The sequence below is a fragment of the Phocoena sinus genome, chromosome 10 (genome assembly GCF_008692025.1).
Source record: "Phocoena sinus isolate mPhoSin1 chromosome 10, mPhoSin1.pri, whole genome shotgun sequence".
Taxonomy (NCBI): Eukaryota; Metazoa; Chordata; class Mammalia; order Artiodactyla; family Phocoenidae; genus Phocoena; species Phocoena sinus.
In genome coordinates this window covers 80,350,108-80,494,286 of record NC_045772.1, presented here as the reverse complement: position 1 = coordinate 80,494,286, position 144,179 = coordinate 80,350,108, and the positions used below count along the sequence as shown (strand labels likewise).

The 144,179-nt window shown below is 40.1% G+C and overlaps 3 protein-coding genes across 3 annotated transcripts; 2 read left to right on the top strand and 1 right to left on the bottom strand.

Moving 5' to 3' along the window:
* Positions 1–32,640: 32,640 nt before the first annotated feature.
* Positions 32,641–56,262, bottom strand: C10H12orf71 (chromosome 10 C12orf71 homolog). The gene is given in 5 exon segments (XM_032646965.1): positions 32,641–35,733; positions 36,108–36,175; positions 36,178–36,777; positions 37,663–37,815; positions 56,022–56,262. Coding segments are annotated over 5 exon segments (1,368 nt in total). The 3' UTR covers positions 32,641–35,427.
* An 11,404-nt stretch (positions 56,263–67,666) lies between these two features.
* PPFIBP1 (PPFIA binding protein 1) lies at positions 67,667–142,180 on the top strand. The gene is given in 30 exon segments (XM_032644339.1): positions 67,667–71,105; positions 75,931–76,136; positions 89,329–89,415; positions 90,513–90,626; positions 91,639–91,716; positions 91,718–91,771; positions 96,141–96,156; positions 96,159–96,216; positions 96,537–96,645; positions 98,015–98,129; positions 101,361–101,422; positions 104,498–104,573; positions 107,619–107,773; positions 117,673–117,788; positions 118,382–118,438; positions 119,722–119,782; positions 120,110–120,139; positions 122,871–122,966; positions 122,968–123,043; positions 125,683–125,833; positions 126,086–126,214; positions 128,067–128,217; positions 128,919–129,030; positions 129,867–129,955; positions 132,633–132,755; positions 133,304–133,429; positions 134,022–134,210; positions 135,898–136,077; positions 140,110–140,175; positions 140,317–142,180. Coding segments are annotated over 30 exon segments (3,033 nt in total). The 5' UTR covers positions 67,667–71,041; the 3' UTR covers positions 140,404–142,180.
* Positions 141,673–143,567, top strand: REP15 (RAB15 effector protein). The gene is given in 3 exon segments (XM_032646964.1): positions 141,673–141,688; positions 142,845–143,257; positions 143,259–143,567. Coding segments are annotated over 3 exon segments (738 nt in total).
* The last annotated feature ends 612 nt before the right edge of the window (positions 143,568–144,179 follow it).

Here is a 144,179-nt window from a genome sequence, read left to right as displayed (position 1 = left end):
TTGAAACTCTACAGAGGCCGGCAAAGCAGATCTGACAGCTGGTCATCTTGACTTTTAAGCTTTGTTTTCTCTTTTCACTTCAACATATTTCTGTCTTTTCATTTACCTCCTCTTCTTTGTCTCCAGGGTCACTCATTTTCTTTCCTGTCTTGGGTGTTCAGGCATTTCCTCCCCATCACCTTTGATCTGCATAAAGACCTTCAGAAGGTCCCCTTTCCTGAAGAACAAATAATTCTTCAGTGCTCTTGCGTCTATCCCATCCTTTCTTTATTCTTTTATATTGAGTTTGTTGAACAAGGGGACTACATTCATTGCCTTTACTTCCTCACTCACTCCTTTAACTTTTCCCATCTGTCCTTTGTCTTCACGACTCCGCTGAAGCTCTTTCATTCCTTGGATCCTGTGATTTGTACTAACCTGAATATTCTTCTCCGAACACTACTTCTCCATCTGTTTTCATTAGCCCACCTTGCTACATCCTAAACATATTATTTCTCTGAGGTTTTCTCCCTGGCCCTCTCTCTACACTTTTCCCCTTGGTCCTGGTGGCCCACTGTGTGTGATCTCCCAGTCCATCAAATTCAGCACGTTCCAGTGGGATTTATGACATCACCTTTCTCCCACTCCCAGCTCTTTGAACTGACTTATATCAGCGTTAACGGCACTGCTATTCTTCCCAGGCATTTAGGTTCAAAACTTGGGAGCTGTCTTTGAGTTCTCCTTCACCTCTTCTCTCATATTATATTACAGTATATTTTCTCCATACAAAATATAGCTGGTGTCTGTGCCTTCCTTTCTTTGACTTGACTCTGAATTTGGGTACAGGTGGTCTCCTTCCACCTCCTTGTGTCCATATGAATTTATATGAAACACAGCTCTGACCGTGCCACTCAGTGGCTCAGAAAACCTCAACACCTCTCAGTTACTTACCCAACCTAGTCCAGTCTCCTGACCACCACTCATCAAAGGCTTTTAGGATCTAGCCACCTCTCTCTCTTTCCCGTCACACGTCCTGCACTCCATCCAACCAGAACTACTGCCATTCTCTGAACACTCTCCACACTTCAGCCCCCATGCTCGCGTTTCCTCTGTCTGAAACTCTGTTTCTCCTTGTTTGTTCCAACCCTTCCTGTGGTCTATTGAACTTCTATACATTGGTTAAACTTTCATCTTACACATCATCTCTTTTTTAAATAGCACCCCCACAACGACCCTGAACTTTATTTTTCCCACCTGATTTTTTTTCCTACCATCTCATTTCCCCCCTCATGTTATATTATGTTCCATTACGTTCCGGATCATTAGCCTACCTCTCTTTCCTCCTAATGGACTATAAACTTCTTTTTTACAGACTGTGCCTTATTGTTAAATTTTCACTCCCTGCAGCACGTAGCCCAGTGGTGGGTACGGAATACATATTTTAAATGAGAACTTTGGGGTTATTAATAATTAAAACATAGGCCATTGGATTTCCTCTCCCCTGAAAGCCAGCAGATAAGAATTCATGAAGTAAAAAAAAAAAAAAAAAAAAAAAGAATTCATGAAGTGTCTATGCTAAACATCAGGCTTGGCACATGGCAGCCCCTTAGTCAAAGGAAACAAAAATTGCTGTCCCTCACTTGAATGCTTCCTAAACAGGCAAGAAGATTACTTCTGTGGCTGTTCAAGGACAGCTGGTTCTGCCTGCTGTTTGCAAAATATGGAAGATACATTATCACACGGCAGGGGTGGTTTTTGTTCAGAAGTACCGCTATAGACAGAAATTGGCAAGAACTCAACAATTTAGTCACTTAGTTGGGGAAGAAAAATGGGGGCACTTCAAGGTTGAGCTTTAGTTTTGAAGAGACTTTCACTTTTTTTTTTTTTTTTTGCGGTACGCGGGCCTCTCACCGCTGCGGCCTCCCCCATTGCGGAGCACAGGCTCCGGACGCGCAGGCCCAGCGGCCATGGCCCACGGGCCCAGCTGCCCCGCGGCACGCGGGATCCCCCCGGACCGGGGCACAAACCTGCGCCCCCGACATCGGCAGGCGGCCTCCCAACCACTGCGCCACCAGGGAAGCCCTTCACTTTTAATTAGGGATAATCATGACTTTTAAAAGACAATAACTTTTTTTTCGAGAGTTTACTGTGTGCCAAACTCTTTTTCTGAATGATCTCAATGAATTCTCCCACAGTAGGTGTGAAGTATTGTCTCCATTTTACAGATAAGGGCCCTGAAGCCCAGAGAAGTTAAGTAAGCTGGTTAAAGGCACACAGCTGGGATTCAGCTCAGCTGCTTGCTCTAGAGCCCCCTCCCCCCAGCCTCTGTCATACTAGCAGAGGGAGTTGGGGAGAGAAGGAAAACCTCAGTCTGGAACATTTGTTTCCTATCCTTGTGATCTAAATACTACTTTATAAGCCCAGGGCTCAACTTCTGTTCCTGCTCCAAAGATAATGTTATAGCATCCTTAAAAATTGGCCCTCAGTTTGTTTTCCATATTACCGAATGTCACCAGAATGGACAAGTACTCTGGTTTTGTTCAGTATACCACGTGATATCTCTGTTTCCCCCTCTATCTGTCAACAAGGGACAGGAAAAAAATTAACCAACCTGAATTTTAGAAGTGAGCTGGAACATGTTAAGTTGCACCTGGGAATGCAGTCAGACCGTGGAATACCCTACAGGACAAACAACCCAGTTTCTTCAATAAATAGCTTGCAAGGAGAAAGAACAGAGATGAAGGGGGGAAACTGTAGATTAAAAATTCTTAGGAAAATTTCATAGGAAATCTCTGTACCTTCTCTCAGTTTTGTTATAAACCTAAAATGGCTCTTAAAATATAGTCTTTAAAAAAATGAGCCAAAAAAAAAAAATTCTTAACAAACCTATCAACCAACCTCCATGGTGGACCCTGAGGCGATCCTAATGCAAACAAAGAAAAAAATTTTTTTTTAAAATATGACTTTTATGAGACAGTTGGAAATGTGATTGACTGGAAATGTGCTGGGCTTGAAATAGAAATTCCTCTTCCTAACAATAAGACTTATTGCTAATTTTGGGGGGGGTGATAATAGTTTTATAGTTATAGTATCTTTTAGGGAGGTATACTATAATATTCATGGAAGAAATGTTAGCATTTCTGGGACTTGCTTCAAGGTAATATGGGAGTATGGGTGGGAGGAGTGTAGATGGAATAGGATTGGCCGTGGGTTGTGATTGTTGAAGCTGGTGATGGGTGCATGGCACTCGTATTAATCTACTTAATGGTTGTATATCTTTGAAATTTTCTGAAATAAAGACTTGAGGGGAAAGTGAGCTGGTAAATTCAACTTATGGTACTATTTCTAAGTCTAAGAGGGTTGTTTAGCCTTCATGAGGTTTTATCCTGACTCAATATTCAGACCAAGTAGAATCAGGCACTGATTCAAACCCAAGATAAAGTTTATGTCTCTTTATCATTATGGAGAAATTCCAGATTTAAAAAAATTTAAGGGCATTGGAAAAATAGTAAAATTTGCCTTCAATGTAACCTCTATTTATTCTTAAGAGAGGACACTGAACGGATCTGTAGTTCCTTCAGAAAGCCAAGGCCCATCCTCATATCATGAAAGAGGGGCATTAGGGTCTGATGGGAAAGAGGAATCAGTTATGGCTGGTCAGGCAGCTAAGCAGATGTAGCAAGAGTAGGATCAGAAGTTATTTTTTCATGTTTTCTGGGTCATAGAAAGGTTTTGGGTATGGTGGGTCACGCAGCCTCCCCGAGCCAGCCTTCAGTGTCCCGCGCGTGGTTCCTAGCCTCTCATTCTCATTCCTCCCTCTCCAGGACCCCTCCCATCTCCCAGGCCCTTCCTTCCTTCCTTCCTAAAGTTCTTCAGTGGCTTTGTTATCACGGCTGGTTCTTTCAATGCTGGCACCCTTTTGTCTTTAGGTCTTCTCCCCTGGCACTTATCAAAACCCATCTTGTCAGTGGCCACTTACAAAATGATGAAGGTCAATCACAGATGAGCCCAGGGCTCTCTCCTGAACTCTCCAGACCTGTTTTCCCAACTACATTGTATGCATTCACCCTGTGGTTCCATGGGCATTGCAATCTCAGTGCGATCAAAATTTAATTTTCACCCCCCATCTCACACATACGCATAAACGCACACACATATACACGCATACACTTTGTTTTATATTCTCTTCTGAATTCTGTCACCGCAAGTCAGAAACCATAGAGCCATCACTGGCTTCCGCCCCTTTGTGCCTTGATAAATCTAAAGCTTTTCTCAGCCTCCCTCTCCCCTCCGTTCTCTCTGCTAGTTCATACTTTCAGAAACCATAATTGCATCCCTTGCTTCCAAATTTGATATTATCTCCAGAGGGATCTTTTAAAAGTGAAATTTTGGGACTTCCCTGGTGGTCCAGTGGTTAAGACTTCACCTTCCAGTGCAGGGGGTGCAGGTTCAATCCCTGCTCGGGGAGCTAAGATCCCACATGCCTCCCGGCCAGAAAACCAAAACATAGTACAGAAGCAATATTGTAACAAATTCAGTAAAGACTTAAAAAAAAAAAAAAGTCTGCATCAAAAAAGAATCTTAAAAAAAAAAGTGAAATTTGATTGTTTTTCTCCTGTTTTAAACCTTCTGCAATTGTCTCTAAAACTTTCTGTTAGGGTACTGCTGTCACTAAGTTCGTGAGCATCTCCTTCAGTCTATGTATATTTATTATAAAATAATATATACATTATTGCATGAATATTTTAATTGTAAACACACAAAAGTGGGAATTAACAGGATCTAATAAATGTTTTAAAAATAATTTTATATTTATTAATGGTACAAGAAAAACAATAAATGCTCTCAGTTTTAAAAATGTTTGGCTTTTTGTCATATTGCAAAAGTTAATTTATAAGGTACATATAGATCCAAATGGGAGACATGCAGTGCTTACTACTTGTTCGTTTTTAATCCTCCAGCTCCAGAAAAGTTTGGTTGAAATCAGCCCGTCAATTGCAATCTAGTGTAGTATTCTGAGGGGTTAAGAACAGACCTTCTAGGGTTGAAGCCTAGGTTAGAATCCTGTCTTGACTATTTACTAGATTAGATGCTTTGCTAATCTGTGTCTCAGTTTTTACATCTGTGAAATGAGGTAATAGTAGTCTCTCCATCAGGGGTAGTGTTGAAGATTGAATGATTAACACACATCAAGCACTGAGAACAGGGCCTGAGCCATAAACAGTAAGCCCTCAATAAATGGTAGCTATTATTTTCTTCTTTAATGTTAATGAATTCTTTAAAACAAATAATGGGAACATGCCACAGTTTCCTATTTTTAATAGGGCTTTAAAAATTAAAACTCTTAATTTTGTACATTTTAAGGCTGAATAGAAAATTCTGTGTTCACATTTTTAGAGAGTACAGATAGGAGAGGTTTTATAGATGTGACATTATTTGGGCAAAAAGAAAACATAATGGAAATATTTTCAAACTTCTATTTTCAAAATACATGTTCCTTTCAGAAACTTTTCTTGCTGTGAGAATGTCATCTTTACTTTAGAGGGACTAGGGACCCCTTAAGGGCTGTGTGATTTGAACAAGTTGTGTCCAATTCGCCAATTTCTTGTGTCACTTGTGCTTGTGTTATTGGTGTTATTATCCACCCATGGTTACTTTAAGCCATTTGTCCATTTTGTGGTTAAATTATAACGATAACATCATCCATCCATCCGTACGCTTACCTGGGTGCATGCAGACTGTAATACCTTGTAGTCCTCAGAAGGACCCAAGGAATGAGGACTGCTCGTGGCTGTGGAACTCCCCGTCTTCCTTCAGAGACCTCTTGCATCCTGGGTGACCAGCTGGCATCTGTCTGTACTGAGATAGAGTGCCAATAGCAATCCATTCATGAAATGTTAGTAAAATTTGGTCTCTCTTGCAACAGAAATAGTTGCCGTGGCTGACCATGTCTTCTGGGCCAACTGTTGAGGGTGCCCATGCTGGTCCACGCCTCTGCTCTCCCCAGGCCCTGCATGCTCCGCCTCACTTCAGTTATTCCAGTGTATTATATACATTTTATATAGCGACAGAGGGTAAATATCTTGGATCCTGTTGTCTTCAGTTAAAAGTATATCAAACTTGGGGCTTCCCTGGTGGCGCAGTGGTTGAGAGTCCACCTGCCGATGCAGGGGACACGGGTTCGTGCCCCAGTCTGGGAAGATCCCACATGCCGTGGAGCGGCTGGGCCCATGAGCCATGGCCACTGAGCCTGCGCGTCCGCAGCCTGTGTTCACCAACGGGAGAGGCCACGACAGTGAGATGCCCGCGTACCGCAAAAAAAAAAGTATATCAAACTGTTTTGTTTCTTCATGGTCTTCATTATGACAACCTGAGTGGTTTCTTAATTTTTTTATTTTTACGTGCCAATATTAATTAAACCATTTACTATCCCTCTAAAAATAGATATTCAGGTATTTCCAGTTACTTATTGTTATTTAGAATTCTGTATTGAACACCTTTGTGTATATTAAATTTTGTTTTAGGCAAATTATTTCCTAAGATCAGTGCATTGGAGTGGAATTACTAAGTCTTACTGCAATAGAGCATTAATGCTTTCCTCAAGTACGAAAGAATTAAATCCATTGCCGCTAACCGTGAATGACCAGCAATTTCACTACAACCTTGGAAGTATGAATGTTAGGATTTTTTGTTTTGGTATATGTAAAATGGTAACTCAGGGCTGCTTAATATACATTTTTAGTTAGCATTTTGAGTGAAAATTTCCCCATGTTTTAATTTATATAATATTTTTCTCCTAGGAGATTGGGGCTTAGATTTATTTTCCTTAAAAGTATAAACACTTAAATAAAGTTGTATTTTATATACTCTATAGTAATCATTTCCTTTATCCAGTATGGCATTTCTATTAGCATCTCTAATAAAAGGATATCTGTAATATTATTCTGCCCATTTGTTGGATGAGGAAACTTGAGGCTTAGGTGAAGTAACTTGACCAAAATCATATATGTGAAAAGCTATGGACCTGGAATATTAAAACCCAGGCTGATCTATTCCAAATTCTACACTTTCAGTCATCATGCTCTGCTCTCTTTGACAGAAATAATACATGATCTTTAATGTAAAATTATAAAATACAGATAAGCAAAAAGGAAAATAAAATCACATTCATCTGAAATTCTACCACCGTCAGCATGCTGGTCTATGATAGCATATCTCAGAGGAGGAAAGAAGACTCACAGACAGACCCTGGGAGTAGGAGAGGTTTTGAAAAAACATGGGTACACTTGTCCATTCATTTGCCACTTCACCTGCCCCCGCCCCTGCTCATTTCTCTCTATTGAAAGATATGTGACTGGTAGTAGACTTCTGCAGGGTCAGTGATGAAGGGGAAGAAGGAAGTATTGAAAACCATAGATGGTTATCCTCCCTGATTTTTTACCTTATGTACATTTACAAAAATCAATATATCATGAACATCCTTCTGTGTTATTAACCATTGGTAACCACACCCTTCTAAACCTTGACCTGCTTAATATTCTATCTAATAGGTGTACTTCAGTGTAGCTATTGCTAGACACAATTAGATTGTTTCTGTTTTTTCTTATAAATAACGTTGTGAAAATTAGGTACAAAAATCCTTGCCCACTTCTCCAAGCATTTAGTTTAGCTTAGTTAATGTGGAGTGCTGGGTCAAAGGCTACTACATTTTTAGGGCTTATGATAACCACTGCCAGTTGCCAGTATACCCTTGAAAAAGCCATCTACCAATTTGGCCCCCATTAAAATGAGAAAGAGGAAAGGGGAGGAAAAGAAAGAGAGCAAACAATTTCTTGATAGCATGAAGGAGATAAGAAAAGCTAGGGTGTCAGCCTTGGACGGTATGATTTGAAAGAAGTGGGGTTGCATTTTTGTGGGATAGAACCTTTCGTGATAGAGGTGAGCTTCATTTTGTCCCTTATATATTTTTTCTGATTGAAGGTTAGGGGTACATGAGGAGTGGAACATTAAATGTTTCATCCTGTATCCTTTTTTATAATTGCTATGGATTTTCTTTTGAGATTTATAAAATTTATAGGTCATTGTATCTTTCTGCATATGGAAGCTGAAAATCAAATAGGTATTTTAACTGCTGTTTTTCTAAACGAATACATCTTATTCTAGTTTAAATAAGTCTATAAAGCCCCAGGTCTTATGCTGGTTGACAGGATTTTTAACAGGAGGTAGCTGAGTTGGACCTATCTTAGGCAGGAAACTCTCAGCTTTGGATATACTTGGACACTTCTTTATTATAAGATGGTCTTGTATTTTGAATGTATATATGTAAGCCTATATATATATATTCAATTCCTTATATTTCAGGAGCGTAATTCTTAGGAAATAAGTCAGTGAACCCACCAGTCCATTTCTTTCTAAACACACATGATGCAGAGATCATGGGCCTAGTCTGACAATGAAAACACACCTATCCCATGTGGGGCAGTTTAACGGGAAGAGTCCTTACTGCTGAGTCAGCAGTGATGGAGTTCATAATGGGTCAGCCCACTTTCCAGAGCTATGATGACCTCACCGGGGTATGTTGGTTCACAGAGTTCTACTGGCATGATAAAGTGTTATATACCAGTGAGCTGAAGTCATTGTTTTTATTTAAACAATCACCATACAAATTTAACACTAGTTCAGAGTGCTCTTTCGGAATGAATGCTGTGGGATCCAAGTGGTTTGATCTCATATTTTTTGAGTGATATTTGCAGTAACACATTAATTAATGATAGAGGAGGAAGGACTTGAATCTATAGGATTTCTTGGGTATGGAGACCGGAGTTTTAGGGGTAGTGCAGTTGTTTTTCCTATATTTTCATAAGGGACAGAACATTTATAGAATATTTTTCCCTCTGAGGACATGACTGACTGCAGTCAGCAATCTCTGATTTCTACCAAACTACCCCAGTGCTTCAAGAAGTGTGCAAATAATGGGAACATCTACTCTAAAATTCTTGCCCCCAGATGAATTGAAATCCACTGTTTAAATGTAACAGGTAAATTTTACATTATGGTTCGTAATATTTTTCATATGAAGTTTTAATATGTTGTTATGTAAGATTTTCACTGTGGCCCATGATATTTGTCATAAAAAAAATGAAGTTTAAAGTATTTGTCACAAAGGAAAATCGGTGTGCCCGGAAGCTGAGCTGTGTTCATTCTCTCACCTCCACTCCCAGCGTACTGCCCCATAACACGTGCAGTCGTGCGTATATTTATTTTTACATAAAACTTTATGGCAGACTTTAATCACTTCAATCAATTCAGTAAAAAGTGCAAAGAATAACAACCTTTGAATTCCAAAATTTCTTAGAATCTTTGAATTAGAATCTTTTTAGGAAATAAAAAATAATTTGCCAATATTGGCAAAGCTGGGCATAAAACTTTAGAATTTAAAAAAAGGCAAGCTGGGCTTCCCTGGTTTCGCAGTGGTTGAGAGTCTGCCTGCCGATGCAGGGGACACGGGTTCGTGCCCCGGTCCAGGAAGATCCCACATGCCGCAGAGCACCTGGGCCTGTGAGCCATGGCTCTGTGAGCCTGCATGTCCGGAGCTTGTGCTCCGCAACGGGAGAGGCCACAACAGTGAGAGGCCCGCGTACGGAAAAAAATAAAATAAAATAAAAGATTAAAAAAGGCAAGCTGTTACTAAACAACACAAATATGATTGTGAAACAACATGTTAATTTAAAAACATGTGCCCTTAGATGAATGGATAAAGAAGATGTGGCACATATATACAATGGAATATTACTCAGCCATAAAAAGAAACAAAATTGAATTATTTGTAGTGAGGTGGATGGACGTAGAGTATGTCATACAGAGTGAAGTAAGTCAGAAAGAGAAAAATGAATACCGTATGCTAACACATATATGGAATCTAAAAGAAAAAATGGTTCCAAAGAACCTAGGGGCAGGACAGGAATAAAGATGCAGGCACAGAGGATGGACTTGAGGACACGGGGAGGGGGAAGGGTAAGCTGGGATGAACTGAGAGAGTGGCATAGACATATCTACACTACCAAATGTGAAATAGATAGCTAGTGGGAAGTAGCCGCGTAGCACAGGGAGATCAGCTCGGTGCTTTGTGACCACCTAGAGGGGTGGGATAGGGAGGGTGGGAGGGAGGGAGATGAAAGAGGGAAGAGATATGGGGACATATGTATATGTACAACTGATTCACTTTGTTATAAAGCAGAAACTGACACACCATTGTAAAGCAATTATACTCCCATAAAGATGTTAAAAATAAATAAATAAAAACGTGGCCCTTATTTGATGTAATATGTCAGTAGACATTGTGAATACTAAAATTTTGCAACCTCGAGGGAAATTTGACTATTGAATTTGATTTTGACATGGAAAGTGGGATCACTGAGGACTTTGGGACCTCGGAGATTATCAGGTTGTTCATTCAGCTGGTGTTTACAGCATGGTGCTTAGTACCATGAGAACACACAAAAAACTGGACACTTAACCTTTTTAACACTGAAGGGATTAGTCTGAAGCCCTTTGTCCAACCTCAGATTTTCAAATATACATGATGTATAATTTCTTCAACTCTTTAACCTCTGTTTTTTTTGGGTTTTTTTTTTTGGCTAAGAGTCATCACTTTCTTGTACCACTTCACTTGATCTTTACTTCTATCACTAGTCCTAGCCGTTAGCTTTTTGTCTAAACATCTCACATAGAAGTAAGTTTTCAGTCTGTTCATATGAGTTACTGGAGGCAGAAGACAAAGCCGTGTTGGAATACAGATGTTTATGTTTGGCTGGGCCCCATGTCACTAGCCAAACAGCCCAAGTTTTTAATTTAAATTTACTTCTCAGCTAAACTAGCCTTATTTGTCAGGAACCTTGAACCTACAATTTGAAAATGCCAAGGGTCTTTTTGAAAGAGTCTATTCTTTGATAACAAAATCTCATTGAGGAGGCAAAACATACTTCGGGAATATTTAAACAGTGGAAATCAATGTGTGATTAGATGCCCAAATGAATGAATGGGTTGAAACATGAAACGCTGTTGGCAGTGAGAGATGGGAAGACTACATGGGGGCATAATATGAAAGGCTTTATTATTTGAACAAGACATGAGGACTGGCTACAAATATGGTTTGGGGCATGGTTAGGCATCAACCTGATTTATTTGATTGTAACTCCTACACACCCTATTTCTGGTCAAAGGGAGCCAGGATTTTGGACCCAGGACTATCTGGCTTTGAAGTTTATGATGTAAACCTTTATCCTATTTAGTTACCCCTACGACTTTATGAACTCAACCACTCTATAAGGTTCCCCCCTTCCTTCAAGGTCTGACTCAGTGATGACCTCTCTCTAACATCTTTTTAGATCCCCTGATCTGGGTCCTGTAGCACTTTGAACCTTTAATATACATCTTTAGTTTAGTCCTTTATGTACTTGTTTCCCATCCTGGATTGTGAAGATCCAACCCTCATAGGAAATACAAATTATATTCCACAATATTTAGCACAGAGATTTGGCCTGTACACTGGATGCGATGTTGGCAGTAGAAGTGAAAAAAGGGGAGTCTGGATTGAGTATGGCCTCAGAAGCAAGAGTAGAGGGATGAAGCGTGAGTCGACATGATTTGCTGGAGAAAGAGCAGGCCATCCAGTTTACATGAAAGACCAAAAACAGGAATAAGATTGGAAAAGTAAGTAAGGGATAAAATGAGGAGGGTCTTAAATGTCAAACTCAAGGATTTGGACTTTGCAGATATGGGAACCAATCAAAAACTAGCCTAAGAAGATGGCTATGATCATCTCTATCTAAGTGTGAAGTTGGTGATGAGTAATTTAGCGGTATATTTGGATCATATAAACCTATCTTTCAGTACAAAAGAGCACTGGGTCACATCTAGGTGACACATTTCCCCCAGACATCCTGGAGAATTTCTGGATGTGGTGGGGATGACTCAGCAAGGGGATGTCTTCCTGAGCCATGTAGTGGTTGAGAGTCTGGCTAGTGCTCTCTTGCTGCAGACATGAAGAGTCGTCATTCCATAATTTCTGTTGATGCTCCCTCAGCCTTTTCCCAAGTGGAAAAATGGTGGCGGGACTTCCCTGGTGGCACAGTGGTTAAGAATCCACCTGCCAACGCAGGGGACACGGGTTCGAGCCCTGGTCTGGGAGGATCCCACATGCTACGGAGCAACTAAGGCCATGTGCCACAACTACTGAGCCTGCGCTCTAGAGCCCGCGAGCCACAACTACTGAGCCTGTGTGCCACAACTACTGAAGCCCGCGTGCCTAGAGCCCGTGCTCCCCACCAAGAAAAGCCACTGCAATGAGAAGCCTGCGCACCGCAACGAAGAGTAGCTCCCGCTCGCCGCAACTAGAGAAAGCCCGCACGCAGCAATGAAGACCAAACGCAGCGAAAAATAAATAAATAAATTTATTTTTAAAAAAATGGTGGAGGATAAGAAGCAATGGGAACAAATTTGGAAGATAACTTAGTCCTGCTGGTTAAGTCTTTATCCTGAAGGCTTTCTGAAGGGCCTGAACTGCCCTTTCTGGAGAGGCCTTGTTTACCAAGGGAAAGACAGACATTGGTCAGTTTGTTTGAGTCTTTGATTTCTCCTGGTAAAAAATAGAGTAAAAAGTAGGTAAGAATAGGCTTTTATATTCCCAATACCCCAAGATTAGCTGTAATCTTAGAATCGGAAGGGTCTTAAGAGTCTGTGGAAGTCCAGTTATATTATTATTATTTAAGGTATCTTATCCTAAACCATGCAGAGGTGTACTTTACTGTACTTACCTAACATTTCTAACTAACCTTTTGAGATTTCCTTTTATTATCTGTGACTTTTATGAAATTAAAGTTATTATCAGTACAGCACAGAGAGTAATAATGCCAGCACGGGACCCAGGTTGCCTGAGTTCTGTTCCCAGTTTTTCCATGTAACAGAAATGTGACCTTGGGCAGGTTAATTTAACCCCTCTCCCTCAGTTTCCTCATCTGTTTCATGGGGATAATCATTCACTTCCCTCTGTTTTTGCCAGAATTAAATGAATGAATTTGTTGTTCATTTATTAAAAGTAAAGCCGTTAGAACAGTGTCTGGTATACAAGTTCCCAATACATATGACTTGTTGTGTTGTAAATGAGAAAAAGTGTCAATGGTGAAGTGACTTAGGTAGTTACCCAGCGAGATGACTACACCAGGATTAGTGTTTCTCATTTCAGGATTTAGTCCACTGAAATAGCTGTTTCCTAGACCAGAGGTCAGCAAACTTTTTCTTAAAGGGCCAGATCAGAAAACAAATATTTTATATTCTGCAGACCTTACCGTCTCTGTTGCAACTACTCAACTCTGTCCCTGTGTCTTGCAAAAGCAGCCGTAGATGACATGTAAACAAATAGGCATGGATGTGTTCCAATAAAACTTTATAAAAACAGGTGGCAGACCGTATTTGCCCTGCATACAGATTCCTGCTTTAGACACGTAAGTCTAACATGAATAGAAACTTCGGATTCCATTTAGTTTTAAAATATGAAATATGGCATTATTATAGTAAACAGTAACTTTGCTTCCTAACGATTATTAGTCTAACATGTTGCTCTCAGTTATGATGGTCATGCTTTACAAGATCAGAGGGATTTAAAAAATAAGCAGTAGTAATAAATGTGTTTTCCATCTCAAAGGGATATACAGAAGTCACTTATTTAGTGGTTTGGAGAATTTTCTTGGTATTTGAAATCTGAGATTTGGGAAGGATGTTAAGGGTTTGTTTTATTAAATGGATGCAAATACAGGCTGGGTTTTGTTTTTTGTAACCTCTGTATAGGAAAGGTTTGTGAGTCATATAAAAAGTTGTTTGTAATTATCCTTGTCATTACAGTAAGGGTTTTTCTGCTAGAAATGTTGTTTGCATGGGTTCAGATTTTTTTATGGCTTACTTTTGAGTTTAATAATGTGTTCTTGTTTTTAAATTAAACTTGTCAGTGAGCCTTTTTGTGAGTGGCTGACTGTTGGTTAGTTCATATTTATAGCTTACATCTGTTTCTAAGGAAATGACTAAAGTCTCTTGAATTTGATCAAAACTGTATCACAAAGGATATCTTTGACTTATTTAAACAAGGCTCACGATGGAAACTCAAAAAATCTAGTGGTTCATGTTTATAAATGTTTTTATGTATTCAGTCCTGGTTAGGCCAAATAATCGGAGTTCTGTGCTAAGGGAGGGATTGAATATACCCATTGCCTCTTAGTTAACCTGAATTCCTCTGGAGCAAGTTCAGGCAATACTTTCTTTTAATACGCTTAAAAAAAATTGTTTTCTAATTTTACATGTTGCTTTGAAGTGGGCCTTATAGAACATAGGTATATTTTTTTCTTCTCCTTAAACTGTTTCACTGACGTTTCTCCTTCCTCATTCCTGTTCAAGGCCCTGGCATGTGTAAAGCGCCTAAACTTTGCACATGTAATTTCTAGCAAGGACGCTGATGGGGATGGGGCAGGGCCTGGAGAAGTGACTGACTCACAGAAATCTCTGCGTCTGGCTCCCTGCTGGAGCCCCCTGTCTCCCCACCTCTGCAATATTCACAGACCCTCCCCACCCTAGTCTCATGCCCTCACTGTGGGTTCAGTGCTTGTCGCAGTGTAGGGGCCCTCCTTCTGCCCTTTGTTCCAGGGCACTGGGTGGCAAGGAAGAGAAGGCCTGGCTCATGCCTGCTCAGACTCAGGCTGACCTGTGCTCCGGGACCCAGGCTGGAACTCACATTTTTCCATAAAGGCCCTGTTAGAGATGGTGGTTGGATTTTGGTGTGATTATGTTTCTCGATCAGCTACGTTATAAGCTCATTGGGATTTCTGCCCTAGCTTTTTTAATGTAATCACTGTTAACAGTTTGCACCCTTTTATAAGCAGCTCAAGGAACCAATTCTCCAACTAAATCTTGGATCAAAGTATAAAACAGATAAAGGTGAAATTGCTCTGCCTGCTACCACACATCCACTCAGCCCCGCCTCTGTTCTCAGAAGCACCTGGGGGGCAGGGTTCCTAGACACTCACTTTGAAAATTGCTGATTAATATACGTGTTTACTGTTGGAGCACACACTGGTCTTAAAATCAGGCTTGCTTATGTATGCATTGTTAATTGCTTAAAATTTACCTGGATCGGTGGGTATATAGTGTCATATATGAAGTCAGCTTTAGGGGAGGCTGAATGGACAGAATCTTACTTGAGCTGAGAAATTCCTTCAAGACAACCTCTATCCCCCGTACATGCCCAAGTTCCATTTTAGTAACACATTTTATTTCAGTGTTAAGCACCTGCCTCTTCTGAAGCTCTTCTTTTTATTAAAATGAAAATGTTCTCAAGAACCATATCCATTAAGTTGTTGGAATTTTGGAGCTGATCCTATCGCTTCCCTGATTAATCAAACATGTGAGATCACTGGCTCCTCAAAAGGGCAGAGAGAAGGAAACAGCTACACTCCTACTTCATAATTTTGTCTAGAACTGGTCCTGATCATATATACATTTGAAAAGCACATGTGAGGTAACATCTCTAGTATTTAACTTGGAGACACTCAGCTTTCTCATTTGGATGGAGGTAGTTATGAGGTATTGGAACTTTTACTATTCCTAAGCATTCCTTCACGACCAAAATATATGGTAGTACTGTAATGGTGAGGATATTCATGCCCAAATATATACTACTGGGAATTTTTTCTAAGTATACATTATTTGAAAGAGATACAGGGGCTTCCCTGATGGCACAGTGGTTAAGAATCTGCCTGCCAATGCAGGGGACATGGGTTTGATCCCTGGCCCAGGAAGATCCCACATGCCGTGGAGCAACTAAGCCCGTGCGCCACAACTACTGAGCCTGTGCTCTAGAGCCCGTGAGCCACAACTACTGAATCCCACGCGCCTAGAGCCCATGCTCTGCAACAAGAGAAGCCACGACAATGAGAAGCCCATGCACCACAATCAAGAGTAGCCCCTGCTAGCCACAACTAGAGAAAGCCTGTGCGCAGCAAGGAAGACCCAACACAGCCAAAAATAAAAACAAACAAATAAATTGATTTTAAAAAAACAACAAAAAATAAAATAAAATAAAAGAGATATGAGGGGGACTTATGTGGCAGTGCAGTGGATAGGAACCCACCTGCCAACACAGGGGACACAGGTTCAGTCCCTGGTCTGGGAAGATCCCACATGCCGCGGAGCAGCTAAGTCCGTGTGCCACAACTACTGAGCCTGTGCTCTAGAGCCTGCGAGCCACAACTACTGAGCCCACGTGCCACAACTACTGAAGCCCGGTCTCTGCAACCAGAGAAGCCACTGTAATGAGAAGCCTGCACACCAGAATGAAGAGTAGCCCCCGCTCACCACAACTAGAGAAAGCCTGCATGCAGCATTGAAGACCCATCGCAGCCAAAAAAAAGAAAAAAGAAAAAGAAAAGATACAGGAATCAGACAAGGTTCATTCATTTACTCAGCAAACATTTATAAAGTACCTAACATGTGCCAGGTACTTTGTACTATAAAAATTAATGATGGTGGGTTTCTGCTGAAGGTCAGGCTTCAAGGAATATTTGAGGTTGTCCAGTAACTGAGGAAGTAAGGAAAAAAGAACGCTGGAAGGGAGGAAGGAAGAGAAAGGAAGGGAGAGAAGGAACAGCAGAAAGACAGGTGGAAGGGAGTCAGTTAAATCTGTTGGTCCTTAACACATTGTATTGTTTTTAATTGCACACGTGTTATCTAGTTTGATGTTCTTTGCTTATATAATAATTTAGGTAAATTATATGGTAAATTATTATGGTGTGTTATAGTTTGAAGTGAGTTTTAATTTATCTTCTTTATATTTGTTTCTTTTCAGTATAAGAGAACTTTATGGATCAGATTGCTAATCAGTACATGGAAGATTTGAAGAGCTGAAGGAAAAAAACCAATATTAAACTTGTTTTTTTAAATGTAAGTAAACTCCCTCCTCATCATTGTTCATTTGTGACATCTTTAAGACCTTTCAGTACACTCAGTGTGTAAATTTTTTCCCAGGAGTAAAGTTACTTGACTATGTAGTCTACTTGTTAAGTCTGTGAGAATTTATGACCCACCACCCCCTTCAAAATTTTTTAAATTCTAAAGGCAATATGACTAACGTAGGTGGTTGTAGAACTTTGACATGTTGTGACAGTCAGTGAGCAAATCTTTATTTGCATGGAGAAAGGAAAACACAGACCTGGTTAACACATAAAAAACACTGCCCTTTTCTCAAATCCTTTATTGCTCTTCATCCCACAGGTCGTTTTAGTGCCCCATGTAAGTCAGTGAGAATTGTTGGTCGACCCATTAATGACCCCACAGGCTTAGAGAAGTGAGGTGTTTCCATATAAGCTCATTTACTCCTTTCCTCCCTGTTTCTTTTGCTCAGTAATCATAATGATACTTAACTATTTATTGAACTTCTATTAAGTGACTAGCACTTGACTAATTCAATTCAATCAATCCTCATTCAACGAATGCCTTTTCTGAGTGCTTGCCACGTGCTAGGCACTGCTCTGACACTACTACCTTGTGTTATCCTCCTGGCAACCTTGTAAAGTAGGAGTTAATATTTCAGTGATGGTGATCCAGGTGAGGATACTGAGGTTCAGAGAGAGGTAAGAGCATGCAGACGATCACACAGCTTGGAAGAGGGGAAGAACGTAGGGTGTGAACTCCGTGCTGTCTGACTTTGCTGATTTGCCATATTCTAAATAGTGTTTAAACGCTCATCCTTGGCACAGTTGTTGCTGGAGCCCGGAACCTTCTGGGTTGTGTTCTTAACAGGAATGTGATCCTAACCCTTCTGAACCTTTGCTGTAGTCACAACAAGGAAGGGAGTTAGAGAAACATCCTCCCAAATTTGAGAGGTAGCTTTGGTACCTGGAGAGTGAGTTAAGAGATCTAATGTCTAGACCAGCCTGTCCGGGGATTTCCTGTGTGCCTTTGAGGTATTTAACATCTACAGGAAACAGTTACTCTTATGCCATTTAAGGAGAGCAGACCAGATGTCCTCCAGGGCGTCTTTCAGTCAGCTTTTTCAAGGGGGTTTTTTTGTTTATTTTTTTTGCGGTATGCGGGCCTCTCACTGTTGTGGCCTCTCCCGCTGGGGAGCACAGGCTCCGGACGCGCAGGCTCAGCGGCCATGGCTCACGGGCCCAGCCCCTCTGGGGCATGTGGGATCTTCCCGGACCGGGGCACGAACCCGTGTCCCCTGCATCGGCAGGCGGACTCTCAACCACTGCGCCACCAGGGAAGCCCTCAGTCAGCTTTTTATTGAAGTATCTTATACACAGAGCAAAGTGCACAAATCATTAAGTGGATGGCTTGATGGAATGATTGTCACAAAGTGGACACATCTGTGTAACCATCACAAGATAGCAGAAAATTACCAGCACCCCAGAACTCTCCTCCCCCTATCCCTAGAGTAACCAATTTCCTGATTTCTAATGCCATTGATATAATTTTGCCTATTTTTAAAGTTTATATAAATAGAATCATATAGTTTATATTCTTTTGTGTCTGGCTTATTTGCTTATTATGTTTGTGAAATGCCTCTAGGATACTGTGTATAGTTTATTTTTTTCATTTTCCTTACTATCATGGTATTCAGTTGTATGTTTACTTTGTAGTTACTGGCCATTTTGGTAGTTTCCAGTTTGGGTGTATTATAAATAGTGCTCCAATGAGTATTTTTGTGCATATCTTTTGGTGATGATTGTACTTTGGTCAGGGACAACTCAGTAATTTGGATTCAGCAGCCCTGTGAAATAATGTTGAAGTGAACGTCTTTACAAACAGACAAGTTGATTTTAGGTAGACAGGTGATGTGTCTGCTTCAGCGTGATGTTCTAAGCATGCTGGTTAGGAACATAGATTACTCTTGGGGGTGTGGCTGGCTGGAAGCGCCCTCTCCTTTGTGTGTGACGTGGTAGGGTTTTGCCCCCCGACTGAGGAGGGCTTTGGTTGGGTTCAGGAAGGAATTACAGACAAGAAGAGAAAATAGATCCGGAAGACAGATGTGTCTGGGCTCCCCTAGAAACGGTTAGGATATTTCACCAGGAAGATCAAGAGCCTGGACAAGTGACAACCCAGAGGAGGAATCAGCTTCGGAGACCTGAAGAGTCTAGGAGATGAACAGAGAAATAAAAGTTGATCTGGGCAGGCAGGCTGGAGCTCTCAAAGCATTTTTTGAACAACTTTATTAAGTCTAACTTTTGTTTTAAGGAAGCTTTGAAGAACCAGTCCCTAAAGTATGAATCTCGAGTCAAGAATGAACCTAGTAAAGTTACCAAACTAAGAATAAATGTATTTTTCAAACAAATACAGGATGTGAGCATGTGGGCTTTTCCGGGAGACTGTTCTGTGTTCAGATCGCAGCTCTACGTTCTTTCCCTGTGATGTCTCTGCGCCAGCTTCCTTATCTGTAAAATGGGGACATGGACACACCTACCTTATAGGTTTTCTGTGACAATTTACCTCGATAGTGTCAGGAGTGTGCTGCTGGGTGCATTGCACTGGCACTAAAAATAATAACCAATATTCTTATTATTTTTCTGATTATTATTACTGATATTACCCATTTGACTCTGTATCTGATACTTTGTAGAAGTTTCCAGATTATTTTTTTAAAATAGATTAACTTAGTGGTTTTTTTCTTTTAAGTATGGTGAACACTAACAAAAATATTTTCCTACTTGTGCCGCCTTAAACTGAAACTCAGAGGAAAGATGAAGAGAAACATTTGTCTGTGTGTCCTTGGCAGGTCCCTCTCCAGGGTGTGTCAGTGAAGACACTCTTGGTCGTTGGAACTGTTTTACTCCGTTAGTTCAGGAAGAGACCAGGGGAGCTGAGATTCACAGGAAAGCTGGGTTATTTTGCACAAAGGAAATTCGTAATTTTATATATTACACTGTCAATTCTTGAGAGGCATTTTGCAAACAAGTGTCCTTATGTACCAAGGAGCTTTGGTGAGAGGCTCTGTGGGTGATTCGCTACAGACCACAGCTGGTATAGTGTGTCCATTCCAACTGGCTGTGGTTGGGGACATCTTTCCGCTTGTTGATGAATTCTGGACTAGAGATTGGGGCAAATGGTGTAGATTAAGCTTGATTTTGCCCTCAGTGTGATTATGATCTAACAAATAAATAATCTGGTGTTCTAAAAAGGAAACTTTTAGAGTGAGTTGAGTCAAAGACAACATTTGACTCAAGACTCTGAAATTCTAGTTCTGACTTCCCTACAGATTAGCTGTGGGACTTCAGGTGTATTATTAATCCTGGGTCTCAGTTTTCTCATCTGTAAAATGAGAAAGTTAGACTGAGACTTTGAGGCAGAGGAAGATTCTGTGAATTCTGTAAATGTAATAATATCAAGTTTGGGGTGTAGCTGTATTTTTCTGAATGCTATATTCTTTCATGGGTTTGCCCCAGGTCAGAAGTTCTGTGACAGCAAGTTTTGGTTTTTATGATAGTAGGGGAACGAGTAGTTTTAAGATATGACCTAAGTTCACAAAATAGTGAACGTCACAGCAAGTAAAAAACAAATGACCAGACTGCTGTGCAGGCCATATGAGTATTTTCACACTGACATTTACTTTAACCAGCTCTCATACACTTGCTTTGTTCATCAAAGGATGTTTATATTTATGTTAAACTACATAAATAAATATTCAAGACATTGAATTTAAATATATGACATAGCTGGATTATGAAAGCTGCCTTTGGCCTTATCTCATGTCTCTACTTAAATTCTCACTTCTCATGTTACAGTCCCACAGTTGGGAGTATCACAAAATTTGGATACGTTTCGTGGTTCCAGATGTTGAAGAAATTAGTTATTAAAAATGATATCTATAAACTAGCATTGAGGGCTTCCATGGTGGCGCAGTGGTTGAGAGTCCGCCTGCCGATGCAGGGGACACGGGTTCGTGCCCCGGTCCGGGAAGATCCCACGTGCTGTGGAGCGGCTGGGCCCGTGAGCCATGGCCACTGAGCCTGCGCGTCCAGAGCCTGTGCTCCGAAACGGGAGAGGCTACAACAGTGAGAGGCCTGCGTACCGCAGAAAAACAACAACAACAAAATCTAGCATTGAAATGATTCAATGGATTCAACTGAATTAATAAAATAAGATGAACTACTAAATAGTGTTATCACTTAATAATTACTTTTAAGTTCTTACCTCTATCCTCTTATACCCAGGGGTATCTGCATGAAGCTGGTGTAGGAGGACATGTAGGAAAGATTTAAAGTAAACTGAGAACTTTAGAATGTTTGTACTTGAAGACATTTAGATGTTCTGGCAACTGACAAGTAGAAGAAATATCATTTGCCTAGAGTGCAGGCAACACCCTGGTCTCTCCCATGTGGTAGTGGTTCTTGAGATCACGGGTGACGGTGGTGAAAGCTGTCTGGTTATACCACCTTGAGGTGGAATGGACCCAGGCACGGGAATGAAGTGGGACCTCAGCACGGCCTCCTCTTCATTAGGCCGAGGAAGGCCATGGGAATGTGCAGGACGCTACTCGGGCCTGCCCACATGATCACTCCACCTGGTCGTGTAGTGGTTTCTAAGCAAGCGATTTGTAGCCACTGAGATAGCATCATCCCCCAAGAACAGCATCCAGCCCAGCTCTGTCCCTGTGTGCCCTTTGTCCATACCCTTCTTGCAATCTCTATCACTTTAATTATTACATGGGGTTTGACGTTTTCTATCTCCTGACTATGTGTCTTGGACCAAACATTCTTTATTCTAGGCAATTTGAACTAAACATTCTGAAAATACTGCTTGGGGATGGCTATCTTGTTTGGAATCGTGTGTCACATATGTGGTTTTGTCTTGTGCTTCATTGGTTCTTCGTAACCTGAGATAATACATAAATGAATTTCTTTTCTTCGTGAAATTTACGAAAGCTTTTCCTTTTTATTTTTCTTCCCTTTAGTTATCTCTCTCTCTCTCACCAAATGTCTAAGATCACCTTTACAATCAAATGGAGATTTAGTTGGGCTGTTAGAACTCTTCCTTCAAGCAGACGCTTCCATGTGTGTGAGCATGTAGATGGAGTTGGAGGGCTGCTTGAAGCTCTTTGCTTAACTTGCCAAAGTCATAGCCATCTTTTTTTTTTTTTTTTTTTGCTGTATGCGGGCCTCTCACTGTTATGGCCTCTCCTGTTGCGGAGCACAGGCTCTGGACGCGCAGGCTCAGCAGCCATGGCTCACGGGCCCAGCCGCTCCGTGGCATGTGGGATCTTCCCGGACTGGGGCACGCACCCGTGTCCCCTGCATCGGCAGGCGGACTCTCAACCACTGCGCCACCAGGGAAGCCCATAGCCATCTTTTTATTCTCGGTTGTTTTCTTTTCTCCTCACCTCTTGGGAAACTGGTCAGTGCCTTTGAATTTTTTTCTCCTTAATACAGATATGCAAGAGTGTAACTGTTGACAGAGAGCAGGAAATGTTTACACGTCTAAATAATCAAAATATGTAGGGAGCATGTGTGGGCGTACATACACGCTGGCTGTGTAGCTGCACAGGTTGTGTGTGTTTCTCTCAAGTCGCCATGCATTTCCGCAGTTAATGAGGAGGGCTTAGCATCTCTAATGGCACTTACGTATGTAGTCTCAGCAGTGTTTTAAGGAGGAAGAGGGTTGCGGGAATTCTGACTTCCGCTAGTGGATCTGTGGTTTAATATTGTGGTATTCTGGGGAAATCTGGGTTCTGGCACCCGAATTTCAGTTAGCCAGGGTCTCCATCGCTTTGAGAGTAAAGAAGTGGGAGAAGGGTTTTCAGTCATTCTTAAATCCATTGTTTAGCAGTAGCTCAAGGCTTTGTGCGTTATAATCACAGAAATGAGGTTGGATTCCAAAGGTGTGGTCAGTGTTCCTTGCGTCCATAATGCTAGCCTCTCTTTGTCAGATCATGGCCCAGAGATGCTCCAACCAAGAGGAGACTTAAATTAGGGGTGTGGCAATTCACAGGCATTGTAGCAAGATTCATTTAAGCTTCAGGCAAAAAATAATATATGCTATCTCCTTAGAAATATTACGGTTGCTTTCAAAGTTTGAAATAGCCTTGACAGCTTCCTGTGACGATTACCTTGAACTGAGGCATAATCCCTGGCCGACGACCAACTCCTAAATGAGGTACAGTAAATTGTATTTGCCGTCTGTGTTTTTGTTTGTATTTCAAAACACAAGTTGTTGTTGTACCATCATCTTTTCTTGTTTGTATATTTGTTTTTACTTTATTCCTTTACCTTCATGGTAGTAATATGCTTGGCTTTAAATATTTGGTCCATTTGATTCTGTGATATTAAGAGATTTTAGAAGAAAAGGTCATCAGCTGTCTTTCTGGGCTATTCTGGGCATTTTGTACTATATTTACTTTGGACCCAGCTTTTCTTGCCCTTGGTTTCTGATTAGCTGTTCCTCCTCCTTGCCTTGGCCTCTCATCTTGCTTGGAAACATTTCAACAGATCTGTGTTTGGATGACTGTTTTCTTTAACAAATAAACACTAGCTCAACCTTGGGAAAGAGTCAAGAAGACAGGATGGAATTCTCCGTTAATGCTTCTGGTTCAAAGGCATGGAATTCTTGGAGTAGGGAAGCTGCCTTCTTAGTACATTGATGTCTGGGAGTTGCTTTCTGCTTGAGGGGAAACATGGGATTCCGGGGCATTCTCAGAAGTTTTGGATAATTTGATGAGACTAAAATAGTCTTATTGTTTATAAATTTTTAGAAATTAAAGAAGGGATTATTTGGTTAGAAAAGTGGGCTTTTTGGTTCTTCAAGGGTCTAAATCGATCTTGTCTGAGGTCTGGCACAGAGCACCCCTTTCAGAGGCCTTTTACCCAGATTGTTGGAGTTGTCCAAAAACTAAGTATCAAGCGGGGAATAGGTGGTCTTCAAGGAGTATCAGGCTTTAAGCATAAAGTTTTCACCCAAGAGAAAACGGTGATACCAAAACACCCATTTCTGTTGACCTTCTTTGTGAGACTGTGTCTAAGTGACTTTACAGGCACAGGAAATACCAACTAATTCTACTGAAGTGTTACAGGACCCAGAAAGTAATTTGTTTTTTTTATTTTTTTGTCTTTTTTTAAAAAAATTGAAATACGTTTGACATACAGTATTACGTTAGTTTCAGGTATATTACAAAATGGTTTGACATTTGCATATGTTATGAAATGATCACCATCATAAGCCTAATAACCATCGATCCCTGTACAAAGTTATGATAATAATATTGACCATATTCCTTATGCTGTATATATTATGCTGTATAATATTGACCATATTCCCCATGACTTGTTTGTTATATGACTGGGGGTTTGTACCTCGTAATCCCCTTCACCTATTTCACCCACCTCCACATCACCCTCCCTTCTGGCAACCACCTATTTGTTCTCTGTGTCTGTGAGTCTGTTTTCATTTTATTTTGTTTTTGTTTTTTAGGTTGGACATATAAGTGAGATTATGTGGTATTTGTCTTTCTCTGCCTGACTTATTTCACTTAGCAGAAAGTGATTTCTGTTCCCTCCCTCTGTGGCATTCCTGAATCCTCAGGAGGTAGAGCTGAGAAAAAAATCAGTGTGTTCTCTGTACTCCTGACCTGACAGAATGCAGCTGATTCTTGTTTGTTGCAGTAGTGACATTCTGTAAAGTCACCAAAATGCTGAATTAGTGCCTACTGAATTAGTTGCTCCTAGGGGATTCACAGGCTTAGGTTCCTGTGAGCTTCTGTCACAGCGTCTTCACAACTGACCAATACATAACCTTGCTTCCATTTAAAGGGACCTTATTTAATGGTGCTGATACATTAACATTGAATTCCCGATGAACAGCACTATAACTCGTGCTTGAAGTAAGCTTACCTAACACATGCATTTTCTCCACAAGGCACCTCACAGCCTTCTTGCATTTAGAAACACTAAACAGCACTTCAGCCTCATGCCTGGGGACCATTTTAAACACTGAAATCACCAACCAGAAGCACAGAAATATGAAAAACATGGCACAGGATAGACCATGAAAAGGACACTTATTTATAGTAGGAGAGCTAAGCTGAAATGAGAAAGCAGAGCATTGCCTTGTTTGACCTCAGCTGGGACCATGCACACGGGCACTCAAATTTTTTGCCACTCTGTACGTGGCCATGAACAACTGCAAAAGTGCCACTGATACTGATTTTGGGGTTACAAATACATTTTAGTGAGTGGGCAGATTCACAGACATGTACTGTATAATATAAGCAAAGTAACCCCAGACATTGTAGCAGGAACCCTCCTCAGCCCAGCTCTACAGTTCACGTAGAAAGCCAATCATTTAAGGTAAAAATGAGTTACAAGTTACTATTGTGACCAATATCCAGAACACGTTTTTAGACAGCTTCATATAAGATGAAGGCCAATTAGTGATTCCTTTTGTTGAATAAATGACAGTTAACACTTCTGCCCTCACTTTGAACACCTGTAGAATAGGAACAACATCTTGTGTATCCCCATGTCCTTGGTATGAAGGGTAATAATGGCCAACACATAGTGGGACCTCCGCAAGTGAATGAATAATAAATAAATGAATGACAGAATGAGCCAGGAGAAATCTGCTCCATGGTGCCTGGGCACTTGAGGGCACAATATGAATCTGATGTATCTTTTCAACTTAGATCATGTCCACTGTGTTCATTAAATTAACTCAGGTAAATGCTTACTAACTGTCAGAGAGAGTAATGTCAGAGCTGCTGTAGCATGGAGGGTATTGCAGCTGGGCCGGAGGATGGAACAGGAGGACCACCAAACGTTTTGAGAAAACTACTTAAGGGCTGGAACTGCACTGGACTCTTTCTTCCATCTCACCATGGAGCTTGGCTGGCAGGATTTTTTTCTCTAACATTCTTGATACCAACTTCTCTCCACTTCAGCCCCACTCCCACACTGCTGTTATTAGAAACTTCTCTCTAGAACATAGATTTGTTCATCTCAACCTCTTGCTTCAAAAACTCCATTCTCCCCATAAGAAACAATTCAAAGCTCTGTAGTGACCTGGCTCCATCCCTGCACCTCAGACTTCAATCTCTTAACCATCGCACTGAAGTACACCCTGTGCTCAAGCTAAACTGGACTCATCACTGGATCCCAAGCATGCCTTTTAGGACTTGTGGCCATTGCATAGACTGTCCCCTCTGCCAGTGTTGTCTGCTCCGTCGCCCAGCTCTTCCTTTCAGCTCTAGCTCAAATTACAGCCCCTGTGCTATGTCTGGCAAGATGCCTGTCTCTCCCCAAGCGTGAGCTCTGCAGAGGAAGTGTCTGTGATACTCACCTTTGTGCACAGCCTCTAGCATGTTAATGTTCAGTAAATGTATTTGAATGAGTGAATGCATCTAAACATTATCTAGAGGAAATAAGAAGGCTTAAAATGTCTTTTTAAACAAAAAAGGGAGGATAGACTATCACATTCTATTAAGGCAAGTAGAAAGCTGTGGCTGCCCTTTTGTTAAGTAGCTTTGTCTGTTGTACAAAACTGAGCTTTTCCACTCAGGAAACACCTACACTGTGCCACACTCCCTGGCCCCCAATATAAACATCCAGGGACTAGACTTAATTAAAGTAGAAGCTAGTGAAATTTTATGTGAGAGGAAATGACGTTCAATTTCAGATATTATCTGTTTCAATTATTTCCTGCAGATTAACGATTCATTTCACCAAGCATTTATCGTGGAGCTACTATGTACAAGAAACTGGGCCAGGGGCTTTGGAGCGTGAAAAGATAAGCAGAACACAGGGGCTTTTGTCTAGTGGGAGAGAAAGTTGTGGAAGCGCATTTCTGTAAAACAGGATAAAATGTACACTTAATGCAGGTAGAGCCATGGTTAGCACAAAGGAAGGAGAAACTTATTTCCAACCTGCTCAGTTCCATAGAAGAGCTTGGATCTAACCTGAGCCTTGAAGGGTGCAGTTGGGAGTAGGTAGGTAGCAAGGCAGATGGAAGGAGTAGTAGCATGGTTAGGGCAGTTCCAAGGGGAGGGAACGGTATAAGCAAAGGCACTGAGGCAGGAAAGTACAGGGAGCAGCAGCAGGGGACAAGTACTGCAGGGAGCATGGGGGTGAGGGTGGAGCATTGTTAAATAAGACTGGGAAGGCACATAGTCTGATGGAGGGAAATGTAATGGCAGTTTGCTTGGAATTAATTCTGTGGTCATTAGGAGCCATGCAAATTTTCAAAACAGAGGAGGTATATGACAGGAAGGGCAGTGGCTAAAAATTACAAGCTTTTACTAGGTGTCAGACACTTACTAAATCCTCACCATAGCAATTTGAGGTTAGTACTATTATTGCGTTGGCCAAAAGGTTCATCCATCTTTTTCCGTAAGATGGCTCTAGTAGCATTTAGTTGTCTTTAACTTCATTAGAAACAATTTTGTTAGATTGTATGTGACAGCTGTCATATCAGTGTGCATTTAAAAAAAGACATCAAAATTGGTGAATTTTTGTGTAGCCATTTTAATACTGAAGATGGAAGGAAAAAAGCAACATTTTGGCATATTATGCTTTATTATTTCAAGAAAGGTAAAAACACAACTGAAACACAAAACGTAAGATTTGTGCAGTGTGTGAGAAGGTTCTGTGACTGATTGAACGGGTCAAAAGTGGTTTGTGAAGTCTTGTACTGGACATTTCTCGCTGGACAATGCTCCATGGTTGAGTAGACCAGTTGAAGTTGATAGCAATCAAATGGAGACATTAATTGAGAACAATCAGTGTTGCACCACGTGGGAGGTAGCTGACATACTGAAAATATCCAAATCAAGCGGTGAAAATCATTTGCACCAGCTTGGTTATGTTCGTCTCTTTGATGTGTGGGTTCCACATAAGTTAAGTGAAAAAAACCTTCTTGACCATATTTCCGCATGCGATTCTCTAAACGTAACAGAAATGTTCCATTTAAATTTTTATTTCATTTTACTTTTATTTATTTATTTTTTATATTTGGCTGCATCAGGTCTTAGTTGTGGCATGGGGGATCTTTCGTTGTGGCGTGTGGGCTTCTCTTTAGCTGTGGCGTGCAGGCTTTTCTCTAGTTGTGGCATGCAGGTTTTTCTCTCTCTGGTTATGGCATGCAGGCTCCAGTGTGCATGGGCTTGTAGGTTTTGGCACACAGGCTCTCTAGTTGAGGCGCCCGGGCTCAGTAGTTGTGGCGCATGGGCCTAGTTGCTTTGCAGCATGTGGGATCTTAGTTCCCCAACCAGGGTTCGAACCCACATCACCTACATTGGAAGGTCGATTCTTTACCACTGGACCACCAGGGAAGTCCCTCCATTTTTAAAAGAAATTGTGACGGGTGATGAAAAGTGGATACTGTACAATAATGTGTAACGGAAGAGATCGTGGGGCAAGCGAAGTGAGCCACCACCAACCAACCAACACCAAAGGCCGGTCTTCATCCAAAGAAGATGATATTGTGTATATGGTGGGATTGGAAGGGAATCCTCTATTATGAGCTCCTTCCGGAAAACCAAACGATTAATTCCAACAAGTACTGCTCCCAATTAGACCAACTGCAAGCAGCACTTAATGAAAAGCATCTGGAATTAGTCAACAGAAAATGCATGATCTTCCATCAGGTTAACGCAAGACTGCATGTTTCTTTGATGACCAGGCAAAAACTGTTACAGCTTGGCTGGGAAGTTCTGATTCATCCGCCATATTCACCAGACATTGCACCTTTGGATTTCCATTTATTTAGGTCTGTACAAAATTCTCTTAATGGAAAAAATTTCAGTTCTCTCGAAGACTGTAAAAGGCACCTGGAACAACTCTTTGCTCAAAAAGATAAAAAGTTTTGGGAAGATGGAATTATGGAGTTACCTGAAAAATGGCAGAAGGTAGTGGAGCAAAAGAGTGAATACGTTATTCACTAAAGTTCTTGGTGGGACTTCCTTAGCGGCGCAGTGGTTAAGAATCCGCTTACCAATGCAGGGGACATGGGTTCAATCCCTAGTCTGGGAAGATCCCACATGCTACGTAGCAACTAAGCCTGTGAGCCACAACTACCGAGCCCACGTGCCTAGAGCCCGTGCTTTGCAACAAGAGAAGCCACCACAGTGAGAAGACTGCACACAACGAAGAGTAGCCCCTGCTCACCTCAACTAGAGAAAGCCCTAGCGCAGCAACAAAGACCCAGTGCAACCAAATCTAAATAAATAAATAAAAATTTTTTAAAAATTAAAAAAAACCCTCTATTCTACAAAAAGTAAATAAAGTTCTTGGTGAAAATGAAAAACGTGTCTTTTATTTTTACTTAAAAACCGAAGGCACTTTTTGGCCAACCGAATAGCATCACATTTTAAAGATCAAATGGAAAGCCCAGAGAGCTTAAGCAACTTCCCCAGGATCCACTGCAAATAAGCAGTGGACCTGGGATTTGAAGCCAGGAAGTTTTATTTAAGAACTTGGGTTTTGAACCTGGGATTAAAACATAGGATTCAGAGAGTCTCGGAACTTTCTGAATTGTTTGCAAAGTGTTTAGTATATATGAATGCGTGCATTTGTTTAAGAGAAAATCTATAGCTTTAATCATATAAAAGGCATGCTCCATAAAAGGTTAATAAGGACTATGGTAGCACCCTCTTCTCTCAGAAGTCCCTCAGGATGTTCAGTGCATTATATGGTGACTTCAGGCTTATGCTACTTCTTAGGTTGGAAGAAGCAGAACAATCTAGCGCCACTCAAAGTAAAAGGGAATGTCAAAACAATTTGTAGGAATTGTTAGTATTGTAAGTGGCAAACTGTTCTTGATTTGTGAGAAACATAGAAAATGCCCAAGAAGTTCTTTTGAAAGTATACATGAGCTATCCAGGCCTTGAAAACTGTGGATAGTTTGAGGGCAGAGACCCTGGTTCTGCATTGGGCAAAATTACTCTTACAAAAGCTAAATAAACTCCTGAAATTTGAAATGTTTTTTAAAAGTGCCTAGATGCTAATCTTCTTTCAACTGCACTAATTTGTCTTTTTACAGTTAGAGGGACTTAGGGGATGAATATTTATTAACCCATGAGACTGAAAATTCCTTAAACCCCGGTGGTAAATCCAAAGGCAGATGCCAGGATGAATGAATCCAGATTAAAGAATTGCCCAGTTTATACCACTTGAGAAATCAGATTAATACCTAAGTTTTGTTTAGAGTAAAAATTTTAATGCTTTAAATATGTACATCTTTAAGACGTTACTATCACACAAGAGTAGCAAATACAATATTTTAGATATTTTACAATAATTTGCTGGATTCCCTACTTACTAGAGTTTTTCTTAACATTTCTCCCATCTCTGTTTTCTCATTTTCTATTTTGTGTTTTTCTCTTGGACTGTTTCGAAGGGCTTAATATATAGTCCCCATTCAGACTTGTCCAACTGTTAAAAAATATCTTTTATGGTAGTTTTGTAGATTTGAAGGATTCAGTAAGGATGGTAAATAACAATTGGTTGTCATGTCTCTTTAGTCTTTTTTTTTTTTTTGCGGTACGCGGGCCTCTCACTGTTGTGGCCTCTCCCATTGTGGAGCACAGGCTCCGGACACGCAGCCTCCGCGGCCATGGCTCACGGGCCCAGCCGCTCTGCGGCATGTGGGATCCTCCCGGACCGGGGCACGAACCCATGTCCCCTGTATCAGCAGGCGGACTCTCAACCACTGCGCCACCAGGGAAGCCCTCGCATTCATCTTTGATCCTTATGTGAATCAGTTACTATGTTGGTGGTTGCAATATGGTACTAACTGAACTTTCGAAAGTCACTTTACTGGAGAAAAATTCTCCTTCTCATTCCCATCCCTATTTGGGAAAAATCTAGGCCCCAAAGACAGATGGCAGAGGAGTTGACAAAAGGGAAACTTGTAAGCAACTATCCAAAAATATATTAATATTTTAAATGTCTGAAGTGTTTTCTTTGTGAGTGGGTGTATAGTAAAGTTCTAGGAGCGGGGATTTGCCCTTAAAATAATAAATCCTTAAGATTTATTAAGGATTTATGATGCAGATGAGGAAAAACAAAGTAAATTGCCATTCTGATTTCCTTCTAGACTGAGAGAATTCAATAATAATGAGACAAATTTTCATTCAACCCAGCCACAATCTGAAAAGATATTGATATTTGCCCTCCCATTTGAAAATACTCAATGGTTCTTCATAAAGCATGTTAGATTGAAATCAAATGGGCATCAAAACCATGAAATTCCTATGAAAGGTGGGATAGTAAACAGAAATTGTTTCGTAGGGGGGGTTTCTTGATCTAGGCTTATAATTCTTTTAAGATTTACCCTAAGGCTTTTATACCTGCTTTGCTCATGACTGACTCAGTGTTATCTGATGAGGATCTTATTTCACTTTTGAAAGCAGTGTTGTTCTCTCTGTTGCGGTAGTAAGGGGTAGCAGGAAAAGATTGACTCTGGGCGGTGCAATTGAAACCCCCCGCTCCCATCCATTTTGAGATGAGAGAGTACCCTGCGTGCAGTTCATAATGAAAAGACCTAGTTTTGAAGCATGTAACTGTCCCTCCTGCCTAAACAAAACTATTCTTAAATATAGGGGTAATTATCAGCACTCTCTATGAATTCATTTATAATTTGCTTTATTTTTCTTTTCATTGTTTTGTAAGAGGATCTTGGACACTATTTTTGCGACCAGGTAGACCTTGGACTCCTGCATCCTTTTGAGCCATGAATTTTCACATTATGTTCTTTAAGTCTGGAAAAATGACTTGCCCGTATTTTGCTGGTATAGTATGATCACACGTTTTTTTCTCTCATTGAGATCTTGCTGAGTGAAAAATTGGTGTGGCATGAGATGGCCTATAAAATTTACATTAACCTATATCCCAATTCTGTGTTTGGAGACAGCTGAATACTCTTTGCATTTGTTTGATAATTTCTTACCCTGCATGCTGGCTTATATTATGATGTTGTTATAGATTCCAGAATATGAATATTTAAGGCAAAACCTCGCTAATTCAAGCCTCTGAACTTTATGGGTCTCAAGGTTGAGCAATTCACTTGAAGGGATTAGACTGGCATGTGCCCGGCAAGCACAGTCATTCTCCTTGAATCTTGAGGTTTCTGCAGAGCTAGAGTCTCTCCATGGCCACGCCAAGTTTGCTGTTAGTCCACTTGGTGTGTAGTGGCCTCCACCAGCCCTTTGGACACGACACAGAGCAGAGAACCTGGTCCTAGGTTGGCATGTAGCTAAGAGCTTCATAGCATATTTGACGCTGTAATAAATGAGGAGGTACTGAAATAGTTCCCATTTTTAAATACCTTGACTCACTTTCTAAGATGTAGCACAACCCCAAGGAATATTTAGCATTCCAATTCTTTATAAAAAATATTTATTACAGGGGCTTCCCTGGTGGCACAGTGGCTGAGAGTCCACCTGCCGATGTAGGGGATGCGGGTTCGTGCCCTGGTCCAGGAGGGTCCCACATGCCGCGGAGCAGCTGGGCCCGTGAGCCATGGCCGCTGAGCCTGCGCGTCTGGAGCCTGTGCTCCGCAACGGGAGAGGCCACAACAGTGAGAGGCCCGCATACCGCAAAAAAAAAAAAAAAAAAAAAAAAAAAAAAAAATATATATATATATATATTTATTACAAAGACTTGTAAAGTGCATTGCTTGAATCGTAAAGTATGGGTTCATACTTGTCAAGCAGGTTTATACAACACTGAAAAATAAACACAAATATGTCAGAAATCTTACAAATGAACAGGGCTTCTTATTCAGTGTGGCAATCTTAAAGGGAGTTTTTAGGTGAGTTTTTCTTAGAGGTTGACTTAATTACTAGAGAAAGAATTGAGCAAAGCAACAAGACTGGTTACCAGCGCCATGACGGTAGGAGATGTCATCTTTCTTTTAGGCGTATCATGGTGTCTGGTTAAAGCAACAGTAAGGCTCCATGTGTATTTGTTGAATTAAATTTTCAAATTAGTTGCTAAATTCCTCTGGTCTTAGGTTTCTCAATTAAGGTCAAGCCACCTCACTTGACTTTTCACAGATTGCCATTTTCTCTTCTTCCTGTCTCCCCCCCTAACTCTCCTTTCCTGCTCTTAACCCTGCTGGCCAGTGACTTTTGACTTAAGGAATAGCAACTCTAAGCTGTTGTTTTTCATTTTCAAAGAAAACTGTGTAGGAAAAAAGAGAAATAGGACATATTCAAATCATTAAAAAGATTATATAGAGACAGAGAGATCACTCTGTACCAGACACTGTGTTAAGAACTTGCAGTGAAAAGGAACCGAGACGTGGTGCTTGCCCTCAAGAGGTCAGAGTCTGTAGGTAAAATAGTCATATCAAGAGAGTTGAAAAGTACAAGTCATGGTGTGAGGGTAGGGACTGGGGGACAGCTTAAGTAAAGTTGACCATGTCAACTGGAAGAATCAGTCTTGGCCTCATAGCGGCCCTAGAGCAGGGTCTTTAAGGATGAGTGCCCCAGGCAATGTGGACTTGAGAAGGCATTGGGGGAATTCTCCAGGGAATGGAGAAGGTAATTCCTATGTTTGTGTATTGGCTCTTATGAGAAGCAAGATAGTTGTTCTGTTGGGGAATTTGGAGAGTATAGATTAAAAGAAGAGCTGGGAGAAGAAAAGGGCAGGCACTGTGAATGCTAGTAGATGTGGTGGATATGCCATGGCTTGGGAAGGAGGGGCAAAGGTTGCATCTGGAAGGAGGTGAATGAAAGTCATGGAACGGGTAGGGTAATGGAACTCAAAGTCTTGGTGAAGTAAGTCAAGGAGTAGCTGAAGGTGGCGGAGGGCATACACGTGAGCTAGTTGAATGGGAAATATTCTCAGAGAGGTGGATAAAGTGAGGAGTCTGGCTGTGCAGAGATTCAGGGTGTGACCATGAGCATATACTGCTAAGAAGGCCCTGCTCTTTGATTCCTTCCTTCCCATGGTGCTGTCTTTCTGGGGACTATATCCTCCCCAGTGTCTCTCATGTATAACCAGCCAGGATCACACACCTAAACTCCATGCCAGTTTCTAAAGTCCTCCACCTTAAACTAACCACATTTCTGACTCAAGCAACCTCATATATGAAACCTTGTAAAATCAACCTCCCCATGTTGAATTGATTATTGTTTAGTAGTCAGTATGGACCGTGTACAAACTACTGTATTACCAGCCATAACCCTTTATAGTCATATGTTTACATGGCTTTATCTCTTAAATAATAAGGCAGCTGGAGCTCAAAGATTGAATTTGTTTTTGCTTTGTTTTTTGTAAGCTAGAAAATTATCTTATGCTCCTATGTGCTAAATTTTGTGGGAGGAAGGAAGAGATAAAGAAATTAAAATTGTGGAAAGGAAGGAATTTGAAACCAAAGAATCATATGAACTCTGAAGGTCCTATAGGGTGGTAGCAAAAGCTGAAGGAGGGCTCTTGAGTAAACCTGAGGGTGAATAAGGAGGATGGTGGTGGTACCCGGGAGGTGAGGTGATAACAATAATAGGGGCTAAAAGTGTGATTACAGCCTTCCTCAAAGAAGTTGACGTTTATTGGAAAGTTTAGTGACCATTGTAAAGGAATTTCAGAGGGCACAGTGGGGAATGGACTGGGAGGGAACTTGGTTGAGTCAAGATCTGCTGAAACCCATAACTTTTTGTAAATATTGCTTCTGTGTGGGAAATATTTCAATGAGAATTGACTCTTAAACTCTCACTCTTGGATGTTCCTTGGATCAGGGCTTCTGGGGATATCCACAGGAGAATGAATCGTAGCAATAACATCAGTAATGATATTATTCAAGTGCTCACATTATCTCATTAATTCTCACAACAGCCTCATGAAGTCTGTATTATTACCTTCCCCATCTTATGAATAAGGAGAGTTAGGCATTCCCAATCCTCGCATTCCTCCTAAGTGGGCTACTTATTCTAGCCAAGGCAAGGTGTACTAGAACCAGTCAGGTCTTCTGGGAACATCAGATCCGCCGCCTTGAACGCCTGACACTGCCAACTGAACTTAGCTTCCTGAGGGACTTGGTATCCTCTGCCACTTGCTTGAGTCCTGCAGGTTCAACCAAAGCCATCCTGCCATGTTGGGAATTTGATGGGTTGTACTGCTGCCTTCTGAAAGTGGGGATTTGGATGAGTGATAAAATAGGTTAAAATATATAAAGTGAAATAGGGTGAAATACAGAAAGAAGTGGGGAGAGGAGGGAAAAAGAATGCCTTCAGGTTAGGAAGGATGATAATACTGAAACTTCCCAGAGAATATATTTCCGTCTTCGGGCCAACATATAAACTTTCAGCCTGAGCCAGCATCTTGAGCTGGGAGCGGAAGACATGGATAACAAGAATATGTATTTTGTTTATTGGGGAAAAAATAGCTCATGGGGATTGTAGAATAGGGGCTATCAAAAAGTTTAAAAATCTGGCGATATGGGGTGACCTAATTCGAGGGATTCTTGAGGTTGGATTCTCTTGCTTCTGTGAGAGAGTCGTTTCTTTTGTGCTAGCTGATGAGGGCTCTCAGTGGCCTTCTCGGGGTGCTCTCTCCCCCAAAATGAAGGGAGGACTTGGTGCCTTAGCCAGCGGAAGATCCACCCGAAGTTCAGACAGGAGAGGGCTTGTGTGCTGGAGTGAGTGTCCTCCTTCTCTTGCAGACCTGATGAGATTGAGGAGGTCTCTGCAATACTTGTCCTTTGGCTGCCAGTCACCTGGCTTAGTATCTGCCAAGAAAATGAGTTTTAGATATTGTGTAACCTAGACAACAGTGGAGTCAATATTTATCCATTTATGGAGCTCAAATCCTTTAACCAAAAGTGACCCAACTGTACATGCACAGCTTCAGTACTCATTAATACTTACACACACACACGCACACACACATGCACACCTATTTTGGTCATAATTCTTGGCTTTTTCTTTACTTTCCTACCCTCTTCTCTGCCTTGGTGCTCCTCAGTTTTTTCCCTTCAGCTCCACTCTGACCCTTTTACAGCAGGTAGTAATTCTCTGTGCATTCCGACCTCGCCCCTCCGCCAGGCCTGTCCCCTCCGCCAGGCCTGTCCCCTGCTTGCCTGTGAGGCACCTCTGTGCTCACTTCAGCAAGCTCCTCTTTCTGAAGCCTTGGAGGAATCTGTGGAAACTGGATGACATCTTCATTTCTGATGGGTTGAACCTGGCCAAGTGTTGACAGCTCTCATGTTCTTGATGACTAACCTGAGCCATACCTGGAGGGGAGCTGCTAGACAGCTGAGAGTCTTCCTGCTGAACAGATTCATGGAACACACAGTCCTCATCTTCGTCATCTTACTGGTTCTCAAGAAATTTCTCAAGCATTTGCACAAGACCGTCCAGTTTGCTGAGAGTCAGTTATGTCTTCTCTTTGGGATACTTGTCTATCCACTGGTTGTCTCCACTTAGGTCCTAATTAGCCATCGAGTCTGAATTCTTAGAGGCCATGTCAACATCCCAGGCCAGGGTGATTCTTAGTTTGCAAAACTGCTCTGGGTCGTCCTGTATTTGGTCTCATCTCCCCAGGAGTCTCCCTATGTTTTCAGTCTGCCATGTCCCTTGGATAGGAGGGACAAAGTGGATTGGAGGACCTTCAGAAAATGTGTCTTCACAGGAGATGATGTTCTCATAGGAAAAGTTGTCCTCACAGGGGAAATAGCCCACAGAGAGACTCAGGTTTGATTTGGAGCTGCTGGAGAATGAGTGCGCCGTGGAGTTCAAAGGCACAAATCTCAGGTCTCCCTCATCCCAGGGATCTTCAAAAGAAAGAAAAAATAAGTGGGATTGGGGAAAAGAAGAAGGTAATAACGGTACTTACGCAATAACGTTATGCATTCCTTTTTCTATTTGGAGCTATCGCATTCTGATAGAAGTTCATCCTGTTTTGCAATCTGCAGTGAAGAATGAAAGAGGCAGCCCTCTCCCTTTCAAAACCTGTTCTATACGACCCTCTGTACTAAGCATCTTCACGGGATGCCTCACATCATCTGTTACTACAGCTGAAAGAACTTGTATCATAAAAGAAAACTATCATCATGGTATAAAATTTGAAAAATATAAAAAAGTATGAGGATCAGAATAAATATGCCTGTGATTCCCCCTGTCCAGAGATAATGATAATCATCATGAAAACATTTTGGTGGACTCCCTTATAATCTCTTCTTTTTCTTTATATGTACTTATACGTATGTGTGTGTGTGTGTGTGTATATACATATATATATATGTGCAGTCACATCACATATATATGTAGATATGAAGGTTACATTGGCTGAAACTGAGATTATTATATTTTATGGCACAACCTACAATAAACATATATATGGCTATTCTGTCACTTTTTACCACTTTCTTATTAATGACCATTAGTAGTTATTATTCTTAATAGATAAATCTTCAGTAAACTCCCTTGTTAATCTTTGGCTCTCTTTATATTCTTAAATGTGGGTTTAATGGATCAAAGATCACAAATGTATTAAAGGATCCTTAATAGTTGTTACCAAATTGCTTCCCAGAAAGATTATAGCCATTTAGATGCCCATCCTCCCACCATCCGATGGCACTTTTTAGTGCAGCTTTTTCTATGATGCCCCAGTAAGTAACTGGGGCAGAGGGTAAGAATACTCACACGCATGCACGCACATGTTGTAGTCTCTGTAATGCTCTGCTCTGGTGGCTGCCCTCGTGAAAGAGGTGCTGCCAACTCCTGAGCCATAAACCGGGGAGGTGAAAAATCCTTCAGATCCTGAGTCTCAGTGGCTAAAAGTCCAACTGCCAGAAGTCTGTGTTCTGGGACTGTTGGTTACCATGGCAACACAAGGACCCAAGTTATAGTCAAAAATGTGGGAAGAGAGAAAAAAAGGATAGAAAGCTGCAGTAGCCAGTGCCTTGCTCCCAAAATATCCTGTATCCGTATCATCCTGGCGGATGAGGATCCCTCTCGAGGGCAGAAGGACAAATACCGTGGCGGTTACTTCCCTCTTGTCATGTGGGTGTCCAGGATAGTTCTGGTCTAGAGGGAATTTAGAGCCTATTTGGGGAAACGGACATAAACAGCCTCTTATAGGACTGAATGGTAAGTGCAGCAACAGAACTTAAAAATAATGTCATGGGAGAATGGAAGAAGGCGCCTTGCGCAGCCAGGCAGAGATGGGGGAGGGGGGGGGTCTGAAAAGTCTCCAAGAGAGGATTCCCTCTGATCTCAGTATTTAGGGGGGTGTGGAAGTTAGTGAGGTGGAGGGTGGGGAGGGGTTGGGGGAGAGGACCTTTCAGGCAGAGGGGACACGTGAGCAAGGATCCCCCAGGTGAGAAACAACCAGGAGTGTGGGGAGATCAAACATGAGGAGGTAAACAGGGTCAGTGAGATGGTGGAAGGTCTTCCACCCCTGTTAGGGAACTTGGTTTTTATCCTGCAAGCCTGTACTTGGATAGAAGTTTCATTTGTCAGGCATTCTTCCAGGTAATTCAAAGTATATTGGATACTCGACATGATTAAAACAAGCAAACCAAACAGAACTTCCAGTGCACTTGGCAGCATGAATGTTATCAGTTGGCTTTCATGAGAACGGTGTCAGTAGGTTTGCAGTGGGTTGAGGAATGGATGGGAGGAGACGAGGTGGGAACAGTGAACCTAGACCATACTTAAGCAGTGTCTGGATGACAAAGTGAGAGGGGGAGGCAGAGGCAAGGTTAGTTTCCACACCCACCCCCCAAATACAAAAACGGTGCATAGTCAGTACAGGGGGAGAGTTTCAAAACCTAAACGGTTGGCTGCTGCTTTTGGAGAGAGTAAGGGTGGGATCCGTGGCATGGACAGGGGGCTCGGTGGTAATAAAGGGAGTGTGTTATTTCCTGGTATTAGAAGGAAAAAAGTGAAGACGGTTGTGGACAAGTTTGGAGGAATGCATCATTGAGGACCTCTGTTTTCTACTTTGAGTGTCCCAGCTAGGCTTCTGCCTTATTCCTGAGATTGTCTGCACGGTTTTAAACCTGTTACCTGGATCTCTGTCCTCGTTGTCCTTGTTTCCTTGTTCCCAATGTCATCTCCTTTGATGGCCTCTTCAGTAACATGAGCTGCCTTGGTTTTTCTACAATTAGAGCTTTGCTTTTCCTTGCCATCTTCCTCTAGGCGCCTCTGCTGCTCACCAAGTCCTCCCACCTCCCAGTCTACCCTTCCCTTCCCAATGGCATCGTGGAATTATGTGGGATCGGTCAGGTCTCAGTGGGTACTTTGTAGGCGGGGAAGTAAATGGTTCATTTTCTGTTTCCAAATGTGCAAATTCTGAGGACAAATGTGGGTCGTGTAGGATTGAAGGCTGTCAGTTGCAGAGACTAAACAAAAAATAACCTTTTCTAAGAGCAAAATCATCTTGGCAAATGTAGTTACAGCCACTGCCAGCCTGGTCTAAACTGTGGGGCTATGGGGTACTGTTTTTCCGTCAATTCAGTGATTCTCAGGAAGGGAGTAGGGCTTCCACTCGAGTTTCCAAGGAATGAAGTGTGTGTGTACTTGAAAAAAGCATGTTCTTTTTTTTAAAAAAGTTTTTTTCCTTGGAGTGTAGTTGATTTACAATGTTGGAAAAGCATGTTCTTAAATTAACATTGCTTAGATATGCTTTTGGTCACTTTTTTTAAAATTTCAAGTTTCAAACAGTATTAAAAGAAACCATACGGTTTTTATGTTTATCCAAAAAGAAGCATGGATTTCAACACACACACAAACACACACATCCAAAAAAGGAAAAAGCCAAGAAACACTGGTGCAACTTAAAAGAACCTCAACTCATTGGAATCTGTCAGTTGCGTAAAGATCTTTTTCAAATATTTTTCTGTCTTTGTTTCCATTTAACAAGATTACATTTAAAGTTTTCTACGACTCTCAGGTTTTTTGCTGTTGTACCAGTTAAATTTCTAGGTTCTGTTAAATAAGATTGTTTTAGGTGAGTCTGTTTCAGGAGTTATGATGTCCTGATATAAGAAATAGGCAGAGTTGGAGTTGGGGAGACACCATGTGTACCCAACAGAGGCCACCTGGCAAGTGGCCACAGACTGCCACAAACCCCACGAGTGATTGGGGTTCTAGATTAATCCCAGCGGGTGTAGGTCAGGAGCAACATGCTATGCTCCCTAGCATTTATTGGCCACTTACTACATGCCAGGTCCTATTTTAAGCACTTTATATGTGCTTATTGTTTAATCTTCACAGCACCCCAATCTGTTACGTATCGTTAGTTGCTCTGTTTTACAGACAAAGGAACCAAGGCATGAGCAGTTATATTCCCTGCCCACCTCCTCCCTGAAAGATTCTTGGGAGAGTTGACTTAGGCCAAAATCAAATTTGTATTCTGGTTCCTTTAAAGAAACTCCTTTGAGTGGAACAGTGTGTTCTAAGTAAGGGGTCGGTAGAACCGGCCCAAAACAATGGCCACATCTGGGGCAGGCTAAAATGAGATTTAAAGTAAATATTCAGCTTCCTCTTTGGCATAAGGAGATCTGGATCCCTGTGCTCTGGCTTTTCGTGAAAACTCTGTGACCTCCTCACAGAGCAGTGGGAGCCTAGAACAGGATTCATGAGTAGCTTTCTTCCCATGCAGCTGTAGTGAAGGTCAGAGGGAAGCTGTATGCCATACCGTTACCCATGGAAATGGGACTAAACATAAATATTTAAGTAGGAAGGAACTATTTCTCAGCCTAAACTTCTAACGTTTAGAGTGATCCTGAAGGTAAAAGAGCTTCACACAGGGGAAGCCTCAGAGAAAACTTCAAATTTTATTTATTTGTACCATACTGCCGTTTCTCTGTATATTTGCTCTGTGTGTGTGTGTGTGTGTGTGTGTGTGTGTGTGTGTGTATGTACATATGTATACATGTATATTTCATTTTAAATACAGCTCAAGTAGTGAAAGTCCCTGAAACTCACCTTTTCTCCTGCCCCAGAAAAAGGATAATCACTGTTAATTGTTTGATATATATTACATAATTTGTTCAGATATTTTTTTCCTAAAGCAACATTGAAATAGCAAAAACACACGCCATCTTTAGGAGGCCATGCTGAGGAGCGCATTCAATTCTAAAAGATAACTTAGCTTTTACATCTAATAACAGATCAGGGGATTTGAGGTCCTCGTTAACAATACCCCTTGTGTTAATTTCTTTCCTAGGGCCTTATTTTGACTTGGTGGGCTAGCTTTTCTTGGATCACAGGTATATTATCTAAATAGTATAGCTGGCTCATCATTACCTCTTCTCTTGAAGCAAAATCATCTATAATAAAGCTCTTGAGTTTTCAAAAATGATAGTATGTTGTGAATTTACAACGTTTTAGAACTGAAGCCAGTAGTAATGGAAGTTTTGAAAATTGGAACACTTCCTCAAATCCATTTGACTTGATGGGATTTGGAGCCTAAATAAATAGAGTGGGAAGTTTCTCACTTAGAAATTAAGCTACTGTTATGGTTAATTTTGCGTGTTAACTTGACTAGGCCACAGGGTACCCAGATATTTGGTTCAACATTATTCTGGTGTCTGTGAGGATGCTTCTAGATGAAATTAACATTTGAATTGGTGGACTGACTAAGGCAGATTGCCCTCCCTGGTGTGGGAGGGCTTCCTCCAATCCTTTGAAACCTGAATAGAACAAAAAGCTGAGTAAGGGAGAATTTGCTCTATCTTCCCTGACTGTCTTTGAGCTGGGACGTTAGTTTTCTCCTGCCTTTGGACTCAGACTGGAATTTACATCATCAGTTCTCAGGTTCTCAGGCCATTGGACTTGGACTGGAGCTACACTATTGGCTCTCCTGGGTCGCCAGCTTGCAGAGGCTAGATCTTGGGACTTTTCAGCCTCTGTAATTGCATGAGCCAATTCCTTACAATAAACCTCTTTTCTCATTCATTTTTGTATATGTGTGTGTGTGTGTGTGTATATGTATATACACACATTCATATGTGTACTCTTGGTTCTGTTTCTCTGGCAAACCCAGACTAATATAGCTACTTGTTTTTCACTTTTTGAAATTATGAAGTATTTTAACAATATAAAAAGATGTCATGAACCCTGTCATATGATACACTGAGGACACAATGTCATTTTTATGGTGGTCTTGCCCAAAATGTATAATCACAGCCTAATAATGAGACAATAACTGTCACAAACTGAAGAAGACTAAAGAGAAATGACAACTAAATGCACTGTGGGATTCTGGATAGGATTATAAGAATAGGAAAAGGACATTAGTGGAAAACCTAGGGAGACTTCACTATGTTCTTTATTTTAGTTAATGGTATTGTACAAAGTTAATTTTCTGGTCTGATTATTGTAGTATGATTGCATAAGATATTAACATTAGGGGGAGTGGGGTGAAAATATATGGATAATGTGTTTGTGACTTCTCTTGTAAGTCTAAAATTAGGTCAAAATAAAAAAATTTAAAAAGAATACATAAAAATATAGTAAATGATGTAACACACACCTATATACTTATAACTCAGTTTGGTCAAGTCTTATATTTTGCCATATTTGATCCATTATTTTTTTGAAAAGAAATAAAACATTTTAGATAAAACTTAAGTCCCTTTATATCCCTTCCCTGATCCCCTTTTTTCCCCGCTTCTCCCATGATTGCGATCCTGAATTTGATGTTTATTTATCTTGTGCTGCTATAATATGATTTTACATATTAATATATTGTTTTACCTTTGGAGACAAAAACCAATATAAATATAAATTTACTTAATACCACTGAACTGCACACTTAAAAATTGTTAAGATGGTAAATTTTGTGTTATGTGAATTTTGCCAAAGTGAAAGAAATTTAGGGAAAAAAAAACATGGTAAATGGACTACAGGTGATGCTCTTTGGAAAAGAGGAAGTATCCATGGTTTATTTTGCTTTGCAACAATTATTGTTGACAAAGACATCCTTTTTCCAAACCAATTTCTTAGCTGAAATATTTGCAGTGTTTATCTTGGGGATTAGGGAAAGGACAGGTATAATTTCCTATGCTCTATATGTTCATTCCCAAACAGACAAAGCCTTATCAAAGCTCATGTACTTAATTAAAGGAGGATGGTGGTGAAAATAGTGTTTTGGTGTGAGCAAAGTTAAATGGTGCTTTCACATGTTCGGTCATTTAATTTTCATGACAGTCCTCTGAGTTGTGTGTTTTCATCCCAGTCTTAAGTTGTGCAGTTCATATTACCCAGATCTGCCTCCAGAGTCCAGAGGCCCTCTGGAGCTAGGTTGCTGCTGCTGGGGACCAGCCTCAGCTGATTTGTTTCTACATCACTGGTGAATATGGTTAGTCAGCAAGGAACAGTAGATGAGAACTATACGTTTCCTTTCCCCCAACTTCACCCAGTATGAAAGAAACTCACAGGTTGAATTCTGCCACACACACAGCATATAATGGCAAACAAGCATAAAAACTTTATAGTGTTGTTTTGTAAGCTCCAGAATTGTGCTGCCCAGCGGGGTAGCCGCTAGCCACGTGCAACAATTAAAATTAAATTTTAAAAAATGGTTCTTCAGTCGTTCTAACCACATTTCAAGTGCTAAGTGACTACCTGTAACTAGTGGCTACCTTATTGCACAGGGCAGACAAAACTTCTCCATCACTGTAAAAGTTCTATTGGACACAGCTGCTCTGGAAGGTCCCGTGGTCTGTCCTCTTGTGCATTTGGATAGCACTGTGAAAGAAAAGTTTTGTTAGAGGCAGATGGAACAATCCTCTAGCTAATCTATCAGGATTTAGCTAACTTTCATGTCAGGATCAGCTGATAAAATTTCCTCCAAAGTGTCTAGAAATAGGACTAGTGGGAATCTTTAGCTGAGGGTACCATTTTGAAGGGTTTAGACAGCTGGGTTGGATAGAGTCTTATATTCAGTTTATGCAAGAGAGGGAATATTTGTACAATACTTAGAGCCCATTGTGAACATCATTTGATCAATGAAAAATCATGTACGGCAGCCATTATGCTGTGAGAAACATAGTTGGCTGGATTTTCTGTTTATATGAGCTTTTGATTAGTCATTCAAATGCTGACTGCCCCAGAGTACAGGTTAAAAATAATTATCACCAGGCTTCCCCGGTGGCGCAGTAGTTGAGAGTCCGCCTGCCGATGCAGGGGACACGGGTTCGTGCCCCGGTCCGGGAAGATCCCACATGCCGCGGAGCGGCTGGGCCCGTGAGCCTGCGCGTCCGGAGCCTGTGCTCCGCAACGGGAGAGGCCACAGCAGTGAGAGGCCCTAGTACTGAAAAAAAAAAAAAATAAATAATATTTATCACCTTTGCTAACTTGTTCATGTTGAAGTAATTTGAAAAATCGCAGACAGTATAATAGCCTGTGTATAGATTGTCTCATTTAGTCTTTACAACATCCCTTTGCAGTAGGCATTGCAGGTATTAACCTCATTCGGGGCTTGATTGAATTCCCCACGGTCCTGTGGCCAGGCTATTACACGATGGAATCAGTTTCTTTTTTCATTGAGTGAGAACTCAGTGCAAATCGTTTGTACAATTGCCAAACAAAAGCATATAACTTTTCTTGTTTTATTTCTTAATGTCAAGGCTCATACCTACTTCAGGCCAAGACTGACAGTGCCTTGTGCAACACCAAATACAGAGAACCTATAATCCTTTCCTATCTCTCTGTTAAAATATGTCCTGTAGTTTTCAGTTTTTTTTTTTTAATAAACAACTGCATGCTTTCCATTTGAGTGCTCTATCAAGTTCCAGGCCACTTCTAGCAGCAGCAAAGTCATTTTCAACCTGAATTTGCTTAATCCATAAAATAGCGATAATGACGTCTTCTTTGCAGAGCTTTTGTAATGATTGGAGATTATATGTGTGGGATGCACGGCAGTTGGTTTATTTTCATTGCATCACCGAAGAATCTGCAACAACCTCCTCTTTTACTGGCATTGCCCCTCTGGGAAAAGTGTTTTTATTTTATTTTAAAATTTAAAATACAGACCCGTTGCCAACTCTGATCGTGTATTAAAATCATGTGTGCGTTTAATAACTATACTTGCGTTATGGTTATCTGAATGTCTCCCCTCACTGGTTGGAGCCTCCAGAAGGGCAAGGCTGGTCCCTGTCATTCTAGGTGGTGTCTGCATCCTCCAGCAGGGTGCCAGATCTGCTAACCTGTCTGGGATTCTGGTGGTCATAGGGAGCCATCCTTTCCCTGTGTGTAACTTACAAGGGAGCCACACTGGAAACTTTTCCACTTCTAGTGTATTTTCCATTTGGGGTGGAAATACCCAGAAGGGGATCTTTTTGGGGCTAAGCATTGGTGAAATGACTGTCATCCCATCTGGATGTTCAGATGACATAGATGCAAATTGTTGAGGCCAACCGTTGTTCTCCCTTTGATACCATTCTAAATTGGGTAGACGGTTTCCTTGGTGGAAGAAATTTTCCGCAAGAAATTTTTGGGAAAGGATGGGGAGGATGTAGACTCCACAGGTGCTTTTAGTTACCTCGTTAGCATTTTGCTACCTTTCCTTAAAGGACTAGCAGTAAAATGCTCAAAATGCAAAGACCTTTGTTCACATTCTCTAGGGGATTGCAAAGGAAAGGGGTGAAGGTGGGAGCCAGGGATTGGAAATCTGAGGAGATGAGTTCAAGGTTGATTATCTAGAAGGACTGGAGAAGAGTTCAGAGGCAGATAGGAGCTGGCCTCCAGTGTTGTTCTTATATTCTGGAAAATCAGAAAGATGGTGGAAAGTGTCTGAAGAGTGAATGAAGCCTGAACGTGAATAGGAGCAGGAAATGTGAATGCCAATTATAATAGTTAACTTCAGTTTAATTAGAAGGGGATCAGAAGAAAAGCAGAATGGGAACAAGTGAGCCGGGGGTGCGGTGGGATGTGGACTGGATGTCGGTCTGCATCTCTCTGGCCATTTTCATCAGCCACCACAGAGTTCCCACCAGTAGATACTGCCTGCGGCCAAAGCCTCCTGTCCTGCTCTCCCTCCCACCTTTAAAGGGTTTACGGATTCAGTGCCTTATATTTCTGTCCAACCTTTTCTTAGCACAGATAAAGCTTCTCTCCACTCCCCTGAGGCTGAACACAGTTAAGCTATGGGGGAGGTTCCCCACCTCTGGCTCAGATCTCCAGCAGCATCTGTGAACGGATACTGTTGTATGTCTGCACAGTGGTCTCCATTTAGTTATGAACCACTTGTGCACATCTCCTTCTGGAAGGCAGTTTGTTACCCAGAATGCACTTGTGGTGGCCTACCAGCTTTGGAACTGGTTAATGAAAATGACGTTGGTTAATGAAAATGACATTGGTTAATGAAAATTGTAGGAAATGCTCAGGCAAGACTTCTTCAAATCTTTTAATGTTAAAAATAGCTTTTTAAGAGAGCTATAAAAACAGTACAAGATGATTATGGAAAATTAGAAGATACAAGACAAAGAGAGGAAATCCTTTTAAAAGCAAAACTTTAGGGATGGAAATCAGAGCAGTGGTTGCCAGAAGCTGGGAGCAGGGAAATGATATCTGTTGTAAGGGGACCAGAGGGTGCTCTTTGGGGGATAGAAATAATCTATATCAGCATTGTCCACCAAAAATGTAATTTGAGCCAGAAATGCAAGCCAGTAACTTTTAACTTTTAATTTTCTAATAGGTACATTAAAAAAGGAAAAAGAAACAGCTAGAATTATTTAATCTGTATTATATTTAACCCAATATATGGAAAATATTATAATTGCACCACATATTAGTAAGATTTTTACATTCTTTTTAAAGATTTTTTTTGATGTGGAACATTTTTTTTTTTTTTTTTTTTTAATGCGTTACGCGGGCCTCTCACTGTTGTGGCCTCTCCCGTTGCGGAGGACAGGCTCCGGACGCGCAGGCTCAGCGGCCATGGCTCACGGGCCCAGCCGCTCCGCGGCATGTGGGATCCTCCCAGACCGGGGCACGAACCCGTGTCCCCTGCATCGGCAGGCGGACTCTCAACCACTGCGCCACCAGGGAAGCCCGATGTGGAACATTTTTAAAGTCTTTATTGAATTTGTTACAGTATTGCTTCTGTTTTATGTTTTGGTGTTTTGGCTGCAAGGCATGTGGGATCTTAGCTCCCTGACCAGTGACTTAACCCACATCTCCTGCACTGGAAGGCGAAGTCTTAACCACTGGACTGCTAGGGAAGTCCCTAGATCTTTTGCATTTTTTTAAACCAAGTCTTTGAAGTCTGGTGTGTATTTTACACCTCGGAACATCTGATCTTGGACCAGGCACATTTCAAGGGCTCGGTAGCCACATGTGGCAACTCTACTAGGCAGCACAGCTCAACATTGTTTTGGTGGTAATTACACGATCGTGTACATTTATCAAAACTCATTGAATTGCGAAAAAAATACATGCACCCCGATGTTCATAGCAGCACTGTTTACAATAGCCAAGACATGGAAGCAACCTAGATGTCCATCGACAGATGAATGGGTAAAGAAGATGTGGTATATATATACAACGGACTATTATTCAGCCATTAAAAACAATGAAATAATGCCATTTGTAGCAACATGGATGGACCTAGAGATTATCATACTAAAGTGGAGTAAGACAGACAAAGACAAATATCCTATGATATCACTTATATGTTGAATCTAAAAAGATGATACAAAGGAACTTATTTACAAAACAGAAATAGACTCACAGACACAGAAAACAAACCTATGGTTACTAAAGGGGAAAGGGGGTGAAGGAGGGATAAATTAGGAGTTTGGGATTAATAGATACACACTAATATATATATAAAATAGAAAAACAACAGGGTCCTACTGTATAGCACAAGGAACTATATTCAATATTTTTTAATAATGGAAAAGAATCTGAAAACTAATACACACGCATATATATAACTGAATTAGTTTGCTGTACACCTGAAACATTATAAAGCAACTATACTTCAATAAAAAATAAAAATTTAAAAAGTTAATGATTATGTAATTTTTTAAAAAACTCATTGAATTGTATACCTAAAAAGGATGACTTTTGCTTTATTTAAATTATATATCAATTTAAAAAAACCATTTTCCTGCTAGCCAGAATGAGCCATGAACATCTATTAAAATTATCCTCTTAAAATGCATCTCAGAAATGGAATTTGGCAATTTTTTGAAAATGGAAGTTATAAAAGCATACATTAGAACCACCCAAGGCTAGTAATTTTTGTAGACTTCAGATGTATATGTATGTGGGGGGGGGGGGGGTGTCTGTCTGTTTTTCCATTACACAGCTCAGTTTAGAAAGGGCTGGTGAAAATTGAATTAGTGCAATTTTTAAAAAAGGATTTAGATGTCTTTGACAAAATAAAGATGAAGACAAATTGTTTTGAGAAAGGCCCAGTGCTAATTCTAGGAAAGAGCTTGTCATTTTCTCTTCTGTTTCATGGCTACTTCTCTTGCAATGGTATTAAAAATCACTTCTCTCTTTCTTCTGCTTCTGTTATGTAACCTGCTTTGTAGTAACTATTTTGACAGTGGATCTGTCTGTCTGCAGGCATTTTGGGGGTGTGTTGGGGGGGGACAAGGATGGAACTCATGTACCCACTTGATGGGAGGAGGTTGGTGGGGCAGCTGGTTGTGGGAGAGTAAGTTTAACTTTCATAACTAAAGCCGGGAAATATTTTTGGCTGTGGAAAGATGTGTCACTAATTATAAATAATGTCTTTTGCCTTTTGGCAGGTATTTTGGTATTTTCTTTTTACACCTAAAATTCTATGTTTACGTTCTGTTGAAGCTAAGGTACACATTAACAATTTCCAAATAAATACTTCTAAGAGAAATAGATGAAAAGGATATCTTCTAAATGGCCCGAGTATCTGGACTGACAATAAAAAGATAAAATTCATTGGGGCTGAAAAGTCAATTCCATAAGTGTAGGCTGGGGAAGACACCTGATAAGAAATTATCCCACAGTATTTGTAGAGGGCAAAGTGTGATACCATTGTTTTAAAACTTTACAGTCTGCAGGATACATTTAAGATGTAGACCACAGGTTAGGAACAAGATAAGCTCTTGTCATTTTGTTTTATTTTAGCTCAGGTCTTAGGTAAGTGTTTTGTGTTCAAGAAGCAATTCATCTAAGTTTGTAGTTAACAAGATGAATCTCATCTACAGCAGGGGTGATGGAATTTCAATGTGCATTGAAGATGCAGTTTCCTGTCCTCGGAAGTTTCTAGTTTAATACACTAGAGTTGGGGCTTAGAATCTGTCCTCTCAACATACACTTGCCAGTAGACTCCACCTTGAGAAACACTGATCCAGAACAGCCGTTTAGATTTGATTGGATTTTCTCTCTATATTAGACACACTATGGTGAACTCACATAAAAGGTAGGATCCTGTTGGGAAGGTGCTAACATAGCTTATAACACAAGGCCGCATTCCAAGTGGTCCAGATGGAATGAAGTGAGGGAGCTCAGAGCCGGAGGGCAGTGCCACCCACAGTTGACTCAAGGATGTGGGTAGGATTCAGGTTAGTGGAGACAAAACTGGGTGTCCAGGCACCTTGAGGGAGATAGTGTGCAACCCAAAAGGGAGATGGCATCACCTGGGGAAGGAGCCTTACTTAGTTAGATGTTGACTATGATTTTGGAGTGCCAAGGAAATTTTAACAGGAAAAAAGAATTATGAAAATAAGGAAGCAACACGTGAAAGAAACCTGATTAATTCCTGTCAGTGGTCCTTAAACTTGAATGTGCATTAGAATCACTTGGAGGATTTGTTAAAGTATAGGTTGCCGAGGCCCACCCTCAGCGTTTCTGATTTCGTGGGTCTGGGCTGGGGCCTGAGAATTTTCATTTAAGTTCCCAACTTCTGCTGATGCTGCCTGGTCTGGGAACCACACCCCGAGGCTCACTGCTGTTAATGAATTTGGTGTCTTGATTTATCAAGAATCCACGGATGAAGACTGGAAGAAATCCCAGGGGCAAGATGGATAAGGAGATGGCCATCAACATGTTATGTGGCCTAGAATGCCTACCACTTGGGCCGTCTTTTCCCCTCTTTCTTCTGAGATTTCTTTACACTCAGAGCAACTGATCAAACCAAAAATACCCTGGGGGCGGGGTCAGGAATGTGGTCATAGAGAATAATTTGATAACTATAAACGTGTATTCATCATATGCCCAGAGTACTTCCAAAACCCTGATTGAAATTGTATCATATTTGAGGACCAGCATTTACTAGACTATTCATCCACTGCTTTATAGAAATCTCAACTCTAAAACTGAACTCATGACCTTAACCCCTCAAACTTGCTCCTCCTGTAGTGGTCTTTATAAACGGCGTCATCCCCTGCCCAATTTTTTGTGTCATAGGCTGGACGTGATCTGGGACATTATTCCTTCCGTCTCACACTTAAGCCTGCATCTAATCATTCACAAAGTCCCATCAATTCCATCTCCCAGTATAGCTTGTCCACGTCACTGTCATCACGTGATCATCATCACCAGTTCTCACGTGGACCTTCCCACACCTTCTCTGGCTCCTTCTGATTCATTATCTACACAGAAGCCAGAGAGACTTTTTTTTAGAAACACAAATTGTATCAGGTCATCGCTATGCTTAAGACCCTTCAATGTCATCCCTCTGCATGACATGGCCCCAGCCAACGTCTCCTCATTTTGAGCCACTCCCCTTTATTCTTTAAACTCCAGTCCCACTGACTGTGTTACTTCCTGAACTAAGCATAAAACCACTGCTCTTTGCTGAGGTGATTACAGACCTGTATCCCAAGGGTATCCACAGAGAAGGTGAATGTGACACTGCTCCTTAGACAGCTTTTGTGCCATTAGAAAATGGTGGCCCTCAAGGGAGATGCAGCACCTGGGCTGAAACAGGCTGGATTTTAGCCTCCACTTACCAGGGCAGGGCATCCTGTACAGGACACAACCTGCACAGCCAGAATGATGACCCTGACTTGAAGATGTCAGTTGGTTCACCTCCAAATTAAAATAGGTCTGCTTGTCGTATTTAGAAGCAGAATATTGGACAACTTCTGGAAATTCCTGATAGCCCAGTGACTTAATAAGAATTGTAAATATGAAAAGGCTTTTACCGCGGAGCTATAGAAATTGTTCTTTGCGTGACCAGGATAACACGTACATGTCTTTCTAAGCCAGCATGGTTACATCTGTGCTGCCTGATCAGAAGCCTCATCTCATAGTTGAAGATCAGGAGTGATTTACAATCTAGAATGTCGCTGTCAGCTTGCGTCTATGTTTGAAACTGAACACGTAAAGCCCCAAGACTACTGTGGTTTTCCTGTGTGGAGGAGGGCCTCCAATTCATCAGAGAGGCGTGGCATTCTTTCATACGATGTGTTTGCTCTTGTGAAAATGACTTGAAGTATTTAGGAGCTGGCAGCAGAAGAGATGGGAGGAGACCTAATTCTTGCTGGGCATGAGTCATCTTAATACAAATCTAAATTGAATGTTTTATTAAGCAGTTTCATTGTTGGTACAGAACTATTCCTCGATCCTAGGTTGCTTTGATGTACATGTTATATATCCACGTGTCCTCTGCCAGGATCCTAGCATAGACCTCTCCCTGAACAAACACTGAAGACATATTACGTATTATGATAATTTTGCTTTTGATTTGGGGGCAGTTTTGTTTCTTGTTTTTAAAGTCAGTGTTGAATATTCAGGGGGTGTTTGTCTTTTTTCAGATGTATGGGAGTGCCTAAATCTTATTTGGGGGGGAGTATAAGAAAGTATGAAAAACAACCATGCATACTTGATACCGTTGTAATTTCAAACGACTAATGGACGCTCCCTGCAGGTCATTGCTGGGTCTCTCAGTAGGAAAAGAATTTGAATCTGGGAGCAAGCAGTCATTTTGTAAGTGTTTGTTATGACATGGCAATTGCTGAATATGCTGTATCTAATTGAATTAGTGTATCATATTCATTACTGGATCATAAGGGCGGTTGTTGAATGTTGTTACCGAAAAGAGCATAACATGGCCAGCACATCACGGCCTTAGAAAACTCAATCTTCTATACAGAGCTGTAGCTGGGCCTTTCAGGCCAGCTGAGCTCTAAACTCTGCCTCCTAGGGTGCCCTGTACCTTTGTAATCATGGGTCCCCTTATCCCTGGCAGATGGTCAATCTGCTGCTGTCACAGCCTAGCACCTCATCCTAGGCCTCACCACCTGTGATAGTTCGCTAGGGCTGCCGTGACAGAGTACTCCAAACTGGATGACGTAAACAACAGAAATTTATTCTCACCGTTCTGCAGGCTGAAAGTCCAAAATCAGAGTTTGGCAGGGTTGGAGGCTTCTGAGGACAGGATCTGTTCGAGGTTTCTCTCCTTGGCTTGTACATGACCGTCTTCTCCTTGTGTTTTCACATCATCTTCCATCTATGCACGTCTGTCAGTCCAAAGTTCCCCTTTTTATGAGGACGCCGGTCAGAATGGAATAGGGCCCACCTGAATGATCCCATTTTAACTTCGTTATGTCTGTAAAGACCCCCTCTCCGAATGAGGTCACAATCTGAGGAACCGCACTTATAGTTGAGCTTTGATACAAATGAGCCTTAGCAATCTAGCTATACTTATTTTGGAATCTTCCTTAAATCACCAAAGAAAATCTGTAAATTAGCTGAATTTTCACCCTTTTTCGGTACCCAACAGAGCACCTTAGTGTCGGCAATGTTGCTTCTGCAGTTAACAGTGCACTCTCTCATTCATATTCCACGAGTCATTAGGCCAGAAAGTGTTAGATAAATGAAAACAGATATGAGAGCGGCACCTTTAATAAGGGGGCTTCGGCCACGCCCTTTCCACCCAAGTCCATGACCTGTAAAACATCTAACCCATTCCACGTTCGGAGGATTTAACATCCTGTAACATGTTGATCTGTAGTGTGTTTTTACTTGACACTTGTTTTGGTTACACCACTCATGCATAGCCTTTATTTGCCACATAAGCCTTGTTTAGCTGAGTGGTTTTGACACTCACAGCTCTCCAGTGCTTTGGGCTGACTGTTTATTCCAGGAGTTTACAGCTGAATTTTCTGGCAGGTCATTCTGACACTGTCTAGTGATTCCTTTGGATATGTAGTTTCTTGAGCTGAAGGATGTCTTTCTTTTCTCCTCAGGGCGTTTCCCGGTTTCTGGAAGATGGAGGTATCTGCCAAGCCTCTCCCTCTGTAGACCCCTGGCTCCTGTCACACTTGTATGCCCCTATATGTATTTTTAAACTTGCTCCTCCCCCCGTTCCCAAGCATGTTATATGTTAATGTCACTGGTATGTACCTTGTTAGGCTTCTGGGCATTGAGACACAACCTGTTTTTCATTTCTCCTAGCCTAGGAGACCAGGACGAATGGGAGCTTTTCTCCTCTCTCTACTAAATGAGTCAGGCTTTGTCTCTTCTTAGGCATATTCTATAATATCAGCAATCTGCTAATAAAACTACCCATCCCTGCAAGAAGCAGAATTTAGGGCTGTTTAGATACTGCATGGCATCATCATCGTCTGTATGTCTATGAGCCTGTAGCAATGTGGAAGGAGACCAAGGTCAAAGGCCCTTTCTGACTGTGTGTGAATGGGCCTAGTAATCTTTACTGTTAAGATGAAGTGGAATATTATAAAATTTCTACTAAATAAGAAATAAATATATCAGTAAGGCTATCAACCATCTCAGCTTTCCTTTAAAACATAGATATCTACCCCAGAAGTTCTGTCTCTGGCTGGTTTCTTTTTATTTACAGAAACTTGAGCTGTTGACTGTCTCTAAGCAGAGGAAGGCCTAGGACAATTGTGAAGAGTCAGAGGTAGATCTGTAACTTACGAAGGGTGACAGAAAGAATTTGAGAGTTGTTCGTTTGTTTTTTGGGTGGGATTTTTAGGTCTAGAAGGTTTTTAACATGTTTATTGTGGAGTGGAAGGAAACAGATGAATAGAAAAGATTGAAGGTGTGAGAGAATGAGGGGGTGAATATGGAAAAGGTTGGGATGGTATCAAGAACACGGTGGAGAGTTTTCCCATGACAGAGGGTTAAGAGCCGGGAACAGGCAAGTAAGTATATACAGAAATTTTAGATAGAGGAGAGTTCCCTGGGATTCTCAGTAAGGTAGGGTATGAAGTAATCTACTGAGATGAAGGGTGGGCAGGAATAGGAAAAGACTAGGGGAGAGTTTAGTAGGAATTTTTAGAGACAGCCATTATGAGGAATGTGATAGGGAGGGAAATAATGATGAATAAAAGTTGAGTAACATTAAGCGCCCATTCGAGATTAGATAGCAGGCATTTGAAGTGGAGCCAACCCAGCTTCCTCTAGCAGTGCTCGGTGCAACGAAATCGAGACACAGCAAGGAGTTTCACAGGGAGAAACACATATTTCATGCTGTATTACTATTTGACAGAAGGCAGGACTTGAAGGCATCCTGAGATTAAGATAATTCCAAGACATTCAATACACATGGTATAAACAGCAAAAACGTAGAAAGTATACTTTTACATAGTAAAAAAGTATAGTTTCATACTTATACAAATATACAAATGCTATATGTACTTTTATCAATATATTATGTAAAAATAGTATATTTTGATGAGTACATAGTAAAAATGTATATTTTTTATGTATATACAAGTATATTATTCCTTTGCCTTGTTTTTAAGCTCAAGCAAACACTACGTTAAGTAGAATGTGTACCTCAGTCACTTAGAATATCCAAGTTTGCTGAAGTTGGCTAGGGAAAAGGCATGTCTCTGGCACATAGGCTCACCTAACCAGGTCCACGAGGTGGACTTTGTTGGAAAGCAAAGGTAGAAATTGGGGATGGTCACTTGAATGAAAGTTCGTCAGTGCCTAGAATATTTACTGGCACATGGTGGGTGAATGATAAATGTCCTTTGAATCAACATGTATATGTGTGTACGAATGAATGTATGGATTAGCCATGTCATTTTGAAGCACTAGTCCTACCGGATAAAGTATGGAAAATCCTGGTTACATTGGTTATGCCAACACTAGGCATTCAGCATATAGCTGTGGTGAAAGCGAGCTTTCAAATTCCTGTTAAGACAATTGAACATATTTTACTTCACTTTTCTTCTCTGTCTCCCCCATTCCTTTTCTCCTGAAAGCTGTGGGTTGCCAGAACTTTTATTAAAATGAAAACAAAAATCTAGGTTGATGAGCTAAGACAGAAAGGAGCCAAACAAGTCCATTAGTGTACTGTTCTTTAATATGCAATACTCTATAGCACATTTGGTGGTGATTAATGAATAACTTTGTGTTGATGGATACAAGCAATTGGTTATTCATCAAACCTGTACTGAGTATATGTCCTGAGCTAAGCTTGGCAAGAAATCATTAAGAGCGGGATCTTAATTCTTAAAAAGCTTAGTCCGGTAGAGACAACATTCCACGGACCTAGTCAGGTGAGCCTACCTGCCAGAGACATCCCTTTTCTTTAGCTAAATATAGCGTCTAGTAGAGATAACCAATGGCTCCATGTGGTACCTGGCAACAGAGGTTAAAAAAAAAATGCTATGGGAGTACTTGATGCTGTGGTTGTGGATTTTCCGTGGGTAGTCTGCCATGACATACAGCTTTCATGTACAAGATACAGGTACTTCCTTAGGCTTTAGCGTAAAGGATGGTGGGGATGACTCTCAGTGGATGATAATTTTATAGTTCTTCTTGCTTCCTTCCTGTGGTGGATGGAGGGAGTGCTTGTCATGCTTGGGTTGGGAGTGGACGGTTAGTCGCCTCAGTAAATGGCCACTCCATCTTTCTATTGATTAGGCCACGGACTTGAGTCCTTTCTTTTTCCTAAACACTGTATCAAATTCTGTTAGCTTTTCCATCAAGATGTAGACAAGGTGATAGGAATGTTGATATCTTGTTAGGGGGTGTGTTACATAGGTATGTGCATTCGTCAGAACTCATATATAGTTAAGCCCTGTGCATTTCCCTCTATGTAAATTCCCCTTCTCAGTCTCCCTTTCCCCACCTGGGCCTTAAATACCAAATACACGAAACTCTCCTTCCTCAGGGCCTTTGCACTGGCTGTTGTTGCTACCTGGAAGTTCTTCCTGTATAGTCACATGATTTTCTCTCTCACCTTTTTTCAGGGCTTTGTTCAATGTCATTTTATCGGTGGGGCCTTCGCCGATTATATTAAAATGGTAACTCCCTGCCATTCCCTTTTTGCACAAAGAGCCAGCAGAATGTACAATTAAGATCATGGGCTCTGGTTTCAAATCCATCTTCTAGAGCTGTATGACTCGGGTGCCCTTTCTGTGCCTCAGTTTTATCACCTAGTATCATGTCAGTAGGGTTATTGTGAAGATTTAATGAATTAATACACGAAAAGCACTTAAAACAGTGCCTGATACATAGTAAGCTAATGTTATCTTTATCCCCTTTCCCTGCTTTGTTTTTCCTAAATTAGTTCTCACCATCTGATTTACTATATGTTTAAAATATTTATTTGTTTATGGCTTCTTGCCATTAGAATGTATGCTTCATCAGAGCAACGACTTTTTTTTACTTCTTTTCCTTTTCCATTTTCTTTCTTTTCCTTTACTGCTATACCCTCATCACTTAGAATAGTGCCTGATATGTTATAGGTTCTCAGTAAATATTGTTCAATCAATGGGAAAATGAGCAAACAGGAAAGGGTTTGGGGCAGAGGTCGGCAAACTTTTCCTCCAAAGGGCCAGATAGTAAATATTTGAGGCTTTGTGGTTATAACTGTTCAAATCTGCTGCTGTAGCATGAAAGCTGCCTAGATGATTACATGAACAAATGAGTGTGACTGTGTTCCAGTGAAACTTTATTTACAAAAACAGGCAGCGGGCCAGATTTGGCTTATGGGCTGTAGTTTGCCAACCCTTTGGGTTGGGAAATAAATTTTGGCCTTGCTTTCCTGATTCTCATTATCCTTCCCTTGAGCAGTTTCCTACCGCAGCAGTTAATGCTACTCACACAGACCTGAAATAGTAATAACTTGAAAAGCATTATATTACCTATTATTACTTGGCTCAGTCCTCATTAATTGTACAAAGTTTCCATATGTCTTTAAATATCTTAAGAGTGAATAACAATGTTGAGAATATATTTTGTACTTTCAACTGTATAATTTCAGGGGTCTGGTTTTCATTCTTTTTTTCTGCAACAGCTGAAGACATACATATCTGTACTGCTGATTATGGCCAGAGGCATGTATGCTATAAAATGTTGACATTCCACTTACTGTACAGCCAAGAGTGTAACTGACACTCAGTTGAAATAGAAACCAATAGAAATTACCTACTAGACAAACAGTTTAGTCTTTAAAGTTATTCTAGTCTTATTTCTGTAGAAAACTCTTCCCTAGCCCACAATTTTTACCACTCTTCCCAGTCAGTGTGGTATGCTGGTAATATTCTTCCGTTTTAAAATACAGTGTGCTTTGGGCCATGGTGTGTGAATGACAAACTATGAAATTTTAGTGCAAAATATCATAGCTTTTATTGCTGTATTAAAACAGAGAAGATCAGAAATTATATGTGTTTTGCTGCTGTGATGCATTGTAGTTAGACATGTAAGTAGTTCCTTACAGGTATACATTTGAGGTATTGCGAGTTCGGCTCCAGATCACTTCATTAAAGCAGATATTGGAAAAAAGGTGAGTCACAGGAATGTTTTGGTTTCCCAGTGCATGTAAGAGTTATGTTTACACTATGGTATAGTGTAGTAGACAATAGTCTGTCAAGTGTGCAATAGTATTATGTCTAAAAAAACACAGTGTACATACCTTCATTAAAAAACACTTTATTGCTAAAAAATGCTGTCATCTGAGCCTTCAGGGAGTCGTAATGTTTGTACTGGTGGAGGCTCTTGCCTCAGTGAGATGCTGGTGGCTGCTGACTGATCAGGGTGGTGGGTGGGGAAGGCTGGGAGGCCGTGGCAGTTTCTGAAAATAAGACAACAATGAAGTTTGCCACATCAATTGTCTCTTCCTTTCATAAGTGATTTCTCTGTAGCATGCAATGCTGTTTGATAGCATTTTACCCACAGTAGAACTTTTTTGTTTGTTTTTGTTTTTGCGGTACGCGGGCCTCTCACTGTTGTGGCCTCTCCCGTTGCGGAGCACAGGCTCCGGATGCGCAGGCTCAGCGGCCATGGCTCACGGGCCCAGCCGCTCCGCGGCATGTGGGATCTTCCCGGACCGGGGCACGAACCCGTGTCCCCTGCATCGGCAGGCGGACTCTCAACCACTGCGCCACCAGGGAAGCCCCACAGTAGAACTGTTTTTTGAAACTGGGGTCAATTCTCCCAGACGCTGCCACCGCTTTGTCAACTCAGTTTATGTAATATTCTGAATTCTTTGTTGTCATTTCAACAATCTTCACAACATCTTCACCAGGAGCAGATTCCATCTCAAGAAGCCACTTATTTTCTAAACCAAAAGAAGCAACACCTCATCCCTTCAAGTTTTCTCATGAGATTGCAGCAATTCGGTCACATCTTCAGGCTCCACTCCTAACTCTGGTTCTCTTGCTGTTTCCACCACATCTGCAGTTACCTCCTCCACTGAAGTCTTGAATCCCTCAAAGTTATCCAGGAGGGTTGAAATCAAATTCTTCCAAACTCCTCTGAATGTTGATATTTTGATCTCTTTCCATGAATCACAAATGTTCTTAATAGCATCTTGAATGGTGAATATTTTCCAGAAGGTTTTCAATTTACTTTGCCCAGATCCACCAGAGGGATCACTACCTATGGCGGCTATAGCCTTAGGAAATGTATTTCTTAAATAATAAGACTTGAAAGTCAAAATGACTCCTTGATCCGTGGGCTGCAGAATGGGTGCTGTGTTAGCAGACATGAAAACAACATTAATCTCATTAATGTTGTACATCATTGTACATCTCCATCGGAGTTCTTGGGTGACGAGGTGCACTGTCAGTGAACAGTAATATTTCGAAAGGAATCTTTTTTTCTGAGCAGTAGATCTCAAGAGTGAGCTTAGAATATTCAGTAAACTATGCCATACGTAGATGTGCTGTCACAGACTTTGTTGTTTCATGGAATGAGCCCAGGCAGAGTTGATATTAGCATAATTCTGACGGACCCTAGGATTTTCAGAATGGTAGATGGACATTAGCTTCCACTTAAAGTCACCAACTGCTTTAGCACCTAAAAAGAGAGTCAGTCTGTTATTTGAAGCTTTGAAGCCAGGCAATGACTTCTCCTCTTTAGCAATGTAACGCCTCGATGGCATCTCTCCCAATAGAAGGCTGTTTGGTCTACAGTGAAAATCTGTTGTTTCGTGCAGCCGCCTTCACGAATCATCTGAGCTAGATCTTCTGGATAACTTGCTGCAGCTTCTACATCAGCACTTGCTGCTTCTCCTTGCGCCCTTATGTTATAGAGAGGGCTTCTTTCCTTCAGCCTCCGCTAACTTCAGACTGAAATTCTGCAGCTTCCTCACCTCTCTCAGCCTTCATAGAACTGAAGAGAGTTAGGGTCATGCTCTGGATGAGGCTTTGGCTTAAGGGAATGTTGTGGCTGGTTTGATCTTCTATCCAGACCACTGCAACTTTCTCCATATCAGCAATAAGGCTGTTCCACTTTCTTATCATCACGTGTTCACTGGAGTAGCACTTTTAATTTCCTTTAGGAAGTTTTCCTTTGCATTCGCAACTTGGCTAACTGTTTGGCACAAGAGGCCTAGCTTTCAGCCTACCTCCGCTTTCAACATGCCTTCCTCACTGAGCTCATTTCTAGCTTTTGATTTAAAGTGAGAGATGTGCAACTCTTCTTTTCATGAACACTTAGAGGTCACTGTAGGGTTATTAACTGGCCTGATTCCAATATTGTTGTGTCTCAGGAAACGGGGAGGCCCAACGAGGAGAGAGAGACGGGGGAAAGGCCAGTCAGTGGAGCAATCAGAACACGCACAACATTTATCTGTTAAGTTCTCCATCTTATACGGATGCTGTTCATGGTGCCCCACAGCAAACTGCAGTAGTAACATCAGAGATCACTGATCACAGATCATCATAACAAATACAACAATCATTAGAAAAGTTTCGAAATATTGCTAGAATTACCAAAATGTTACACAGAAACATGAAGTGAGCAAATGCCGTTGGAAAAATGGCGCTGATAGACTTGCTCGACACTGGGGTGCCACAAACCTTCAATTTGTAAAAAAAAATACAAAGCTACTGCTATCTGTGAAGCACGGTAAAGTGAAGCAAATTAAAATGAGGTATGCCTGTGTGTGACTGCCATTGATGTTAATTTAATACGAATGTTTTTTTGTTTCACTTCTTCTGAATTTAGCCACATATCATCATTGTCAGTGCTAACACTTTTCTCCTTTTCATTTAATTATTGTCATCATTTGACATGTATGGAAAAAGAATAAACCTGAACTGTACTCCCCACTTGTTGGGGTTCTCTTGCGCATGTGTCACCCCTTCTGTCTGTGCTCCGTGGCGGCAGTTCCCAATTAAAGTACCATGTACGCACCTGTTCCCCAGAACCCCACCCAGTGTGTCCTCCAGAGCAGTGCTTCTCCAGCCATCTCTGGTGAAGGACTAGGTTTTTTGGTTTTTTTTGTTTTTTTTTCTTATTCCAATCCATCATGGATTCTTTTTTGTAAAATTCAATTGTAAAATAGTTGGGTTTGGCAGCAAAATTGTCATGTAATTGGATATCACAGCAAGGTCAAGTTGCTATAAAATTTTCTGAATGCTTATTCTCAATTTCTATACTTATCTCATAGTAGACCAATAACAGTTGGTGAACTAGCAGCAGTTCATAGGCCGTGTTTTTTTGTTTTTTTTTGTTTTTTTTGTTTTTTTTGTTTTTTTGTGTTTTTTTTTTTGCGGTACGTGGGCCTCTCACTTTTGTGGCCTCTCCCGTTGCGGAGCACAGGCTCCGGACGCACAGGCTCAGCGGCCATGGCTCACGGGCCCAGCCGCTCCGCGGCATGTGGGATCTTCCCAGACCGGGGCACGAACCTGTGTCCCCTGCATCGGCAGGCGGACTCTCAACCACTGCGCCACCAGGGAAGCCCCATAGACCATGTTTTAAATAGCACCACTTTAGAGAAAGAAGTAATTTTCAGATGTTTTTGACCCAGTGTAAGATACACTTTCTTACATCATGATGCAGTCCATATGCATGCATGTCCCTACAGACACACACACACACACACATACACGTGTGCACGCATGCACGAGTGCACATGTGTGCGCTGAAACAACTGGAATGTCAGCTCCCTAAAGGCAGAGTGATTTGCCTGTTTTGCTTGTCTTTTCCACTGTCCTGCCTCCAGGACCTGGCACATGGTAGGCCTTCAGTCAGTATTTGTTGCAGACAGGTATATACATAAAACCAAATCAAAAGTTTCACAAATAATACTTTTATTTCTTGTGAGATGTTCTGATGTCTTCTATTTTATTAAAATAAATGTTGATTATAGTCTACTAAACTTTTTCACTACCTTTTAATCTTAGGGGTTTATAACATACTCCTTTAGAGGGTGCTTATATATAGGCACCTTGCCCATTCCCTCCCTTTCGGAGCTTAGAGGAGCTGTTACCCAGCCCTGCCCTCCTTAGGGGTGCAATTCTGGGTCTCACATATCCCAGAACTGCTTATCTCTTAGCCAACGAAGACTAGGTTGGTAGCTCTGGGTGGGAAAATAGGAGAGAGATGAGTCCTCAGGTTATAAGACCTAAAAAGAAGAGGTTAGAGTAGGTTAGAAAAATTAGAAGTTGAAACGTGCTCAGGCCCCCTGATGCTTCTGCATCATATTGGGAACTAAGTTTGCAAACTCATAGGAGTAATAACATCATTCCAGAGTAGCACAGTGAATTTGGTTCACCAACCTCTTGAAGAGCATGAAAATTCATTTTATGAGATTGTAGCTTGCAAGGGTGATAGCAGTGATCAAATTTATCTTAAAAGTTAAGGTGAGAAGATAGGTTTCTGGCCTGTGCAGCTAAGAGGAAGCTCACACTGTTTGCCAAAACAGGGAGTATAGGAGCAAGAATAGTTATGACAAGACAGTGTGCATGTTTGAGGAGCTCCCGGGGTATATGCATTTGTGCTGCAAGCATTTGATGTCCACCACATGAGACACTGGGGATGCAGAGATCAGAAATACAGTCTCTATTATCAAGGAGCTCACAGCGCAGTCAAGGAGACAGATACTGTAAGATTAAGGGTCTCATGAAGTCATACTCAGGATGCTCCGGGAGGGCCCAAGGATGCCTGAGCTGTCTTGAAAGTGTGTGGATGGATGGAAAGGATGCCTGAGCTGTCTTGAAAGTGTGTGTCCCCGGGCTTAGAAGGGGTGGTGAAAGGAGAGAAGTGACAACACAGAGGTAAGAGAGCAGGGTGTGTTCAGAGAAGGGTATGCTGTGCAGTGTGAGAGGCAGGCAGGGGTGGGTGTCCTGGGGGTGGTGTATAATTGGGACTAGAAGCATATGAGATAGGTGGTCCTGGTCAAAGTTGGTGGTCCTGGTCAGGGCATAATAGCTGTTTGATAAATACCTGTTGAATTGAGTGAGAGGCATCCTTGGGTTTTGGACTGAAATCTTACTTCTCGAGTGACCTTGGGCAAATCCATAATTTCGTGCAGTCATCATAATAGCTAATAATAGTAGTTAGAGGGAAATGGGCCATCCTTTCCATTTATCGCTAGATCTTCAGATTTACTGACATTTAATACACATCAGTTTTTCAAATAGCAGCAACATCCTTTTATTCAAGAAGTAAAAGATCTTGGCTTATTGTGATGAACTTTAAAAATCAACTCCCTTTGTCACAGCTGTGACAAAGCAAGAGAGAGGCATGGACATATATACACTACCAGATGTAAGGTAGATAGCTAGTGGGAAGCAGCCGCATAGCACAGGGAGATCAGCTCGGTGCTCTGTGATCGCCTGGAGGGGTGGGATAGGGAGGGTGGGAGGGAGGGAGACGCAAGAGGGAAGAGATATGGGAACATATGTATATATATAACTGATTCATTTTGTTGTAAAGCAGAAACTAACACACCATTGTAAAGCAATTATACTCCAATAAAGATGTTAAAAAAAAAATCAACTCCCTTCTTGTTATCATTCCTACATAACAATAGCATAGAGCCAAAAGGTTCGTTTCCTTTTATTTTAGCCTATTTTCCTTGCTGCTTCATTTATTTGAATATTTAACTATCTTTTGTGGCTCTTCATTTCTGTGAGCAGAAGTAACTCTTTCTAATACACAGTCATTAACATGCCCTCTTTTATGCTCTGCCTTACATCTCTCTGTGAGAGGCTCTTCCATTTTCTGAGCGTATGTTTGTGTTTATGCAGGTGGTTAAGATAACAAGTACTTTCTTATTTGGTTTGTAAATATTTGTGAGCCCTTGGTATGCTTGAGGTTATGATAGAAAAATAAAATATTTAAGCCAATTATATCAGGGTCAAGGGTGTTTGCAAATCCTATTGTCTGAAGATATGGATGGAAAAGTTTAAATATTTTACTATGGAAAATCTCAAATATATAAAAATGTAGACAGAATAGTATAGTGTTACCCTATGTACTTATCCCTCATCTCAACAGTTATCAAATCACGGCTAATCTTGTTTCATCTATATCTTTACTCTTATTCCCTTCTCCTTTATTATTTTAAAGCAAATTCCAGGTGTCATACCGTTTCATCCATTAATATTTTGCTCCTCTCTATTATTACATAAACATTAAAATAATTCCTTAATATTGTCAAATACATGGTGTTCAAATTTCCAGTTATAGCATCAATATTATACTTATTTTTACAGCTTGACAAACTTTTTACATGTGTGTTGTGACATCAGATGTCACCCCTGCTGCCAACATCCCCACTCTTTTCAACACTTCCCCTGCCCCCTCGACCCCGATGTCTTACCATGTTGCCCTTTTCAGGTGATTCTGAATTAATTTTCTAGGGATGTTAGAGAAGACTGCAGGTGAAGGGATTTGGACTAATACAGTGTGGAGGAGGAAATACGTGATGACAGATACATAGCAGAGAACCAGAAAGCAAGGAGGATTGCATAAGAATATTAAAAAGTTCCAGACATAATGACTGAGTAGTTGAAGTTTAAAGGGAGAGATTTTTTTTCAGGTTAAAACCTGAATTGCTTCTTCAGAGCTGTTATTTTTAGATCAAAAGTAGAAGCAGGAGCTGGGGAGAGGAGCTGTGCCCTTGTTTCCCTTGGTAGGCAGTTCGCAACTCCTCTGGGTGGGGCTCGCTGTCCGGAGAGGAAAGAGGGCCTCTTGTGCTCTAGCACAGTGACCGAGTGCGTGTCAGAATCCCGTGGCAGCTCGTTCAAACCCTGTCTCTAGACTTTCTGACTCAGTAGATCTTGGCCCAAGGATTTACATCTGAGCCAGCTCACAGGGGATGCTGAGGCTGCTGCGGATCAGGCCCCACACCTTGAGCACCACTCCACAGTCCTTCCTACTCCAATTTTCAAGACATTGCTTTGCTGAGATTGTATCGCTGCCTACATGCGAAGTCATCTCGTAATGATTGACATCCCTAGTGAGCATCTTGGGGGAAAAATTGGTGAGAGATCTGTGGGTAATTTATATGAAACTGTTTTGTTTTCATAATGACCAAGTAATAACTCGATGCTCCACCAGCCTAGCTGAACGTGTGTAAACATTCTTTCACTGAAGGGATTTCAACTTTTAAGCCTCTTAGTATCCATCTCTGAGCATGGAATTCGAAGTTCTTTTTCAAACTTAAAACATTTTACCTAAGGAAAGCTGAGAAAGTTAGGACAAATGTCATTCTCACCAAAGTTTAGAAACAGACTTTCTAATTTTCTTACAACCTTCCTTCCTTCCTCCCTCCGTCCCTCCCTTCCTTCCTTCTTTCCCTCCTTTCCTTCCCTTCCTTCCAGAGAGACTGGGCAGCAGGCCTGACCTGAAACATCAGTTAGTCAGCAACCCTGTAAAAAGTATGGTTTTTTGCCAATGCTTCAGCCACCACACCCATTGCTGAAACATTCCCTGGTATTTTACCTTATTCAAATCTGCTCTAAATGGATCCTGGCCAAGCTTGAAATATATCAAAATATGCTTTTACATTTTTTTTTAAAACCCATACTATAGGGCTTCCCTGGTGGCGCAGTGGTTGGGAGTCTGCCTGCCGATGCAGGGGACGCAGGCTCGTGCCCCGGTCCGGGAGGATCCCACATGCTGTGGAGCGGCTGGGCCCGTGAGCCATGGCCGCTGGGCCTGCGTGTCCGGAGCCTGTGCTCCGCGATGGGAGAGGCGACAACAGTGAGAGGCCCACATACCGCAAAAAAAAAAAAAAAAAAAAAACCCATACTATAAAATATGAATGTTATCTCCAGGAGACTGCTTTTCCAAGGCTTTTCTTAACTTCTTTTTCTTAAACCATCTGAATAGGAAACCACTAAACTGAGGACTCTTGCAAGCAGAGCTGATGTCTGAAACAAATCAGGGGTTTCTCCAGTTTGAACTACAATCTTGCAAACCCCATTCCTTTGTTGTTGTTGGTAGTTGTATTTTCTGGTGCCTTTTCCTTCAAGCCACTGTAGCTATTTACAATCCAGAAATAAATCTGGTATTGTGTGAGAATTATCGGATGATAAAGTTTTTACTTCCTAAATGGTTTTGACCACCTAAAAGATGAAATTGTAATCATTAGCTTTCTGGGTAAGCAAAGAATTAGAACAAAAGAAACTGGTTATTCTGAGTTTTATTTTGGATCTTAGGTGCATATAATTGGATTATTCATTATCCTTTATTCATGATATATTATCATTATAAGGCCATGCATAGCCTACTTATATTCATCCATTTTTTAATTTGGTTCCTTTAAAAATATTGTTTTATTTCTAACAACCGTTTTGAATCCTAATTTTTAAAATTTGAGGTGAAACATACAGTGAAATGAACACATCTTAAATGTATTTGATGAGTCTTGATAAATGTATAAACTTGTATAACCAACACCTCCATCAGGATGTTGGACAGAAAGTCCCCAGTATCTCCTTCAGTCATTCACCACTTCCTGCAAGTAATTCCTACTTTCTGTCACCATAGTTTACCTATTTTTGGATTTCGCATGAAAGGAATCACATAGTACGTAGTCATTTATGCCTGACTTCTTTGGTTCAACGTAATGTTATATGTATCAGTCTTTTTCATTGTGGAGTACTCTTCCATTGTATTAGAGTAATATTCCATTGTGTCGATATTAAGTATGTGAGAATGCACAGGGGAATCTTCCTCTCAGAAATGTTTCTGAGGATATAGGAAAACCTTTATAGAGCATGGGATTTTCTGAACCCTTTTATTTAGCCTTTAAAAATACTTTGACCCAGGCATGAAAATTGACATTGCCTTATTAACACAGATGCTCACGAAGTGAGGCTGCCTCTAAAGTAGCTTAAGCCATGGGCAAGTCAGACTTTTAATAAATATGGAAGCTCTATTCTTAGCATTAGTGCTTTACCACTTCAGGTTGCTGTTCTTACTCTTCTATATAGTCCTTTAATGCCCATTTCGAATTTATTGAGACTTATTTTGTGGCCTTGTATACATGCATGGCCTGTCCTGGTGAATATAACAAGTGGATTGAAAAGAATGTATGTTCTGCATTTGGATTTTTAAAAAATATTTGTTTATTTATTTAGCTGCGTTGGGTCTTAGTTGCAGCGCGCGGGCTTCTCTCTAGTTGTGGCTTGCAGGCTCTAGAGCGTGGGCTTAGTTGCCCTGCGGCATGTGGAATCTTAGTTCCCCAACCAGGGATCGAACCCACGTCCCCCGCATTGGAAGGCGGATTCTTAACCACTGGACCACTGGGGAAGTCCCTGCATTTGGATGTTTTGTTCTATGAATTCAATTAGGTCAAGACAGTTGATAGTGTTGCTAATATCTGTATTATTTCCTGAATTTTTTCCTGCCTTGTCTGTCATCCTAAAAGAAGGTTGAAAAGGAGGAACAAATGAAAGATGGGACAAACAGGAAAACAATGGCAGGGCAGTAGACTTAAATCCAACCATATCAACAATTACGTTAAATATAAATGGACAGAATTTGTGTAATTCTCCCTTAATTGTGTCAGATTTTGCCTCATGTCATTTGAAGCTCTGTTATTAGTTGTAAAAACATTTGTGATTGTTAGGAGTTCCTGATGAATTGACTCTTATCATTATAAAATACCCCTCTTTCTTTCTAGTAATACTTCTTGATTGGAAGTCATTTTTCTTATATTAATATAGCCACTCCTCCTTTCCCAGGCTTACTGTGTCTTTGGATTTAACCAGTCTGACAATCTCTGGCTTTTATTAATGTTTATTCCATTTATATTTAATGTAATGATAAATTATATGATTGAGTTTATCTACCATTTGCCATTTGATTTCTTTTTCTCCCGTCTCTTCATTGTTCCACCTTTACTGCCTTCTTTTGGATTAAATGAGGATTTTATTAGTAGTCTATTTCATCAACTCAATTGGCTTTTTACTTTGTCTTTTTATTTTATAGTTTTAATGGATTATATTATATATTCTTATCACAGCCTGCTATGAATTAGTATTAAACACCTTTGTGCATAAGGTAAGAACTTTACCCCCTTTTATCCACCGAGCCATTAAGACCGTGATTTTTTTCATAAGCCCTAACCACTCTGCATCATGTGGACGGGGGAGTGCCCACAAGTGAAAAGATGTATAAATGTGAATATCACTCATTATGGTTCCCTTTACTCAAGAGCTGAATTCCTCATAGTTTCTACCTGCTTTTGCTCACTCTCCAATTTCTTTAAAATTGTTTTATATGTCATCCAGTGTTTTGTATTGCTATTTGTGGGACAGTAAGTCCAATACAATCTATTCCAGTATTATCAGAACTGGAATTCCCATTTTGTCATTTTTAATAGTGTAATAATAACTTTTGAGTCCATCCCTAATTCAAAAACTTGACAGTAACCTTCATTTAACTTTGCAACCCTTTTTCCCATTCTGTCCCTCTATGTCCCTGGCTTAAGGCAGCCATCATCCTGAATTGTGTATTATCGTTCCCTCTTTTCTTTTTGTATAGTTATATTGAATCTATATGTATTGCTAATATATGTGTGTGTATTTATATATTTGTATTTAATTGTTTTTAACTTTATAAAAAGTCTTGCTGAATTAACCAGAGACTTACTTTTTTATTTGCCTTTATGTTGCATAGATTTGTCCAAACTACACGTGCATTGTTTTAGTTTATTTTGAAAACTGTATGCAGTTACATTGTGTAAATATACCAGTTTATTCATCTCCTCTCACATTGATGGACATTTGGGTTGTTTTCACGTTTTTGTCCTTGTGACAAGTCCTACTGTGAACATTTGTGTATTGCTCATGGTTACATACCTTGGGGTAAATATTGCTAGATTGAAAATGAATGTAAATGTTTAATTTTAGCCCATTTTACATTCCCATTACCATTCTGTAAGAGATTCTGTGCATTCACCTCCTTTTACAGTACTTGGTGCTCTCCAATCTTTTTGCCAGCTGACTGGGTGTAAAATGGTATCACATAGTTATCTTAAATTTCTTGACTATTAATAACATTAAACATCTCTTCATATTTTTGTTGGCTGAAAGTGTTTCCTCTTCTGTTATATGTCTGTTCATGACTTCACCTCTCCCATTTTTTTAATCAATTTGTAAGAATTCTACACTTGGAATACCACTGAACTACCACGTATATTTAACTAATTTTAATTGATTAAAGAAGTCTTTGAATCTGTCATTCTTCCTGACCACCCTGTTTAATTTGCAAACCTCTCCAAATTCCTGACCCTCTGATCTCCTGAGGATAACTGCTCGATTTTTCTCCTTTAGCACCTACCACCTTTGCCGTATTACATACATATTTATTAATTGTGTTTACTGTGTGTCTTGTCCTTACTGTTACATGTAGGCTGCTATGTGATAAGCATAGAGATTGAGAGTAAGCATTTATAAACTTTTATAACACTTTAATGTTGTTGTCGTATTTCATTATATTAAACAAAGACTTGGTCTCTAACAAACTGGAAATTTTTTAAAAAATTGGTTCTTCACCACCATTTTGAAAAGCATGGCCTAAGTTCTCATATCTCCACGTCATAGAATTTGAAAGGTACATTTAACAGAATAGAGAAGAAATAGATAATTACCTGTCTTTCTTGGAAAAGTGTTCCTGCTCTACACAAATTATAGTTGCCAACAAAGACGAATATTTGTTTTTCTAAGTTAGTGAGGTGATGAGAGCTTTTCTAAAGTGAGCATTATTTTATTTTATCAGCATTCCCCATGCTTATAGCTGAGCCTGGCATGTGTCTGTCTCTCTTTTATATATATATATAGTATCTATCTAGATACTATCTAGAGCTCTTTGAAGTTCATCTTTTAAAATGAAAGGGAATGTAAGCCACTTAATGATATAAAATTCAAGGACCATACACTCTTTGGCTTAATCCTTTGTGTTCTCAATTTTCATGGTTTCCACCCTGAAGCGTGATCATTAAATTTGTGCCCCACCTCTCTGGACTGTGCACTAGCTAAACGTGCAAGTAGATTTTTGAGAACTCCTAGGTTCATAACCCAGCTTATTAACCCCCTGATTTCTGGGTGACTGTAAATGCGTGCCTTGGGTATTTTTATGCTGTAGTATTTCTACATAAAATGGTAGTGATATTTTATACCTTCTGAAGGGAGTAAAGTTCTGGGAAATTCTGAGATGAAATCTGTGAATACTATAAAATCAAAGTAAGGTTTCACAATGATTAAATGGCATTTTATTAGAGTGAATGCACAGTAGAGAACTGATCTAAGCAGCTGTTTATCAGAACTGTAAATATGTTTGCAAAAATAAAATGGTAAGACCTGGTTACTTGGAAACAGAGGGCAAAGGTTTCTTTTAAGCAACATATCCTTTATTTCCCAGGTGTTTGCTACACCACAGTATCTGCAAAGTAGCAAGAGCCTTACTTAGGCCTGTTGGGAGAATTTATGTGGGTGCTTAGCTGGTAACTGAAATGTATTAATTAATATTGAAAATCACATAATTTACCTTTTTCCTGTTAATGACCCAATTTTTTGCAAGGATAATTTCATTTTATTTTTAAACTGGTAAAAGAGTGAGTAGATTGTGACACAATTTCAGCCTAAACCTATCTGTGAGATAGGATCAGAGAAACAAAAATTTAATATTATAGTGGAAATCAGACAGACCTAGTTTAAAAACTGGTTTTTGTAAACTGGTTTTTGTTATACTTACTTGCTGTAAGTATAACAAACATCTTTGATCTAATTTATAAAATGAAGAGGAATTTATGCATTTTATAGCGTTCCTCTCATGATAAAGAATTGTGGATAATTTATATTAATGTGTCGGAACCACTGTAGGCACTCAGTACATGATAGCTATTGTTATGTTGCAAAATACCAGTAGATGTGTATGTGCTTATTATATATGTTCCTGAACCATTTTCTTAGACAGATCTTACAGTAATTCCCTATTGCGGGAAAAAAATAAAAATTAAAGGCAAAATTGAGAGAGCAGAGATTAGGTGGGGCTGGTGCAGAAAGAACAAGTCTTATCTATGTAGCATCCCTCATGGCCCTGAGCAGAGTTCCACAGCCACCTCTGATGACCTCACAGAGACCCAGAGCTCTACAGAGTACAGCGCGGAAACCATCCTACTGGAGTTTAAACACCGTGGGTGCAAGAACTGTATTGTACTTATTTTATTAACTGATCAGTTATAGCATGTGGTCCTGCAGTACAGTAGGCAGATGAATGGTCATAGTTTGTTAAATGATTCATTTAATTCAGCTCTAATACTTCACAAATTCTCTGTATTTGACTGCTAGGTGGAGTTATAATTTGATGTTGAATTATCAAACCTGCCAGGAAGCATGTGTCATTTAAGGATGTAATGATAACATCATTATTTTTTGAGCTCTAGGTTGGAATTTGCCCTTGACAAATAGCAGAATGATGAGTGATGCAAGTGACATGTTGGCTGCGGCGTTGGAGCAGATGGACGGTATTATAGCAGGTAATCTGCATCCTCTAAAAGACGCAATCATGACGTTTACCTTGCTCTCTTGACTTTTTTATTACAACTCTTTTATTACCTCTCCACTTTCATATTTTCATTTATTGTCTCTCTCCAATGCCTTTAGGTTCCCCATGGTTTCATCTTTGTCCCTCTTCTCCAATTTTTGCCAGAATTATTCTTAAATTTTATTTTAAAATGTCAAAAATTCTAGTACCATCCTGGGCTTCTAATCCAGGATAAAGGTGATTCTCGTCCAGATAATCTGTGGACTGCACTTGGAGGGATACTGCTCTACCCAGTATCCAGGAGTGTTTTGATCTTTTCCCTTGAATTCCACATTCACTTTTCCACCAATGACTCTCACATCTATTTATTTTTCCAATTCTTTGATATTCTTCAGGTCCCTATCTCTACCAGCCAACCAGGTACTCCCCTGAAATGTCCTGTAGACACATCAGTGTCATCATTTAAAACATTAAGCTCATTATGTGTATATGTATAACTGATTCGCTTTGCCGTACACCTGAAACTAACCCAACATTGTAAATCAACTATACTCCAATAAAAAATTAAAACAAACAACAACAAAAAAACCCATTGAGCTCATTATCTTTCCTCAGAAGCCGCTCTAGTTGTCTTTGTCTTGGCTAATTTCATAGTCCTCCATCGTACAGTTTCCTAAAACAGAAGTTTAAGTCATGCTAGACACTTCCCACATGTTCCCCCACTTAGTTAATCAAATTCTATCAATTCTACCTCCTACCAGATTCTCCCATTCCCTCCTCTCTAAAATCTGTCTTGTCTGTGCTACCATTGTCTTGCTTTATCTAAATAACCCTCTCACTTGATGTCCCTGACACTCTTGCTTTCCTGCTCTAGTCCATCCTTTTCCAGACCACCAAAATCTTTTTTCCAAAATGCCAATCTGATCATCTTCTTTTTAAAAAATCTTCAGCAATTCTCTATTATAGAAGCTGAGCAAAAGCAGTCGACTATCATCTCCTTGTTTTCTCAACATAACTGAGGGGACTGACTAGTGGATGAGCCCTTTTCACTCCCTCGCAGTCCCCCAGGAGTGGTGGCTACCTAAGGTCTCATGTCATATTTTGTGTTTTGTCTCAGGAGGAGGACTTTCATGTGTTTAGGAACCAATTACAACGAGGAGATGTCTGAATGGGCTTCGGGTGGGCTTGTCTTGCACACACCTGGTGGTCGGGGTCAGGGTACAGTTGGTCTCTACCGGCTACCAGCGTCAGGATATAGTTGTCCTGGCCCCAGCTCCTTCGCTTTTCTGGTCACAAATTGGACTCTACTCTGCTTCGGTGGTTTGAAGAAATCAAAGGTATTTTCCTCTTCAGAAGGTTCTTCTCGTCAGGGGAGTGTCATGTGGGGTCTGACCTCCTTTGTTATACTTCTGTGTCCTGGAGACCCAACTTCAATTGGACCTCTTTTGTAGATTAGACCACACCTTGAGTACTGTATTCGATTCTTAGAATATTATTTTCAAAGTGTCATTGGCAAACGAAAACTTACCTAGAGAAGGTAAGCGTGAAGGTGAAGAGTTTAACAAACTAAGGAACTGGTTATGTTTAACCTAGAAAAGTGTATTCTTGCTCAGGGCATAATATTGGGTTGGCCAAAATGTTCCTTCAGTTTTTAAGTAAAAATAAAAGACACATTTTTCATTTTCACCAAGAACTTTATTGGACAGCATATTCACCCTTCTGTTCCACTACCTTCTGCCATTTTTCAGGCAACTCCATAATTCCGTCTTCACAAAACTTTTAATTTTTTTGAGCAAAGAACGGTTCCAGGTGCCTTTTACAGTCTGCCAGGGAATTGAAATTTTTTCCGTTAAGAGAATTTTGTAAAGATCAAAATAAATGGAAATCTGAAGATGCAATGTCTGGTGAATACGGCAGATGAATCAGAACTTCCCAGCCAAGCTGTAACAGTTTTTGCCTGGTCGTCAAAGAAACATGCGGTCTTGCGTTATCCTGATGGAAGCTCATGCGTTTTCTGTTGACTAATTCCGGATGCTTTTCGTCGAGTGCTGCTTTCAGTTGGTCTAATTGGGAGCAGTACTTGCTGGAATTAATCGTTTGGTTTTCCAGAAGGAGCTCATAATAGAGGCCTCCCTTCCAATCCCACCGTATACACAATATCACCTTCTTTGGTTGAAGACCGGCCTTTGGTGTTGGTTGGTGCTGGTTCATTTCGCTTGCCCCACGATCTCTTCTGTTCCACATTATTGTACAGTATCCACTTTTCATCGCCCGTCACAATATGTTTCAAAAATGGAACGTTTCCATTATGTTTAAGTAGAGAATCGCATGTGGAAATATGGTCAAGAAGGGTTTTTTTGCTTAACTTATGTGGAACCCAAACATCAAAGCAGTTCACAATGATTTTCAGTGCTTGGTTTGGATATTCTGAGTATGTCGGCTGTCTCCCACGTGGTATAACGTTGGTTGTTCTCAATTAATGTCTCGATTTGATCACTGTCAACTTCAACTGGTCTGCCCGACCGTGGAGCATCGTCCAGCAAGAAATCTCCAGCACGAAACTTCGGAAACCACTTTTGACACCTTCTAATAGTCACGGCACCTTCTCCATACACTGCACAAATCTTTTTTTTTGCGTTTCAGTTGTGTTTTTACCTTTCTTGAAATAATAAAGCATAATATGCGGAAAATGTTACTTTTTTTCCTTCCATCTTCAATGGCTACACAAAAGTTCACTAATTTTGATGTTTTTATTCAATGCACGCTGATATGACAGCTGTCACATGCAATCTAACAAAGTTGTTTCGAAGTTAAGGACAACTAAGTGCTATTAGAGCGATCGTACAGAAAACCCGAACGAACTTTTTGGCCAACCAAATATATGCTTTTATTTTTTTAATTAAAAATTTTTTTTTCTGTTTTAACTTCCTTTTAAAAAATTGAAATACAGTTGACTTGCAGTGTTAGTTTCAGGTGTACAGCAAAGTGATTCAGTTATACATATATATATTCTTTTTTCAGATTCATTTTCATTACAATTATTACAGGATATTGAATATAGTTCCCCGTGCTATACAGTAGGTCCTTGTTGTTTATCTGTTTTATATGATATATGCTTTTAAATAGTTGAAGGACTATTCAACCATTTACTCTGTCACAGTTTCAGAAAATATAACAACGAGAACCGATTCTAGGCTCTTACCAGAGGTTACGTGTAACCTTACACTTTTAGTGAACCTCTAGTCAAGGAGAGTGGTATTTCTGGAACAGTAGTTGAGGGATTACATTTTACATATTCCACTAGATTGGTGTATTTGTTCCTCAGCCCTGGCAGGGCTTCAGGACCAACATTAGAGTTAAGAAAATCCAGATTCCCCAGCTCCCACCTCAGACTGAGTCAGTCAAAGCTTTGTGGGTAGGACCTGGATTTATATTTTGAAATTACCATCAGTATTTCTCCAGCTGAGGTAAGAGGGAGAGGAGGAGAACTGACTACAAACATTTGGGGAATTTTTCTGAATACATATCTCTCCCCTCTCCCCACCTTGTTTTGTGATGGAGACTGAACAGAACAGAGGGTTACCATGGGCTCGTGTGTTTTTTAATGATATCATCAGATGATCCTAATACTTAAAACTGCTGGAATAGGACATTATAGTCTGTCTGGGTTTTGATGCTTTTCTGTTCTTCCTTCCTCTTGACGTACTCTCCTCTATTTTTTCTGAGTTCTCATCTCAACTTTACAGGGTTTCCTGAGGGGGTTGATTGAGACAGTTATGTGGCTCCATTAGCGTTTACCACTGTGCATATCAGTGGTCACCATCAACACAATTTGGTAGATGTTTGGTTCAAATCTTGTGGTCCAGTATTAGGAATATCAATGGAATGAACCAGCTGAAAGAGAATTCCTTTCCCCATTGTGAGAACTGGCCAAGTGGAGAGAGAACTTACACATTGGCTCACAAGTTTCATCAGTCGTAAGACCTTCAGATTTGTGAGGTGATGGCCTAAATATCATAACTGTTGAAATTTAAGTAGAAAGTTAGTATGTATATTTGATGGTATGTATATCTGATAGACCAGAAAATAAAAATCAAAGAGATGAAGAGGTGTATATGGGTGCTTTCAGAGTGGGCTGTGGGTCAGTTGTATGGATTTAAGTAGTAGAATGTTTTCTCTAATAAGTAATAGAAAACAAAAAGGGCTGTAAAACTACGTTTTCAAGCTGATGTTATCAAGAGCATTTGATAGTAGGCTGCAAACAAAATCGTGGGGGGGAATGTTTATACACACATGCACATGCATATACAAATGTACACATGTAAGTTATTGAAGTTCTTCAGAGATTAAATTCTGATCAGTTAACTGGGAGCTGGCCCTCTTACCTTTGAAATTATGCTATGCAATTTCCACCTCAATGTGCAATTTATTTACAGGGCATTTAGAGCTTATGGTTTCTAAAATTTGTATTTTGGGGAATACATGGCTCCACCCAAACTGATCTGCTACCTTATCTTAGCCCTTGTTTCCTTGAGGTCAGCGCATCTTACCCCAAAGCCTACCATACTCGTACTACTCCACACAGCTGGCCCCCCTGTTAGATATTTGATCATTGGTATTTATCATCAATTGCATGGTTTTTATTATTTCACCAAACGACTGTGCCTTGGAGAGGTTTACGTGATTGAATTCTCTTTTCCCTGTTCCTTGTTTGGTCATTCCTTACTGTGACTAGACTTGCTTGCCACCTTCAGCTTTGGTATATTATCCAACATAAATTGCTCTCTCCATGATTTTTTTTTTTTTTTTAAACCTAGGTTCTAAGGCCCTGGAATATTCCAATGGGATTTTTGATTGCCAGTCTCCCACCTCCCCGTTCATGGGAAGCTTGCGAGCTCTGCACCTTGTGGAAGACCTGCGCGGGTTGTTAGAGATGATGGAAGCGGATGAGAAGGAAGGCTTGAGGTGCCAGATCCCAGACTCCACGGTGGAAACGCTCATCGAGTGGCTGCAGAGTCAAATGGTAGATGTCTGCTCGTTACAGTTCCCGCACGGTGAACATTCTGTAGCTTATTCCAAAATTTAGAACGTAGAATAGCTGATCAGAACAGGAAAAAACAGTCATAGGGCAATAGGTTTGCCCTGATTTTATCCCTTAAGAGATACTGATTCCCTTTTGACCCTAAGGATAATTTTTTTTTATATATATATATAATTTATTCTTGGCTGCGTTGGGCCTTCGTTACTGGGTGCGGGCTTTCTCTAGCTGTGGCGAGTGGGGGCTACTCTTTGTTGCGGTGCGCGGGCTTCTACTTGCGGTGGCTTCTTTTGTTGCGGAGCACGGGCTCTAGGCGCGCAGGCTCAGTAGCTGTGGCTCGCGGGCTCTAGAGCGCAGGCTCAGTAGTTGTGGCGCACAGGCTCAGTTGCTCTGCGGCATGTGGGATCTTCCTGGACTAGGGCTCAAACCCCTGTCACCTGCATTGGCAGGCGGATTCTTAACCACTGTACCACCAGGGAAGTTCCAGAATAATTTTTTTTAAAGTGCTGTTAGTATACATTTCATGAATGCCAGCTGGTCACCTGATTTTACCCATAAAAGTGGACTAGCTTTTCAATTGTGCTTGAATGACCTGCTGTGGCTTAAAACCAAATAGTCCTGTGAGGGAAAGAACAGTTGCACTTAATAGATGCTTTCCTGGTAGTACTGGGAAATTTACTGTAAAAGGACCCTGTAGCAATTCAAAATAAGGAGTGCAGTGAATAGGTACTTCTAATAACAAGGGAGGTTGGTAGCAGTAGTTGATGTCAAGTGCCATCTAGTGGTCGTGGCAGTCATTTCAGTTCCAGTGCATGAGTTAAGCTGTGGATTGGGCTTTAAATGGTGTTCTTATTCACTGAACAATGAGCCTCTTTCTAGGCATCCGGCAGATCTGCCCTTTCCCGGGACATAGTGGTAAATACCGTGGTTTTAGTATGTGTTAAACACGTAAAATCTAGAGAATATCACAAAAATATTCAGAAGAGAAAGTAGGAAAGGTGTTTATTTTGTAAGTATTTAAACGATATTCAATTTTTAGGAAGATGCATGAATAAGCCTAGAAGTTAATTGTATCAATATTTATATAAAAGGTAATGAAAATTGTATGAAAGAATCAAGATCTGTTTTTGGTCTGTGGTGGAAATGTAAGGTGTTCGCTTTGGGAACCTTAATAGTACATCCTACGACTAAAGCATTTTCATGTGATGTGACACAAATAGCGATGTTCCCACCCAGTCCCGTGCTGGACCTTCTTACCTTTCCGGCCAATATATTGTACCTTCCCATTTCAGGCGTAAACAGTACGATCCATCTTTTAGTGGTGGTGCAGCTATGCAAGCTTGATAGTTAGAGATAGTTTACTTTTTATAATACACAGTGCCTCATTATTGTACTTTATAATTGTTCTGCAAGTTTCTCCTCTAGAGATTTAAGTATCCAGGTTTGCTGATTTCTTTGGAGAATTGCTTCATGCTCTGAAACCAGACATTTCCTAGCATATTCCTTAGGCTATTTCTACTTCCTCTCTCACCCCTTCTTTACTCCATGTTTTCCTGACCATTCAGCACGTAATAGGAAAGGAGCTTATGCTGGTAGAGGAACCCATTCCCAGCCAGCATCGAGGCAGCCAATGGCAGCCATAGCTTGAGAGTACTGTGGTTGAATTTTTCACTTGTGTCCAAAACATTTCCATTAATATGTGCTCAATCTGTTCTGTTACAGTATTTCTGGAAAAGATTGAAAGTGGTGATGATGGTATCTGAACCTAAATCATGTCATTCATACCTTTTCCAGAAACTTCCAGTGATAGTCACAGCTCACTGAGAGAAGCCAAAGCACTTGCTGGATTGCAAGGGCTTTAGGACTTACTCCTCACCGCTTTCTGACCTAGTGTCTCATTGCACTTCCCCTCTTTCACTCCACTTCAGGCACATGGGATTTCTCACTGATTCTACAACACGCTGGGGAAACTGGCCTCAGGGCCTTTGCACTGGCTGTTCACCCTGCCTGGAAAGTGCTTTCCTCGGATATCTGTATGGCTAGCTTTCTTGCATTCTCCTTTAAAAGTTGTGCTCTCAGTGAGGCCTTTCCTGGCCACCCTATCTAAAATTTCACATATTTATTCTTCGTAGTATATCTCCCTGCTTTATTTTTTTCTAAAACTCACCACTTTCTTACGCAATATGTATTTGCCATATTTATGTGTATTTTCTCTCTCTCCAACTGGAATGGAAGCATCATGAATCAAAGATTTTTGCCTGTGTTTAAAACAAAGCAAAAGTGTATCGGTGTTGCCTGGAACAATGCTTGGCACTTAGTAGGTGGTCGGTAATTATATTTGTGATGAATGATGCTCCATGAATGATAAAATGACATATGCACTTGGATGAACTGAGGTTATTTATTGTGTTAAATTTATTCTTTGGATGCATAATGGCTTGTTAATTTGTGTTTTGGGTTGCTCTCTATCTTAATATTTGACATCTTAAAGTTAAGTAGCCACAAAATGACAAATACTTTACATACCTTACAAAGATTCAGTTTTCATCCAAAAAATGACAATAAAAAACTAGATGTGAGTCCAGGGAGGTAAGTTTTTGGAGAGTTAAACTTATTTATATTTGTCCAACTGATTTCTATCTGTCCCCTCACGTGGACCCCAATCCTTCCAAATTACATGTATTTTCTCAAGCATGTAGAAAATGAAAAAATAAAAGAAGAAAGATGGCAAAGGGCAAAGCCCAAAGCAAGAAGGGGAGAATGGGAATGAGTGTTTGGAATAATGAAGGCATAGGTGTGACATGAATAGTCAGAGCTTACCCTGTAGCAGACTTTAATTTTAGATCCAATAGGTAGAGCTTTCTCCCATTTTAATATGTCAGAAGTTGTGATGTGTCTTACGATCTTAAAAGAGGTATCTATTATACACGTTTTAGCTGGGATTGTTTCTTTCTTTAAATAATAAGGTACCTAGAGTAGTCAAATAAATTCATGGAGACAGAAAATAGAATAGTGGTTGCCATGGGCTGGGGTAGGGAGGAATGAGAAGTTAATATTTAATGGGTACACAGCTTCAGTTCTGCAAGATGAAAAGAGTTCTGTAGATGGATGGTGATGATGATTGCACAACAATGTGAATGCACTTAATGCCACTGAACTGTCTACGTAAACGTGGTTAAATTTGTAAATTTTTTTTTTTTTTTTGCGGTACGCGGGCCTCTCACTGTCGTGGCCCCTCCCGTTGCGGACGCGCAGGCCCAGCGGCCATGGCCCACGGGCCCAGCCGCTTCGTGGCATGTGGGATCCTCCCGGACCGGGACACGAACCCGCGGCCCCTGCATCGGCAGGTGGACTCTCAACCACTGCACCACCAGGGAAGCCCCAAAATTGTAAATTTTTATGTGTGCTTTACTCTAATCAAAAATTTTAAAATTAATAATTTGATAAAATTTAATGGCATCTTAGAATTGGAGGAACACAGAATCCTACGAATTGTATTGTACATGGGATAATCATCAAAATAACGAATAAAGGAGATCCTGTTGTAAAAAAGTCGTGAATGATAAAGAAGGCAGGGCTGTAAATTGGCAGTTACAAACGCTGGCTCCGGACACAGCAGACTTGAACTTTATTTTTATTTTTTTTTTGCGGTACGCAGGCCTCTCACTGTTGTGGCCTCTCCCGTTGCGGAGCACAGGCTCCGGACGCGCAGGCTCAGCTGCCATGGCTCACGGGCCCAGCCGCTCAGCGGCATGTGGGATCTTCCCGGACCAGGGCACGAACCCGTGTCCCCTGCATCGGCAGGCGGACTCTCAACCACTGTGCCACCAGGGAAACCCCAGACTTGAACTTTAAATGTTGGCTCTGACTCTTAGAAGCTTGTAGGATTTGGGGAAATTTTCTTAAGCTGTTTGTCTCAGTTTCCTCATCTGTAAAATGGGAGTGATGGTTTCTGCCACACAGGGTTATGAGGATCCCACAAGCTAATGTATGTTGAGTGTTTGTCGGTGAGCCTGGTGGAGGGTTAGTCAAAAAGGTAATACTGAAGAGTGGATTGTAGAGAGCAAGGGAAACGTTTAACAGGACCATCTGCAATGAGGGAAAGAAAGAGTTGAGTCCAGTTACAAGGGAGGTTAGGTTACAAATTATTTCTACAGTTTACTTCTTTGATAAAAGGGTACAGATATTTCCCAGACAATGGGGAAGCTTCCACAACATTTTAGAAAAATTTATTAATGATACTAGTTACGTAATTAAGATTTCATTCATGTTTAATGATGGCCAACTTGGGAGTCCATGTACTTGACTGACTGATGCTAATCTACTCATTAGTGCAACTGGGCATTTGAATTTCTAACCCTTATTTTACCCAAGCCAGGAAGATCCCCTGGTTTCCTGTAGGTGCAGGTTATTCCTTCACTGCTGATTTCTGCTGCCTGTTTCAATTGTTTCATATGATCAGAAGCTGGATAAGAAAAAAGAAAATAGTAACACTAGTAGCCTGTTAGAGTGAAGGGTATTAAATCTACAAGAATGAATTTGTTTTAATCAGGTAGCTATACCTATAGGCTTCTAGGAATGACTTGGAAGCCTGTCTCCTGTGGTTAAAAAAAAAATCAATTGAATACAACATATTTGTTCAATAACTGAGGTATAATACTCTGTTTTGATTGTGAAATGTTGTGTGTTAACACAAATATTAATAATGGAAAATTATGTGCTTCATCCAGCTCAGAGTTTAAGAGAGCAAATAGAAAAATATGTCTGACTGTTTGAGCCAAACAACTAGTTTTTGTTTACTTTCGAGCTAACTCGATGAATTGCCCTAGAACATTCTTACAATGCTTTTTCCAGTAGATGGAGCTGAGGTTCATGACCTTCACCAGATCCTGAAATCCCAAAGTGTCTGATCATTTGGCATTTTTAATTATGAAGCAGTCTCAAAATCACCAGAAATTACAAAAAGACAGTTTTCAACAAAGTGAATGAAAATACTGATGGTAAAAACTGCAAGTCAGGCACCATAAGCCATGAGATAAGTAGCATATAAAATGGGGGAAATGAAGTGTTCGTGACTGGCTCCTGACCCGTTAACTCATTCTAATGCATTTCTATCTTTTCTCTATGTTAAAGAAAAAGATAATATTAATCTTAAGTGTACCTCGTTTAAATGTTTCTGTAAAAAATAACAATACTCAGAATTTATTTAAAGAGTTCAGACACGGGGTATGTTCTCTCCAGGGCTGCTGGCTGTTCTTCCCGAGTCCCTGACCCTCAGCCACAGAATCCATCCCCATCCCACTCATCCCCTGATCCCTGCTGCTCTCTGGCCAGCTTCTCTTTTCCTGTGTGCCTCCAGGGAATGTTTTTTCAAGCCTTGGCAAACAAGGTGCATCCTAAGATTGTATCCCATATGTGGTCACAATTATCTGAGTTATGCCACGTCTCACTGAGACCTCCTGGTTGAAGTTAAACCTGTTTTCCCCTTAGGCTTCTGGAAAACTCACATGGAAAGGGTCCACAGAAACAGGAAAGCAAATGGACCAAGTCAGTAGAATTCTCCATCAAGAGAGGCCAGTGCTGTGTGAACAGTGAGAGAGGCGCTTTCAGTGGAATCCCAGGCTACCAGTAGTTGTTGGGATTGAATAAAAAGATTCCTCTATTCTTTTATGAAAGTGAGTTAAGAAAGAATAAGTGGCAAGAAAAATAGCGACAGCATTTTTTCTTGATCTCAAGTTCCCCTTCCCAAAGTAGAAGAGGTTCTTTCGCTAGCTCTGCATCCTGTCACATAGCTAGATTTTAATAAATATGAATAAAGGGTGAATGAATGAATATGGTGCACTCCTAGAATAGGAGCTGGGCCTTAGTTTCTACGGGACCTTCTGTTCTCCATCCTTCTGGGACTCAGGGGACTTTGGAGTATACCTGTGACCGGGATAATGTTGCAGCCTCATCGTGTACCCCCTCCCTGCCACAGAAGCTTCAGGAGCTTGGTGATGTGCGTGAAAATAAGGCGAGGAGGGGGTACAGCCCATCTTCTCTCCTCAAGAAGAGTGTCTAAAAGAACTCTTTAGGAGACACTAAAGCAGTCTAACCTCACCCTGTATTGGCTATGGATGCACGAATGAGGGAGGTGCTGGCATGCCCTGGCTGTGTAACAGGATAGCCATTGTATCTTGGCAATTAATATTTTAATTTGGCACAAATGCTCCACGGGAAGCTCTCTCACTGTATTTCTAATAAGACTGGCAGATGAAAGCACTTGGCGTCTGCTGCCCTCCCCAGCATTTCAGATGTAGTTACATTTTTGGAGTAATGCACCTCAGAGGCTGGCCTACTGCTGTGCTTTCTCTCGCTCCAGAGCACTGTTTAGTTAAGAAGATACTTTCTGTCTCTGGGAAACAAGCACCGTGAAAATTAAAACCCAGAAAAACAAAACCTCAAAGCCATAGTCTACTTTTGACCACATCTGTAATCTTGACTTGGAAAGTACAGAATATATTCAGGCTAAGTCTTAGTTTCAGTCTTTGATGTACTTTCTGACAACATTGCATCAACTGATGTCTTTCTAGGAGAGGGTCATGCTTGGGCTTTTGGGATGGGATGAAATGTGTGTGAGGTTTATGTCCCCTTTTGGTTTTCTTTCTGAGCAGAGATGCTGAGATTTTGGAATAAAGAGAGGGCTTCCTGAAGATGTTGTTTTTCTGAACTGCAATAGAAATTTAGGAAGGAAAAATAAGTGGGCTGTTTGCAAGACTGACCCAGAGTCAGAGGTACTATAGTACACAGGTGCACTGGCCGGTTGGAGGGGATGCTCCACTGGCCCCAAATGGTAGCGGTGTTGCCCTGAGATGATTGTTTACAGCACAAAGGTAGGCCTCCCCACCCTAATTACACCACATGAAGTGCGAGGACAGGGCAGCAGAGCACCGCCTCTGCCTGGTGGCTTGATTTCCAACGTTATTGGTGTAGTGTTCTTTGACTCTTAGGACAAAAGGGTATGAGATGCCTTATTGCGGTGTTGGGCCGAAATGAAATATGACTGTGATGTTTGTGGCTGACAGATTCAAGTCTTATCTCACTCTCTCCTCTTCCCCAGTCTCTCCTAGGAGAGCAGGCAATAAATGTTTGCATGCGGTGGTACAAATATAATACTGTGATTAGGACATGAAAGACCCTGTATTAGATATGTCTTTTGGTAGCTAAAGATAACATTTAATTAAAGGAGCTTGAGTGAACTGCACATTCCCTTTTCTTTCTTTCTTTCTCTTCTTTTGGCTGCACCCATGTGGCTTGCAGGATTCTCAGTTCTTCAACCAGGGATTGAACCCGGGCCACGGCAGTGAAAGCCCGGAATCCTAACCATTAGGCCACCAGGGAACTCCCCCCCCCGCCCAACTTTCCTTTGTTGATACTGAATTTTAAGAAACAGAATCATGAAATCAAAAGGGCATGGCAGTTTTGTGTTTTGTGGTTTTTTTTTGGCGGTGCGCGGGCCTCTCACTGCTGTGGCCTCTCCCGTTGCGGAGCACAGGCTCCGGACGCACAGGCTCAGCGGCCATGGCTCATGGGCCCAGCCGCTCCGCGGCATGTGGGATCTTCCCGGACTGGGGCACGAACCCACGTCCCCTGCATCGGCAGGCGGACCCTCAACCACTGCGCCACCAGGGAAGCCCGGCATGGCAGTTTTTAAAACTATATATATTTACTGGGTGGAGAGGGAGAGAGAGAGAGAGAGAGAGAGAATGAGAGAGAGAGAGAGAATGTGGAGGTGTGTGTGTGTGTGTGTGATAGTACTAGTCCAACTATTTCTTAACATTTGTTGTCCGTATAAAATTGGACTGATTTTCTTTTCCCCATTTTAATTTAGTTACTCACCATTCTGATTTGGGAATGTTATTCAAAATGAGTTCTATGTTATAAATAAGTTTAATTGTGGCAAATTAATTCTTGTATGTTGATCTTGGATTTTAACAGGACAACAGAACTCAGGAAAGAACAACAAACCAAAAATGAAGGTTGGGGACAAAAGAGGGCCAAGTGTAGGCTAATGCAAACCAACAGAACTAAGAAAATCAGAGGAAAACACAGCATGATACTTTCAGCAAAAATAACAGACAGGGGCTTCCCTGGTGGCGCAGTGGTTGAGAGTCCGCCTGCCGATGCAGGGGACACGGGTTCGTGCCCCGGTCCGGGAAGATCCCACGTGCCACGGAGCGGCTGGGCCCATGAGCCATGGCCGCTGAGCCTGCGCATCCGGAGCCTGTGCTTCGCAACGGGAGAGGCCACAACAGTGAGAGGCCCACGTACCGCAAGAAACAAAAAATAAAAAAATAAAAAGTAACAGACAAAAGACTCCCACCTGCCATGAATTAATAACTATTGAAACTGGGTGATGAGTACAAAGGGTTTCATCATTATAGTCTTTACTTTTATATATATTTGAAATTTTCTGTAAAAAAACATTTTAAAAAAGAGACTCACATAAGGCAAGATGTTAACATTTATTAAATCTTTTTACTTGATTGTGTATTTATATTTGATGATTAAGGGGAAGTTAATATGAAAAGAAGAGCTTCTACTTAGATGGCAAAGGCTAAAGTAGATGGTGCTTGATATTACGTGTAGCACCTGCCACGTGAGTTCAGGCAGTTCACGTTCTCGGGTGTGGTTTCTGGCTAGCCCTAGGATTCTATAATTCTATGAGGAATCAAGCTTTGTAGACATTTTCCCTCCATTATGCCAGGAAGATCTGGCAAACACCATGGGTGCCTTAATTAAATTAAAGTATCACTGTTACAGCCCAGCTGCATCTCCTGCCCTGCCCTCCCTGTTGTGCTACAGTCCCGCCCTTCCACACACCGTTAGTTGACGTTGTTGAAATCCTCCAGTTGATTCCAATTTTGACTTAAACTTTCAGCTGGACTGAACATGGTCAATGTAGGGTTGTGTCATGAGTTGAACTAGAAAGAGTTATTCTGGAGGCATCTCTGGGATTTTGAGTAAAGTAATTTGGGCTGGTGTTCAGTGTTTTGGATTTTAAATTGACTCAATGAGAGTTTATACCAAATATGTTTTTAATTATGAGCTTAGGGTTTTGTAAGCCTCATGGGAGAATCAAAAGAAATGTAAGAGAGTTTCGTACTGAGGTACTGTTGGGAAGAATAAGTGACCAACTCGCGTAAAATCACTAGCAAGCCCTCCCTGGTGGAATATGATGAAAAGTTAATTGTGAAGTTCAAGACAAGACACAGAAGAGGAGTCGGTAGAGGAGAGAATGGCACAGTATAAGGAGGAGGTGGGAACTGGCTATGAAAGATGGATTTCTGTGAAAGATACAGGCAGAGAGGAGTGGGAGGGCATACAGGGCTGGGCACAGAGCCCTGGAGTAGATGTTGGAAAGGAGAATGGACGAAAGTTCATTGAGAGGAAGAAATTGATGGTGAGGAGGAAAAAGGCAATAATTGTAGGTCAGTTCTCAGGGAACCAGGAAATCAAGGTTCCAAAGTAGAGGAATGGTAAGCTTTTAGGAAGGAGCTAAGGCTCAGTTCCCCTGAGACTGGCAGGAAGGAAGACAGGGAAGACGTAGGAGGCAGTACGTAATGTTGTGCGTTGAAGAAGGAAGTATATGAGGGAGTTCATGCAACAGGACCTCAATTACTGTCCATTGAAAAGGCTCTGAGGTCACCTCTTAAATGTGGTAGGAAGAGGGGGGTACAGGCTTGAGGGGAAAGGAGTGTGTGTACCAGGTGGTAGAGGAAATGTGAATAAAAGTCTTACTGAGGGCTTCCCTGGTGGCCCAGTGGTTGAGAGTCTGCCTGCCGATACAGGGGACACGGGTTCATGCCCCGGTCCAGGAAGATCCCACATGCCACGGAGTGGCTGGGCCAGTGAGCCATGGCCGCTGAGCCTGCGCGTCCGGAGCCTGTGCTCCGCAACGGGAGAGTCTGCAACAGCGAGAGAGGCCCGCGTACTGCAAAAAAAAAAAAAAAAAAGTCTTACTGAGAAGAAAGAAGGCCAGGATAGAACCATTCATTCATCTTTTATTCGTCTGATGTTTATTGAACACCTATCATTGTTCCTTCATTCAGCAGTCAGTTAGCTGCAGTCCTTCACTGCACGTCAGATGGAAAGAGGAACCGACAAAGAATGCAGAGTCTGTTGGAAGAGAGAGACGCATAGGTAGCCAAGTCTAGCCTAGTCCTTTCAGTGTGATGCCTGCTGTAGCGAAGGGTCATCTGGATGCTGTAACTGGCATATAAGTGAACAGGCAATTCAAGGAAGACTTTCCAGACCAAGCCCCATTTGAGGTGGACCTTAAGGAATGAGGAACAAGGAGGAAAGGGTAGGAAATACAGTCCATGCAGAGGGAATAGAATTGGTGTGTGAGAGAGCATACCCGGTTTGGAGAGGCTTGGGGTGGTCTGGGGGTAGAGCACAGGAGGCGGAGGAAGAATAGGGGTGGTAGGGTATTTGCCTAATGGAATTTACCTCTTGCTAACATTTTTTAGGCAAAGGTAACAAAATTAGCAGAAACAAATAAACGTGAATAGAATAGACCTTTACCTGCTTGAGTAAGTCAACACAGTGCTTTGAAAGCATGTAACCATTCCAGTAGTGGCTCTTTTGCTTTATGTACCTATAGTGATTTTAGTGTTTAAAAATAAACTACTCTTGAGTGTTATGAGTGCTTGTAAATATCAGTACAGTGTTAAGAAACCTGAGTATGCTCATTGTGGTCAATTTTTAGTATTTTTAAATGGATACTTTTGTAGAACTGGTTTTGAAACAACTTATTTCCATATCATAGGCAGTGGTTTCGTGAAACCCTTCTAGAACTTGCCCTAGAAACACTTCTAACCTTGCTCTAATTTCCTTCAGTCAGGAGAAAGAGGATTTTTGTTTTATGTCTTCACTGAGCAGAAAGCTTTTTTTTTCTACCCAATGAAACGGATGTTTATAAAACGTTGCTTATGTAGTTTTAAAAGCAGATGCCTGCTAATGTTCATGATCAATATGAGGAATTTAAAGCTGTGCAGGGCCGGTCTCAGCACTTTCTTAGATCGAGAACATGCGTTACACATCCTGGCTCTTTTCCAAAAAACTGTCCTCAAGAAGTTAACATAAATTTCATTTTCCTGGTAGTCCCCAGGGATGGAAGTCATCCCGGCCACTCCGTCAGACTCCTCCTAATACTTGTAATTTAATTCTGGGCACTTCAGTTTACAACATAAATAGAATTATGCTGTGATAATTGTGCAGGTATGTGTGGTCAAGCAGGTGATGTTAAAAATTTTATCCACACAGTGCATGCTTAACTAAATTAGTTTCAGATTCTCTTGTGGCCTCATGGGAAATACATCCAGTGCACCGACGTTTTGAGAAGAAACATCCTGCAATTTTCTTTTTTGTTGAAGCTCCATTTTTGTTTGTTTTTGTTTCCTTCCCAACACATAACTTTTGTTATTCTCAGAATTTATACTTTAAAAATACATTAATCGGAAAGGCAGAGTGATAAAAGCACTTAATTCTGGAAAAATAATTGCTGTCACATCAGTCGTGTTCTGGGCAGTAAGCATGTACAGTGTGTATTTTCTTGAAGTCTGAGGTTGTTTATTTGCTTTTTCAATTGAACTCTGGGTGGCCCCATCTAACCATTTTGGACTCCACTGGCTTTTATGTCTGTTGTATTTGAATGAGGAATCAGGAAATTCTATTGGGATTACACATTATGTGATTAGGAACTATTTGAATGAGATACCAAGAGACACAGCACATACACTGCTCTATTTCAAAATGACATTTTTATGTTGTCTGCACTCTGTGAGCCTTTTCAATCTGTCTCCTTAATCACTTGTATATATTGCAATACAAGATGGCCGAGGAAAAAAATCTACACTTCCTTTCCCAGTCTGTACTTCCTTTGGCATTTGTGCCATCCATAAATATGCCCAAATCTGATAAAAAGGGGGCAGAAGGGAGGAGAAAAAAGAGTAAGCACTAGTCTAAGTAGAGCACTGGGCTGGATGCTGTGGAGGTTACAAGATGATACCAGTTTGCAGGCTCTGCCTGGAAGCTTAGAGTAACAGTAGGTGAACAAGCAAATCCACGAGAAGTTAATAAATTCAGGACGGAATGTGGTCCTGAATGCTCATCACCGATGAGCATGGCTAGTCCGTGCTGCAAGGGGAGGCATTGTGGACTCAGTGCTTAAGCTCTTGGGGGAAAGAGAAAGGCTTCAAAGGGGAAGGGAAGGGCTTCCCTCGTGGCGCAGTGGTTGAGAGTCCGCCTGCCGATGCAGGGGACACGGGTTCGTGCCCCGGCCCGGGAAGATCCCACATGCCGTGGAGCGGCTGGGCCCGTGAGCCATGGCCGCTGAGCCTGAGCGTCCGGAGCCTGTGCTCCGCAACGGGAGAGGCCACGACAGTGAAAGACCCGCGTACCGCAAAAAAAAAAAAAAAAAAAAAAAAAAAGGAAGATTTGTCCTGTGATTTGAAGACTTGAGTAGCAGGAAGAGGCCGGTGGTGTAAGTTGCCCCTGCTGTCTCCCGTGTAAAGGCCGGCATCGGTAGTCCTGTATTTGGGAGGAGAGGGCAGGAATGGAAGGACCTCCCAGGTCATTCCCGCTGATAGAGGCATTCAGGGGGAAAGAGCGATTTTGTGCCGGACCACACGCTCACAAAGCTTTGCGTGCCCAGGTGGGCATCCACTGTCAGTGACTATCAGTAGCCACTGTTCCTTTTGGGTCATTATTTTCTTCTTGATGAGTTGTTTTCTGTTCTTGTTGCTTTGTATATGAACCATGTTTCCTTCTCATATTTTCTATTAAGGGCAGTAACAGCTGCGCTGAATTCAATTCAGGTTCCTTGGATTAAAAACATATGCAATTTTTATTTACCCACAGTAGTTCAATTTTTACTCTCCTTTTTTTTTTTGGTAGCGCCAGGTCTTTAGTTGAGGCAGGCAGGCTCCTTAGTTGCGGCTAGCCGGCTCCTTAGTTGTGGCATGTGAACTCTTAGTTGCAGCATGCATGTGGGATCTAGTTCCCTGGCCAGGGATTGAACGCGGGCCCCTGGCATTGGGAGCGTGAGTCTTAACCACTGCGCCACCAGGGAAGTCCCTCACAGTAGTTCAGTTTTAAAGAGGGTCAGGCTTACCCATATCACTTCCTTTTTCAGACAAATGGACACCTCCCTGGGAATGGAGATGTGTATCAAGAAAGGCTGGCACGTTTAGAAAATGATAAAGAATCTCTCGTTCTTCAGGCAAGTGATTTTTAAATGCTGTTTTTCCCTCATGACTTAACTTACAAAGACCATTTTAAATTGGTATGGCAAGTTCAGATGCTCGCAGGAGCCAGACTGCTAATAGAAGTAAGCGCAGTAGGCCGTCTGTACACGTTCAGGAGCGGTGAGGACTGTGGCAGAACAAGCATACATGTGACGACACTTCTCAGCCTCTGCTCTTCAAGGGCCAGTCTGATGACAGGCACAGTGTCATCTGATTTTCTGATGTGATCTGTTTCTTTTTTAATATATAGCAGAAATTCTGATTTTTATACTATATACGTGTGTCTATATATTCATACATCTGTTCCATAAATATGAATAAGTATTTCTGAATCTGAATATATATTTAATTTTTCAATTTTAAAAATGATACCATGGACCAAACAAAACACAAAGTGGGTAGTGGAGTCCTGTTTGTAGGCTAAGTCAGAGTTTTCCTCTCCTTCATAATCCTTTAAATCCTTGGCACGTAGTTTTACTTTGGTATGTTGAGCTAAAAGAACTGAAACATATTTACGAGGCTGGTGATCGTTGGGAGGAAAACTCAGGTTTGCAATAAGCACTGAGGATGAAGGACTAAGCCAGTGGCTCCTCTTGCACCTCTGAGCTACAACCCTGGCTTTCGAACACATCCGTGGACGGTGTGATCATGAAAGATCTCATGGAAGTTGGATTCCCTGGACTCTTTGTTTGTCCAGCGTCGGATTTAAATAGTCCTTGATAACTTCTCTTTCAAACATTAACTTCATTTCCTCTCTTAATCTCTAATACCACCTCCTACCCCCACCATCCCTCAAAACAGATAATTTCTGTACATGCTCTTTCTCTATAAAGTGTTGCACATCCCCAATCAGCCCTAACTTCCTTGAAAATTGAATAAGAGCCCTCAGACCAATAAGCATCACATAAATAAGAGTGTGAAGGTCTGGTTTCTTATTAATTCTCAGATTTCTTTTTTTTACAGCCAAATGAGTGGTAACATCATCCCAGTTTTTGTTTTATGTAGAGAAATAAAGTTGGCAGTGGGACCCAAATTCTTCCTAATCCATTACAATATTTTGCTCTAAATACAGGTAAGTGTGTTAACAGACCAGGTAGAGGCTCAGGGAGAAAAGATTCGCGATTTGGAGTTTTGCCTTGAAGAGCACAGAGAGAAGTTGAATGCCACAGAAGAAATGCTGCAACAGGTATGTTCGGAAGCCGGTACCGAGGTGGGGTTTTTCTGCTGGCCTATTTGAGATGCTACATTTATATGTTGTGTTTGCTCTGATGCAGTGGTGAATTTCGTGATTCACTTAGCCTGGTTTATTTACTTTTTTTCTTTTTGGCTGCGCCGCTCGGCATGTGGGATCTTAGTTCCCCGACCAGGGATCAAACCCACGCCCCCTACAGTGGAGCGTGGAAGTCTTAACCACTGGACCACCAGGGAAGTCCCCTGGCTTATTTTAAGCAAAAAACCTAGAGTAGCAGGTCTCTAAACACATACACACAGTAGAAAGTGTTCACTGCAATTAGAGTCTGGAATAAAATATTAATAGGATTGTAGATAATTTTAAATGTCTCCTTTACGGTTTCCTAATTTCCAACCATGAATGTATATTTTATGATTAAGAAAAAAGATAAGTACCTTATATGACTTATTGGAAAAATTTTATAATGGATGTGGGTACACACACATGTGGTGCTCGTCTGTGAGAGGGCCTATAATACAGCAGGTAGAATACACACTGGAGCGAGACTGTTAAGGTTGAGTCTCTGCTTTGCCATTTCCTTGCTGTATGACCTTCTGCAAGTTCTTAACCTCTCTGTTCCTTAGCTTCCTCGTCTGTTGAATAAGAATAATTCATGAATTATCCTATGAGTTTCTATCTCATAAGGTTGTTTTGAGGACTGAACCACTGAATACCTGTAAGAACAGTGCCTGGCACATAGCAAACGTAATAGCATCATCAGTGTTATCATCAGGCTTAAGAATATATACTTTTATATATGTGTGTATCAATATAATGCTTATTGAGCATTAGTTCGGCTCTTGAAGGGTAACGAAAGCAAATGATTTTTTCCAAATGTATCTATTTAGTAATTAATCTTCACATCCTCTACTTAAGAGTTACTGCTTTGCAGTCATAAGTGAGACACATCCATATGTGGCTGTTTACAATAAAACAACTTTTGGATGTATCTCTTAAATTCTAATAGGAGCTTCTGAGCAGGACATCCTTAGAAACTCAGAAGTTGGACCTGATGGCTGAAATATCTACTTGAAGTTAAAAACTGGACAGCTGTAGAGAAGGACAGATTGGATTACGAAGATAGATTCAGAGACACAGAAGTAAGTGATACCCTTCCTCTCTCTTTATATACATATACGTATCTATGCACATATATATGCATACTTATATATCTCGCACACACGTATTCCTAGAACAAGTTGAAATTCCTTGGAGTTGTGAAGGAGAGGCAGTTAATTACTATGTTCCCTCATTATCCATGCTTCTTTTTAAGAATAAACTTATACTGACTTTTTATCACTAAATGATAGTGGTAATTTCTATTTTGAGACTTTTTTTTTTTTTTTTTTTTTTTTGGCGGTACGCGGCCCTCTCACTGCCGTAGCCTCTCCCGTTGCGGAACACAGGCTCCGGACACGCAGGCTCAGCGGCCATGGCTCACGGGCCCAGCCGCTCCGCGGCATGTGGGATCTTCCCGGACCGGGGCACGAACCCGCGTCCCCTGCATCGGCAGGCGGACTCTCAACCACTGCGCCACCAGGGAAGCCCTATTTTGAGACTTTTGATATGAAATATTAATCCTTTCACTTGCCTTTAGAAATACTTTTGACTTTCGGACATTTGGAGCTTCTGTCTATCTATTCTAGCCATCCATGCATCCATCTGTCCATCTGTCCATCTGTCCATCCATACTGATTCTCTTCCTTGTGGAAATAATGGGTTCAAGTGCATGATTTTACTAGTAGTTCTTATTTAAGCACACTGATTACTTACTCTATAGTAAGTAGATTTTTAAATGTGTATGGCAAACATGCTTTCATTATGTAATCATAAAAATCGCAGATTTTTAGAGGTCATTTAATTTGGCCTTCTACGTTTGGTCTAATCCACATGTAAATCATTCCAAATAAATACAGCTCAGTATACTTTTGTGAAATTCAGGGTAGATTCTACAACATGAAATACCCATTTTCCTGGCTAAACATGCTTTCTTGTTTGTTTGACCTAGTTTATTGTTAATCCAGGTTTTCTAATTTGTTAATTGCTTTTTTGTCAAGGGGGGAGTTCAGAGCATATCCAAATGAAATCTGTTCATTTGAAAATAAGTATAAAGAACTGTAGACATTTTTTCTCTCCTAGGGCCATCTCTTCCTTTCTCTTTATTTTGTTTCCTCAGTTGGGGTATGGAGAGGTGTCATACTGAATTAGAAAAATGGGTACCAAGAAGGAGAGAGGAGAAATCATTTACTTATTTTCCCCCTCTATCTTCATTTCAAATATTTGTTTTATGCTCACTACATGCCATCATGATATGATATATATTATCCACATATGTTATCCACTGTGTGAAAGTCCTTCCTTGAGCTGAATGTAATAAGGTTTACTCCATTGCTATTTTTAAAATTAAATTCTCTGTCGAAGATGTAACTATAATGGAAAGTCTTGGTATGTGTATTACTTGCTCAGTAACAAAAGGAAATCCCCAGCTTAGCTCATGTTTTAATCTTAAAGCTCTTTGTCAGTCACCTATATAAGTATGTTTTTCATTTAATTGAGACTGGGGCTTTTAAAACAAAACTTAAGAAGTTACCTACTTTCATTAAAATTCTAGCTTTTGTGCTTTCTTTAAAAATCTGTTTGGATATTTCCTCTTTTCCCTTCTGTCTTTCCCTGACTCCACAGCTGCTACAGAACACATTGGTAGAATTCAGTCAACAGATGGATAACATGGCAGTGGAGCTAACTCCGGTGTCAGGAAAGAAGTTTATAGTTTTGGGGCATTAAGAGGTGGCCTTATGATACACACAAAGTTTAGGGAAAGTCTTAACCGGCACAAGTGTGGTTAATTTGGATATGAGATATTAACCAAATATTGGGACTAAATTGAAGTAGCTGTTTTAGGATTTTTTTTTTTTGTAAGACCCCAGAGCAATATTTACATCTCTTGAGTTTGTCTGCATTTTTTATATATCCTTTTTTTTGGTGTTTCCTTGCTTTGCTCGTACATTCTCTCAATCATATGTAAGGTGATCTTGTTATCAAACCTGTAGTAATCCCTGATAGTTTTCTAATAAACATTCAACACTGTTGTTAAAATGTAGCATGCACATACTCAGAGATTATGGGATATATGATAAACTTTGTTAAACATGAAAATAAAGTAGTCTTCAAAATTAAAACTAAAAAAATTAAAATTGAATATGCTCATTTTCTTAGAATGAGCATAGAACGCTCATTGTCTTAGAATTTTAGATTATTTGGAGATGAATTTCTAAGAAAACATTGGAGTGGGGGAAGAAGTATAGATACTTCCAAAAGACTGGGGGTAAGAGTCTTGAAACTTTGGAAGATTGAGGGCTTTCCTGTCCCAGGAATTGCTGATAGATGTTTGGCATCGTTCAATGGTGCCCCCTTGTGGTAAGAATACAGATATCAGAAATGAGTTTCTGTGGAGCCCTGAAGAGTTTTCTGAAAAGGAAAAGATAACAGGGATTTTCTTTTTAAAACAGTACTGAACTTCTGATAAGAAGTTAGTTGGAAATAATTTCTATTACATTTTAAAAGTCTCATGTTAAGGAGCTACTTCCAGATTTTCCAGCTTGACTTTTCATGGGAAGATAGGGCTTCTTTCAGATTAGAAATTTATGTTCATATTTATGGTGTTGCTACAAAGCATGATTGGGTAGGGTTTTTTTAGTAGAAAAAATGACCTCAATTTATAATTCTATTTTCTTCATTTGTTTCTTCTTCTTTGCAAATTGCCACTGTTTCTAAAGGAAGTGGTAAAATACAACAATCCAATAGAATTCAAAGCTGTTTTTTACCAATAAGAAAGTGGGAAAATATATATAAGAAAGACCAGATTGATTAAGGAAGGCTACTAAGAATTCATATTATGCAAAGATGGTTAATAAATGGGAGATAAATAAATGGGAGAAACTGACCTTTTCCTTGAACTTGAATTCTGAACTTGTACAGAAGGACTCACAACTGAAATGTTATTAAATGATGTCAGTTATTTACCTCATTCATAAAAGGAGAAAATAGATATCCTCTTACTGAAATAAGAGTAATAATAGTAATTATAATTACTATTATAATTTACTATAATTACTAAAAATAATAGTAATTATAGTTAATATTAATAAGTAATTATTATATAATACTAGGTAGTACTTTTCCCCCTTTTACAAGAACTACAATTTAAAAGCTTGTAGGTTTTCTGAGAAGTGTATTTCACAACAGCATCCTTTTTTCTAGCCCCTGTGAGATTGAATTCTTACACTTAGAAGCTTAGAATAATCCCTCAATAAAAAACTTTTATTTCTTATTGCATTGTTCTGTTTGTTTTTTACAGCATTCTTGTGTAATTCTTTTCTATCTGTGAATCTGTGGCTCAGGAATAAATGTCTTGAAAAGAAAGGAACAAAAACACGTTAACCACTGGTGGGGTTTTCATGCCTTGTGGTTAAAAAAAAAAAAAAAGTCTTCACAGAGTATTTGAGCCCTTCTTTTGGATGAGTTGGTATTGTTTCACATTCTAATTTCCTTTTCCTATTCTCTGGGCTCTGGACAAAGATATGTCACTATTGCTCAGAATATTTAGACAAATTTTTATAAGCAAATTAGTTTTGTTTGTTTGGTACGCGGGCCTCTCACTGTTGTGGCCTCTCCCGTCGTGGAGCACAGGCTCCGGACGCGCAGGCTCAGCGGTCATGGCTCACAGGCCCAGCCGCTCCGCGGCATGTGGGATCTTCCCGGACCGGGGCACGAACCCGTGTCCACTGCATCGGCAGGCAGACTCTCAACCACTGCGCCACCAGGGAAACCCACAAATTAGTTTTTTTTAAATAAAAGTTGTCTGATTGTATTTGTATTATGAAAACATTAGGATTGCTTTCTTTTTCATTTTCCAAATATAAAATTATCATGATACTGAATGTATTTGTAAATGATAAGGCCCTCATCTACCCTCAAGTTGTGAATCCTTGGTCTAACGTGTTTAAATTCATTTGATTCTCCCAAGATTGGGCTATGAAAAGTCTGTTTTTTGTAGAAAAGTTAAGAAATTATTAAAGTATTTTTGTAAATATCCATATATCACTGAAAAGTCTGTAAAAGTAAATGACTTTACTAAAGAAAATTTCTCTGGTTTATTTTAAAAGATAAGAGTTCATATAGTGATTTTTAGTCTAGAAATATTTGCTCAATGACAGTAAGCGATCAGCTACATTTCTTAAAATTTAGTCACCTTTCATTTTCATAATCAATCGCATCATTTTAGGGCAGAGGCAGTGTTTTCATGGAAAGATGCTTTAATTCTCAAGGAGACACATTCATTTTCATTTGTCTGATCTCATTCATCCAGCTTTAAATCAGGAGCTATTGACTGAAGATTTCCAAGCTGCTATTTTGGTAGGTAAGTGTGTTACCGGTTTCCTAATGTATTTCCTTGTCGCTTTTTGACAGGGGCTAATGCAGGAGATCATGATTTGAGGTTAAGAGTCACTGAAATGGACAATGAAAGACTTCAGAATGAAAAAAGCTGAAATCTACCAAGTAAGTTCTCACAATGGCAAAAATTTTTATATAAATGGCTCACTATCTACAATCAATAATATAAATAAAATACATTTTCTACTTAGTATATGATAGAGAAGGCATTTTACAAGGGAATGAAGTTTTTCCCCAAGTGTTTTAACCATCTTGAATTTAAACACTACTGTTCTGAATAAGAATCAGGGTTTAACTAATCTGATAGAACGTAACCTGTCATTTCTCTTAATTATCTAACCTCCTTTATAAACTGATACTGTTTTCTTGGTTACTTAGCTTGTCTTTTTCTATCTGTAGTTTTCTTTCCCTCCTGTCTCTCTACCAGTCTTTAATGGCCAAACTTTCTAGCATGAAAATCAAGGTGGGTCAGATGCAGTATGAAAAGCAGCGGATGGAACAAAAGTGGGAGTCCCTGAAGGTGTAGTAGACCTTGGGTAATGGGGTCCGTGGCCTGTTGCTTTCTGGCTTGTGTTGTTTTGCTGTGATGGTGTTTTTAGTGGTGTGTGCATTCATTTTGTGTGTGTGTCACCTGTTCTTTAAAAATATGTTTAAAGCTGTTTAGAGGGCCAATACAATCCCTAATATTGTTTTCAGAAACATATGAAATAGTGAAAAACAATAAGCAGGTAAAATAAAAGTATTCGTTTATAAATTAAATCTCACTCTCTTGGACTCTCTGAGATTCAAGCATAGTAAAATAATTGCAGCAATTCAGCTGTGAAAGAATTCTGGTATCAATAGTAGACACTGTTTTCTTCCTTCTTGGCGATAAATGTGTGCATTGGTTAACTCTGTCCTGGCAGTGAGTAGGAGTTACTGCTTAGAAGCACAGTGAGAACAGGCAGCACTTCTTGCCAGTGCTACTGAAAATTCCTTGTATTTGGTGTCCATTCCTACCATAAACAAAAACTATAGGGCCAACTTCTTAGCTCCATTGGAGAGCTACATCTTCTCATAATACCAAACACAGTACGTATCTTTAGAGACTGAAACTATATTAAGAAAAATAAAGGTGCACTTATTAGCATTGCATGGCTTTATTTCCTGGGTTAAATACAGCCAGCAAAACTTAAATTTGTCAAAGCTAATTCTTTACCAAAATGAAACAGAAACAGACATTAGTAAATAGATAGCACATTGGATGTGGGGTCTTAAATAGTTGTGTAGTTTAAAAAATAAAAAGACTGAAAATCTGTTTTCTAAATCTCTTTTTTTCCATTGTCGTAGGAGATTCTATTCTTTTACCTTAGTGATGAGGATGAATTGTTTAGTCCCGTGATTTGGCTAAAGTTGCTCATCGCGTGCTACCTTACCCACTAATTAAGCTCTATCTTGTCCAGGGAACATGAGTGCCATCTTGAAATGCTGAATAAATGTCAAGCAAGTCTAATATATTATTTTCCAATTTGCATTTGTTTTGCTTGTATGACACTAAGCATCTAATGATTATCTTCCTTGATTAACTTGGTCAGATTTTTTAACCTAACATAAGATTTAAACCTTAGGGCTGCCCTAGTCCTAATCACACTTTAAAAGATTTATTTTTAATTTGGTCACAAGGAAACTTGAAATAATTATACCGTAATTATTATAAGTTGTACTTTTGTTAATTGTCTTGCTTTCTGCTTATCATTGCCACTGTCTGATTTCTGAAGTTTGCGTCTAAATTCTTGTAGTTTTTTGTTTCATTCACAAAAACTAATTATTGACTTAAGAGTTTAACAGACTCTCTGAATATTCCCTTTTAGTCATAATCTACTCTTTTTAAGTGAATTTATCATTTGTAGGAGGAACTGGCATCTCTAAAAGAACAGCTGGAAGAGAAGGAATCTGAAGTAAAAAGACTACAAGAAAAATTGGTTTGCAAGATGAAAGGAGAAGGGATTGAAATTCTTGATCGAGGTAAGAATATGTATTTAACATTTGTTCTCTTATTTTATTAAAGTCATCCAAGATCTATAACAGAAACTGATGTTAGATGATGTGTACCATTAGCATCTAAGAGAGAGAGGAGTAGCAGAAGCCATCTGGGCCCAGGACTGCAGGGACTCCTCCAAGCCTCTTTACTGTGCTTGGGCATCTGTTAACTTCCTCTTGAGCAGCTGGAGAAGGGCACCTCTGTACTTTAGTGGGATTTTATTTTAGATTACTACATGGTAAATTCCCATAATGTCCAAATTGCAATACAAGGAAGTGTCAAAAAGAATTAAAAGGAACTAAAACTATGTCCCAAGATTATTCCCCTCTGAACTGAACTTGAGACAACATAAAGTAAGGCATTTAGGAACCTTGCCTGCCTTTTTGAGAGGAGAGAGGGAAGGCTGTGTATCTTTGGAAAGTTAATGTACATTTCTTATCATGCATTGAGCCCTCAACCTTCTAGAAAGCAAAATAGGTTAATTCTGTTTTGGGAAAACTGTATGAATTTATCCAAAAAATTGTTTTCATAAATTGAGGAGGTTTGTCCTGGACATCATATGGACTGTAATTTTTCATAACGTAGGTTATACCCGCTAGAAAATAACTTGAATGAAATGTGGGTTTTTAAAAAATTATATTTGGAAGTATATATGCCTGTAACATCTGACAACACTTGGTCAAATTTAACCTTTCTTTGTTATAACAAATGGTATGGCAACAGCAACTTCTGACTCATTCAAAACAGAATAAATTCCAGTTAGTGTAGATTTGGTACATTTTTATCTATTGCTTTATCTATTTTGTCTATTTTATCTATTATTGTCTGTACAATGAGGGGCTTGAATTAGATTACCTCCAAAGTCTCCTTGGCTCTAGAATACCCTGGCTTTATATACCTGTAGGTATCACAATCCCCTGTCCATCAGAAAACTCAATTCAGCCAACATTGAGGGAAATGGATTTTTCCCCTCTATTTTGGCATGTGTAGAATGTATGTTCTTCAAGGACACTCACAGACAGGTCATGCTTTCAAGATTCTAAGGAAAAAAATGGAATCATAGAGGCTATGTGGGCTAGAGGCTATGTTGGCTATGCTAGAGTAATGCTACCCAAAGTCGGATCTGAGGACTAGCAGTGGTCTGTGCACCACTTGTCAGCAGTACACAGCCAGGCACTAAGAGCAAGTGCTTAGAAACTTCGTGGAATCTGATGTTGCCATAACATCTACCTGCGTGATCAGTGGACTCATCTTGGTGAACAGGAGATGGACCACTTCAGTGTTGTTGAACTTGAGCAGTGAGATGAATATGACGTAAGCAATGTCCTAATCACATTCAGGAGGGTCACATATCAGACTGTAATGAAAACGTAAAAAACAACCAATGCAACATTAGCTGGTTTTTCATCACAGTTAGTGTAAGAAGCACTTATACTCCGAAGGCCCAATTTAATACAAGAAAATCAAGGTTCAGAAAGATGATGTAACAGAGGTAGTAACTCAGATTTACATCTTCTGATTAACTACATTAGGTTCTCTTTCTAACCTCACAGAGGGCATGTTATATTGTAGTATCAGTCCTAAAGTCATAAAATAATGCTTAATATTCAGTCTTTATGAGTTAGAGTCTCTTTATTTTAGGTAAAAGGAGACCAACTAATAGTGCTTTTAAAATATTACTTATTGTTGTAATGTATGCTAACTTCCAATTCGATGGGTTTTCCTGCACAGATGAAAATTTTAAAAAGAAGCTCAAAGACAAAAGTAAGGTTTTTGGTGTATTTCCATCAGCCTTTACATTCACCAAAAGTACTACTTGGACTGTTCTTTGCATGTGTTTTTAAAACATTTCTCTCCCCAAAGATGTAAAATTGCTTCATCAATAAGCTCCCCATTTCTTCAGAGTATGCAAAATAGAGGGCAAATAAACAAACAATAAAACAAGGAGTAAAAGACCGTTTTGCTTATTGCTCCTGGTTCAACCCTTTTGCTCTGCAGGATATAGCAGAGCGCCCCAGAGTGGTGGAGGTGAGGAAACGTTTTCTCCGTGGCCCAGGAGATACAGGGTCAGAGGAGAAAATAATGTTTATACTCCTATGAAAACCGACTGTTTTTACGGTTTACCACAGTTGAAGATTATTTTGAACTTTGCTTTTGTTTTCCAATGTTTTGTAGCCCACTTTTTCACTGAGATCTATATTAAGGGCTTCTATAAACATATCCTCTTGTGTTACAAAAGAAATTGTACCCAGGCTGACTAACAGAGACTAGAGTTAATGCAGTGTAATCGATAAAGCCTTAGTGGACTTTCCTCCAGACATTAGGTTCTTAAGGGAATTTGCCATTAAAAAAAAGAAGAAGAAGAAAAGCAGTTCCTAAACAGTATACCTTAATTGAAAGTATTGTATCAGAGGTGAATGATGCACCACTGTTTTAAAATTTACCTTCAGTAGTATTTTTTTGTCCTCAAAAGCAGACAACGCTTAGCTGAACATTTTCCTCTGTTTCAATTTTTTTAATTTGTGATTTCATTTTGGGTTGACTCTCCATATTTAAAATGTTTGTTTTTTTATTACTAAAGTAACATGCTTTTGTATTTGAATGTCACATTTTAAGGAGAATCACTTACTTTGGCCTTTTAAAATAGTATTGTTTAAAAACGTTTTAAAATAGTACTGGAAATGAGGTTTATAGATGAAGCAAAGTACTTGTTATCCTTCTGTATGGAACCTACAGCCAGCTGCTTTAGCATGATACTCATGTAAATATCACGTTCCTTCAGGCTCTTACCATTTGTGTCTCCATCTTGGTTATAACCGAACATCATTTTCTCTGCTTTTGTCATATATACACCATTCATTGCTTTCACCTGCTTTATAAGTTTCTTCTTTGAAAGCTCTGTATTTTTATTGTTATAGCACTGAAATTTCATCTTCAGTGTTCTTATGAGGATTTCGTTCTTGCTTTGAGAGAGGGTAGTTGTTTTCTTTCTGGAATGATGACTATTAAGGTGAGTTAGAAAGTGTTCATTTTTCAGGTTTTCCCTAAAAGAGAATATGAATGGTAAATGTGCCTTTTAAAAAAAAAAAAAGAAAATGGAACAAATTATTAACATCTTTACCTTGCAACATTTCAATCTGAAGAGTCAGTAGCTTCTTGTTCTTGTCACACAAGTTAACTAAACAGACTTCTGATTTGCTGTTGTGATATTCCAGATATTGAAGTACAAAAAATGAAAAAGGCTGTGGAGTCTTTGATGGCAGCAAATGAAGAAAAGGTAACTAGATGAAATTTAAGTGTTTATTTGGACGTGTAATAACATCATTCCATGCATTCTCATCAGATATCCCTGTTTGAAAGAACATCGGCTAAACACAGCTGACATTAAGAGGCAAGCATTCTCCCTTCCTGCCCAAGTGGGCCTGCTCTTGGGGGGCGGGTCATAGACGTACTTGTGCTGCACAGACGGGAATGGAGACCAGCAGCACTGGCTCCACTGAGAATCTACCCCTCCCGCCCACCGCCCTGAATTTAGAAAATGTTCAGGTTATCAGATCAGCTCTTTATATTCAGGTGACAAATGAGACAAAGGATACAGGCCGTAGTACATCCTTTCTGTGGTCCCTGGAAATTCTGGACTGCCCTATGAACTCTGAAGGAGGTAGCCATGGCAACTTTAGCTTCATGATCATGTTGATTTTCTTCTCTAGGAACATGTTATTTCCTTCACACTCCTGGCCTCTTTCACATCTGGGATTATCTCTGCTCTCCTGATGGTGAGATACCAGGAAACAAGCACAGGCACCATGTAATCAAGGACGGCACTCGGCTTTGTTTTAGCTATGCTCACCTAATGCCAAGGTCTCCAAGAGGGCCTTTCCTCCAGCTGTTGCTTCTCCTTACTTCATCCTGCTAAGAGCAGGGATGCAGGGACCCTACTAAGGAAACATGCTTCTTCTTGGCTTCTCTGACCAGCCATATACCCAGCAGGCAGGTTCAGCTCCTGTCATCAGAACTCTCCCCTCGTGTCCTTTAATGAATAGAACGAGGAGACATTTTCCCATGAAAAGAGTAATTTCAAGGAAATAAAAACCAAGCAAATGCCAAAGAACTTTATCTTGATCTTTTTCTCTCATCATAAGCTTCTTTCTCTATTTCTTTCTTGCCTACTCTGTTTGCATATTTATTTATTTATTTATTGCCTTTCATTCTTTTTGTTCTTTATTCAATGGAAATAAACTCTTTCTCCTACCCACCTACCCATATATAGGTTTCTTTTTGCTAGTCTTCCCCACATCAAAAAAAAAAGTCGTTAGTAAGCTGCCCCACATAGATTTAATTTGAAAAAAAAAATCACTAAAATTCATTTGGTTTTAATTTCTCTCCCTCAAAAAGCAACAATAACAAATGAAACTCCCAATGTTGAATGAGGGCTTACTAGATGCTCCAACTTCTCTAGGAGCAGCGAGAGTGACATAACTTCTTGGTGGTTCCAAGAGGTCTTCAAAGAGGACATATTTGGGCAAATTCTGAGGGAGAGCAAAGAGTCATTCATCAGGAGAATGAAGGATTCTGGGCAAAGGATCCATGAGTGAAAACATGTCTCAAAACCAAGGCTTGAAACAGCCAGTGCGTGCTGGGAAAGTTCTGGAGCAGGAGATACAGGTGGAGGAGTTGGGTATATGAGAGAGTGCTATGGCGAGGCTAATGATGTAATGATTTGGGTTCTCAGCTTTAGACCTTGGACAGTGAGATAATTAAATTGCCATGTTAGAAAGCTAACTCCAGTGACAGAATGGAAGCAAGAATAAGGGAGGGAGAATGAAGACAAAAGAATTAAGAGGCTGTTAAAATAGCTGAGAAATGAAGACGGGCTGAAATGAGGCAATGGCAGTGAAGCGGTAAGGAAGAAAGGGATTTTAGAGAAATTCACAGGTCGACAAGATTTTTAAATCTTTGGATTTGGGAGTAAGTTTCTGGTTTGAGCAGTGGGGTGAATGATGGTGCCCATAAAAGAGTTAAGGGAATCCAAGCAGAGACCGAGATACTGGAGGCAAATAATGAGCTTCATTTTAGATGTACTCAATTTGATGCGTTCATGGGACATCACAAGGAGATATCTCATAGAAAATTGGAAAATCAATCTAAATTTTAGGATTAATGAAGGATTATAGATTGGTGGCGAGTGAACCCCATCAATTTTAGGAGAAATGTAGAGTTGAAATATATAGATTGGTGGGGACAAAACTATAGTTCATGTGTCAGTTTGCTTTTGATCCATGATAAATCACATTTATTATTTCTCATACTTTTGTAGGTGGGCTAGATTGCTCTTCTAGTCTGGGCTGGCTTTGCTGATCTCTACCATTAGCTGGTGGCTGGAATGGGGCTGGATGGTTTAAGACGGTGTAACTCACATGTCTGGTGACTGACTGGTCTAGGTTGACCCCAGCTGGGTTGTCTCTTCTCCAAATGGTCTCTCATCCTCCAGTAGACTAGCCTATGCTTCTTCATGTAGTAGCCTCAGGGTTCCCTAGGGCAGCAAGAGAGGGCAAGTCCCAATGTGCAAATACTTTTCAAGCCTTTGCTCTGAACCACATTTGTTATGTGTCATTGGCCAAAGCAAGTCACATGGCCATGCCCCAAATCCATGTCGGGGAAGCTAGGGAGCCCATTTTTATAATTTACCACACTGAGGGCCTGGGAAGAGAGAAGAGGGTAAAGGACAACACGTTGAAGCTCTAACATTTTATATTCTGGGTTGGGAAGATAGTGGGGGTTATGGAAGTAGAATGTTTATCTGGTCAAGGAATTAACAAATCAAAACAGAAGAAAAGAAAGAGTGGAGAGAAAAGTGAAAGAAGGAAAGAGTGGGGGTCAATCAAGTGCCACCTAGAAGTCAAATTAGAAAAAGGATGAAAAGTGTCCATTGTTTTTAGTAAAGAGAAGGTCACTGATCAGTAATTGAAGCAGCTTTGGTGGAGTGTTTGGAGAAGGGAAAAGCCAGATGGTGATTAATGACAGCAGGTGTAGATCTTTCTTTCAAACTCTGACTTAGGAGAGTAAAGGAAGTTGATTTTTTTGTTTTGTTTTGTTTTGTATCTTATTACCTTGTTTTGTTTTTGTTTTCTAAAGATGGCAGCTGAAGGATAGGATCTCTAAATTTAGAGGTACTTTTTCTATGTCTCTGACGTATGTAGGCAAAATATTCTGAACATTACCAGTTTTACTAAAGTTTAGAAGTATTCTTTGAATAATGTAAATAATTCATGTCTACTTATTCTTTGTGTCACAATTACTTTTGTTGTTTTAAAATCATAATATTAAAGATGATAATTGATTTTACTAATAGGATCGGAAAATAGAAGATCTTCGACAGTGCCTGAACAGGTACAAGAAGATGCAAGATACAGTGGTACTGGCCCAAGGTAAAAAAGGTAGTGTAGCTCTAAACATTTTTCTGCTTTACTTGATTTTTAAGTGGCTATGAACTTTTCTACACTTGGCCTCAATTTCTTTCATGAAGTAGATCCATTATTTCAAGTTAGGTGGCTCATTTCATTCATTCAGTGATGTCATTAGGCATCTGTTCTCTGCCAGAAAGTGTGTCCGCTGATGAGCGCACTGTTGATTGGCTGCCCAGAGAGAGCCTCTCCACGGAGTTGATTAGGTAACATTGCAGAGAGAAAGGAGGACAGTACCTGCAAGAGCCTCGGGGAAAGAAGACCTTGGTGTGTTTATTAAGAAACAAAAGGAGACCAGTGTACCTAGAAGGTAGTGAGCAGGGGGGAGAGTGAGACAAGATGAGATAATAGAGGTGAGCACGGCCGGGTCATGCAAAGTGAGGAGTTCAGCTCTTATTCGAGCCCAGAGGGATCCACTGAATGGTCTGAACAAGTCAACCGCATGATCTTTGTGACAAAAGGACCATCGTGGACTATGGACCGCTGGGACTATTCCAGTAGTGTTGGAAGGAAGGGAAGTCAATCAAGAGGCCCTTGCGGTATTGCAGTGGGAAGATCTGATGGTGCTGATTGGAAATGTATTTTGGTGTTAGAATCAACTCGATAGTGTGATGAATTAGATGAGGGGAGTGAAGAGGAAAGAAGGCATCAAGAAAGATCAACATTTCTGACTAAAGCAACTAGCAGATGATGGTTCCATTTACCAAGAGGGGGAAGCCTAGAGAAGGAACATGGAAGTGGTTGAGGAGGATTGTGTTCAGCTTCGAATGTGTTTTTTAAAAATCTGGGGCTTCCCTGGTGGCACAGTGGTTGAGCGTCCGCCTGCTGATGCAGGGGACACGGGTTCGTGCCCCGGTCCGGGAAGATCCCACATGCCGCGGAGCGGCTGGGCCCGTGAGCCATGGCCGCTGAGCCTGCGCGTCCGGAGGCTGTGCTTCACAACGGGAGAGGCCACAACAGTGAGAGGCCCGCGTACTGAAAAAAAAAAAAAAAAAAATCTGTAGAACATCTAGGTAAAGATAGTATGCATTTTGTTGTATTTATTATTATTTTATCTGCTGATGGGCCAGTTGGCCATCCACAAATGTGGCAAAAACTTGGGGGTCATTCAAAACACACAAAAATGTGAAGAACTTTGAAAGTTCTCTTGTTCATTAGCACTGCCTAGTTGGGGTTATTTGCTTTGAAAGTAGGTGCTGGCTACCAAATGTAAAATAGATAGCTAGTGGGAAGCAGCCGCATAGCACAGGGAGATCAGCTCGGTGCTTTGTGACCACCTAGAGGGGTGGGATAGGGAGGGTGGGAGGGAGGGAGGTGCAAGAGGGAAGAGATATGGGGATATATGTATATGTATAACTGATTCACTTTGTTATAAAGCAGAAACTAACACACCATGGTAAAGCAATTATACTCCAATAAAGATGTTTAAAAAAAAAAGAAATTACCTGGAATTACACATATCAGTAACTATTAAAAAATAAAAGTAAGTGCTGGAAATAAATAAGCCTTTTGGAAGGTACTCATGGGACACTCGGATTTTGAAATTTTAATCTTGATGGTTTACAAAGAAAGAAAATGCTGCTTTAGACCAGGATCTTTGAAAAAAATGGATCTTCATCTTTTTGTCCAGAAGGCCTATTATTAAGACTTTATAAATATCTGAATGAGCAAATGAACCTCTAATTATCAGTGTAGACTTATGACAATTCTTACCACTCACCATTTTCTAAACCTTCACAGGAGTCTCTCTTCTAAGGAATATTGCAAATTCTCAAGTAATTAATTTTTACATAGTCATAGCATTTAAAACATTGTTTGATTTTATAGAATCTCAACACTATAATTCTAATATTTAAAAATCAAGGAAGAGCAGATTGATTTCTATAATTAGACTACATTGTAAGACACTTGGAAAACAGATAAAAAGGGGGGAAAGTCAGTCAAAATTGCACTGGCATGATCATTGCTGGCATTTTCACGTAATTCTTTCTGGCCTTTTTTTTCTGTGCATATAAGTATATAATTAAAAAGGATAGTTTTTAACCGTGTACAGCAGGATAGATGTTTATAAACCATTGAAAATTATGTCCTGTTCTATTGAAGAGTTATGTAAACAGTGATTTCTCACTAGGATTTATATTTATTTAGACAATCCTCAGGGAATTTTAAGAATACCTAAATTCTAATAAAATTAGAGTAAAAATCTAATAACAACCTAAATTAAGAAGCTATGTCTAGTTAGTATCTTTAAACAAGTATATGATTTGCCATTTTGTATTATTCAGAAAATAGTTGGAAGGACCATTCTGTTTGTGAAAACAGAATATCTGGCACTGTTGTTCAGCACTTAATCCTTTTCATTTCTAGAGATGTAAAAAAAATTCTCAAAGTTGCTGGTTATGTGGTTCCTTCTCTCCATTAGGCCATTCTTTCTACTTTAAAATGAAATGAATGGCAAAAAAGGATCCTCTTAAGAGGGATCAAAGGGTCATCTATTTTCTCTTCTTTTCCTTTTTTCCTTTCTATGTTTTTTCAAGAGCACAGTAGCGATGAAAATGGAGTTGTCTAAATGGTGACTTTGTTGCTGTTAGAATCAGTTTTGTTGTACCACTGGCATTCCTCAGCTGGGTTATTTCTGAACTGAAATTTATAAAGCCCCAAATGTTGACACAGAATTACAGGAAGGTTGTTGGACTGAGTTAACTTTTAACATCAATGCTGTGAGTCTATGATGGTGTCTATTAAACCACTAGTAATTAATACCTGTACTAATACCACTACTGGATACTCATGTGGCCCAAGAGTCCCTGGGCCTTAGGTGCTCACAGTTTTAAGCTGCCGTTTCCTAGGTCCCACGTTGTTGTTCTTCAAATGATGCCAGGAGTTGACTCTTTGATTTCTAGGGATCAGAACATTTTTTATATTCAAGATAATTGGGATTCTTATCTTCCTCCAAAAGTAAAAAATGAAAAGCTGCTGGTGTCCACTTTCCGCTTTGTCGTTGCTTAGGCCAAGATGGCGACTTTGAAGACCTGCTCCCTTCCAGTTCCTTCTCCACTTTGCTGGACGCACAGGGCTTTAGCGATCTGGAGAAAAACCTGTCATCTACGCCAGTAATGGGATCTCCCAGTCATGACCCATTTAACACAAGTGCTCCAGAAGAGGTATTTATAGACTCAATAGTTTCTTCATGTTAAAGAGACTCTGTCATTGAAAGTGCCATTGATAACATCAAAGACATGGGTTCTTTTCTCAGGTGGATTACTGACTTGCTTTGTCCCGGCAATTATTGTGACCTCCGGCTCTTTATTTGAAATGTGTGTTTTTTCCCTCTCTTTAATAATAAATAAACACTTGGGCAATGTCAAAACCACTTATGTAATTCAGGAAAGACATATGAATCCCTTGGAGATGGATGTCATCTTCAGTACTAGGTTATAATCTACTTCCTAAAGAATAAGTAGGGAATAAGTAAAGTGAGGGTAAAGTGAGATTATGTAAATTTATTTTAGTCACTTGTGATGGTAACTGTGAAAGATGATGGACTTCAGTTAACATGCTGGGGATTGTGGAGCCATGTATTGCATGGGGGTACCCAAACCTGAGGTCAGCAGGTGAACTGATCTACAAGCGTAGTTATGGCAAAACAATAAGAAGCAAATTGCCGGGCTTCCCTGGTGGTGCAGTGGTTGAGAGTCCGCCTGCCGATGCAGGGGACACGGGTTCGTCTCCCGGTCCGGGAGGATCCCACATGTGGCGGAGCGGCTGGGCCCGTGAGCCATGGCCACTGAGCCTGCGCGTCTGGAGCCTGTGCTCCGCAACGGGAGCGGCCACAACAGTGAGCGGCCCATGTACAGAAAAAAAAAAAAAAGAAGCAAATTGCCCTGACAGATAACACATTGATTAATTGATTTCTTGGTAAATAAGGCGTCATCTGCATGGAGGATCTGATTTACGGGATCTGTAGTGTTGAAAAATGCTTCAAAGAAGCAGACGCCTTCCTATGGCCCTTCAAATTATCTTCATGAGGTGGAGTGAAGAAAAAGACCACCCACTTTTTAGAAGGTAGAGATGTTGGCAATAGGGTAGACCAGATCAACACGTCTATTAGAAGGATGAACTAAGATGTCTACCATGATTATTTTTGTAATCTGGTCAGTTAATAAAAAGTGACTGCTTTCAGTTTTTTTTTTAAAAGATCATGGAAGAAAATTTTGGGTTCGAACCCTGGTCCGGGAAGATCCCACATGCCACGGAGCAACTAAGCCCATGCGCCACAACTACTGAGCCTAATCCACTCTATTAGATAAAAGCATATCCACAAATATCTTCACAAAAAGCCCTTTACTGCCTTAGGTTCCCCGTAAGGCCACTATGAGATATCCCTTTGTTTTTAGAGTTTTTGATCTTTTTGAAAGGTTCATTGAGACAGCACCACCTTGAATTTTCCTGTCTTCACAAAGCTACACCTGTGGCTTCATCTTAAGACTGTTTTCCTGACAGAACCTGTGCTTGATCTTTGCCCTCAAACCATTTCTTAATTTTAATATGTAATGTTCCATCTAGGGAGACTGGGAATGAGAAACAGTTTAATTTTTCAAGTAAATAGCCTTGGCTCCTTTATATTTAACAGTTGCTTCTTTGGTCACCTCTCTTCTAACATTTTATTGTAAGTAGCAAGAAGAAACCAAATGGCATCTTTACTTTTTATATCTGTTGCTCATAATTACGTAATGAGAATATGAAATTTGAATTGAATGAAAGTGAATTCAAGGAGAAAAGAGCATTTCCTTTTTAAATGTAAGAGAGAGCTAAAATATGCCGTTACAAGGAGTTGGTGGAAAGGGGAATTGGATGAAGATAGTCAAAAAGTATGAACTTCTGGCTATAACTAAGTACTGAGGATGTAAAGTACAGCATGGTGACTACAGTTAACATTGCTATATTGTATATTTGAAAGCTGCTGCTAAGAGAGTAGATCCTAAAAGTTCTCATCACGAGGAAAAATGTTTTTTTTTCTGGTATCTATATGAGGTGATAGATGTTAGTTTAACTAAACTCAACTGTGATAATCATATCACAGTGTAGGTATGTCAAGTCGTTATCCTGTACACCTAAAACTTGTACAGTGGTTATATGTCAATTATATCTCAAAGAAATGGAAGGGAAAGAAACCCAAGGGATCAGTTAAGGAAAAAGAGCTATTTTAGAGGGGAAAATCCCCTAATTTTTTTTTAACATCTTTATTGGAGTATAATTGCTTTACAATGGTGTGTTAGTTTCCGCTGTATAACAAAGTGAATCAGCTATACATATACATACATCTCCATATCTCCTCCCTCTTGCGTCTCCCTCCCACCCTCCCTATCCCACCCCTCTAGGTGGACACGAAGCACCGAGCTGATCTCCCTGTGCTATGCGGCTGCTTCCCACTAGCTATCTGTTTTACATTTGGTAGTGTACCTATGTCCATGCCACTCTCTCACTTTGTCCCAGCTTACCCTTTTCACGCCCTGTGTCCTCAAGTCCATTCTCTACGTCTGTGTCTTTATTCCCGTCCTGCAGCTAAGTTTTTCAGAAACTTTTTTTTTTTAAGGTTCCATATATATGTGTTAGCATACGGTATTTGTTTTTCTCTGACTTACTTCACTCTGTATGACAGACTCTAGGTCCATCCACCTCACTACAAATAACTCAATTTCATTTCTTTTTATGGCTGAGTAATATTCCACTGCATGTATGTGACACATCTTCTTTATCCATTCATCCTATGATGGACACTTAGGTTGCTTCCATGTGCTGGCTATTGTAAACAGGGCTAGTGAACATTGTGGTACATGACTCTTTTTGAATTGTGATTTTCTCAGAGTATATGCCCAGTAGTGGGATTGCTGGGTCATATGGTAGTTCTATTTTTAGTTTTTTGAGGAACCTCTATACTGCTCTTCATAGTGGCTGTATCAATTTACATTCCCACCAACAGTGCAAGAGGGTTCCCTTTTCTCCACACCCTCTCCAGCATTTATTGTTTGTAGATTTTTTGATGATAGCCATTCTGACCGGTGTGAGGTGATACCTCATTGTAGTTTTGATTTGCATTTCTCTAATGATTAGTGATGTTGAGCATCCTTTCATGTGTTTGTTGGCAATCTGTATATCTTCTTTGGAGAAATGTCTCTTTAGGTCTTCTGCCCATTTTAGGATTGGGTTGTTTGTTTTTTGATATTGAGCTGCATGAGCTGCTTATATATTTTGGAGATTAATCCTTTGTCAGTTGCTTCATTTGCAACTATTTTCTCCCATTCTGAGGGTTGCCTTTTTGTCTTGTTTATGGTTTCTTTTGCGGTGCAAAAGCTTTTAAGCTTCATTAGGTCCCATTTGTTTATTTTTGTTTTTATTTCCATTACTCTAGGAGGTGGGTCAGAAAGGATCTTGCTGTGATTTATGTCATAGAGTGTTCTGCCTATGTTTTCCTCTAAGAGTTCTATAGTGTCTGGCCTTACATTTAGGTCTTTAATCAATTTTGAGTCAATTTTTGTGTATGGTGTTAGGGAGTGTTCTAATTTCTTTCTTTTACATATAGCTGCCCAGTTTTCCCAGCACCACTTATTGAAGAGGCTGTCTTTTCTCCATTGTATATTCTTGCCCCCTTTATCAAAAATAAGGTGACCATATATGTGCATGGGATTATCTCTGGGCTTTCTATCCTGTTGCATTGATCTATATTTCTGTTTTTGTGCCAGTACCATACTGTCTTGATTACTGTGGCTTTGTAGTATAGTCTGAAGTCATGGAGCCTGATTCATCCAGCTCCGTTTTTTCCACTTAAGACTGCTTTGGCTATTCAGGGTCTTTTCTGTCTCCATACAAATTATAAGATGATTTGTTCTAGTTCCGTAAAAAATGCCATTGGTAATTTGATAGGGATTGCATTGAATCTGTAGATTGCTTTGGGTAGTATAGTCATTTTCACAGCACTGATTCTTCCAATTCAAGAACATGGTATATCTCTCCATCTGTTTGTATCATCTTTAATTTCTTTCATCAGTGTCTTATAGTTTTCTGCATACAGGTCTTTTGTCTCCTTTGGTAGGTTTATTCCCAGGTATTTTATTCTTTTTGTTGCAGTGGTAAATGGGAGTGTTTCCTTAACTTTTGTTTCAGATTTTGCATCATTAGTGTATAGGAATGCAAGAGATTTCTGTGCATTAATTTTGTATCCTGCTACTTTACCAAATTCATTGATTAGCTCTAGTAGTTTTCTGGCGGTATCTTTAGGATTCTCTATGTATAGTATCATGTCATTTGTAAACAGTGACAGTTTTACTTCTTCTTTTCCAGTTTGGATTCCTTTTGTTTCTTTTTCTTCCCTGATTGCTGTGACTAAAACTTCCAAAGCTATGTTGAATAATATTGGTGAGAGTGGACAACCTTGTCTTGTTCCTGATCTTAATGGAAATGGTTTCAGTTTTTCACCATTGAGTATGATGTTAGCTGTGGGTTTGTCATATATGGCCTTTATTATGTTGAGGTAAGTTCCCTCTATGCCTACTTTCTGGAGGGTTTTTATCAAGAGTATGTGTTGAATTTTGTCAAAAGCTTTTTCTGCATCTATTGAGATGATCATATGGTTTTTTCCTTCAGTGTGTTAATATGGTTTATCATATTATTGATTTGCATATATTGAAGAATCCTTGCATTCTGGGATAAATCCCACTTGATCATGGTATATGATCCTTTTAATGTGCTGTTGGATTCTGTTTGCTCGTATTTTGTTGAGGATTTTGGCATCTGTGTTCATCAGTGATATTGGCCTGGAATTTTCTTTTTTTGTGGCATCTTTGTCTGGTTTTGGTATCAGGGTGATGGTGGAATGAGTTTGGGAGTGTTCCTCCCTCTGCTATATTTTGGAAGAGTTTGAGAAGGATAGGTGTTAGCTCTTCTCTAAATGTTTGATAGAATTTGCCTGTGAAGCCATCTGGTGCTGGGGTTTTGTTTGTTGGAAGATTTTTAATCACAGTTTCAATTTCAGTGCTTGTGATTGGTCTATTTAAATTTTCTATTTCTTCCTGGCTCAGTCTCGGAAAGTTGTGCTTTTCTAAGAATTTGTCCATTTCTTCCAGGCTGTCCATTTTATTGGCATAGAGTTGCTTGTAGTAATCTCTCATGATCCTTTGTATTTCTGCAATATCAGTTGTTACTTCTCCTTTTTCATTTTGAATTCTGTTGATTTGAGTCTTCTCCCTTTTTTTCTTGATGAGTCTGGCTAATGGTTTATCAATTTTGTTTATCTTCTCAAAGAACCAGCTTTTAGTTTTATTGATCTTTGCTATCATTTCCTTCATTTCTTTTCATTTATTTCTGATCTGATCTTTATGATTTCTTTCCTTCTGCTAACTTTGGGATTTTTTTGGTTCTTCTTTCTCTAATTGCTTTAGGTGTAAGGTTAGGTTTTTTATTTGAGTTGTTTCTTGTTTCTTGAGGTAGGATTGTTTTGCTATAAACTTCCCTCTTAGAACTGCTTTTGCTGCATCCCACAGGTTTTGGGTTGTCACGTTTTTATTGTCATTTGTTTCTAGATATTTTTTGATTTCCTCTTTGATTTCTTCAGTGATTATTTAGTAGTGTATTGTTTAGCCTCCATGTATTTGTATTTTTTACAGATTTTTTCCTGTAATTGATATCTAGTCTCATAGCATTGTGATCGGAAAAGATACTTGATATGATTTCAATTTTCTTAAATTTACCAAGCCTTGATTTGTGATCCAAGATATGATCTAGCCTTGAGAATGTTCCATGAGCACTTGAGAAGAAAGTGTAATCTGCTGGTTTTGGATGGATTATCGTATAAATATCAATTAAGTCCATCTTGTTTAATGTATCATTTAAAGCTTGTATTTCCTTATTTATTTTCTGTCTGGATGATCTGTCCATTGGTGAAAGTGGGGTGTTAAAGTTCCCTACTATGAATGTGTTACTGTCAATTTCCCCTTTTATGGCTGTTAGCATTTGCCTTATGTATTGAGGTGCTTCCTATGTTGGGTGCATTTACAATTGTTATCTCTTCTTCTTGGATTGATCCCTTGATCGTTATGTAGTGTCCTTCTTTGTCTCTTGTAATAGTCTTTATTTTAATGTCTATTTTGTCTGATATGAGAATTGGTACTCCAGCTTTCTTTTGATTTCCATTTGCATGGAATATCTGTTTTCCATCCCCTCACTTTCAGTCTGTATGTGTCCCTAGCTCTGAAGTGGGTGTCTTGTAGATAGCATATGTACGGGTCTTGTTTTTGTATCCATTCAGCCAGTCTATGTCTTTTGGTTGGAGCATTTAATCCATTTACATTTAAGGTAGTTATCGATATGTATGTTCCTATTACCATTTTCTTAATTGTTTGGGGTTTGTTATTGTAAAGCTTTTCCTTCTCTTGTGTTTCCTGCCTAGAGAAGTTCCTTTAGCATTTGTTGTAGAGCTGGTTTGGTGGTGCTGAATCATGTTAGCTTTTGCTTATCTGTAAAGGTTTTGATTTCTCCGTCGAATCTGAATGAGGTCCTTGCTGGGTACAGTAATCTTAGTTGTAGGTTTTTCCCTTTCATCACTTTAAATATGTCCTGCCAGTCCCTTCTGGCTTGCAGAGTTTCTGCTGAAAGGTCAGCTGTTAACTTTATGGGGATTCCCTTGTGTGTTAATTGTTGCTTTTCCCTTGCTGCTTTTAGTATTTTTTCTTTATATTTAATTTTTGATAGTTTGATTAATATGTGTCTTGGCATTTTTCTCCTTGGATTTATCCTGTATGGTACTCTGAGCTTCCTGGACTTGATTGACTATTTCTTTACCCATATGAGGGACGTTTTCAACTATAATCTCTTCAGATATTTTCTCAGTTCCTTTTTTTTTTCTCTTCTTCTTCTGGGACCCCTATATTTCAAATGTTGGTGCATTTAATGTTATCCCAGAGGTCTCTGAGATTGTCCTCAATTCTTTTCTTTCTTTTTTCTTTATTCTGCTCTGTGGTAGTTATTTCCACTATTTTATCTTCCAGGTCACTTATCCATTCTTCTGCCTCAGTTATTCTGCTATTGATTCCTTTTAAAGAATTTTTAATTTCTTTTATTGTGTTGTTCATCATTGTTTCTTTGCTCTTTAGTTCTTCTAGGTCCTTGTTAAACGTTTCTTGTATTTTCTCCATTCTATTTCCAAGATTTTGGATCATCTTTACTATCACTATTCTGAATTCTTTTTCAGGTAGACTGCCTATTTCCTCTTCATTTGTTTGGTCTGGTGAGTTTTTACCTTGCTCCTTCATCTGCTGTGTATTTCTCTGTCTTCTCATTTTGCTTAACTTACTGTGTTTGGGGTCTCCGTTTCACAGGCTGCATGTTCGTAGTTCCCATTGTTTTTGATGTCTGCTCCCAGTGGGTAAGGTTGGTTCAGTGGGTTGTGTAGGCTTCCTGGTGGAGGGGACTGGTGCCTGTGTTCTGGTGGATGAGGCTGGATCTTGTCTTTCTGGTGGGCAGGCCCACGTCTGATGGTGTGTTTTGGGGTGTCTGTGAACTTATTATGATTTTAGGCAGCCTCTCTGCTAATGGGTGGGGTTGTGTTCCTGTCTTGCTAGTTGTTTGGCATGGGGTGTCCAGCACTGTTGCTTGCTGGCTGTTGAGTGGAGCTGGGTCTTCGTGTTGAGATGGAGATCTCTGGGAGAGTTTTTGCTGCTTGGTATTACATGGGGCCAGTGTCCTGAACTCGGCTCTCCCACCTCAGAGGCTCAGGCCTGACGCCCGGCCAGAGCACCAAGACCCTGTCAGCCACACGGTCTCTCTTCAGAAGACAGGGCTGGGCCTTGAGAGAGAGACAGAAGACTTGGAAGTGTGTGGGTGGTATCTGCAGTCAAAAGTTCTCAGTTTCAGTGCTGACTTTCCTGCTAACCAGGTCTTTGGCTTCTGTTTCTTTATCTGCTAGCGTCGGAGGGTCTCCTGCAGAGGCAGGGGGTGGCTGTGGCTCACCATCAAAAATCCCCTAATTGTTAAATATTTATACTGAAAGAAAAAAAAAATGTATGGTAGCCAAGGCATGTGCTACATTTATAGAAAGAGGCTGCTTTTACATAGGATACACCTAGATAATCTCATATCCTTACCAAAAGAAGTCTTTGCTTTGTGAATTGTAGTTTAATCACAGATTTTTAGTTTGGAATAAGAATGATTTGAGGAGGACTGAGGTTGTTCAGCCATATTTTAAAAGAAAAGCCAGGATGGTGATTTGAGCATGAAGTGAAAGCCCTAAAGTTTGAAAGGAAATGAAGAGAATGGGTCAGTCTGCTAGTGTAGCTATTTTTCCCTGTGATTAGGAACCCAAGGAAGTACATGCACTTCAGGAAACAGGGATGGTGCCTAAATAAATTGCCCGGGATGAATCGTAAAGATTCAAACTGAAAAATTGATAGTGAAGTAATCTCCTATTTTATAATAATACAACTTGTTAAGGAACAAAGTTCAACTGAGTAAATTTTAAAGATCTTGTTGGCTTTATTCAGCGATTCATGAATCCAGCAGCATCCCCTTGACTTTTGTAGGTGGAAGGGAGCAGGAACAGCGAAGTCTTACTTGGCATTTGCTGATTGGTTAAAGCAGGGTTATTTCCTTACACGGAGCAAAGAGAGGTGTTGGGGCCCAGCCGGGTAACTTGTGCTGAGCAGGAAGTGCTGACTGGTTGACCTAGGCCTTCCTTTTCTGGGAGAGCCAAGCAGAGAAAATTTAGTTATTTTCAGGCTTGCTAACATGGGGCTTAGCATGAGTGACTCCATCTTGTGCCCAGTCTGGTTACTTTAACAGACTGCACATTTTATAACCTTTGATAGTATCACAGGGTGAGAATACCACTCAATAACTGAAACAAAAATCACAAAGCTGAATTTATTGCTTATTTAAGAAAGTGAACTTTGCTGGTCAAGGACATTCTCTTTGAGTGGATCATATGGAGGGTTTTTAGGTTGCTAGGAGCTCAGGGGTTGGGCTTTCAGAGGCAGGAGTGAGTTGACGTCAGCTGTGTGTGGTTGTGAAGGCGAGACTGTTGTTGACTGGTTGGCACTCAGAAGTGTGTTCCTGGTGTGAGTCCCTACCTGACTAGCTGACTCGCAGAAGCCAAGAGCTATCTCAGATTGGTTGACTTGCAGAAGTGAGTTCACTCATTTTTTTACTGGAATATTTTTTGAAGTGTTTCATTTATTGCTTCGTGGAGTGGCTCACAATCTCACTTGTCTCTGGTTGTCAGAAATTACTGAAAACCAGTGTTTAGAAATCCTTTGACTAATCCATCCTTAGGATATACAAAGCATTTCTGGGGGGAAATGTATTATGTTTTTTTGTTGTTTTTGCTATAATATTGTTACTATTAATCAACGTGGTTTAAGTGGTGTAGCCACAAAGTCTACTATAACTTGTTTTAATTGCACCTTTTGTCAATCCTGTTCATCGAAGTTAGTCAGCTTGTTCACATATAGAATAATAATTAACTGGCTTGACCAATGTTCTGTATTAGACTAGTGGTAGAAATTAAAATGGAAATAGTGCTTTGTTTATGAAGCTCTTTAACCAAATCTCATCTAAAATCATTGCAACCCTGTAAGGTAGGCATTGTCATTGTCATTTTACAGAGGAGAAAACTGACTCACCTAAGTTTAAGGCAGTTAAGTGATTGCCTAAGGTCAAGGTCACTTAGGCAAGTGTGTCAAGGCCAAGATTTCAACCAGGGCTTAAAGTTGTTAGATTTTACTATTAACTTACTTAATGGTATTTATTATGTCTTATTCTCAATATTCAGTGTCTTCTTCAGAAGCAAGTTCAAAAATTACTTTCTTCCAGAATGTTTTCTCTGATTAACATTTACAGGTGTTTATGTACTGAAACCATTTTATAAATATAAGAATAGAGTTCTAAACACAGGTGTATGAAATTTTAGCCATAAATAGACCCCTTAATTGTCTTACTTATTTTTTGTTACTCTGTGGCTTGTGTTTCGTTTGTTTGTTGGATTGATTTTTGGCCTTTTATTATTATATTACAGTTCCACACCAGCATCTTGCAAGTTTCAATCCCTTCATTATTGCCAGCATCTAAAGGCTTGGAAACTTCTGAAAAAGTGAAATTACCTCCTAAGCCAGAGACTTCATTTGAGGAGAAGTATATGTCACTTATGATCTAACACTACGATATAAATACCCAGAAAAGTAGATCCACCAAAAGCAGGGGTGCACTGCATTTATTTTCAGATATAATCTTTTACCCAGAGAAGCAAGAAACAGCAAGACTTGTACCAGGGAACCCCATGCAGTTCTGTATTATTAAAATAAAAGGTGTGAAGTAGGAAGTAACTGGAGATGAGACTGGGGAGGTGTGCTGATTAGGTTAGAGAGGGATTTTAGGGAACTTGGATTTTATATCCTAGGTCATAGGTGGCCATCAAAGGATTGCAAGCAGAATAGAGGCAGTCATGTATGTGCCTGAGGCTGTTTGGAAGACGCTGTGTAGGAGACAGGAGAGGGATACAGTAGTTCCTCTGTAGGCAAATAGAATTTGGGGGGACCATCTTCCCAAATTAATTGCCTAATCTTACAATTAGATCAAGTAAAATTAAATAGAATATCAAAAAATAGAGAAATAACTGTCCTTGCATAGTTTTTTGTTTTTTGACAATTCTGTTCAGTTGGAATATGTATGGTCTTTTTTTTTTTTTTTATGAAGCTCATAAATACCTTTTTTCTTTAATATTTTAGTGATGGGAAACTAATCCTTGGTTCTGCTGTTGAAACTCAACTATGCGATAGTCTTTCGTAAGTTCTATTTTATCAAATGTAAAAAAATATGATTGATGCTTGGGAAAGAGGAAGCTTCTGTTACACTAACAATGATTAGTATTAAAAGCAAATGACTCTGAGGCATGAATGAACTAATGCAGCCGTAATGATCGGGTCGGGGGGCGTGGAGAGGGGTTTGTAAAGTAACACATCAACACTGGCTCTTTTACCATTATCTCGTGCCAGGTTTCTGCCATCATAGCCTTTCTTCATCAGTTTTCATTTGAAGTTCAGTGCTTTTAATTTCATTTTTGTACTGACTTATATTCTGGATATAAGTGTATCAGAAAAGCATCGCAGAGAATGATGCGATGGCTGGCAAGGCTGCCATGGTTTTTTGCACTTTCAACTTAATAAACTGACCTAATAGCTAAGTTTATCCAAGTTAATGTCTGTATTACATTAGGAAAATCTATTTTCAGAGCAGTACTCCAAGATGAGATCTTTTCTTTGCTCTCCATTATCTTTTACTGTATTTGGTAGTCGACATTTCTAGCAACTTATTTACACATAAATACATGAGAAATGCCTTGTAAAGGTTTTGTTGGTGTAGTATATTATTCTGTGTCTTAGAGCAAAGATGTTACTTTTTTCCCTCTGTTTTTAAACTGGTCACATACTCCTGCCTTCAGTTTTTGAGTAACACCAGCTCCGTATAATTGAATGCTACTTATGTGAAAGAGAAAGGCTGTCCAGATGTTCACACTGTCACTCTGCCTTTACTAGGATTGTAAGTGAGTTATTATAGGCAACAATAGGGATTCCTCTATGATGCTTGATTAGAACTGTAAAATGAAGTGCTTTGCCAGACTCAGAAAATTGATTCCTTTGTAAATTGGAAAGTAAAACGTCTGTCCTGTATTTTCATTGGGAGGATTATACATAAAAAGTACACGAGTATTTTAAAAGTCCCTGGTGTGAATGTGTATTTGCAACGGATACGCCACTAGTCCATGGAAAACACTGGTTTATTTTCAAATATTTACATCACAGGATAGTCCTAAGTGTTTTTCCAGCTATTCTGACATGTGCGGAACATTTAGAGTTATTGGCAGGGCCGTTAACCACCCCTGCTTTTAAAAGAACTGAACATTATAATTTAGTTAAGCACATAAGTGACTGCCTAAATCCAGATTTTCTTTTATTTCCAGGTTTCCACTCACATACAATCTTAGTTTCTTTCCCAGGCATTCTACTTAGAAACAGGGACATCAGAGCCACTTATTATTAATGATAATTGTTATTATTGTTATTTTTAGAACTTCAAGTCTGCAAAAGTCTAGCAGCCTGGGCAATCTGAAGAAAGAGTCATCAGACGGGGTTGGTCCTGTGTTTTTTCTGTCTGTTACCCTGAGAAGAAAACATTTAGGAATCTTCATCTTTCCCTGTTTGTGGTTTCAATAATGGAAAATTATTAGATACCATAGTTAATGATAAATATTAAGAAATATGAGTATAAAAGATTGAAAGTAAAGCCCAAAGTGGAGACTTTAATAAAACATTGTAGGAAATAAATGAAGGTGAGATTTTGTACCTTAGGAATAGATGTAAATTGATTTTAATTTGTTGAATTATATATATGTGAGAAATTCTGACTAGATAAAGGATTCCTATAACAATCTTAAATACTGTTGTTGTTTTGAACAGGAAAAGGAGTCTATTCCGAAGACTTCAGAGGTAATTTTTATGTCCAGATTACAATGTAAAAATGTTTGGGAGTTCTAATATGCGTAGTAGACTTCCTAATACATAATACATAAGACTGCTTAATACATAATACGTAAGACTGCTTAAATGTCTCCAATAAACCAAAACTCTCAGAATCTGCAAAACATGCCAAATGAATGAAGCCCAACACAAAAGATCACATATGACATGAATCCATCTATGTGAAATACTAGAATAAGTAAATCCGTAGAGATAGAACACAGACTGATGGTTGCCAGAGGTTGGCGAGAGACGAATGGGGAGAAACTGCTTAGTGAGTAAGTTTTACTTTAGAATGATGGAAATGTTTTGGAACTAGATAGAGGTGTTGGTTACACAACACTGTGAATGTGATAAATGCCACAGAATTGCTCACTTTAAAATAGTTACTTTTGGGGCTTCCCTGGTGGCGCAGTGGTTGAGAATCTGCCTGCTAATGCAGGGGACGCTGGTTCGAGCCTTGGTCTGGGAAGATCCCACATGCCGCGGAGCAACTAGGCCTGTGAGCCACAACTACTGAGCCTGTGCTCCACAATAAGAGAGGCCGCAATAGTGAGAGGCCCGCGCACCGCGATGAAGAGTGGCCCCCGCTTGCCACAACTAGAGAAAGCCCTCGCATAGAAACGAAGACCCAACACAGCCAAAAATAAATAAATAAACAAATGTGGGGTTTAAAAAAAAAAAAAGGAAAAAAGAATATTAAAATAGTTACTTTTATGTTATATGACTTTCACCTCAGTAAGTTATTGAAAACAACAAAAACAAAGCCCCAAACTCCCATTCACGCTATTTGATGATCATAATGACCATACCCGGCCTTCCTTAGACTTCACAGAAAGCCCTTCTTAGAAAGATCACCAGCTGTTTATTTTATATAGCCACTGTCCATCTACAGCTAACATTCTGGTATTTTTAAACACATCATCGGCATGGGCTCTGGTTCTTCTTTCGTCTGATTTTCGGTCATTAACCTTGCACAGGTCACGGTCCGGTAGACATACTATCCCCAGATGCAGTCCCTTGACTGTTGGCTCTTAGTGCCTTGAGTTGTGATATACATATAACTGACAAAACACAGACAGTGGACACAGCTGTAATTCAAGCCAATGTTCTTTTTGTCTTGCTAATTCAATAAGTGGTGTGAAATGATTTTGGCATCAGCATTAAGACATAGATAACAGTACCACTGCATTGTGGCATTTGTACATTTTTAGTTACTATGAATGGTAGATATATAGAGGAAAATAACCACCTTAAAAGCCCGTATCCCCCCACCCTTCTCTCCACTTCTTCAAAAAAGAAAGAGAGGACAAGAGATGTTCAAGAAATGAGAACATGCAAACAAAAGAATCCTTGGATAGTGCTAAAACAATATAAGAGACCATGTTACTGTAACTGCCAATTCAAATAACCAAAAAGCTCAAAAATAAGCTACAGGCATACCTCGGAGATATTGCAGGTGCAGGTCCAGGCCACCATAATAATGCAGATATTGCAATGAAATAAATGTTGCAATAAAGTGAGTCACACAAATTCTTTGGTTTCCCAGTGCATATAAAATTTATGTTTACACTCTACTGTAGTCTGTTACATCTGCAGTAGCAGTATGTGTAAAAAAAGGCAATGTACATACCTTCATTAAAAAGTGCTTTATTGCTGAAAAACGCTAACTCTCATCTGAGCCTTAAGCAAGTTGTAATCTTTTTGCAATAGTAACATCAAAAGTCATGTCACAGATCTCCATATAATAATGAAAAAGTTTGAAATATTGTGAGAATTACCAAAATGTGACATAGGGACACAAAATGAGCAAAAGCTCTTGGAAAAATGGCACCAATGCAGGGTTGCCACAAACTTTCAGTTTGTAAAAACACAATATCTACGAGGCACGATAAAGCGAGATGCAATAAAATGAGGTATGCGTGTATTTAAAAATCACAATTGAAGTTCTTGAAAACGACCCTGAGATATTGTAAAGATCTGAAGTGGCTTCTGAATCGATGAAGAAAAATTTAATTTTAGTGGGTTTAGTTAAGCGTATCTGAACGTATCACAGTCTTTGAAACTGGTGATCCGTGTTTGGTAACTCACAGGCAAGATGTGAATATAACCCAGAATCCTGTTTCAAAAAATATATATTTTAAGCAGTTGCTGATTTTGCTTTCATTTTATTATTAATTCTTTGAGAGGAATATTTAAAATAACTGGAGTAGAAACTCTTTATACTGCTTGTATAGAAGCTTGGGACTAATGCCTACTTTATAGAATAATTACATTATATTGGGCTTCTACCGATGTAGTTATAAAGACTGAGAACTGTATCGTAGCCAAATCTTTGTCATAAATGATAGAAAAGTAGGAAATCTACTGCTAGTTACATAATATTTTATCTCCATGTCTGTGAGGCAAATAAAATTAACATAAAATTTGAGAATGTCTAAATCTGTCCTAAATATTTAAAGCCCTAAATACATAGATTAAGATCAGAGATGAACATGTCTTTGTTGTTGTTCCTTAAGTAGCTTTCAGAACTGACCTTTTTTAACCTCTAACAAGGCATGTGACGTTCGTAGTCAATTTGTTAGTTCAGTTATTCTTTTAAATAAAATCACGTGTGTAACATATTTAGTACTGTGCCGGGCACGTACTAATAATGATGCACATCCATGCTGTGTCACATTTCTTATCACTTCTCTTTCAGGCTAAAGCTCTGGTAGAAAGTAGCCCATTTGGGAGCCTCCCTCACAAAGCTCCGGGACACAATGCCTCTGTGGATGACAATCCCTTTGGCACTCGAAAAAACCAGATCTTCCTTTGGTCGTGGCTTTTTTAAAATCAAAAGTAACAAGAGGACAGCAAGTGCGCCAAACTTGGGTATGTGTGGCCAAAATGCCTTTGCCTTAATTCTTCCAGAATGAGGAAAAGATCTATCTTTTCCCTTATTCATCTATTTGTACATTTCTCTTTCTCAGAAATGACGGTGAATGACTTGGGGGAAAAGTTAGCAAAAAATGCTTCCATGGGCTTAATTCAGAGGTAAAGATAGTGTGGACTTTCTCACCCTGCTCTCTGTTCTGGGTGTAAACTTAGAGGAAAGACCAAAAACTGTGATTCTGTCTGACGTCATTACAAGCAGTTTCCCATCTATTCCGAAAGAGGATAAAATTAACCCCATATTGACACAGCTAATGGAGTCTGTGTGTAGCGTGGGAAGCACAGTGCGGTGCCCGCCTTCCCTCCCACCGTGTGTATTTTATGAGCAGGAGTTTGATCTGTGTCTCATTTTGTCGTTCCCCTGTGTTCTCTCCATTGGGCTGCGTGTGATTGTGTGCGTTGTTGGGATTTCTGAAGATCGTAAGCGAAGTGCCAGTGCACCCACCTTAGGTACCGTACCCCTGCATGCCTCTTCGCCGGCGCCTCGCTCCCAGCCGCGCTAATCCCTGCTCTTGGGCGTCTGTCATCTCTAGAAAGTGAGCTGGCAGCATCAGAAAACGGAGTCCTCTACTCCAGAGTGTTCCTTTCACCTTCCGCTCAAAAGGACTCTCTATAGAGCCTTTGCTTCCAAGCCTAAACGCTGCTGTAACCCATGCTAATGGCACCTTGCGAGCAGCTCTGCGAGGACCTAGATGTGCCCAGTGGCCATCCGAGTGCAGGGCAGGAGTGCCCTGGTGTCATAAATCCAGCTCGTTCACCCCGAAGCACATATCACATCACACTAACTCTCGGGGCCTTGCGACTCCTTCTCCGTGGTAACGTTTCCCCAGCCTCCAGAAAGAAATGTTTGTAGCCAAACAGGTCTGTGGAAGACATTGAAGAGGTTCATTTTAGACTAACTTCTCTTAGGGGAACATTCTTCTGACGCATTATTGCTTTGAAGTTGCGGGTGACATTTAGTGACAGCAGAGGTAACTTTATGCGATATCTGAGGAGTCACCCCCAAAGCGATTTTAGGAGAGGGGAAGCTCAGTTTTCCTCTTTAAAGGGCAGAATACAGTAGGAGAAAAATCCTCAAAATAAAAATAAAAACAGGATGCTTTTAAAATAAAGCTGGGCTGGGCAGCATTTTCAGGGACACCTGTAACCGTCATGGCTGTAGGGGTTGAATGGAAATGTTCTTTTGGGTTTTCCCAATAGGTCCTATTACCTTGTATAGATATCCACAGAGGTATTCATGTAGATCAGCAAAGGTGACTTCTCTCTGTACCCTTAAATGTCCAGAATGAACACAGGGTGAATAAAAATGATCTCTTCAGACAACTATTTTCAAATGTTTTTGCATCTTTCTTAGAAGAAACACATTGTCAAGGCTAAGAGACAAATGCTGCTTACCATAACCTGTAATCACGGCTCTGCTTCATAGAAAAGTCAGCCTCTGCAACTTTCAGATCTTGCTGAAACACTGTCCCTGTGGTTTTTGTACAACTTTTACTTTGCTGTATAAAAGTGCACATTCTCACATTGAGGAAACAGCATTCCTTGTGTTTGCTAGTGTGGGATCGTCTGTTAAAAGACAGCTAAAAGAACTAGGACAGTTGATGCTAGGAGGTCTGAGAGTAGCAGACTTGGATGTTATTGTTTTATGGCAGAATCAGCTGGCATTGATTTATATCAAATGAAAAATTTATGAAGACCCAGTTCATTCTTCTCTCAGTGTCTGAAACATTACATTATAAATAGGAATACATTTCTTATATAAAGAATTGCCAGGACTTGGTAAACAATTTGATGTAAATGCCAAAGGAAAGGAGGGAATGAAAAGAAAATGACAGAGTTTGGACTGGAATAACAGGGAGAAAATGAACTAGTATTAATGCAATATGAAATACAAAAATGTAAGAGAAGACTCTCAGGAAAATTGGACGGATTTGTTGACTCCAAGATATCCCTGGCACATCAAATTGGGAATATTCACAGACATTCAGATGCTGAAGCTGGGGAGAGAGATTATTAGGCTCAGAGATTCTGATACCAGCTGCTTATAAATGAGCAAAGCCATCATTTCGTGCTGAGCATAGAGTGCGTGAGCTTGTCAAAAGATCGTGCAGAGGGAGCCCAGGACAGAATCTTGGAGTGGAAGAAGAAGAGAAAACAGTGGTACAGCAAAGAAACTTTGAGATGACAGATCTAGAAGCATGTCATGTCAGGAAGCTAAAGGAGATGACAGTTTTGGAGGAGGTAGTCAACAGTACCAAGTGCTGTAGCAAGATTGAGTATAATTTCATTACGAATTCAGATCAGTCAAGGAAAGAATATGGTAATCCTATCCCACCTTTGAATCTCGAAGAAGTTGTAATTTGTAAGTCAATGAACTTGGTACACAATAGAGTAGGCTGTAGAGCAGAACATAGATTTGTGTTCCATTTTTAATATTTGCAGGGTGTTCTTTGTAAGTCACTGGTTTATAGGCCAACAGAAGAATTCTTAACAGTTGCTTAAACCAAGGAGGTTAACATCTAGTCATGTTCATTCCATATTTTAAAATTCACCAAGTTTGTATCCTGTTCTTGGAATAGCTGAAACAGAGAAGGAGACACCTGAGCACTTAGATCTGGCTGGTGTGTCGTCTCAGCCAAAAGATCCACAGGGGAGCAGTCCCTTCCAGATATCGCCACCGTCGCCGGATTCCAAAAAGAAATCTAGGGGTATCATGAGACTCTTTGGAAAGTAAGTAACAGAGCTTTGTCCTATATGTGGCTCAAATGTAGGCGTAAATGGGAAATTGGCTGAAAATAGTTACGAAATTGTAAGGCTTTTGTGATCCTTTTGTGGATGGAGATTGGGATTCATTAACTCATTGAATCTCAGTTAAAGTTTAAATCCAAATGTCTATTCTAACCATACGTAAGCGTCGGTTTAAAATGTTCTGATTAAAGTCGAAGGCTTCCTCAGGTCTAATGTGTTGTGTCTTCTTTTCAGACTCAGGAGAAGTCAATCAACTACATTTAACCCAGATGACATGTCTGAGCCTGAATTCAAAAGAGGAGGGACAAGGGCAACTGCAGGACCCCGACTGGGTTGGTCTCGAGATTTGGGACAATCTAACAGGTAAGAACAGTCAAACAAAGGGTCTTTTGCATCTCTACCCAAGCATCAAGGTCTCGTGAGCACCTGTGGTGTTAGTATTGACCCTGGGTTAGACAGTCAAATCCATTGCTTACTGCTGTGCCTTGTGGAAGGCTCCATCACCTTTAGAGCAGTGCAATTCGGCTGTGGTTGGTGAAAAACTGTACAGAAGATGAGGGCTCTGTGAGCTAGGTGAGGACCCAGAGCTAAAGTATCAGCAGCATCTGTACTAGAATGGCTCTTAAATTTTACATAGAAAACAGTTATTAGTACTCTAAAGCATAGCTCTGGAAAGATGGGATAGCATAATGGTTAAGAATAGGTTCTACAGACTTGTGGTTGCCAAGGGGGAGGGGAGGCGGGGGAGGGATGGATTGGGAGTTTGGGATTAGCAGGTGCAAACCATTATATATAGGATGGATAAACAACAAGGTCCTACTGTGTAGCACAGGGAACTATATTCAACAGCCTGTAATAAAGCAGAATGGAAACGAATATGAAAAAGTAATATATAGATAGATATATATGTATACCTGAATTACTTTGCTGTACACTGGAAATTAACACAGCACTGACTCAGCTGTACTTTACTTTAAAAAAAAAAGAATAGGTTCTAGAGACAGACTGCTTGGACCTGATTTCTGGCTTCTCCGCTTCCTACAAGCTGAGTGACCTTGAGCAATTACTTCCATGCTCTGCACCTCTGTTTCCCATAGTATGAATTAGTACTTACCCCAAAAGATGATTGTGACGATTAAATGAGTTAACGTGTGTTAAGTATCTGGCAAATAATAACTGTTCAGTAAACATTAGTAATTGATACAGTCTGTGAAAACACTTAAAAGACATATATTCTATCCGAATTCTTCAATTTATCAGGACTGTGTAATGTTTTTATCTATTAAGACTCTAAGAACTTTTCCTACACCCTTATCACAGTTTAGGGCTGTTTTGGAACTGCTATGTTGATTTGCTCAACATAAAAGAGGGTGGAGTTGGCAAATATATAGCACAAATCATTGATACTAAATCTTTTAAGATGATAATGGGCTAGAAACCTTTTACACATGGTCCTTCCCACCCAGGCAGAATGCTGGGCACAAGTTTCATCAAGGAGGAAACTCTCTTTGGCCTTCTTCAAATACCAAACAGTCTCATTTGCCATATGTTCTCTTTGTACACAGAAGAGGACTTGCTTGTGCTGTTTAAAAAAAAAAATTTCGTTCATCGCCACATTTTTTTTCCAAACAGGAACACTACTTGTAAAAACAGTAAAAGAAACTAACACAACATTGTAAGTCAACTATACTTTGATAGAAAAAAATTAATTAATTAAAAAAATAGTAAAAGAAAGCAGAAATTTACTTTGATTGTACTTTCTCGTACTCAGTGATGGCATATTGCCCTCTTCTCATTGAATACCATCTGGAGAGAAACCGTAATTCTACTAAAGTTAATTCAAGTTAGACTTGAGTTTCTTTCAGTCTGGCCTAGTGTTTTCTAATTGTAACTTCAATCTCTAAACAACATTAGCTGAAAGTAGTATAATAACTTGAGCTGTTGGTTTAACTCAGTCTTCTTCTATAAAACATGTTAAATCATGATGAATCTTCAGTGGTTTTGTTTGACACGAAGACTGTGGTCTTACAAGGGAGCTTTCATCTCCAGTATCACTTACTCCACCAAATATGTACTAAAAATTAGGCTTCCCATAGTCAAATGTGTATCACCAGGGAATCTCCATGTCTATTGAATATGCAGTTGTTCAGCCCCGATGGCAACTTAGCGGATTGGCTTTTAATTGTTTTTCATGCGATTGTTCATTTTCCTGTAGTGACTTGGATATGCCATTTGCCAAGTGGACCAAGGAACAGGTTTGCAATTGGCTTGTGGAACAGGGCTTGGGGTCCTACCTGAACTCTGGCAAGCGCTGGATTGCATCTGGCCAAACGCTTTTGCAGGCTTCTCAGCAAGATCTAGAGAAGGTGAATGCTTCTCTATTTTGTTTGCACAATGGAGAGAGAGAGAGAGAGGAATATGAATGTAGATTTGTTTTATATTCCAAAAAGGGGAGTGGGTAGAGCCAGTAAGTATTCTAGAAAAAGTCTGAGTTTCTGCTTCATGATTATTTTAGCTCATGGACTTAAAGGGAGGACCTGGTCTTAATGATTCCTTATGAAACACTTAAGCCCCTGGGCATTTTAATGAAAAAATAATTATATAGACATAATAATAAAGCTTCAGTTCATATTTCTCAAAACCATTCTGTGGCTTTATCATTGGTCCATCTTTTCAGTGTAATATATGCGATTCAATTTCACTTTGCAAAAGGGAAAAAAAAGAGCCCTACACTTAATGTACAGCTATTTAACATTTCTTCCCATTTAGTACAAAACATTTAGTACAAAATAGGGGTAGAATTTCTGTTATGCATGCTACAGTTCCTATCTTGCAAAGGAAGGAGCCTAGTGGGGAATATCTAACATACCACTAAAACAACTGCAGTGGTCTTTCTAGGGGCCTTTTGTTCAGCAACATTTTACAGCCTGGGTTAGTATTCTGATTTAATGTAATTATTGGGTCTTCAATGCTGGCTTGATTTTCGAGGAATTTGCATCCTTTGCCAGTGGCATCCAGCCCATGTTGACAGAGTTGTAATGCCAGTGTTTTCTTTTTATTAATTCAGGAACTTGGAATCAAGCATTTACTTCATCGAAAGAAACTCCAGCTGGCACTGCAAGCCCTGGGATCCGAAGAAGAAACCAATCATGGAAAGCTGGATTTCAACTGGGTCACTAGTAAGAGGTTTTAAATCCATGAATGAGTGAACAAATGAATTTTATACACACACACACACACACACACACACACACACACACACACACACACAGAGCTGCTTTTTCTTTTTTGTTGTTTTGTTTTGGTTTTTTGGTTTTTTTGATAGATCTTTATTGGAGTACAATTGCTTCCCATTACTGTGTTAGTTTCTGTTGCACAACAAAGCGAATCAGCCGTATGCATACACATGTCCCCACATCCCCTCCCTCTTGAGCCTGCCTCCCATCCTCCTTATCCCACCCCTCTGTGTCATCGCAAAGCACCGAGCCCATCTCCCTGTGCTATGCTGCTGCTTCCCACCAGCCAACTGTTTTACATCGGTAGTGTGTATATGTCGATGCTACTCTCACTTCGCCCCAGCTTCCGCCTCCCACCCTATGTCCTCAAGTCCACTCTCTATGTCTACCTCTTTATTCCTACCCTGCAACTAGGTTCATCAGTACCTTTTTTTTTTTTCTTAGATTCCATATATATGCGTTAGCAGACGGTATTTGTTTTTCTCTTTCTGACTTACTTGACTCTGTATGACAGACTCTAGGTCCATCCACCTCACTACAAATAACTCAATTTCATTTCCTTTTATGGCTGAGTAATATCCCATTGTATATATGTGCCACATCTTCTTTATCCATTCATCTGTGGATGGACATTTAGGTTGGTTCCATGTCCTGGCTATTGTAAATAGTGCTGCAGTGAACATTGTGGTACATGTATCTTTTTGAATTATGGTTTTCTCTTTTTCATCACAAGAATGGTTGTTCTGTGGCTCATTAATGACACTCATTTCTATCCTTAGGATGGTTGGATGATATTGGTCTCCCCCAATACAAGACCCAGTTTGATGAAGGACGGGTAGATGGTCGAATGCTTCATTACATGACTGTTGTAAGTAACTCACTCCTGGGGCTTGGGGGGGATAAAACTGTTTTTCTCTGAAAAACACAGAAATAGGGTAAGCAAAATACAGTGTTTTCACAGTGATTCCACTGGAGTTTGAAGGGGTTGTTTTAACTTGAGGAGAGGGGCAGGCATATTCTTCTAAGTTGAAGTTGTAGGATTTGGTGATTGCAATAGCCTTGGGAAATGTTGAAATCCTCATTTAAGCTACGTGAAACCTAATTGAAACTAAGTTATCCAAAAAGTTGATTTTGTATATATACAATAACATAGACATTGAAGTGTACACTTTGAACGGGTAAAGTTTATGCTATGTGAATTATATGTCATAAAAATATTGAAAATGAGAGAATGTAAAGTTTTGCAGCCCTGGCAGTTTCTAAGGGATATGTTCCTATAAGCAGTGACCGCTCAAAAGGCTGGGACTTGTCTTCCACTGGGACTTTCTTTTCCCTTCCCTTCCACTTTTGAGCACTGTTTCCTGAAACCCCCAGCCCGTCTCACTTCAACCCAGTTCTGCTGGATTTACTGGAGTAAAGCAGAGATAGGCCTTCACTCTCATTCCTTCATTACTCTGTCCAATGGGTAGAAGGACTTTTCCCTACTTTATGGCAGTGGGGAAAGATGGGTTCCGGGAGGATTTGTTCTAGACTCCATGGTACTAGGAGTGTTCTGCCTAAGATGCTTTTATTTAAACGGCCTTTTGTGGATTCAACTACCACAAGTATCTTTTTAAAATAAGTTGAAAGTTTCAAACAGCTAACTTAACTTATTTAGGAATTTTTCAATATCAAAGAAATTTTGGGTTCAGCTCATTTTCTTCTCCATCCCTGAACCAAAGTCTGAACCGTGGTGGGCACATCATGTAAACTGAAGGTAAAATAACACGAGCGTGTGGCATGTTGCATACTTACTGTGTGCCAGACACTCTTTCAAACACTTTGCTCATAATTAATACTCAGTTCTCAGCACTCTGTTATCCCCAGCTTTCAGATGAGGAAACAAAAGAATTGAGAAATTGGGTAACTTAGCCAAGTTTCCACTGTTAGAAAGTAGTAGGAAGTCATAGAGCATTTGTGCCTGTTTGCCTGCCTATCTAGGTATGGGTATGTTCCTGTGGGAATGTGAGCAAATTAAGGCTGAAAATCACAAAAGGCAAATGTATAACCTTTGTGGCTATAAAAGAATAAATTACCTTAGAAAATTTGACCCCGGAAATCCTAAGTCACAAAAAGTCTGTTTGAAATTGGTATCCTGGATTGGATCCTGGGTCAGAAAAAGCACCTAGTAGAAACACTGGTGACATCTGAATAAAACCTGTGTTTAATTGAATTTTATTACTGTCTGTGTTAATTTTTTAGTTTTGCTGAATGTCGTGGTTATATAAGGTGTTATCATTAGAAGAAGCTGGATGAAGGGTCTGTGGGACTCTGTACTATCTTTGGCAACTCTTCTGTAAATCTAAAATTACTTAAAAGATTTTTTTAAATCTCCCCCTCAAAAAAGTGTGTCTTGATTTAAAAGAAATCCCTACTTTTAAAATCCCTTAAACTAAAATAATGAACATTTTATTTACATTGTAAACATTATGCATAACCCACGGGGGAAATGTTTTGAATGGATGTCTCAATCTTAGATTAAAATATGTTAAATGCCCTTTCTAACTTATCCTCAGGCACTGTTTTTAAGACACTAATCTAGAAAAAAATTCAGGAAATAATTTTTCCTCAGTAAGTAGTCTTAAGGATTTAAACTGTTTTATAATTTTATTTTTAAAATATCTCTGTAATAGGTTAATTTTTTTCCTGTATAAGAAATGTGTTCTCGGTAAGGTGTGCCTAAAATGGATGTTTTCCTTGTTTATTTTCTGGGCGTGTTTGGAAGTAGATTGGTGCTTATCTTGACACGGGCCCCCCACTCCCCCAAATCACCTTCTTCTAAAATAATTTGTTTTGGTGTGTTTGAAAAGTTCCCAGTAGCCACAGACTGGTAAAAGTTATTCCTTAAAGGAATCACTTGGTGATATATGTTGCTACATGTAACTTCTTCATTTCTCTTCTCTCTTGCTTCTCACCAGAAGCTTTGCATTGATTAACATATAATTTTTCCAAAACTGTTCACAGCGTCTGCTAGATAAGCCACAATATTCTAGAACCAGAGATTTCTGGAGGCTGGGGGGATAGTGTAATAGGAGCACTCTTCTGGTTTTCCCCCGAACTGTGATGTGCCTTAGCTCAGAAAACCAGCTCTTGGTCATCGGTAAACATTGCTTGCTCTCAGTTATCTGTTTTATCAAATCAAATCATAGCAGGTCACCTTTTGTAGTAGCCTAGCGAGTGCTCTTCAAACTGTGTTTTTCAGAGCTGTGCAGTCCCACAATCTTATCTCAGTGGAAGAGAGAGAAACAGGTTGAAGTCAGCTTCAGTTGGGACAACATGAATTTTGGTTCCCTTCTATTGTATACTGGGGTCCTAGAGAAAATTATGTTCAGCACAGGAAGAAGAGTTATGTTACTACATAAAAGCTTTGAAAATCCTGACAGGCCCTTGAGGCCTATTGTTAGAGGTGCACTTCTACTTTTAATTGAGTTTTCTAAGGTTTCCCTGATAAGGTTCTCCCGCTCTAGGTCTGCTCAGTGAGTGCCTCTTTTTGTTTTGTTTTGCAGGATGACTTACTGTCTTTGAAGGTCATGAGCGTGCTCCATCATCTCAGTATCAAGAGGGCCATCCAGGTCCTGAGGATCAATAACTTTGAACCAAACTGTCTGCGGAGGCGACCCTCTGACGAGGTAGCATCTGAGGTTGAGGTTTACACAGCATACACATTCCGTGCATGTGACTGCCCGTGTGGAGACACTAAGACCCATTTCCTCTTGGAGGCTTCAGGGAAGGAAAGCGTCTGATTCCCTCAGAGCCTCAAATCCAGCCTCATTTACTTCTGAGGCTTTGTCTTCCTATATTCCTTCCTTTCCCCCCGTGATGGTTCTACCTGTATAACTGAAGCCAAGGATTGTGTTTTAGTTTTCCTTCCTCCTTTCTTGGGTGTATTTTATTTTCTTGCCTCCTTAAGCCCCAAAGTTAAGTATCACCGTAAAGACTACCTTTCCTAAAACACTGCTTTATTAGTGTGCAAGAAACTTAAAACTCTGGGACACCGATTCCTTAAAAGAGAATTCAAACCAGCAAACACCTTTTTACCTTTTTCTCTATCAACATTTAGTGGGATGTAGAACAACTCCGCTCCATGAGGCAGGATCTTCAGAATGAGCACACAGGTTTAATATTTGGAACCCCATAGTCAGTGCCTGAAGCTCTGGGTGGTGGTTTGTTCCCACAGAATAGCATCACCCCGTCAGAGGTTCAGCAGTGGACCAATCATCGCGTGATGGAGTGGCTGCGCTCCGTGGACTTGGCGGAATATGCCCCCAATCTCAGAGGCAGTGGTGTCCATGGTGGGCTCATGGTAAAACTCTGTTTTCATTTAAAACCAACTTCTTATATTTGAGTTTCCATTGGTCTAATGAGTAGGCTATTACCTGTTGGCTGGTCACGATCCTAAAGTCATCTAACTGAACTCTCCTGCAACATTTCTAGTGAATCTTTACTTTCAGAGTATTCTGTCCCATATTTTTTATTTATATCATATAATTCTAGATTGGATTTAAACCCATTTCTCTTTTATTATCCTCTTTCATGTTGGATAACATCCGGCCACTGGCTCTTATATGATCATGTTTTAAAATCCCTGCAAAGATACAGACTATATTTCTGCACTCTGATGTTGCATAAGGAGTTGGCTCCCAAAGGTACCACTTCAGAGAGGCAGAAGCCCCAACTTTGTAATGCCTGGATGTCAGGACCAGCTCTACTTCTCACTAGCTTAGGCAAAACAAAGAAAAGAGATTTAAATTGAAGATCAAAGTCCATAGTGTATCTCACTGGGCTGTTGAGAGGGCCATTGGAGGTAACTAAATGAGAGAGCTTTGCAGATTATAAAGCACAATGCAGACATATATGGTACCTGGTGTCTTAAAGAATCTTGATTTTTCCTGTAGGTTCTAGAACCTCGTTTTAATGTGGAAACAATGGCTCAGTTACTGAACATCCCACCAAGCAAGACCCTGCTGCGAAGACATTTGGCCACTCATTTCAACCTTCTGATCGGTGCTGAGGCCCAACACCAGAAACGGGATGCCATGGAGTTACCCGATTATGTACTTTTAACAGCTACTGCCAAAGTGAAGGTTGGTTCAAGCTCCTACCATTTAATAGTTGCCTTTAGCAAAGGCTCAGTTTTGACTGTTACCTGGCTATCCCATTTTCTGATTGTGGATGGGTTGCAGGTAAATGCATCTTTAAGAGTAATTAGGAAAATGCATTTTTGAAGGTTTCCTTCTGGGGGTAGTCTTTGCTCAAATCATTTATTTTATTAGAGTTAACAGTATAAGGAACCTGATGTTGGCTTCTATAATTGATGTTTCGCCAGTGCAGAAAGCCCATGACTTGGGCCCAGTATTGATTGCAGTTATCCTGTGGATAAATCAAGCGTAAGAGGAGGATTTCTTCTCATACTTATCATTAACCAGCCTTGCAAGCTAGGAAAAGATAATTAAGAAATGATCCACAGTAGACCAGCAGAGAATGGGTATCTCCAGATTTACCTGGATTCATGGATCATACCAAATTCAGATCACTTTTTCTTCTTTAAATCACTCTTCCGTGAGCTCTTCTGAGTCCGTTATCTCAACCAGCGGAATGTAGAGGTGGGGTTTATTGATTCCTCCACAAATGTGGCTCCTCCACAAACTTTTATTTTTTTTTAAAACCACTTTTACCTACCCGACACTTCCTCTTTAGCTCCCTTAAAAGATGTACCAGGGGCTTCCCTGGTGGCGCAGTGGTTGAGAGTCCACCTGCCAATGCAGGGGATGTGGGTTCGTGCCCCGGTCTGGGAGGATCCCGTGTGCCACGGAGCGGCTGGGCCCGTGGGCCGTGGCCGCTGGGCCTGTGCGTCCGGAGCCTCTGCTCCACGGCGGGAGGGGCCACAGTGGTGAGGGGCCCGCGTACCGCAAAAACAAAAACAAAAACAACAAAAAAAAGATGTACCAGATTTAGGGGCTTCCCTGGTGGCGCAGTGGTGGAGAGTCCGCCTGCCGATGCAGGGGACACGGGTTCGTGCCCCGGTCCGGGAAGATCCCACATGCCGCGGAGCGGCTGGGCCCGTGAGCCATGGCTGCTGAGCCTGCGCGTCCGGAGCCCGTGCTCCGCAACAGGAGAGGCCACGACAGCGCGTACCGCAAAAAAAAAAAAAAGATGTACCAGATTTGAAACCTCTGAGAGATTCTGTTCTATTTAAATTCTCAGCGTCAGCCTGATCACCATCTCCTTTTAACATGTAGTCTCAGGGACTATCCAGTGAAAAGATGGAGTTTCTCTTCTCTCACTGGAAATTCTCTCTCCAGTAGAGCGGGTTTCTTTTCAGCAGTTACCAGTCCTGTTATGGAAGCATAACAGGCATACAGGATAATCATAGCCTTACCCAAAAAGAAAATACAGTAATGGCCATTTTCTTTTGCTGATCTTAGATTCGAAAACCTTGCAAAATTGAATTCAGCCCTGAGAAATCTCATTGCATTAAGGTCTGTCTATCAAAACTAAGGCTCTTGGCATATTTTGCTTTTCACAGTGACTACCCAGCTAGTTGGTATGAATAAGGAGGACAAGGCTAATCTTCTGAGAGTCATAGTAAGGATCCTTTATCACATTTGGATGTCAGTCATATGCCTAGGATGCCTTTGTTTTTCTTATACCCACTTAATCATCCAATTGCTTTTCTCTGTAGTGTGAATAATTAAATTATACGTGTTATTGGTCCTTTTCATATGAATTTTATCAAGTCCCTGGATGTTTTTGTTTGCTTTTCTTTTAAAGCCAAAGAAACTTACCTTCAGCAATTTTGGGAATCTGAGAAAGAAGAAACAGGAAGATGGGGAGGAATATGTTTGTCCAATGGAATTGGGACAGGCCTCAGGAGGTACATCTAAGAAAGGATTTAAGCCTGGTTTGGACATGCACCTGTATGATGAGGACGACTTGGACCGGTTAGAGCAGGTGAACGTAACCCTGTATACCTGTTTTAAAGTTCTTCCAGTATTGGGCTTCCCTGGTGGCGCAGTGGTTGAGAGCCTGCCTGCCGATGCAGGGGACACGGGTTCGTGCCCCGGTCCGGGAAGATCCCACATGTCGTGGAGCGGCTGGGCCCGTGAGCCGTGGCCGCTGAGCCTGCGCGTCCGGAGCCTGTGCTCCGCAACGGGAGAGGCCACAACAGTGAGAGGCCCGCGTACCACAAAAAAAAAAAAAAGTTCTTCCAGTATTGAAACACTAAATGAAAACTTAGTGCACTGTGTCTACTAACCAAAGACATTTTCCTTAAATGCCTACAAATAAAGATAATAATATAATGATAAAAGTGAGCACTTAACAGATTGCTTACTGCATCCCAGGCACTACCCTAAGCATGTAACGTGTTAATGTGCTGGGTAATCCTAATCCATGGGGAGTATTGTTATCCTCATTTTAGAGATAAGGAAACTGAGACACAGAATGGTTAAGTAACTTACACAAGATAGAAGAGCTGGTAGAATCACTGGGATTCTAACCTGCCCGGCTCGTTTCAAAGCCTGTGCTATTTTTACCTATGTTATACCGTCTCGGTATTAAGGAAATCTATGTATTAAAACAAGTCAGAAACCACTAGCCAGACTCATCAAGAAAAAAAGGGAGAAGACTCAAATCAATAGAATTAGAAATGAAAAAGGAGAAGTAACAACTGACACTGCAGAAATAAAAAAAATCATGAGAGATTACTACAAGCAACTCTATGCCAATAAAATGGACAATCTGGAAGAAATGGACAAATTCTTAGAAATGCACAACCTGCCAAGACTGAATCAGGAAGAAATAGAAAATATGAACAGACCAATCACAAGCACTGAAATTGAAACTGTGATTAAAAACCTTCCAACAAACAAAAGCCCAGGACCAGATGGCTTCACAGGTGAATTCTATCAAACGTTTAGAGAAGAGCTAACACCTATCCTTCTCAAACTCTTCCAAAATATAGCAGAGGGAGGAACACTCCCAAATTCCTTCTACGAAGCCACCATCACCTTGATACCAAAACCAGACAAGGATGTCACAAAGAAAGAAAACTACAGGCCAATATCACTGATGAACATAGATGCAAAAATCCTCAACAAAATACTAGCAAACAGAATCCAACAGCACATTAAAAGGATCATACACCATGATCAAGTGGGGTTTATTCCAGGAATGCAAGGATTCTTCAATATACGCAAATCTATCAATGTGATAAACTATATTAACAAATTGAAGGAGAAAAACCATATGATCATCTCAATAGATGCAGAGAAAGCTTTCGACAAAATTCAACACCCATTTATGATAAAAACCCTCCAGAAAGTAGGCATAGAGGGAACTTTCCTAAACATAATAAAAGCCATATATGACAAGCCCACAGCAAACATCATCCTCAATGGTGAAAAACTGAAAGCATTTCCACTAAGATCAGGAACAAGACAAGGTTGCCCACTCTCACCACTCTTATTCAACATAGTTTTGGAAGTTTTAGCCACAGCAATCAGAGAAGAAAAGGAAATAAAAGGAATCCAAATCGGAAAAGAAGAAGTAAAGCTGTCACTGTTTGCAGATGACATGATACTATACATAGAGAATCCTAAAGATGCTACCAGAAAACTACTAGAGCTAATCAATGAATTTGGTAAAGTAGCAGGATACAAAATTAATGCACAGAAATCTCTGGCATTCCTATATACTAATGATGAAAAATCTGAAAGTGAAATCAAGAAAACACTCCCATTTACCATTGCAACAAAAAGAATAAAATATCTAGGAATAAACCTACCTAAGGATACGAAAGACCTGTATGCAGAAAATTATAAGACACTGATGAAAGAAATTAAAGATGATACAAATAGATGGAGAGATATACCATGTTCTTGGATGGGAAGAATCAACATTGTGAAAATGACTCTACTACCCAAAGCAATCTACAGATTCAATGCAATCCCTATCAAACTACCACTGGCATTTTTCACAGAACTAGAACAAAAAATTTCGCAATTTGTATGGAAACACAAAAGACCCCGAATAGCCAAAGCAATCTTTAGAACGAAAAAAGGAGCTGGAGGAATAAGGCTCCCTGACTTCAGACTATATTACAAAGCAACAGTAATCAAGACAGTATGGTACTGGCACAAAAACAGAAAGATAGATCAGTGGAACAGGATAGAAAGCCCAGAGATAAACCCACGCACATATGGACACCTTATCTTTGATAAAGGAGGCAGGAATGTACAGTGGAGAAAGGACAGCCTCTTCAATAAATGGTGCTGGGAAAACTGGACAGGTACATGTAAAAGTATGAGATTAGATCACTCCCTAACACCATACACAAAAATAAGCTCAAAATGGATTAAAGACCTAAATGTAAGGCCAGAAACTATCAAACTCTTAGAGGAAAACATAGGAAGAACACTCTATGACATAAATCACAGCAAGATCCTTTCTGACCCACCTCCTAGAGTAATGGAAATAAAAACAAAAATAAACAAATGGGACCTAATGAAACTTCAAAGCTTTTGCACAGCAAAGGAGACCATAACCAAGACCAAAAGACAACCCTCAGAATGGGAGAAAACATTTGCAAATGCAGCAACTGACAAAGGATTAATCTCCAAAATTTACAAGCAGCTCATGCAGCTCAATAACAAAAAAACAAACAACCCCATCCAAAAATGGGCAGAAGACCTAAATAGACATTTCTCCAAAGAAGATATACAGAATGCCAACAAACACATGAAAGAATGCTCAACATCATTAATCATTAGAGAAATGCAAATCAAAACTACAATGAGATATCATCTCACACCAGTCAGAATGGCCATCATCAAAAAATCAAGAAACAATAAATGCTGGAGAGGGTGTGGAGAAAAGGGGACACTCTTGCACTGCTGGTGGGAATGTGAATTGGTTCAGCCACTGTGGAGAACAGTATGGAGGTTCCTTAAAAAACTACAAATAGAATTACCATATGACCCAGCAATCCCACTACTTGGCATATACCCTGAGAAAACCAAAATTCAAAGAGAGTCATGTACCAAAATGTTCATTGCAGCTCTATTTACAATAGCCAGGACATGGAAACAACCTAAGCGCCCATCATCGGATGAATGGATAAAGAAGATGTGGCACATATACACAATGGAATATTACTCAGCCTTAAAAAGAAATGAAATTGAGCTATTTGTAATGAGATGGATAGACCTAGAATCTGTCATACAGAGTGAAGTAAGTCAGAAAGAAAAAGACGAATACCGTATGCTAACACATATATATGGAATTTAAGGGAAAAAAATGTCATGAAGAACCTAGGGGTAAGATAGGAATAAAGACGCAGACCTACTGGAGAACGGACTTAAGGATATGGGGAGGGGGAAGGGTGAGTTTTGACAGGGCGAGAGAGAGTCATGGACATATACACACTAACAAACGTAGTAAGGTAGATAGCTGGGGGGAAGCAGCCGCAAGGCACAGGGATATTAGCTCGGTGCTTTGTGACAGCCTGGAAGGGTGGGATGGGGAGAGTGGGAGGGAGGGAGACGCAAGAGGGAAGACATATGGGAACATATGTATATGTATAGCTGATTCACTTTGTTGTAAAGCAGAAACTAACACACCATTGTAAAGCAATTATACCCCAATAAAGATGTTTAAAAAAAAAAAAACAAGTCAGGAATGGACAGCTCATACTCCTTAGCCTTTTCAGTATGAGGGCATGCATCTGAATATTGCCTTCTAATTAACAGTCCGCTGGTGCCATTGTCAACATCAGAGCATTAGGCTACATGTGCCAGTAAAGTGTTTCTTCTCATCTTTAACATCCAGTTGCATTAGTGGGAGGAGATGCAACAGAAGTGTTCTGTTGCTCCTATCCCGTTCAGTACCACTTGCACTGTTTCTTCTTAGATTTGTGTTCATTTTGCTGTACTTTCCTTGAAATTATTGCAAATGAGTAGTCATGTCCTGGTATGTTCATTGCAGATGGAAGACTCAGAAGGGACAGTGAGACAGATAGGCGCCTTCTCCGAGGGCATCAACAATCTAACCGTAAGTTGTAAAATGAATTTCAAATGTTCTTCTAAAAAGAAGTTTGACAGTGACCCCAAAGGACTGCTTGTGTAGTGGAGAGCGGGTGGTGCAGAGTGCGTGGCACTCGGTGTGTATGACTCCCACCTCCTTGTCTTCCAGCACATGTTAAAGGAAGACGAGATGTTTAAAGATTTTGCTGCCCGTTCCCCCAGCGCCAGCATCACCGATGAAGACTCAAATGTCTGACCGCAGCACCTGGATGAGCACCGGGAACCCTTCATCTTTGTTCCACTTTGTTTCTCAAACGGTCACAGTATCTACAATAAGCAACAGATTGTATATTGTTCATCGTTCCCACTTCTCGTTTAGAAGTGGAAATGGAAAGCAGGGAATAGGTGCCGATTCTAAAGTTGCCATGACAAATAAGACACTGGTGAATGAGAGTATAATTGTTTTTCCTCTATTTAATGTAAAGAAAAAAAATCTGTGATATATTATATTTAAAGTGTTGCATTTAATATGAGTATTTTGCCATAGTGTTTCCATCTACATTCACAGCGTGGAGGATTTGGGAAGCAGTAACCAGTGAGGGAATTTTTGACAGCACTGCAGCCCTTGAAGCGGGACGTTATATGCTTTCAAAATCAACATGTGGAATTTCTTTAAGCATTCAGTGTGCGCACTAAATGCCAGCCACACCTCCACGTGCCTCCACATATTGTCCCATTTTTATATATTTTTCTAAATATATGTATATACTTAGTACATAGAACATAGAACTTTTATTTTGTGACATAAGGAAGATGGTAAAAAAGATCACATTAAAAAAAATACAGTGATCAAAATTTTCGTATACCAGCTGGTTCTTGGAGAGGTCATAAATGATCTTTCTTTCTCCAAAACTGAGTTTAATGATGTTGATCATGCAGACTAAATTAGCATATATGACATACCCCTTCTTTGATGATACATCACAAAATTGTTGAATAGCTTTTTAAGAATTTCAACCTTAATTTTGGATCCTCTTACCTCATAAGGGAGAACTTGAGGGACATTTAAATACTATTAACTTGAATGCATTCAGAAACTCCCCCAAATTTTGTAGAGATAATTTCTGAAGAAACAAACAAAACAAAACAAAGCCCTTTACAGTATTAAGCTTCTTATCTTCCTCTTTGCTAAATATATCATTACATCAAAATACTGACAGTCTTCCTAATGTTATCAATTGTACATTTCTCAGGCTATTAGTGAATGGGATTTTTTTAAAAAGCTGAATACTTGTCTGAATATTTTGTCTCAATCAGAGTTCAGTAACTCAAAGCCTGCAAAATTAGTTTCATAATGGCTATATTGTGATGATAAAATGCAGTTCATGTTTTTCTGTAGCACAGGTCCCAGACATTCTTTATAAAGAAAATAGAAAGCTGCAACAAAAACTGTTATTATGTTTATTATTTTCTAGGGGCATTAGAAAGAATATTCTATTTTTTATTCAGTACTTCATCATTACTCATGATAGCCAATGGTGGTAAAGACAGGTTTTCACAAATTGGCATAGGGTGGGTAGTTCAGTATATGTCAGTGGACTTGCTTAATAAACTGTATTTGAATGTCAGTGGTATGATCTTTCAAGCTAACAAGTTACCGAGCTTTTCATCAAGGAACCTGTGATACTAAATTACTATTTATTCATAACTAAAATACTTCAATGCTAATAACAATCTTTTGCCCCCTATCATTCATTATTTGGTAACCGTATTGGACTCTTACCGTATTTGTGTTTTATTTTAATGTGAATATGTGTCACCATTTGAAAAACAATTTGTTATTCAAGCCTGGTTAAAAATACCAGGAGACAGTTATAGATGCCAAGTATTCTTTATTCAGGACAATGTAACATCACTGATGATATGTGATATGGTTAAATTTTTTTGATGATATATATTTTATTTACAAAATATTATGCACTGCTGGTATTACCATATGAAAAGAAATAAAGTCAATTGATAATTGCCTCATATTTTTATCGTCTGTTACTTTCTTTTCCTTTGCTTGGAATAACCAGTAGCCTTTATTTCTGCCATAGAGAATAGTAACACCAACTCTTTATAGTTCACAAACTCCCATAAATTTGTTTGAGTAGGATTTACAGCATGTGTCAACACATAGAAATTTGAGGCCTTTGCTTGAGAAACTTCTGTATGAAAGGAAACACAGGCAGCTGAGCTGGGGGATGAGGACTCATGGCAGAGGGATATCAGAAAAGCAAAGGGAAATGACTTGCCTACAGGTTTGGAGAAGTTAGTTGCAGAAGGAAGTGAGTTCTATATGTATGGTTCTTTAAAGAACTAAGTACTATTTTTAATTAAAATAAAATTTTGAAAAAGGAAACATGTCTTGGAAGAGGTTACCAAATATTAAAATAGAGCGAATACAAGTAAAAGACAGATGGTTTTTTTGTGAAAGTTAATATCTCTAACTTAATAAACCAGCAGGAATCTGTATGAGTACAACACACCCAACAGGAAGACCTACATGTTTGTTTAGCTGTGTGTATATATGCTTCCCTGAAGAGTTAGAAAACTGGGACCATGTTAGCAGATGTGACTTCACTGCAAAACTCTTACTCTGAGAAAGGACAGTTCGCCTGTTTGATATGCGGAAGTAGTGCTGAGTGGGTGCAGGGAAAACGGGGCAAAAACCATCGCAGCAGTTGGCTCTAAAGGACGGCAAAGAGGTTCTCGGCATCTGTGAGGTGGTCAGTGGAGCTATAGTCCGTGCAGCTCAGAAACTGAAGGAGTATCTTGGATTTGAAGACACGCTGACTAATCTATGCCCAGCTCCAAACACTCTCAATGAGATCTTCTTAATCCACTTCGTCACTTTCTGCCATGAAAAAGGCATTGACAACTGGCTTACTACCACCAAGATGACCAAACACCAAGCCTTACTGTTTGGGGCGGACTGGATTTGGACATTTTGGGCATCCGATAAGCAAATAAGGCTCCAGCTGGCAGTACAGACTCCCCTACAGATGTCTTTTCTTCCTCCCGTGGAATCTGAGCCTTGTGACCCCTCCAATCCAGAACCCAGGGGCAGAGGGGTCTTTCAGCAATAGAAGTAGGTTTGATAAGCTGGAAGAATTCTGTAACTTGATAGGAGAGGATTGTCTGGGCCTGTTTATCATCTTTGGTGTGCCGGGAAAGCCTAAAGACATCAGACATACTGTTGTCCTGGACAGTATCAAACGTGAGACAGTGAGGGGCCATCTGCCGGGAGGGACGGCCGTGGCACGATTCATCCTGGAAACTGAAGACTGTGTCTCCATCAGGGAACTGCTTGGAAACTGTCTGAGTAAGAAAGACGGGCTGAGAGAGGTGGGCAAGGTTTATATTAGCATCCTCTGAACTGGCTGTGTGAGATGAGACTGGCCTGTAAGATAAAAAGGAAAAAAATATTTTATTTTAATAAGCAAGTTCATCCTCTTGCATCATCCCCTCATGGGATTTCTTTTTTCTCCTCTCCCCTGACCCCACATTGAATGAAAACCATCACCTGGGTCAAAACATCTTAGTATCATGATTATGGACAGAAAAAAATCCTGCCTGTATTTCAGGGAAAATGTAACAATTTAGCTTAATCTTTTATTTATTATTCAACAATTAAAGTGGGAAAAGAGGATAATAAAGTCACCCTTAAAGTTCGATTTGAAAAACAAATTGTGTGGTTGATAGAGTAAGTCTAGCATTTGAAAGTGTAAAGTGTGTTTTGACTTCTGTCCGTGGGAAGTGGGTAGAACAGGTTTAATGACATTTACAAAACCGGTTTCGTTTCAGGACTCCTAAGCAAAACCTAGCCTGGCTCTCTTCCTCTCTACCCTGATCCCACCTCAACCCAAGCTGCTTCCTCTGCACAGAGAGGACCTTGGTGGGATCCCTCTGGGACTCAAGTGTTAGCTTTACCTATGATTTAAACACAGTGACCCATTTAACTATCCCTCGTAATAATGATTAACATCT